The sequence below is a fragment of the Bos indicus genome, chromosome 28 (genome assembly GCF_029378745.1).
Source record: "Bos indicus isolate NIAB-ARS_2022 breed Sahiwal x Tharparkar chromosome 28, NIAB-ARS_B.indTharparkar_mat_pri_1.0, whole genome shotgun sequence".
In the NCBI taxonomy this organism is placed as follows: domain Eukaryota; kingdom Metazoa; phylum Chordata; class Mammalia; order Artiodactyla; family Bovidae; genus Bos; species Bos indicus.
The window spans coordinates 9204388-9348566 of NC_091787.1; the positions used below are offsets into that span (position 1 = coordinate 9204388).

At 43.4% G+C, this 144179-nt stretch overlaps 3 protein-coding genes across 8 annotated transcripts in view; 2 read left to right on the forward strand and 1 right to left on the reverse strand.

Annotated features, from left to right (window-relative positions):
- The first annotated feature begins 11515 nt into the window (after positions 1–11515).
- EDARADD (EDAR associated via death domain) lies at positions 11516–77803 on the forward strand. The gene is made up of 6 exons (XM_019953686.2): positions 11516–12109; positions 25891–25949; positions 30720–30759; positions 37729–37787; positions 62926–62971; positions 76961–77803. Exons 1-6 carry the CDS (start codon positions 12079–12081, stop codon positions 77341–77343), a joined length of 618 nt encoding a protein of 205 aa, XP_019809245.2. The 5' UTR covers positions 11516–12078; the 3' UTR covers positions 77344–77803.
- A 20710-nt stretch (positions 77804–98513) lies between these two features.
- On the forward strand, positions 98514–126139 carry LGALS8 (galectin 8). 4 transcript variants are annotated; one of them, XM_070781770.1, is made up of 11 exons: positions 98514–98986; positions 101457–101601; positions 111688–111776; positions 112667–112877; positions 114322–114441; positions 115360–115416; positions 116213–116239; positions 116362–116484; positions 116982–117070; positions 117965–118130; positions 120936–126139. In XM_070781770.1, exons 2-11 carry the CDS (start codon positions 101560–101562, stop codon positions 121083–121085), a joined length of 1074 nt encoding a protein of 357 aa, XP_070637871.1. In that variant the 5' UTR covers positions 98514–98986; positions 101457–101559; the 3' UTR covers positions 121086–126139. The 4 variants fall into 4 exon arrangements, with proteins under 4 accessions (XP_070637871.1, XP_070637874.1, XP_070637872.1 ...); XM_070781771.1 differs by lacking the exon at positions 98514–98986 and adding an exon at positions 99050–99070; XM_070781772.1 differs by lacking the exon at positions 98514–98986 and adding an exon at positions 99159–99277.
- Positions 123869–144179, reverse strand: part of HEATR1 (HEAT repeat containing 1) — a 50838-nt gene continuing 30527 nt past the window's right edge. For all 3 annotated transcript variants that reach the window (XM_070781769.1, XM_070781767.1, XM_070781768.1), the window contains exons 23-45: positions 143548–143790; positions 143157–143288; positions 142233–142336; positions 141946–142089; positions 141205–141323; positions 140989–141110; positions 139159–139287; positions 137533–137763; positions 136682–136808; positions 135363–135523; positions 132867–132913; positions 132638–132761; positions 131884–132024; positions 131096–131385; positions 129997–130147; positions 128882–129040; positions 128588–128722; positions 128339–128443; positions 128087–128255; positions 127298–127452; positions 126647–126805; positions 125137–125245; positions 123869–124166 (exon numbers count right to left, since the gene is read on the reverse strand). In XM_070781769.1, coding sequence (XP_070637870.1) covers positions 124078–124166; positions 125137–125245; positions 126647–126805; positions 127298–127452; positions 128087–128255; positions 128339–128443; positions 128588–128722; positions 128882–129040; positions 129997–130147; positions 131096–131385; positions 131884–132024; positions 132638–132761; positions 132867–132913; positions 135363–135523; positions 136682–136808; positions 137533–137763; positions 139159–139287; positions 140989–141110; positions 141205–141323; positions 141946–142089; positions 142233–142336; positions 143157–143288; positions 143548–143790 — 3345 coding nt within the window. In that variant the 3' untranslated portion in view covers positions 123869–124077. The remainder of the gene's footprint in view (positions 124167–125136; positions 125246–126646; positions 126806–127297; positions 127453–128086; positions 128256–128338; positions 128444–128587; positions 128723–128881; positions 129041–129996; positions 130148–131095; positions 131386–131883; positions 132025–132637; positions 132762–132866; positions 132914–135362; positions 135524–136681; positions 136809–137532; positions 137764–139158; positions 139288–140988; positions 141111–141204; positions 141324–141945; positions 142090–142232; positions 142337–143156; positions 143289–143547; positions 143791–144179) is intronic.

Sequence of the window (144179 nt, forward strand, 5' to 3'; positions counted from 1 at the left end):
CATAGATCCAAATTCCCATCTAGTGCCATTCTGTCTGCCTGAGGGATTTTCTTTAACAATTTCTGTAATGCAGGTCTGCCAGAGATAAACTAACTTAACTTTTGTATGTCTGAAAAAGTTTATTTTGTCTTCATTTTTGAAAAGCATTTCTACTGGGTATAAACTTCTATTGGCAATTTTTTCTTTCAATTATTTAAAGATGTTCCACTGTCTCCTGGGTTGCATGGATGAGAAATATGTTGTTATCCTTATTTTTATCTCTCTGTAATGCATATTGTTTTCCTGTGTCTGCTTTAAGATTTTTATCTTTGTCAGGGGCTTTGAGTAAGTTGATTATGCTGTGCCTTGGTGAAGTCATGTTTATATTTCTGGGGCTTGGGATTCCCTGAGATTTAGTTTAAGATTTTCATCAGATTTGGGAAACATTCAGCCGTTATTTCTTAAACATTTTTGGTCCCCCTTCTTCTTTCCATTTCAGGTATTTCAGTTACATATTTACTAGGTGACTTGAAGCTGTCCCATAGTTAATTTTCACTTTTTAAAAGAATTATTTTTTCTCTCTGAGTTTCATTTTCAGTATTTTCAGTTGCTATGTTTTCAAGTCACTAAGGGCTTCCCAGGTAGCTCAGTGGTAAAGAACCCGCTTGTCAATGCAGGAGACACAGATTTGACATCTGGGTCAGGAATATACCTTGGAGGAGAAAATGGCAACCTACTCTGGTATTGTTGCCTGAAAAATCCCATGGACAGAGGAGCCTGGCAGGCTACAGTCCATGAGATTGCAAGGAGTCAGACACAAATCATTGACTGAGCACATACATAAGTCACTAATCTTTCTTTTGCAATGTCTTATCTGCTGTTAATCCCAGTCAGTGTATACTTCATTTTAGGTATTACAGCTTTAATCTCTGAAAGTTCTATTTTGGGTTTTTAATATTTTCTGTGCACCACCACATCTGATTAGCTTGTTGAACCTGTAGAATACAGTTATGATAAAAGTACTAATGCCCTTCTCTGTGAATTCTAACATCTGTGTCAATTTTGGTTCTGTTGCAATTGACTAATTTTTCTTCTGGGTATGAGCCTGTATTTTCCTTCTTCTTGCAAACCTGGCCATCTGTGTACTCCAGATATCATGCACATACCTGTCTGGGTATAAAACCCTTCATGGCTATAAAACCACCACATAACCCAGCAATCCCACTCCTAGGCATATACCCTGAGGAAATCAAAACTGAAAAAGACACTTGTACCTCAATGTTCACTGAGCACTATTTACAATAGCTAGAACATGGAAGCAACCTAGATGTCCATTGACAGATGAATGGATAAGAAGCTGTGGTACATATACAGAATGGAATACTACTCAGCCATAAAAAGGAACACATTTGAATCTGTTCTAATGAGGTAGATGAAACTAGAGCCTATTTTACAGAGTGAAGTAAGTCTAAAAGAGAAAAATGAATGTTGTATGCTGACACATATAATACGGAATCTGAAGAGAGGGCACTGATGAATTTATTTTCAGGGCAGCAATGGAGAAACAGACATAGAGAACACACCTATGGACACGGTGGCAGGAGAGGAGGCAGAAGGGGAGATGTATGGAGAGAGTAACACAGAAATTTACAATACCATATGTAAAAGACATAGCCAATGGGAATTTGCTGTGTGACTCAGGGAACTCAAACAGGGGCTCTGTGACAGGCTGAAGGGTGGGATGTGGGGGAGATGGGAGGGAGGTTTTGGAGGGAGGGGACATGGGTGTACCTATGGCTGATTCTTATTGATGTATGACAGAAAGCCACAAAATTCTGTAAAGAAATTATCCTTCAATTAAATTTTTTTTTTAAGTTTTATCCTTTTGGGTCTTACTTTTAAGCTCTGTTAGCTGAACTGAGACCGTGTTTGCTTAGTCTAGGGACTAGGTTTTGCCCTGCTACTGAAGCAAAACATCTGTGCACTCTACCAAACGCCCATGAAATGTAAGGTTTTTTCTCAGTCTCACTGGTACGAACAGCACTATTACTGGCCCTGGGTGAGCACCAGGTACTGCTCCCTCTAATCCTCTCACATATTCCCTCTAACGGTCCTTTCCTGAGTTTGGGGTCACTTCCAACACGATTGTACCTACCATCAGTCAATGTTATGTTAAGGAGTCAAGGGGGACATGCCATGATCTCCCAGCATCTTTCTGTGCAGTCTCTATAGAACTCTGTTCTGTGAGTTAGACAGGACAGCCTTGGTCTCCTCAGACTTCTAGCTGCATCTCTTCAAATCAGGGAGTCCACTGGGCTCTGCCTGGGTTCCCTTTCTCTGCACTGCAACCTGGAAATCCTCTCAAGGCAGTAAGCTGTGGCAGTCTTAGGAATCACCATGTTTATATGCCAGCTCTTGTGGATCACTTTCCTTCTTTGTCTGATGTGCAGTACCTTAAAAACCTGTCATTTCATATATTTTGTCTGTTTTGTTGCTGTTGTTGTTGCTTCAGACAAGAAGGTAAATCAGCATCCTCTTACTCTATCTTGGCTGTAAGGCAAAGGTGATGTGTATCCGTTTAAAAATTTTTATCTGTTGTTATAGAAAACGAGATTGCTTTGTGTCTACCCCTCATCATTCTGCGAGTTGCTGTTTTCATTTTTTAAAAAAATTAAGCTAATTTTTGGTAACTTCTGTAAAATATTCATTGCACGATTATATCGTATTTATCCATTCTCCTGTTGATGGACATTTAGGTTGTTTCTGATCTTTGCTATTACAAACAATGCTGCAACCAGCAATCTCATGCATGTCTCCTTGCATCATGTGTAAGAGTGCCTTTAGGGAATGTATAGAGGTCAAATTGCTCTCCAGTGTGATCATATGAATTTACATTCCTACAGTGTATGAAGACTTGTTTCTCTACAGTCTTACCAATAATTTATATTAGCAGCCTTTTAAGTTTAAGCCAACCTGCTAGTTCATTATTGTTTTCTTTTGTATTTCTCTTATTTTTAGAAAGTTGAGTCCCTTTTCATAGTTTTACTGACCATTTTTGTTTCTTCTAGGAATTTTCTATTTAGTCTTTGCTTAACCTTACATTGTATTTTATTTTATTGTATTGTATTGTAACTTGTTTGAATAAATTCTTAAAATTTTAGATAATAATCTTATTTTATATGTGACATTATATATTATATAATATTCTATTTTATAATTACAAATAAAATATTTTATAATTACATTTTATTTTGTATCTTATAATTTTAAAATAGAACATTATTTATAGAATTAGCTTCTCTGAGTTTATACCCTGTTTTATGATTTTCTATTGTCTTAATGGCACAGAATTTGAATTTTATGTGATCAGGTTTATCAGAATTTTATGTCTTATGATTTTTCTCCTTAAAGAAAGCTTTTTCTGTTACAAAAGTTATTCAGAGATTCTCACATATTCTGTCTTAATAATTTTAAAAATGTTTTAAAGTGAGATATTTAATCTATTTGAATTTTACTTTTGTATATACAGTGAGGCAGGAATACAAATTGTATTGTCCCTATAAATAGCAAAATATCCTCCTAATACTGTTTCTTGAACTGTCCATCTTTTCACCATTTAACTGTCTCTATCATATAGCAGGTTTCATTAATCCACTGTTACTATTGATGTATAAGATCTTGCCATCTTTGAAGGACATTCCCTCTCTTTGCTATTCTTTTTCAATGTGATCTTGACTTTACCTTTCCATATGAATTGCAATCAGGGTCATGTTCCAGGAAAAGGTCTTGTTAGTGTGATTCAGTTTATATAGAACCTTTAGATTCCTTGCAGGCATGCTAAATCCCTTCAGTCATGAATTTGTTCCTAGTTATTCTATAGCTTTCTTTTCTGCTGTAAGTGAGATCATTCCTGCCTGGCTGGTTATCCTTGGTGTACAAGAAAGCTGTTGGTGTTCCGTTTGTGGCACTTTCTCTCTCCTCTGACCTAGATTGACTTATTAGTTCTGAAAGTTCTCAACTGACTCACTTGGATCCACCTTTGTGCTTTAGCTTAGAATAAATTCTAAAGGACAAGTTGTTAAATTAATTTTTAAAATGATTGGTGATTTTGTAGATTCCAGAGTCACCAATTTGAGCCTGTGTTCTATATTCTCAGGGCACAAAACACAGGAAATTATGCACTCAGGTGCTGACTGTGCAATTTTTAATTGATCTCTGATAATGCTCATTTGCCCTTCTCACAGCAAAAACAAAACAAAATCTCCTCTAGCTGATTTTTGTTAGTTGGGTTTGAGGTTTTAACATATCTGTTCATCTCTTTGTATAGACTTTCTCTCAAAATCTGGAGCATGAAATACATTGTTATATATAAAGATAAGAAACCAGCTGGAAATCATACCATGTCAAGGCACCATGACACATGTGTGTGGTGAGTAAGGATTTCTAGAACAAATTTTAGTGCTCGCTGCCCAGTCTCAGCTTTTCTCCTTGTCCCTCTTTTTCTCTTCCCATCTCTCATACCCCACCCATGGCATTCTATATGTTTTAGCTAAATACCATACTAAGAATCACCCACACTGTGTTGTTCCCTTTTGGGGAAACCAAACACAGCACAAAAACTGTGGTTTTCTAGCTCAAGCACCTTGATGTATAGATAATTCAAAGTAAGCTTATAGGTGTAGATAAGAGAGATTTAATCTTGTGTATGTAGAAGGGCAGGCATTGCATAAGGGAAAAGTAGAAGAACCTTTAAAAATGATTCATGCATAAATCAAAGCTACAGTGAGGTAGCACCTCACATTGGTCAGAATGGTCATCATTAAAAAGTCTACAGACAAGAAATGCTGGAGAGGGTGTGGAGAAAATGGAACCCCCTTATACTGTTGGTGGGGATGTAAGCTGGTACAGTCACTATGGAGAACAGTAGATAGGTTCCTTAAAAAATTAAAAATAGAAATATAGGATCCAGCAATCCCACTCCTGGGCATATATCTGGACAAAACTATAATTCAAAGGGAATTCCAGCAAAACATCTACTTCTGCTTCACTGACTACACTAAAGCCTTTGATTACGTGGATCACAACAAACTGTGGAAAATTCTTAGAGATGGGAATACCAGACCACCTCACCTGTCTGCTGAGGAACCTGTATGCAGGTCAAGAAGCAACAGTTAGAACCTGACATAGAACAACAGACTGTTTCAAAATTGGGAAAGGACTACAACAAACTGGTATATTTTCACCCTGATTATTTAACTTCTATGGAGAGTACATCGTATGAGATGCTGGGCTGGATGACGCACAAGCTGGAATTAAGATTTCTGGGAGAAATATTAACAACCTCAGATACGCAGATGATATTATGATTGGCAGGAAGCTAAGAGGGGCTAAAGAGCCTCTTGATGAAGGTAAAAGAGGAGAGTGAAAAAGCTGGCTTAAAACTCAACATTCAAAAGATGAAGATCATGGCTTCTGGTCCCATCACTTCATGGAAAATAAAAGGGGAAAAAGTAGAAGCAATGACAGACTTTATTTCCTTGGGCTCCAAAATCATTGCTGACAGTGACTGCAGCCATGAAATTAAAAGACGCTTTCTCCTTGGAAGGAAAACTATGACTAACCTAGACAGCGTATTAAAAAGCAGAGACATCACTTTGCCAACAAAGGTCCACATAGTCAAACCTATGGTTTTTCCATTAGTCATGTATGGATGTGAGAGTTGGACCATAAAGAATGTTGAACTCCAAAGAATTGATGCTTTTGAATTGTGATGCTGGAGAAGACTCTTGAGAGTCCCTTGGGACTGCAAGGAGATCAAATCATTCAATCCTAAAGGAAATCAACCCTGGATATTCATTGGAAGGACTGATGCTGAAGCTTCAATACTTTGACGCACCTGATGCGAAGAGCCAACTCCTTGGAAAAGACCTTGAGGCTGGGAGAGATTGAAGGCAAAAGAAGAGGGTGGCAGAGGATGAGATGGTTAGATAGCACTACTAACTCAATGGACAGACAGGAATTTGAGCAAACTCAAGGAGATGGTGAAGGACAGGGGAGCCTGGTGTGCTGCAGTCCATAGAGTCAAAATGAGTTGGACACAACTTAGTGACTGAACAACAACAACATAATTCAAAAAGATACACGCAGCTGTATGTTAATAGCAGCATTATTCACAATAGCCAAGATATGGAAACAACCTAAATGTCCATTGACAGAGGAATGGATAAAGCAGAGGTGGTACATATATACAATGGCATACTAACTACTCAGCCATAAAAAGAAGAAAATGCCATTTGCAGCAACATGGATGCACCAGAGATTATTATACTAAGTGAAATAAGTCAGAAAAAGAAAGGTAAATACCACATAGTATCACTTATATGTAGAATCTAAAATATGACACAAATGAATCTAACTATGAAACAGAAACTGACTCATAGACAATAGAACAGACCTGTGGTCGCCAAGAGGGAGGGTTTAGGGGAGGGACGGACTAGGAGCTTGGCGTTGGTAGATACAAACTATTACATACAGAATGGATAAACAAAGTCCTGCTGAATAGCACGGGCTTCCCTGATGGTTCAGACAGCAAAGAAGCTGCCTGCAATGTAGGAGACCTGGGTTCGATCCCTGGATTGGGAAGATTGCCTGGAGAAGGGAATGGCTACCAACTACAGCGTTCTTGCCTGGAGAATTCCATGGACAGAGGAGCCTGGCTATGGTTCATAGGGTTGCAAAGAGTCAGATACAACTGAGGGACTAACACACACCTACACTGTATAGCACAGGGAACTATATTTAGTATCCTGAGATAAACCATAATGGAAAAGAATATAAAAAAGAGTATATATGTGTATAACTGAATCACTTTGCTGTACAGCAGAAGTTAACACAACATTGTACATAACTGTATTCCAATAAAAAAGAACTATTTCTGCTTTAACATATGCAGCAGGACATTGCGTCCCTGTCAAACAGTATTCACATCAGCAAAAATGATAATATTGTCCTTATTTAAGTTTTTCAGTCCCTCTGTTAACATTTTGGAATACATCATTTTTACGCATATATGCAAACCTACAAGGGAATCAAATGGTGTGAGACAATGAATGTTTAAAAAGGTCACCAAAAATAAAGGGCCATTTTAAAATTTCAAATGTAAATTTCACTCACATTTGGACAAGGATGTAAATTCACCTCTGTAGTAAATTACAGTGTATTGTAAAGATGAAATGGTTCTTGGCCTGCATTCTCTCCTCACCCCATCCTATCCTCCACACAGCTGCCAGACTAATCCTCTAAAAACACCAATTTTCACATGCAACTTTTCAAAAACTAGCTTCCTGGCTTCCTGTTGCTGAAAAATAGTTTCAGGTGCTTTTGTCTGGCATTCAAGGCTCTCTCCCTCCCAAACATTTCACTCCTGCTTATTTCTTCCACTGCATACAGGCTCTGTGATCTTGGGGTATGTAAAGACCCATCTTGAGAATTCCATGGAGGTCCAGTGGTGAAGACTCTGTACTTCTAGTGAACGGGGCTGAGGTTTGATTCCTCATCTGAGAACTAAGGTTCCACATGCTGTGTGGCCAAAAAAAAACAAAACCCATCTCCCAGCTGTCCCACTGAGGGCCCCATGCATCTTCCAGGCTTGTTGGCTCATTCAGCAATGCTTAGAAAGGCTATTCCTGGGTCATGTGCCAACGCTTAGAGTCAGGAGGCAGGGCTGATGGTGCCATTGCCTGATCACATGGATTGACTGTGGAATGATGGTTCTCCAGGAGAAAACTGACATTCCTATGAGAAGTTTTATAGCAAAAACAACAGAGACCCATTACCACTGCCTTAACATACTCTAGTCAAACACCAGCAAATACCTGTTCAAATGAACTTACTAACACTCATTTGGGCCTCTTCCACCACACATACAAATATCAAATCGATTCAACTGAGGGATTGTCCCATTCTGGAATGTAAGGAGTCTCCTATGGTCCTAAATCCACATGCTGTCATTGCAGGTCTAACCAGTTTACTGGGTTCATTTGTTCACAATATGCATACCTTTTGAAATAAGGAAGTATAACTTTTTATCTCAGGTTGCATAAATTTAATAACATCCAAAATAATGTAAAATGAGAAAAAGCAACGTATTTCAGTGATGAATCAAATAAGCTATATTTTGAATTGCTGTTTTCCCCTTTTGAAGATAACATTTCTGATCACTGTCATTGTCTGTGCAAAGACACAAGACCAGCAGTTTTCCCTCCACTCAAAGCTTTATAAATGAAAGTCTCAAAATTTGCCTGAAAGCTTCCATGGCAAACTGTCAGTCTGAGGGTGGTAACCACCAAGCCACTTGGGCTTACATATGTCTTCAGTCCCTTTTTTTATACACACGTCATTTCCTGTTTTAAACTTTCATCATCTCAGTTCTAATGTGGATGAGTATTTGCAAATCTGACTCCTAAAATTTCAGGGCTTTCTTACTTTGGTTTCCCAGGGCTTGGCATTTTCTTTGGTGCATACAGAGCTATCAATCAATCCATTGATCCATGTTATGTGTGAACACTATAACAAATATTGGTTCATTTCTTGTAACAAAGGGAATAGGAGCTTCTCACAGTAAAGTTAAATTCCAAGGAAAGAGTGAAGGCGGGAAGGTAGCTGGTTTATTTGTACCTACTATAAGCAAGGCACTTTTAGGTATTTTTATGTATTTGTTTGTTATTCTTGTTCAGTTGCTAAGTTGTGTCTGACTCTTGGCAACTCCATGAACTGCAGCACGCCAGGCTCCTCTGTCCTCCACCATCTCCTGGAGTTTGCTCAAATTCTGTCCATTGAGTTGGTGATGCTGTCTAATTATCTTATACTCTGCCACCCCCTTCTCCTTTTCCCTTCAGGGTCTTTTCCAATGAGTTGGCTCTTCGAATCAAGTGGCCAAAGTATTGGAGCTTCAGCAACAGTCCTTCCAATGAATATCCAAGGTTGATTTCCTTTAGAATTGACTGGTTTGATCTCCTTGCACTCTAAGGGACTCCCAAGAGTCTTCTCCAGCACCACAGTTTGAAGGCATCAATTCTTTGGTACTCAGCCTTCTTCATAGTCCATCTTGGGTGGATTTATAACTTCACTGAGTTACAAATTATAATTACAAGCCATGAAATTAAAAGACGATTACTCCTTGGAAGGAAAGTTATGACCAACCTAGATAGCATATTCAAAAGCAGAGGCATTACTTTGCCAACAAAGGTTCGTCTAGTCAAGGCTATGGTTTTTCCTGTGGTCATGTATGGATGTGAGAGTTGGACTGTGAAGAAGGCTGAGCACCGAAGAATTAATGCTTTTGAACTGCGGTGTTGGAGAAGACTCTTGAGAGTCCCTTGGACTGCAAGGAGATCCAACCAGTCCATTCTGAAGGAGATCAGCCCTGGGATTTCTTTGGAAGGAATGATGCTAAAGCTGAAACTCCAGTACTTTGGCCACCTCATGTGAAGAGTTGACTCATTGGAAAAGACTCTGATGCTGGGAGGGATTGGGGGCAGAAGGAGAAGGGGACAACAGAGGATGAGATGGCTGGATGGCATCACTGACTCGATGGACGTGAGTCGGAGTGAACTCCGGGAGTTGGTGATGGACGGGGAGGGCTGGCATGCTATGATTCATGGGGTCGCAAAGAGTAGGACATGACTGAGCGACTGATCTGATCTGATCTGATCTGAGTTACAAAAGCCCTTTCACCATGACAAGGCTGTGATCCATGGCGGGGATTTTTATATATACATGATTTCATTTCACTTTCACAAGCCTACACATTCTTACAGATTTGGAGTTTCGATTACTTGCTAAAGTAACACAAACTCTTGGTGAGAGACCCATGAGTCAAACCCAGCATGTCTGACTCTTCGTGATTTATTGTGATTCTGAGATTCATGAGTTAATTTAGGTGCTATTAAGAAAAGTAAAAAATGTCTATTTTAAAGAATGTTTTAAAACACTCTGCAGGCATCAGTAGAAGCCAAAGCAGGACAGTGTGACAACAAATAGATTGTATGGGAGCACTTTGGGAACTCTGGTGGATGATAGTTATTCTTTAGTTAGTTTTTTGTAAATTAAAAAAAATAGTTCCATTTGCATTAGCCTTTAGAGTTCACAAAACACATGGGAAAAATAAGGTAATGAGGGGTTATGGTTGCAATTCATAAGATCAGGTACAAGGAAATAGAATGAAAAGGAATAATAACCTTTATTACATATAGTGCATTTTCTTTTAAAAAATTAACCTTAAAGTGTGTTTCTGCGACCCGTCTTCTATTTGATATAATAAGACTGGGAGTAATAAAACAATGAATTCAGAGTTTTGAAAAGCAAACCAGCTTTAGAGCAACGCTTGAGGTTGTGTTCCTGACTTGATATGTGGTTGTTGACAACCAACCTCAGAAATAATTCCACCTTCATGAGAAGTAAAGAACCACAAACCAAACCTCAGAATGGATGCTAAAACACCCTTTAAAAAAATTTCCCTTCCTATCAGAAGGCAGACCAAAAGGAAGTTCATCCTCCCACCCACAAATTCCCCAGCAAGCTCTCCATCAGAAGGTCCACATTCAGCTTGACCCTCTTCTCTGAGCCTCTAGTTCCGCCCATGGCATATTCTAGAGAATAAGGCAACGATCTGGAGAGTGCCATGGGCCTCAGGACCACTAAACAGATGGGGAGAGGCACTAAGCAGGCCTCTGGTCGCCAAGAGGGTATGTATGATAGATACTTTCTGCTTTCCCACATTTTTAGAGCTGGGTTTTAGCTAGATGCTACTCCTTTCTGATAAATTGACTAAAAGCTATTAGTTATCTCTTTCCAGTTAATTTCTACCTTTCAATTCTTACCTGTGAAGAAAGACAGAGATTATTTTAAACCCTTAAGAGATTCCTTTTAAATTACCTGTAACCACTGTATAATAAAAGATTTATGATTGATGCTAAATTTAGTTAAAATATAACCATCATATATATTCTGAGTAAGCGATTCCAGTCGTGCGCACGTAACTGGAATAAAATGAAATGAAAATTAAAATTTTAAAAGACCTTTTTTTTTTTGCTTTTAAATATTTTTTAATACAAAAATACCCATACACAATCTTCCAAACACAAAGGCCACTCTCGGCCTTTGGGGTACCATGTGCTACCGCCAGTTTTGAGACAAAAACGTGAAATTCACTTCTGGGGGGATATACTGAAATGTAGATTTAAGAGCTGCCGGTCGGGGGCGAGGGGGGCGGGGGTGGAAATAGCATTTAAGTTCAGAAGTTGTATTTAGACTTTGGTTTACTAAAGAACCGATTCGGCATTTCTAAGGGAGTGCTAAGCTATTTTTCTAGCGAGGCTGTGCGACCGTGTATCAGGCTTCTTTTCACTCCTTTTGTGTTGCACTTAACCTGGAGGTCACGCAATAACCAATGCCAAAGAAAAATCAAAACAGAAATTATTAGCGTGTGCCATCATGCAGCGGCGTTCTCTGCCTAAAGATCAGGAAATGGTTTAAATATCAGATCGCCGCCAGGCATCTCAGCCCAGGCCTGTGCGCGGAGGGAAAGTTGCGTCCCGATTCAGGGCGAGATGAGGAGCCCGTAGGGCTACCTGTGACTGCAGCCAGGTTTTAAGGCTAATTAATAATTGCTTCGCCGCCGGTGCCGGGCAGCAGACACGCGAGCTCCGCGGCGGGACCTGCCGGGGGGACCTGGACGCGGGACTGGAAGGGAGCCCGTGGCGGGCGCTGGGAGTCCCGGGCAGCCGGGGACTCCTCCCCACGCCCGGCCTGTGGGACCCGGGTTTCCTCCTGCGCCTCCGGAGGGTTGCGGGGGGGGATCGGGACGCGCGGGCAGGGGCTTTGCTAATTGCCAAGCAGGAAGTGAGCGCGGGGAAGAGCTGCGGAGAGAGGGAGGAGGAGACGCAGGAGGCGCTGGAGGAGGAGGGGCGCGCGGAGTCACTGAGATTTGCTCCCCGCGCGTCGGAACTGCAGGGCTCCCTGGCTCAGCACCCGGCTCTCCTCCCCAGTCCCGGAGGCCGCCCAGGCCCCTCGGGCGCCCGTCGGCCCCACCCCGCCCCCATGGCTTCTCCGGACGACCCTCTGCACGCAGGTAAGGTGACATCGCGCCGCGCCCTCACCTGGAGCGGGGACCGCGGGTCGCGAGATCTGGAGGTGCCAGCGGCTGCGGCAGGTTTGTCGGGGCCGAGCTCCCTGCGAGCCCTGAGGGGCGACCTGGGACCACCCTGGACCGCGGCGCCCCACCCAGGGTCGTTCAGGTCGGATCAGGAGACGCCGGAGGCGCCCGGGCCCCGAGGGAGCGGCTGCTGGTGGCACCCGCCTCCTGCGCCCCCCGCAGCCCCCGTCAATCCCTCGGATGCCTGAGACTCCCCTTTCCTCTTCCCACTCTGTGGCCCCAGCCGCTTTGTTCTGGACCCAGGGTGCCAGGTTGAAACAAGCCTCTCAAACCTCTCAGGCAGAGGAGAGCGCAAGGGGTGGGTGGGGGTGCTTTTCTTCCTCCCGAGCTCGTTCTTTCTCCCCACTCACGTGCTTTTTCATTTCTCCTCCTCTCTCCTCGTTTCACTTTTATTAAATGCTTTGGGTTCTAAATTTTGGCTCTTGGAGCTATTTCGTAAACCGCAAAACCAAGAGGTGGCTCCCACCTGTGGGATCCCACCTGTAGAGGCCTTGGATTAGAACGGCCGCTAGTTCTGTCCTTATCGTTAAACATTGTTTGTACCTGAAGCCAGAATCCATCCTTTTCTTCCATCTGACTTGAAGTTAAGAACCGTAAAACACTGTGTTGTACCTGAGGTCAGGATCTAGCTGTTAATCTTACTTGAATTTAGAATCTTTCTCAGACTTCACCTTCGAGAATTCTCTGACCTTCCTCTCCCATAACCTTGGCTAATCCTCAATGAATGTTTGTTGAACACCCAAATGAATGAATGATGTATTCCCCAGAGCACACTGGGGCTGTTTCTAGTCTCCTTGAGGCAGGAAAGGTTAGAGAGAAACCCAGGTATATGGAACTGCTTAAAGACGTGTTTCCTGTTTTATTTCTTGGGCAGCATGGGCGCTTGACTGTTTCATTGTTCACTTGGGGCTTGAGCAGTTAGGAGGAGACAGACAGTACCTGGAGGTGAGTCAGAAGATCACTAAATTGGCATTGTGATGTGCTAGATCTGGGAGGGCTTCCTGGAGATCTTGAAGGAAGATCTAAATTATTCTTCAAGTGGGGAATGGTAAACATTTTATCCATAAGAAATGGAAAATAAATGTTTGGATATCCTTCTCCTCCCTCATTTTCATTGTTTGAAAAAACAAGAGGAAAATAAGGGAGAAATTCTGCCCTTGTCCCCCAGCTCTCGCCTCCACATCCACCTCCTCTTCTGAAAACCTGACTAGGTATAAGAGATGTTAAGCTAGATTTTATGAATGGTGGTTTCAGATCTTATTAAATGATGATGGTGAGGGAGATTCAAAAATATCTTTATAGGAACCCGTTGAATGGGGATATATAGGAAGTCTGCTTGGGCCCCCCACTCCCCCCCAGTCAGTGGCACCGGAGAAGGTGGGGGCTGGGACACAGCATCACGTATAAAAGCGTCAGTGAGTCAAAAGTATGATGAGGCCACCGGGGCAACTAGTGGGATCTTAGATGGCAGCAATAGCATTGCAGGATCTAGAGTTTCAGTCATGGTACTTAGTCTGTGTGGCCCAGCCAAGATGGAAGCATACAACCGGAAACAAAGGGGCTTGGAAATCCCAGCACACGTGGTAGGACGAGAGAGCCAAGGATGTCGTTCGGTATGAACCTGTCTCTTTTAAAAGGTAGAACCTAAACTTATAGTGGATTCTTTTTGGCTTCCTACAAAGGATGGGGAGCCCTCCTAAGTAGAGATGTCTCTGTCACTTGCAGAGATGCTTGAGAACATCTTCAGGCATCTGAATATACCCTCATGTCCATTCCCACTCTGGAATTCTACCAATTAGATAGAGTTCTTCCATTAAAAAGAAAGATTAAAAAATGACTTCTTTCTGACATCTCATTTCATTTCTATAACCACCAGGACACACCCACTTGCCCCTTTCATTTCTGTAGTGAAGCCACAAGTGGTGATAATGTGGAACTCGTTAAATGGAATTTTCCCGTCTCTACCCCAAACCTAGTTACCATGCTCTCTCACCTAATTTCCTGCACTGACCTCCCAACTTGTGTTTCCACACCCACTCTTGCTTTCCATCAACCTGATCACCTGAAAGTGGCTAGAGTGACCTTTTAATATCAACTCAGACCTGTCCTTCCTCTACTTAGAAACCTGAGCTGACTTTCCCATCTATCTCAGTCCTTTAACAGTGTACTCTGTACATGGACCTCTAGGTCTCACTTCAGTTGGTGAGCCTGCTCTGTCTCTCTGCGTTGCAGCCATGCCACCTCCTCTGTTTCCTCGAGAGCCCTGGACCACCTGCCTCCTGGCCTTTGCACATAGAAGTGAAAGTGAAAGTGAAGTCGCTCAGTCGTGTCCGACTCTTTGCGATCGGTGTACTGTAGCCCACAAAGCTCCTCCGTCCATGGGATTCTCCAGGCAAGAATACTGGAGTGGGTTGCCATTTCCTTCTCCTGTCCGCTCATCACCCCACTCCAGTTATCTCCTGCTTACCATTCAGATTTCAGATCAAAATGGATATAGATCTGGCTCCATGTTACACACTCTTGGTGCACCCTTCTAGCGCTTGTCACCATTTCTAGCCGTGAAATTTCACCATTGTCTTTCTCCCCCATTAAACTATGAGTTCTTAGACAGAAGGCTCGACAGTTTATCTCCAACACCCGGGCCCATACACAGCACATACTAAGCCTTGGCTAAACACTTATCATCTCAGTAAATGAATTGTTGTTCAGTTGCTCAGTCATGTCCGACTCTGCAACCCCATGAACTGCAGCACACCAGGCTTCCCTGTCCTTCAACGTCTCCCAGAGTTTGATCACACTCGTGTCCATTGAGTCGGTGATGCCATCCTACCATCTCACCATGTCATCTTCTGTCATCTCCTTCTCCTCCTGCCTTCAATCTTTCCCAGCATCAGGGTCTTTTCCAATGATTTGGTTCTTCCCATCAAGTGGTGAAAGTATTGGAGCTTCAGCTTCAGCATCAGTCCTTCCAGTGAATATTCAGGGTTGATTTTCTTTAGGATTGACTGGTTTGATCTCCCTGCAGTTCAAGGGACTCTCAGGAGTCTTCTCCTGAACCACAGTTTGTGGGGATCAATTCTTTGGTGCTCAACCTTTTTTATTGTACAGTTTTTAACATCCATACATGACTACTGGAAAAACCATAGCTTTGGCTATACGGACCTTTGTAGGCAAATGAGTGGAAAATATAAAATGTAACTACCTATGCCTCAAACAATGACAAACTTAGCATATTAAAAAGCAGAGATGTTACTTTGCCAACAAAGGTCCCTATAGTCAAAGTTATGGTTTTTCCAGTAGTCATGTATGGATGTGAGAGTTGGACCATAAAGAAGGCTGAGCGCTGAAGAATTGATGCATTTGAACTGTGGTGTTGGAGAAGACTCTTGAGAGTCCCTTGGACTGCAGGGAGATCAAACCAGTCAATTCTAAAGAAAATCAACCCTGAATATTCACTGGAAGGATTGATGCTGAAGCTGAAGCTCCAATACTTGGGCTACCTCATGCGAAGAGCCGACTCATTGGAAAAGACCCCAATGCTGGGAAAGATTGAAGGCAGGAGGATAAGGGGATGACAGAGGATGAGATGGATAGATGGCATCACCGACTCAATGGACATGAGTTTGAGCAAACTCTGGAAGATGTTGAAGGACAGGGAAGCCTGGCGTGATACAATCTGTAGGGTTTCAAAGAATCATGCACAACTTAGCAACTGCACAATGCCTCAAACTGTGGGCAGCAAAAGCTCTTCCCATGTTGGCATCTTAGAAACTGATTCATTGAGTTAGATATATTAACTGGGTCACCTTGTAAAGTTGAAAAATAATAAAAATCTTTGTATATCCACATGCATATAACAAAGGTGAATAGTATTATACTGTATGATCTTAATTTAAAAAACAACTCTTTACACTAAAAAAATTTACATTGGAAGGAAAATAGTCATGCTGGTTACAGTGTAGTCAGTCTCTATCTCTACCACTAATAAACCATCCAACGTGGAATGAGTCAGAATTGCCTGCCGAATGTGAATAAAATCTGGTTTGCGTTCATACAGATATTAAGGAGAGAAAGAAGGAGGCTTTGAAAGTCAAGGGAGTTGGGGAGGTAGAAGAGTTCATTGCTTCGTTGCAGTGAGTTAAGTGCCCTGGGCCACAGCACACCAGGGTACGTTCTACCTTTGCTCGTTCTCTGGATCTTGTTTGCACTGCACAGTGGAGCTGCTCTCTGGGAGCCCTGGCCCTAGAGACTGGCTCAGCACAGCCCCGTAGGTGGCCTCTCACCTCTCTTGCACCCCTCTGAGCCTTCCTGGCTTGGATGGGTCTGAGGTGGCACCCTGTCCTCTGGCAAACACCAGTAGCACTAAACCAGGGCTAAAGTGGGAGCATCCTTGTTATCAAAGCTAGGCCAGTCGGTTCCTCCACATCCACCAGAAAGTGGTGACAGGCTTCCTTCTTCTTTTTTCCTTCCCCTTCCTATGGGTTTTTCCAATGCCCACTTCATTTCTTTCCCTTTCTCACCATGCCTCTAAGTTTTCTTCTCTCTACCCAAGTGTTTTCCCCTCGTCTGTGTCTCCTTTCCGTCCCTTGGTTCATCTCTTCCTCTCCTCTCGCTTCCCTTGCCCTCTTCGATTGGACCCCCTCAGCTTGGCCACCATCCAGAGGCACACCTTCTTGATCCCTGGCTCTTTCTCAGCTTGTTCAGCCCCTGCTCTGAGGCCCAAGGATGACAGAGCAGGGCTGCCTAAGACGGGGAAGAAGATTACACAGCTCTCCTACCCTGAGAGCTTCTGTAATCCCGAATACGGTTAGGGCTCTAGGGCTCCTTTAGACTCAGGAGTGAAAACAGCTGTAGGTCAAAAGAAAAGCTTAGGTACGAAAATAATAACAAAGGAAAAACAAATTAACTCTGATATCACAGGTTCAAAGAATTGCCTTTAATTCTTCCCTAAGAAGTGTAAGAGGCCCCACTGTCTTGGCTCCTGAGAATTGAGAAAGCCAGTAAGCTGTGACACGCTTTCCTCTTTGTTTCCCTGAAAGAACATCTTTAGAGGACATCTTTGAACTTCCTCTGAAAATCTGTCTCGAGGAACTTTTGGCCCTTATCTAATGTGATTCATAAGGGGAGATGTCTGGACATGACCGGGCTGCTCTTGGGCAACTCACCCGTGTCTGTGTTTCTGTGTTGGGCAGCTCTCCTCCATCATTCCTGGTGGAGAGGCTGCCAGCTGCAGTCCACAGGCTCCAGGGCTCCTGGGAATTCTCAACTGGAAGCTGATGAGAGCTGGGTCTTTGAGTGGATGATGGGTAGATGGGATTTTGCATTTAGAGTTGATGCTGGAATGATGACCGCTTTGGGGAATGTTGGGTGAGTGTATTTTGCACATGGGAAGGACATGAATTTGAGGGCCCGAGAGTGAATCGTTACAGGTTGAACTCTTCCCTGCACCCCGCAAATTTTGTTGGCATCCAAACCCCCAATAACTTAGAGTGTGACTTTATTTGGGAATAGAGTCTTTACAGAAGCAGTCAAAATGAAGTCATTAGAGTGGGCTCTCATGGAATGTGACTGGTACCCTTATAAGAAGGGAAATTCTGGGCACAGAGATCCCCCTCCCCCTCCCCCCAGGAAAGCGTGTCATCAGGTGGTCAGTGCATGGACCACTTCTGGTACCCTGAAGGTAGTGGAAAACAGGCAGATTTTGAAGTCAGAAAGTCCCAGATCCAAATTCTGGCTTTTCCTTTGCCCTGTGACTTTGGGCACTGAGTATGGATAAAGGAGAGGCATGGTCCTTTCTCAGAGTGGCTCTGAGAATGAACTGGGACTCTGTGTAAACCAGGCAGCCTCGGGGGGCACTGTATAAGAGGGAGCTGTAATTGTAACTGGGCTTCCTGTGACCGTCACCTGAAGATGCTCCTTTTCCTGTGGGGCCTGTACTTCTCACTACTCATGGACTTAAAAAAAAATTATATACATATATGTAGAATATTTATTTATTAGCATGCAGGATCCTAGTTCCCCAACTAGAGATCGAACCCATGCCCCCTACATTGGGAATGTGGAGTCTTAACCCCTGGGCCACCAGGGAAGTCCCCACTCATGGACTCAGAAAGCTGGAAGAGCATATGGAGGCTCTCTGTTCACCCCTGAATAGTGAAGATTGGGATTTTGAGGCTCAGAGAAGTAAGTGACAGCCTCACTTGCTCTCACCTGGGGCTCTGGGAGCCAGGCTGGGTGTCCCTCCAGCTGCCCAGTGACATCAGTTCACCATTGGGTTTCACTCATACCTTTTGAGGATCTCCCCAGGAGATACTCATATGAATGAAACATCTTCTCACTGCCAGCAGTGAAATCCACTTTGGTCAGTTACCAGCGCATTTGGGGTGAGCTCTGCTTTGTGTGGGGTCCTAGTGGTAAAGAACCTGCCTGCAGGAGATGTAAGAGATGGGGTTCGATCCTTAGGTTGGGGAGATCCCCTGGAGGAGGAAATGGCAACCCACTGCAGTATTCTTGCCTGAAGAATCCCACTGACAGAGGAGCCTCATGGGCTATGGTCCATAAGGGTTGCAAAGAATTGGACATGACTGAAGCAACTTAGCATGCACTGCCTCGTGTAGAGTCACCGATCCAGGAGAGTGGAGGCAACTTTGGGAGAGTATAGTGACAGCCAGGAGCAGTAGAAAGGTCCCACCAGCCCCTACTGACCTGCTGGCCTTGCACCTTGGAGCTCATGTGGTCCTTCTTTTTGTGTCAACTCCTTTGTGCTCTTGTCTTGTCTGATATCAGAACCGTGTCTGGGGGCCCAGCCTGCTGTTACCTGGGGCCTGTAAAAATAAACATTTTAAAGCTTCAAAGTAAACTATTTTATTTTATACTTAATAATATTGTCAACATGTGGGTCCAAGAGCTCTAAGAAAATACTTTAGGACAAACGCTTACTGCTAGACTGGTCTCAAATAACCAGGATCAGTCCTCCTCCAGATAATCTTTGGGCACACAACACGGGCCTGGGAGAACAAGCACAAAGGGGGCCCCCTCGGGCCGGGTTCTGGGTCTGTGGGCAGATTTGACACTAACACTTTAGGAAGAACTTGGACCCAGCCTGGTCCAAGTCAGAGGCTGGTATAGTTACCACCATTTGAGTGAAAATAATAAAAAACAGAAACAAAAATGGAACTTCCCTGGTGGTCCAGTGGTTAAGAATCTGCTTTCCAATGTAGGGGGTGCAATTTTGACCCCTGGCTGGGGAACTAAGATCCCACATGCCAAGAGGCACTTAAGCCCACTTGCTGTAACTGTTGAGCCCATGTACTGCAACTGGAGAACCCCCAGCCCACAATGAAAGACCCCGTGTGCCACAACTAAGACCTGAGGCAGCCAAATAAATAAATTAAAATAATAATAATAATAAAAGACCTCAAAGGGCTTCAAAGACTAGTTCTAAACCCGTTGTGGATGTGACTGCTGATAGAAGCAAGGTCCGATGCTGTAAAGAGCAATATTGCAAAGGAACCTGGAATGTTAGGTCCATGATTCAAGGCAAATTGGAAGTGGTCAAACAGGAGATGGCGAGAGTGAATGTTGACATTCAGCGAACTAAAATGGACTGGAATGGGTGACTTTAACTCAGATGACATCTGCTACTGTGGGCAGGAATCCCTTAGAAGAAATAGAGTAGCCATCACAGTGAACAAAAGAGTCCAAAATGCAGTACTTGGGTGCAATCTCAAAAACAACAGAATGATCTCTGTTTGTTTCCAAGGCAAACCATTCAATATCACAGTAATCCAAGTCTATGCCCCAACCAGTAATGCTGAAGAAGCTGAAGTTGAATGGTTCTATGAACGCCTACAAGACCTTTTAGAACTAACACCCGAAAAAGATGTCCTTTTCATTATAGGGGACTGGAATGCAAAAGTAGGAAGTCAAGAAACACCTGGAGTAACAGGCAAATTTGGCCTTGGAGTACGGAATGAAGCAGGGCAAAGGCTAATAGAGTTTTGCCAAGAGAACGCACTGGTCAGAGCAAACACCTTCTTCTAACAACGCAAGAGAAGACTCTACACATGGACATCACCAGATGGTCAACACCAAAATCAGATTGATTATATTATTTGCAGCCAAAGATGGAGAAGCTCTATACAGTCTGCAAAAACAAGACCAGAAGCTGACTGTGGCTCAGATCATGAACTTTTTATTGCCAAATTCAGACTTAAATTGAAGAAAGTGGGAAAAACCACTAGACCATTCAGGTATGACCTAAATCAAATCCCTTATGATTATACAGTGGAAGTGAGAGATAGATTTAAGGGCCTAGATCTGATAGATAGAGTGCCTGATAAACTATGGATGGAGGTTCGTGACATTGTACAGGAGACAAGGAGCAAGACCATCCCCAAGAAAAAGAAATGCAAAAAAGCAAAATGGCTGTCTGGGGAGGCCTTACAAATAGCTGTGAAAAGAAGAGAAGGGAAAAGCAAAGAAGAAAAGGAAAGATATAAGCATCTGAATGCAGAGTTCCAAAGAATAGCAAGGAGAGATAAGAAAGCCTTCCTCAGTGATCAGTGCAAAGAAATAGAGGAAAATAATAGAATATGAAAGACTAGAGATCTCTTCAAGACTATTAGAGATATTAAGGGAACATTTCTTGCACAGATGGGCTCAATAAAGGACAGAAATGGTATGGACCTAACAGAAGCAGAAGATATTAAGAAGAGGTGGCAAGAATACACAGGAGAACTACACAAAAAAGATCTTCATGATCCAAAAAATCATGATGGTGTGATCACTCACCTACAGCCAAACATCCTGGAATGTGAAGTCAAGTGGGCCTTAGGAAGCATCACTATGAACAAAGCTAGTGGAGGTGATGGAATTCCAGCTGAGCTATTTCAAATCCTGAAAGATGATGCTGTGAAAGTGCTGCACTCAATATGCCAGCAAATTTGGAAAACTCAGCATTCACCACCTGACTGGAAAAGTCAGTTTTCATTCCAATCCTAAAGAAAGGCAATGCCAAAGAATGCTCAAACTACTGCACATTTGCACCCATCTCAGACACTAGCAAAGTAATGCTCAAAATTCTCCAAGCCAAGCTTCAGTAATACGTGAACCGTGAACTTCCAGGTGTTCAAGCTGATGTTAGAAAAGGCAGAGGAACTAGAGATCAAATAGCCAACATCTGCTGGATCATCGAAAAAGCAAGAGAGTTCCAGAAAAACATCTATTTCTGCTTTATTGACTATGCCAAAGCCTTTGACTGTGTGGATCACAGTAAACTGTGGAAAATTCTGAAAGAGAAGAGAATACCAGACCACCTGACCTGCCTCTTGAGAAATCTGTATGCAGGTCAAGAAGCAACAGTTAGAACTGGACATGGAACAACAGACTGGTTCCAAATAGGAACAGGAGTACGTCAAAGCTGTACATTGTCACCCTGCTTATTTAACTTATATGCAGAGTACATCTTAAGAAATGCTGGGCTGGAGGAAGCACAAGCTGGAATCAAGATTGCCGGGAGAAATATCAATAACCTCAGATATGCAGATGACACCACCCTTATGGCAGAAAGTGAAGAGGAACTAAAAAGCCTCTTGATGAAAGGGAAAGAGGAGAGTGAAAAAGTTGGCTTGAAGCTCAACATTCAGAAAACTAAGATCACGGCATCCAGTCCCATTACTTCATGGGAAATAGATGGGGAAACAGTGAAAACAGTGGCTGACTTTATATTTTGGGGCTCCAAAATCACTGCAGATGGTGACTGCAGCCATGAAATTAAAAGATGCTTGTTCCTTGGAAGCAAAGTTATGACCAACCTAGACAGCATATTGAAAAGCAGAGACATTACTTTGCCAACAAAGGTCCATCTAGTCAAGGCTATGGTTTTTCCAGTGGTCATGTATGGATGAGAGTTTAGTTCATTTCAGTCGCTCAGTCGTGTCCAACTCTTTGCGACCCCATGAATCGCAGCACGCCAGGCCTCCCTGTCCATCACCAACTCCTGTAAAGAAAGGTGAGCACTGAAGAATTGATGCTTTTGAACTGTGGAGTTGGAGAAGACTCTTGAGAGTCTGTTGGACAGAAGGAGATGCAACCGGTCCATCTTAAAGGAGATCAGTCCTGGGTGTTCATTGGAAGGACTGATATTGAAGCTGAAACTCCAATACTTTGGCCACCTGATGGGAAGAGCTGACTCATTGGAAAAGACTCTGATGCTGGGAAAGATTGAGGGCAAGAGAAGGGGACAACAGAGGATGAGATGGTTGTATGGTATCACCAACACAATGGACATGGGTCTGGGTGGACTCTGGGAGTTGGTGATGGACAGGGAGGCCTGGCGTGCAGCAGTTCATAGAGTTGCAAAGAGTCAGACATGACCGAGTGAGTGAACTGAACTGAACTGAAACCCATTGCCTTGCTGGATTGCCCTCTCGCTCTGCTGTTGTCCTTCCGAAAACAACAATGACAAAAATTAAATTCTCCTTGCCCTTCTCATCTTAAATTTCATTTATTCTCAGAGATTTCAGACCAAAGCAAGAGCCTTTGGGCTTCCAAACACTTGTTGTTGGCAATCCATATTTTCCTGTTCACCCCATCACCCTCTGAGGCGCAGATTCTCAAGGGGAATCATTCCCAAACCTGGACCAGAGTAACACTGATCAGCTGGGTGTGGAAACCAGCCACCTGGACCCCCTCGTGTTACAGGGGAAGAGCCTGAGGCTGAGAACAATTATGCGAGTCATGCAGGGTCACCGTGTTACTCAGACTACTAGGTCTCAGTGGTGTGGTGGCGAGACCCACGCCTTCTCCCAGAGCTCTGTGCACCTTCCCTTTAACTGTTTCACTTGCATCCTCACTGCTGCTTTGTGGGTATTTCTGCCTTTCCCCAGCTGTCTCCTCCATTTTCTTCTTTATTTTTTTCCTTTTACTTCCTCTCACATTAATGTCTCTATAGGAAAGAAACCCTACGTGTCATAGGATACCTGCACAGGATACCTGCTAAAATTCCACACCCGTGGTGGAGATAATCATTTAAAGTATTATCATCCAAGGACTTCCCTGGCCATCCAGTGGTTGAGACTCTGTGCTCCCACTGCAGGGGGCACAGATTTGATCTCTGATCAGGGAACTAAGATCCCACAAGCCACTCAGCCAAAAAAAAAAAAAAGGTATTGTCATTCAGATACACTTTAGGGAAAATGAAATGGTTGAGACTAGGCTGTGATTGGAGGAGGGAAGAAGGGACTTGAGGCTCCTCAGTGTGTCTTCTGCTACCCACTCCCTATCCAAGAGCCAGAACATGAGAAGGATGGAAAAACAAAACTGGAAAAGCAAATCCAAGTGTCTGGCTAGACCTAGTTGAAGACCACTAATGTGTCATGTTCTGTTTCATCTCTAAGCCTTCGCCTATGCTTCGCCCTCTAGACAAGAATGCTTTCCCCTCCCTGACTCTTTCTCCTGGCTAGCTTCAACTCAACCTTCCAGACTCTGGAATCACTTCCTGTGCAGGCTCTTCTCTCTCCACCAGGCACCCCAGGTCAGGCTTGTGTTCCTCCCACGTGTTTCCATGTCCTTCTGCATTTCTACTGTCTTCACACCATGTGCTCTGTGTTATAACTGTCTGTTGTTTGGGCAGCAGGAGTCCTGTAAACTCAGACGGAGTTAGCAACACAGTTTCTTCTTACTGTCTTTATATCCATTTAAACACAAGTCTGAGTCTGTCTGCTGGGCTGGCAGGAAATTCCATTTCAGTCTGAACTGGGCACCTTCCTTAGTGTAACACAGGACTCTAAGAGGATGATATGGCGCTTGGAAAAGGAGGGGCCTTTAATTTTTTGTGCATCAGAGTCCAAGCCTGAGAAGACTCTGAGATCTAGGAACCCTCTGTTTCTGTGCCAGACCCACATCACGGGATTTCTTTGCTGGGGCTGGAGGCCCTGGGACCCAGGGGCTAGCCCCCTCTGTGCATTCTGTGATGTGATCTTGCCAGGGACAAGGGCACAGTCCCTACTTGTGGAGTTGCAGGGGTCTGTCCCCTGCTCCATGGGGGGACACTGGGAAAAGCTCTCTCCGTCTGCACCCACTCCTCTGGGCCACCTCCTTTAATCTCTTCATTGACTGTAGCCTATCATAAAACAGGTAAAGAGATGTTCCCTTCACATGACTTTTCCTTTGGGCATTGTCAACACCCACAGGGAGAAGAATGTGAAAAGTACAGACACATTCTCAATGAAAGACATCTAGGGAGAAGGAGCAAACCTCTACAGGTTGTCCAGTCCTGTTTGGATGCCCCAAGGCGTTCCCAGGACCTAGGACCTGGGCCACATTATGTACTTCATGATGATTTGGGAGAAAAATGAAAGTTGAATCTGGACTGGTCTAAGGCTGCCGCTTAGGGTTTTGCAGCTTGTGTGCTGACTGCACCAATACTGAGTATCCCACTCAGATATGGTTATTGAGCAAGATAGTTTCCAGGCAGATGCTTCCTAAAGTGTCTAGTAAAGGGGGAGCTTTTCTCTCTCTAATTTTCTTTCTCAAAGTTATAATCAAATCGTTGCTGACCTGGGTCCTTGGACTCTTTAATCAGTTGTTGTTATTCAGTCACTCAGTCGTGTCTGGAGTCTCTGGGACCACGTGGACTGCAGCGCGCAAGGCTTCCTTGTCTTTTAATCAATAGAAACTGGTAAGAGACCAGATGAGGAATTCAGGCAAGGCTTTCTTTACTTGGAGTGAAAACAAGAAAACAGGTGCCCTTGCTCTCTACAGAGGGCAGGCTAGTTCCTTAAGTGGGGCGAGGGTGGGGATGGACCAGAGGGCTGGCTTCAGTGATCTGCCCACCCCCGTCGTGGTGCTGTGTGCAGGGATCGTATGCAGTTCCCTGCCTTGTTCCCAGCGCCTCAGAAATGGCAGTTGGTTTCTGCCCTTTTTGTGTTCCTTATTGTATGCTGTTCATAATTTGCCCCAACTGCACATACACACAGTTATTTTCAGTCCCTTATAGTTTCTTTGTATTTGTTGCTCAAGGAGATATTTGTCAGGTGTGAGCACTGCAGTAAAGAGTCCTAGGTCCCAGCCTGTCTCAAAATCCAAAGTGTAAAAGAGTCATTAATTAATATCATGTGTGCATCATCTGTAGTTATTTGTACCTCTGAGTGTTTGTAGACATTTGTAAGTAAACTGTTACAAAATATGTTTTTTTTACTATTATTTATTTTTGGCTGTGCTGGATCTTCACTGCTGCTGGTGGGCTTTCAGTGGATACAGTGGATTGTGGCAAGCAGTGGATACTCTCTAGTTGCGGTGTCCGGGCTTCTCATTGCAGTGGCCTCTCTTGTTCTAGAGCGCAGGCTCTAGGGCACGTGGGCTCAGCAGTTGTGGCTCACAAGCTTAGGTGCCCTGCGGCATGTGAGATCTTCCAGGACCAGCGATCAAACCTGTGTTCTCTGCATTGGCAGATGGACTCTTCACCACTGGACCACCAGCGAAATCCAAATTTTTTTTTTAATGTAGTTTGTCTTAATCACTTTCTTGATGCAGACTGAACCCATTCTTTCTTATTTTGTCTCTACTAATGATCAAAAGTAAGTTTCTCTCCAAACTGACGGGGAGTAGCTTGCATTTATATGAAGACAGTTATCAAAGGATACATTTGTGCTTTATAAGTTATAGAAAATTCTCTCATTGTGTTTTGTTTACAGATCATTTGGCAAAGGAACCAGTGGAAGACACGGACCCTAGCACTACATCCCTTAATACGGTAGGTTACGCATTTTACATTAATGGTGATGACTTTGATCCCCCCCCCACCCGCTTTGTTATTGGTGTTAGACTCTGTTCTTGTTTTGCACATGTCAGGAATGTTCTTCTTAGATTATGTGAGGTCTTTATCTACTTGTCTTTTTAAATATGTATTTTTATTTATTTTAAATTTATAATTTTTTTTGGCCACACCATGTGGCATGTGGAATCTTAGTTCCCCCACCAGGGATGGAACCTGTGTCCCCTGCAATGGAAGGCGAGTTCTTAACCACTGGACCACCAGAGAAGTCTCTGCTTGTCTAATTTTAATACTATTTTTAATGACCCCCTTCTTCAGAAATCAAAATATATAGCTTGAGATTGAAAGAAAAAATATGAACACCTTACAGTAATGGAGAGCTGCCCATATGTAGGTGGGCATACATTGTCAATTACCTCTTTTACCCCTGAAACAGTCCTGAAAGGTAAGCATTGCCTGCTTCGTAGATGAAAAACTGAGACTCAAGGGGTGAGGCAGTTGCCAAACTTGGAAGCAGGCCAGGTGGGATTCGAACCCGTCAGCTGGCTTCGGATCCCTGCCCCACCATCCCGTAACCACTCTGTGGTGTGTCTGCTGTGATAAAAGATTTTATTATTCTACTGGAGATGAGGATATGGCAATTAGCTGATTTGTAGAAAGTCAGCCAGACTGAAGAAGCCCTGCTCCCCTACTCGATATTGCCTCCTACTTATGACCAAATAAATGCCTTTGACAGCATCGCGTGTGTTACTGTGCATGCAGTGTGAGATACATTCCTGTTTTTCAAAGTATCCGGAGGATGCGATCTGTTGAGTCATGAAGAATTTGTATTAATTTAGTTAGAATGGCATAAAATGCTCTCAAGATATTTCAGTTCAGTGTCTTTAAGTCTTCGGTGGAGACTTCCCTGGTGGTGCAGTGGCTAAGACTCCGTGCTCCCAATGCACAGGGCCTGGGTTCAAGCCTTGATCAGGGAACTAGATCCTGCACTCCTCTGCTAAGACCCAGCACAGCCAAAAAAAGGGGTGATTCACAAGGCACCTTAATGCCTTAGAGACCTGAAATGTTTGTCTTCATGGCCTTATATTATAACTACAGCCCAGTTGAATAAGTGTGGACAGCGTAGGGAATCAAACTTTGAGACACTGCAATTATGAACTCCTGTAAAAGCAGAGTACACAATGACCCCGTGGCCAGGTCTTATGATCCTCTCAGGCGTAGCCTGTTACTAAAGCCATGGGTTCTATAGAGCAGCGGTCCCCAACTTTTTTGGCACCAGGGATCGGTTTCATTGCAGACAAATTTTCCACAGACCAGGTGGGGATGGGTGGTGTGGGGATGATTCAAGTGCATTATATTTATTGTGCACTTTATTTCTGTTATTATTACATCAGCTCCACTTCAGATCATCAGGCATCAGATCCCAGAGGTTGGGGACCCCTGCCAAAGGGTTACTTAATCCACCCTTCACAGTGCCTGACCTGTGGTTGTCTTGCTGTCCACTTGATCCCCTGACACCAGGGTCTGCCTTCCTTGGGGGCCCCCTCCTTATGGCTCACCTTGAGTCCTGGCTGCCTCTCCTCACTCCTCTTTGACTCCAGGACAAATTACCTTTACTGCAGCTTCCCTGTATTCTTTTTTTGGGGCTGCCTGACAAGGTCCTGCAAATGGACTAAAAATCAAGGGCTGTGCTCCCTCTGAAAGCTGCAGGGAAGAATCCTGCCTTGTGTCTCTGGCTTCTGGCAGTTGTCAGAAGTTCGTGGTGTCCCTGGGCTTGTAGATGCTCCCCTCCTCTCTCTTCCTTCAGTGGCACATGGCCATCTTCTCCCTGTGTGTCTGTGTCTCTTCTCTTCTTACAAGAATGTCTGTCCTGTTAGATGAAGGGCCCATCCTACACCAGTGTGACCTCATCTTAACTAATTCTGTCTACATTGACTCTGTTTCCAATAAGGTCACAGTCTGAGGGACTAGGGGTTAGGACTTCGACATATACGGGGTGTGCACAGATTTCAGCCATAACATTCCTGCTGCTTTCAGGATTAAATTTATAGTCCTTGACATGGCACATGAGGTCCTCTTGTCTCAGCATCCCAGTCGTGTGCAGCTATTTGCTGCTCCTCAGATGCCCCACGTCCTCTTGCCATCCTGGGATACCCCTAATGCTGGCCCTTGCCTGCTTCCTCATGTAGTGAGCTCCTATGCACCCTGCTACTCAACTTAAGCATTCCTTACCTGGAAAGCCTTCTCTGCCTTATCCTGGGGCATTCAGCTATTGTCTTCTCTATTTTTTTATGCTATTGTGTGGGGATGATTTGCTTGCCTGGCTTTCTGCAAGGCTGTGCCGACCATGTTCTTGTATGCAGAGGTGGGCACCAAGCAGGCAGCAGTGTTTGGTGAGTCAAGCTTCCTGAGATCCTAGAATGGCACCTCAGTCCCTTCACCTCACTTCCAGGGTCTTCCATGGAAACCAGCTCCATTATTTCATATCCACCTGTGTCTTCCTTTTCCACCCCCAGCCTCGTCTCTGCTGCAGGCTGACCAGTCTTCCAACCACCTGGCCTTGATCCTCTATGTCCACCATCTGCAATGGCCATGCTGAGTCCTGAGCACCCTCTAGGCCCGCTCAACTGTCAGTCTGTCTGGGGAACCCACACTTGTTTGTTCTTGTAGACTGAACTTAGTCAAAACCTTGGGATGGTCCCTTCTCTTGAAACACTCACAGTCTGAGACAGATACTTTGAAAAGAGTCTGAGAAGTACTACAGTATAGGTGTGTTTTCCACGTTGTAGGGGGCAGAGTACGGGGAAGGATTTAGTCTTTTAAGTTCTTTCTGACTGATGTTTATTTTTTCTCCACTCAAGATTGTGGTGTATTATAGCAAAAGGATTCAGATTAAAGTCAGCCAAAGGAGGAGGAGCATAGGTCAGGGCCCAGGAGAGTTGTAAGCAGGTGGCTTTCAGTTCCCCTCTCAGCTGTATGGACAGTGTTTACAGGTCTCAGTAAGGGTGTGTGATGATACACACAGAGTACTGACAGCCAGGGAAGCTTATCCTGCCTTTGGTGTCCAAAGTGTTCTTGGGGCTCAGTTGTATAGACATGCTTGACCACCAGTGTGTCTGACCTTAAACCCCAGGCCCTTCAAAGGTTGAATTGATAACATAAAGATTAATTTCTTTTGTGGAAAGAGGTTGGAGGCTTCTGCTCCAAAGAAACTCCAAAGAAAGGCATTTAAAACAGAGTCTCTGGATGCCCAAGTCCCTTCCATAAAATGGAATAGGACTTTTCTGGTGGTCCAGTGGTTAAGACTGCTGCTGCTAAGTCATTCAGTCGTGTCCGACTCTGTGCAACCCCATAGATGGCAGCCCACCAGGCTCCCCCATCCCTGGGATTCTCCAGGCAAGAACACTGGAGTGGGTTGCCATTTCCTTCTCCAATGCATGAAAGTGAAAAGTGAAAGTGAAGTCGCTCAGTCGTATCCAACTCTTAGCGACCCTATAGACTGCAGCCTTCCAGGCTCCTCCATCCATGGGATTTTCCAGGCAAGAGTACTGGAGTGGGGTGCCATTGCCTTCTCCATGGTTAAGACTACACGATCCCAATACAAGGGGCACAGGTTCCATCCCTGGTCAGGGAACTAAAATCCCACTCAGGCATCCAAAGTTTGGTATTCATGGAAGGTCTTAGAATCAGCCCCTCAAGGATACTGAGTGACGACTGTATGTCAGCCTTCTTTAAACTCCTGATCAATAAGCAAAATTAAATACATAGATGACAACCATGTAAACTCGAACATCCATAGAATATTGGACTATGTTAAGGAAGTCATGTTAATTTTAAAGCTTAATAATGTTAATAAACTCAGTTTGTTTGTTTGTTTGTTTCCATTAAAAAAATAATCCCTGGTTCTGCATTTCTCTTCTTCCTCTGTCCAAGGAAGACAGTGGTGAGACCTACAGGAGAGTTGGGAGGTGCAGCTTTGTTTAAGCTGGAGAGCCGTGGACCCAAAGGCCCAGAGGAGATGATGGTGGAACTGAGGCAGGGTCAGAGGCAGGCTAGGGAAATTGGGTACATTCAAGCTTCTCTCATAGAAATCTACAGAAAACAACTATATTGTGTAATCTGAAGTAGAAGTTTCCAGAAGCTTAGATACCTGCATATTTATCAGTACCAACAAAGACATACGTGATTGCAAGAGCATTTGCTCTTTTGAATTCCCTGTGACAGTACTGCCGTCAACGAAAGCATTGAGGAACTGTGCATAATTGTGCATAATAGGTGACTGATCTTCGTGCAACTTACGGGATACTTACCTTTTCGATCCTGTCAACCCAGGACAGAGCTCTCCAGCTGTGAGAGCTGCCCAGAATACATGCTTGTTGACCCAAATGCATGTCACACAAATGGTGAGAAAAGATATGACAGTCCCTCAATTTTGAGCTGCAGGAAGTAAAATAACACTGCAGACAAGAGAGGAAGTGTGGTTTAGTGGTCAGAGCTGAAGGCTTGTTCTGTTTCATGTTCTACCATTGACATCTCATCAAATTTGATTTCATCTCTATAAAATCGAGAATCAAAACAAGCCATGGGTCAGGCTTGATATGGATATGGATAAATTCAAGGCTAAAAACTTGCAAGGTTTTAAATGAAAATCATGATTTTCCCAAGACAAAGCTTTCTTTTCACTTTGATCTTATAATTGACTATGGTGTTTAAAAAAAATAACTTTCCCCTTTTGTTGGTTTTCTACAGTCAGACAAGTATCCCATTCAAGACACAGGACTCCCTAAAGGTATGTACAGTGAATGCAACAACTTGTGCTTGTGATTATTCTCCTGTCCTGAACAAAGCACTAGTCAGAGTTAAGTTTTCATTTGTTAAAATTGTGGAACAGAAACATACGGATAATTTAGTGCCTGATTTGATCATCTGTAGTATGGATTTTTTAATTAAAATCTAGAAGTGATTTTAGATCAAATGATACCTCAAGTTCCTACGGTGTTTTTAGCATGCTTAAAATGAAGACAACCAGGACTGTGGGTTGCAAGTGACAGAAATATAACTCAAATTAGTTTAAAAAGGTGGCGGAGCAGGGACTTCCCTGGTGGTTAAGACCCTGAACTTCCAATGCAGGGGACACAGGTTTGATCCCTGGTTGGGGAACTAAGGTTCTGCATGCTGCATGGTGCGGCCCCAAACCAATAAAAACGAAAAAGGGGAGAGGAAGGATTTGGTGGTTTAGTGTCTTTGAGTCTGTTAAATCCAAACATTTAAAATGGTATCTCAGGCTCTCTCTCCCCCTCTCTCTCTTTTTCTTTTCCTCATCTCCTTCTTCTTTCTCTCCCCACCCCTCTCTCTGACTCTCATGGCTCAGTCTTCTGTGTTGACTCAATTCTCGGGCCAGTTTTCCCCACGTGGTGGGAAAGACGGTCTCTGCCACCTCCAGCTTCAGCTGGTGCTGCTTACGACAGTGGAACAAGAGGGGGCCTTTCCCCCGGCACACATGGCTCAGTTTTAGGGGCAGTTGAGACAGGAGCAGCTTCGTCACGTGGCGATCATATTGATTGTGGTCCAGGAGGGTGGAGGGCTGACCAGGTCTGAGCCTTGAGGTGAGATGGTGGGTGTGGAGGGCATGGAGACAGTTCTACTCAAACCACAGGTTCCATTGCCAGACAAGGGGAAGGGGATGCTTGTCAGGTCCCAAAGCAAGAAGAGCTTTCTTTCATGATCCACAGATTAACATCTCAGGTGTGGTGCAGACGCATCTGAAAGGCGCCTGAGCTTGTCCAAGGCTATAGTCTGCAAGGCTGTATCCAGTAAGGAGAACGGGCTGGTGGCCATCACACTGGAGCACTTACCTTATGTTCTGCTGACAACCCAGGGTGAAGGGGTGGGGTGGGGAGCAAGCAGACCTGACCAGCGTCAGAGTTGGCAGGGCCTCCCCAGCTTCCTGGAGAGAGAGGACTTCCCAGCACAGCCTGCTGTGGGTTTCCGCAGCCTCCTTGCGGTGATGGGTATCACAAGACTGCCAGATTGCAGGTCGGAAGGGAGTTCCCTGCCAGGGCCCATCTGTGGTCAAGTCTGTGGTTCTGCTGAGTCCCCTTCTCTCATTCTCTACTCACCAGACTCGTCCCCCTGCTTCCTGAAATGACATCAACACAATTTCACCCAGGAATGGCAGTGGTATAAGGAAAAGAGCCTGAAGGCCACCTTTGAGCCCAATTCCTGGTTGTTCTAGGGGAGGCTGGCTCCCTGCCTGTTTCCTTTCCCTTCCTCTTCTCCCTGAATGACTTCTCAGCATCCTGAGTTCCCCACCCTGTGACTGTCTAGTTCAGCAAGAAAGTGAGAGGTTCAGGCCAAGACACCAGCATAGATAGGAAACTGTCCTGGGCAGTAAGTATTCATTGGACTTCAGGGAGGGTGCAGTGAAGAATTATCTGGGGAACTAGTTTAAAAGGCAGATTCTGAGCCCTGCTTCTCCAAAATCATCGTGTGGTGGGTCTAGGATCAGGCCCAGAAATCTGTAGGGTTTTTTTTTGTTTTTCACGTGTTTGTTGTTTTTTTAATTGGAAGATAATTGCTTTACAATGTTGGATTAGTTTCTGCTGTACAACGGATCAAATCAGCTATATGTATACATATATCCTCTCCCTCTTGAACCTCCCTCCCAAACCACCCCAATCCCATCCATCTAGGCCATCACAAAGCACTGAGCTGTCTTCCCTATGCTATACTGCAGCTTCCCCACTAGCTAGCTATTTTACACATGGGTGTGGGGTAGGGGAGGGTGAGACACGTGGGAGATTAGGGTTAAAACCTGTGTTTTAATGCATACCTGAGTGAGTGGGTCTCAGACCTCCCTTTGAGAGCCTGCCTAAGAAGCTTCAAGAATGTGGTGTACCCTCCAATGGGACGTGTAGGAGAGAACTGGCTGGTAAAACTCGCCAGCTCTGAGAGGACTTAGCAGGTGACTTCACAGCTTAGGATAAGATAGATCCCACCTCCCAGGGTGCTCATGAGAATTAAACACAAGAATAGCACCTGGCACCCAGGAGCTTCAGACAGGGTGGAGGGAAGTCTGGCAAGAGAACTGTGATCAATCAGGGTTGAGGACTGTGGAAAGCTCTCAGAGCAGAGGTGAGAGTGGAACCACTGTTTTAAGCACAAACCGAGCCACAGTGACTCTGGGAATGCAGTGCCATGGTTTGATCCATCTGAAATCTTTTTTTTGTTTGTTTTTATCATCTTGAGTGTGATTTCCTGTTTTAAGAGAAAAAGATTGTTGCTTAGCAGCCTGATAATACAGTAACTGTACTATAACTGTTTCTTCAATAATTTAAGTTTTACAAAACCTCAATTAAAACAATGGTGAGTTGACAAGTAACATGACTATTAAAAACCATACTCTAGACCTTTCCTCTGTCTTTATTCATGGGGTCGAAGAGCATTATTAAGCACATAATTTTTCTCCAAGAAATACATGATCTTAAATGTAATGAACCATGTCTGGAAGTTTGATAACTTACTCCAACATTTGCATTTGATAATACAACAATTTAATATCTGCAGTATTTTGTTAAAGATATCTTTTGTTAAAGATAATGGAGCCAATATCAGTGTTAAATGATTATGGTAATGTTCTTGTTGTTTTTAGGAACACAAAGCCCACATAAATTAGTGAAGAGGCTAGTTTATAGATTAAAAGTAAATGTAATCGAATTATATTAAGTACAGATTCAGATTCTGACACATAAGTGAATTCTAGGGGGCTACTATATTTAAAGAGATCCAACCAGTTCATTCTAAAGGAAATCAGTCCTGGGTGTTCATTGGAAGGACTGATGCTAAAGCTGAAACTCCAATACTTTGGCCACCTCATGCGAAGAGTTGACTCATTGGAAAAGACTCTGATGCTGGGAGGGATCGGGGGCAGAAGGAGAAGGGGACGACAGAGGATGAGATGGCTGGATGGCATCACGGACTCGATGCACAGGAGTTTGAGTGAATTCCGGGAGTTGGTGAAAGACAGGGAGGCCTGGCGTGCTGCGATTCATGGGGTCACAAAGAGTCGGACACGACTGAGCAACTGAACTGAACTATATTTAATAGAGGAGTCATTTGTAATTAGCTTGAACCATTTCCGTATGATTAAAAAGTCCTCAAAATATATTTTCTTAAGAAAAGAAGCATGTTTCACAAAATCTTCATCCTAATTCTAGTATATTCCTAGTTTCCCTACGGACAATGTAACACTGTTCCTCAACATGGTCCAAACAAAAATGGGTCTGAATTTTGTGCTTTTTACCGTAAGTCAACTGTAGGCATCCAGTGTAATTTCAGTGATCAGCATATTTTTGAGGTAAAACATGTGATAATACTTGTTTTCTTGGGAACAAATGTGTAGCTTCTGCCTCCCCTGATTTTAGAGATTTCAGGCGGTTCATTATGTCAAGTGTCTGCTATAGGTTCTCTGTGAGAGTCTTTGGAGAAGGCAATGGCACCCCACTCCAGTACTCTTGCCTGGAAAATCCTATGGACGGAGGAGCCTGGTGGGCTTCAGTCCATGGGGTCACTACAAGTAGGACATGATTGAGCGACTTCACTTTCACTTTTCACTTTCATGCATTGGAGAAGGAAATGGCAACCCACTCCAGTGTTCTTGCCTGGAGAATCCCAGGAACGGGGGAGCCTGGTGGGCTGCCGTCTGTGGGGTCGCACAGAGTCGGACATGACTGAAGTGACTTAGCAGCATGAGACTCTTTAGGCACTAAATTCAGGACTCATTTAAGATTGGGGTTCAGTTTATTTCATGAATTCCTATATCTTATAGAAACTACTGGCTTGAGAATTCTAGAAGGAATGTGGCTCTTCACATTTTGAAAGAAAAATGTCTTTTGAAAAAAAATTCTGATATTTCAGCAGCTATTCCTAGTGAGGGGAAATTGCACAAAAATATATTTGATTTAATCAAAATTTTATCACCTTCATTTTTCTCTGAGTTTCATTGTCCAAAAAAAATTATATAGCGAATGTAAAGTGAAAGAGAAATAGACTGATTTTATTGTTAATAATTTTGTGTAATTTGAACTTCTACATGGGTGATATTTGGAAATTTTTGTTAATAAAATGTAGCAGTTCAGTTTGGAAAAGTTAGGAGAAAATAAACAAGTACTGAGGAAATCATTAAAATAATTCGGGTGTTCGGGTTTGTCCATAGCCTGTAACAAAAAAAACCCAAACGAACTTTATGGCCAACCCAATAAAAATGTCTGCCCCGAAACCAGCAAGCCAATGTATTGTATTTTATGATTTCTCATTTTGCCGATTAATTGATGGTATTTTGCTATTAAGTTTGTTTTAAAATGAAACTAAAAACCTCTCTCGTCTGCGTGATATGATGTTACCTGGTCCCACTCATCCCACCAGCTCACTGCCTCCCACCCAACCTTGACTCAGACTCTTGGCAGTCTCCTGTTACAGCAAACCAACAGTTAAAGCCCCTCCCCCAAATTATAATCCCCTCCCCCAGTACAAAGGTGACCATTCTAGAAACTTCTTTACTGGAGGGTGGATGGGAGTGAGAAGGATACGACCACAGGAGTGTTTGGGAGGCCATGTAAGAAAAGTTGCCTTTTAATTTCAAGTTAACATTGTGTTGGGAAATAAAAAGCCCTGCCTTTTCAAAAGTGCTCGGGTAACCGTGATGACACTGGCCATTGTGAGGGGCTTCCCAGGTGGCGCTAGTGGTAGAGAACCCACCTGCCAATGCAGGAGATATAAGAGACCTGGGTTTGATCACTGGGTTGGGAAGATCTCCTGGAGAAGGGCATGGCAATCCACTCCAGTATTCTTGCCTGGAGAATCCCATGGACCTGGCAGGCTACAGTGCATAGGGTCACGTAGAGTTGGACACAACTGAAGCAACTGAGCATGCCCAGCACGCACAGCCATTGCAAGAATTAATATGACTGAAATCAAATGTCTGTCACTGTGAAAAATCACTTTAGTAGGATGCATCTGAATTCTATGGGGTGCTTGTTAGGTGTCCGATTTCTGGACTCCCCGAAGTTCCAAACCAGAAAGTCTGGAGGTAGAGCCCAGGAATCTGTATTGTTAACAGACAGTCAAGTGATTCTCATGCAAGAGAACTGGAACTGTATCATGAGGAACACAAGCCTAGGTGAGATCTCCATTGCTCCAGCTTAGAAAGATATGGTGTAGGGATTTCCCTGGTGGCCCAGTGGCTAAGACCCTGTCCTCCCAACGCACAGGGGCCGAGTACTATGCCTGATCAGGGAACTAAATCTCTCATGCTGCAACCAAAGATCCTGCATACTGCAATTAAGAACCAGTGCAGCCAAATAAATTTAAAAAAGAAAAAGATACCATATGGAATCTTAGTAAAAGACCGTGCTTTTAGTTTAAATTTCACAGATAATAATATTAAGGGAAAATGACCTTTGAGTCAGAATCATGTAGGCAGCAATAAATATAGCCCCTTACATGAACAAATCTATCAGCTCAGTCTGTAGTAGGTCAATGCATGTTACAGAATGTGAAAATAAATAATGGATGAATCAATCAATCTGTCATTCAGTCCTAACTTTTGAACCTTGAGTTAAGTGATTCTCTGTGTAAGGCTTTATAACTCTAAAATTTTACATGCCACTAAACTTTTGTTTCATAGTATACTGTATTTCTGTCAGCTTTCAAGGTTAATATGATACTGAATTCTATGGTTAAAGAGTAAAATCTAATGGAAAAACTCAGCTTTTTTTTTTTTTGCCATACCACATGACATGTGGGATCTTAGTTCCCCGACCAGGGAAGGAACCTGTTCCCCCTGTAGTGAAAGTGCAGAATCTTAACCACTGAACGACCAGGGAAGTCCCCCAGATCAGCTTTTAATGTATTTGTCTTCACCACAAATTGGGGAGCTATGAAGTTAACACATACGTAAGACAGCGTAAGAATGGAATTTCCTTCCTCACAATTAATTATGAGAAGTATTAGATGTTTCACATGTCTATCATGTTCCTTTGACTTTCACTGGCAATCCCCACTTTAGAACTGAAATGGTTTCAGTTTGACTTTTAGGAGGCTGAGCTGTCAAGATAAGTATTATCCCACTCCCTGATCTCTGAAGGGCTTAGTAAACTGTCAGTCAAACAGCCAACACCGTGGAACCTGATGTAAGATGATCAGAGGGGAAAGTTTGAATCACCTCCTGTTCACTACGTTGGCCAGGGAGGGATCCTGCCATGGGGTTATGAGGATGGCCACGCACAGGACATCTGGCAGGTGAGACTGACAGCAGCTTATGAGTCACGGAGCCTCGTGGCCTGGGGGAGGACGATGCTGCACGCCATGCAGGGTCATACAGGGGCTGTGCTTGGGAACAGAGTGAGCAACCAGGGGCTGCGGGCGACAAGGCTGTCCTGTAAACGGGTGTGTGCCCCAGGGCTCCTGGAAGGATGTAATTGTCTGAATAACTCAGTGGTCTGGCAGGGAACCGAAACCCACAGCTCAGGAATAAGCAAGGGTTGTGCCTGATCCCCTTGAGAAGGAGAATTGTTTAGCTGGGGTCTTGTCCACAGGAGCAGAGCGAGGAGGGGAACTTGTAACTGGGCCGCTCAAGGTCCTCCTGGTTTTACCAGATGTAAACAGAACGTAATATTAAGTCTTCATTTTAGGCCTTATACTACAGAGCATGTGCTTTCTTCATCAAGCTGAGCATCTTTTTTTTTTCTTAAATCCATAGAAGAGGAGTGTGATCCAATTACTTTGAACTGCCCAGCAAATTCCGATGTGCAGCACCAGGTAAGAATAATGCCAGTTATATTTTTACCCCTAGGCACATGGTAATCCAACTAGAATTTATTTAGTAATTATCTTCTAGAGCTTTAAAAATAAAGAACAGGATCTTTGGATAATAAGTGTGGAAATGATCTTTAAGCATCCCAGTAATGTGGTGTGTCTATATAGCTTCTGTGACTTTTAGTAACTGGGTAGCTTTACTCTACTCTTTGAAATAAATATTATCCATATGCCAACAACAGACCATCAGTGTTATTGAGTTAGAAAGGAAAGTTGCTTTCTTTTGCCTGTCATTGGTATGCAGTGGACGGGAACTTTTTCTTAAAGCCTCAACAACACTGGGTAGTTTCAAGACATTTTTGTAATGTTTTATAAAACTTTTACTTCATTCAGATACCAAGTTTTAACATATTATTTAATTGTCCTTTTACAAAATACAGCTGTTGTTTTCTGCTTTTAGAAGAATGCTTGTTTTTTGAAACTTCAGATCAGACAAAAATGTACCAAAATGTTGAGAATCACTTGGCACCTTCTACTATTCACCTTGCAAAGGACAGTAAGTCCCCTACATAGGAATGAGATCTGTTCTGAGAGCGGTTTGTAAGTCTGATTTGTTTATAAGTCCAGCAAAGTTAGCCTAGGTACCCAAATAACATAATCGGCTGTATAGTACTGTACTGTAATCGTTTTATAATACTTTTCACGCAAATAATATATAACAAAGCAAACACGAAAAATAAAACATTTTTAACCTTACAGTATGGAGAAGGCAATGGCACCCCACTCCAGTACTCTTGCCTGGAAAACCCCATGGACAGAGGAGCCTGGCAGGCTGCAGTCCATGGGGTCGCTAAGAGTCGGACACGACTGAGCGACTTCACTTTCACTTTCCACTTTCATGCATTGGAGGAGGAAATGGCAACCCACTCCAGTGTTCTTTCCTGGAGAATCCCAGGGACAGGGGAGCCTGGTGGGCTGCCGTCTATGGGGTCGCACAGAGTCGGACTCGACTGAAGCGACTTAGCAGCAGCAACCTTACAATATAGTACTTTGAAAAGTACTGCAGTATATAGTACAACAGCTGGCGCTTCTTAGCACTACCATCTGTATCACCGCTGCTTTTACGTTTGCTTCCGACATCCTGGGCTTGAAATAATGGTACTGTACTCCTGACTGCATACAGTCCTGTACAATAAAGCACACAAAAGCACAGCCCCTTGTAGAAGATGCACACACGTGACCATGTACATCAGACACGTGAACTAATTTATGTGATTGGACATGTGAATGCACATTCACATCTTTGAAAGTTCTCAACTTGAAGGTTTGTATGTAGGGGACTTACTGTACATCCTTCCAGAAGCGTCTTTGGGTCACCGTGTGCTTCAGTTGCTTCTGATACTTTCCAGTCTATCTCTGTTTACTCATTCAAAGCTCATTGACAAAACTACACAATTCCTCACTGTAACTATAGTTAGGACATTAAAAGTCTCAAAAAGGATGTCTTGCCTAAAGACAGACTGCCTGGGTCCTGCTCTCTCTGTAATACCAAGTTAATTGTTAACAAGACTGATTTGAAGCTTGCCTTGCCCGGAGAATCCTATGGACAGAGGAGCCTGGCAGGCTGTGGTCCATGGGGTCGCAAAGAGTCGAACACGACTGAGTGATTAACTTTTTTTTTTTAGTCTTGCTGTTAAAGCATCAGCCAGTAATAAATCAATAATACTGATATTCTTAGATAATCAAGTCACTTTTGTCGTAGACTTATACAGTAGTTGATAAGATAAGCAATTTTAACCATAAACACAGTTCTCTTGAAAACTGTCAGTGGTGCTACTTCTAACTTTAACTTGGCAGTCTTTAGTCACCAATTGGAAATACCATTTTCTTATTTATTAATCCTGATAATTAATCCTGATTAATCCTAATCAAGCATTTTCCTTGGAATTATAACCTGATGCTGGACTTCGACAGTGACTGAATTTCAACTATTTTAGTGAACTTAAATGGCAACCCACTCCAGTGTTCTTGCCTTGAGAATTCCAGGGACGGGGGAGCCTGGTGGGCTGCCGTCTATGGGGTCGCACAGAGTCGGACATGACTGAAGCGACTTAGCAGCAGGTTCACTGAAAACTTAGTATAAGTTTTTCCTTTCTTACAATCCTTAATTTGTTTAACAAAGTTTTGCTCCTCACATTTTTTTGCGACAAGATACGAGAATGTTATGTTGTTTATTTAGCGTTAGGGATTTTCCAAAATCATATAAGATTAGATACAGAATATGTTTTAGGACACTGTTCAGTATATTTTCTAATTTTAGTATTATGGTTCTGGTTTGATCAAGTATAGACTATCTTCAGAGATGGAAAAAAGATTTTTCAACTGAAAAAGCAGGGTGCGTGCTCAGTCACTTCAGTCGTGTCTGATTCTTTGCAACCCTGTGGACTGTAGCCCACCAGGCTCCTCTCTCCATGGGATTTTCCAGGCAAGAATACTGGAGTGGGTTGCCATGCACTCCTTCAGGGGATCTTCCTGACCTGAGGATCAAACTCATATCTGCCTGCGTCTCCTGGATTGCAGGCAAATTCTCTACCCAGTGAACCACATGGGAAGGTCCCCCACCCCAAATAGGGGGACTTATTTGAGATTTTTATTTAAGTTCTGTTTTAAAACAGGATGTCATATATTCCTATAAAAAGTAGCACTTTTTATTTCCTATAGAAAGTACTACTTCAGTTGGTTATTTCTTTGAATAATCTGTAGGACTTGTTCTAACCGCTAGGTATCCAGAAAGAATCTTTGAAACCAACTTGGCAGTTAGAACAAAGAAAACTCACTAGGGGAGAAATGTTAAAAAAAAAACAACAACACAACACTTCATTTTCTGTAGCTCAGACTTTAAAAGCAAGTTGAAAATACATTCTTTAGAATATTTATCATTTGCTGTTTCTTTGATTTTTCTAATTTATAAACTAAAATCCATTTCTATGTAAGACCTAAATTTTAACCAGGTTTTTTGAATGATGTCAAGGGAAGACATTGTGATGTCCTGTTTATCAAAAGTGGAAAACTGACATCTCATAAAATTTCATAAAGAATCCTTTTCTTTTAGTAATTTGAAATCAATACCCCAGCGATTAGAATTATCCTACTTGTCCAGTTTGTTACAGTTGGTACTTACCAAGTCTGTGTCCTGAGCTTCGGTATTCTTAGATGTGTAATACTCAGGGTGGGGGTTGAGGCAATGGGGGGAATAAGGAGGAGACCAGACCCAAGCAGAGCTTCTAGACTTGTTGAACAGCAGTGTACACAGCTTAGATTCTAGATGTGGCTCTGGTTCAGCTGTTTAAAAAAAATTTCATGGTTCTTTATGTTTATAGAAAATATTTCCCAGAACCTTTAAATCAAATAATAAAATTTTAACTACAGGCACACATGTGTGGCAAATGATAGCAGAGCAAAATTTGTTTCAGTTTTTAGTTAAGAATCCATGCCAAGAGGAGACCAAGATAATAAGAAAAATAGTAACTATGAGGATGCTAAGTTGGAGTTAGAGGTTATGAAAAAATTACTTTTTCCTCTGTTTATGCTGGTTATTTGGTTTTACCAAACTGTAATTTTTTTAAGTTTTAAAAACCACATTAAATTATTGATATTGGTAGGGTATTATTGATATTATATTGATACCATACCATATTGATATGGTATTATTAGTGTGATACTAATATACGATGTTGCTAATAAGGAAAACCACCGTAAGGTATATAGGAATGCTCTATATTATCTTCTCAAATTTTCTGTAAATCTAAAATTATTTTGAAACATACATACACACACACATATAATATTTTTTTTTAATTTATTTTTCTTTTTTGGCTGTGCTGCACAGCATGTGGTATCTTATTCCCCTGATGAGGGATGGAAACCCCACCCCTTGCAGGGGAAGTACAGAATCTTAACCACTGGACCTCCAGGGAAGTCCTGAAACATACACATATTTTAAAAACCAAACTAAATAGAATTTGGAATCTAGAAAAATGAAAAAACTCATCCAACATTCCACCACTCTAATATAATTATTTTTGTCATTTTGATGTATTCCTTATATATTTTTATCTGGATAATTATTTTTTAAAAAACCTGTTTGCAGACAATTTTGCATCTTGCTTTTGTTGTATAATATGATCTCACAAGTTTTCATCCAGTTTGAAAACTGGATCTCATTTCATCCAGTTTGAAAACTGGATCTCATTTCATCCAGTTTGCTGCACGGCCTTACCGTCCATCAATGGCTGCATGATACTGTCACCTCTGATATTTACTGATCAGAGAAATAGACTTGAGGATGTGTGCCTAGGGGCAGGGTGAGAGCAGGCCTCATAGAAGGAATGCTCTGAGGAGAGTCAGCGACAACTAACTTTGCCTGGTGCTGAAGTATTGGCAGATTGAGGCAGTGAGGCTGGAAGATCATTTGGATCCAGGACCCTAGAACCTTAAATGCCAGAAGGAGGCAGATGGAAGTATTGGTGGCTTTCAGGGATGGTTATGTGACCAAATCTGGGACCCTCGGGAACTGGAGAGAGATGAGACTCGGCCTGTGAGCAGAGAGGGTGCTACTAACAATTTCAGTAGAGGATTAAGGGGGAAGATAAGATTTGTGTGTTGTTAGGATTGAGAGTGGGAGATGGGTCAGATGGTAAAGAATCTGCCTGCAATGCAGGAGACCTGGGTTTGATCTCAGAATCAGGATCCCTTGAAGAAGGGAATGGCTACCCACTCCAGTATGCTTGCCTGGAGAATCCCATCTACAGAGGAGCCTGGCCGGCTACAGTGCATGGGGTCGCAAAGAGTTGGAAATGACTGAGCGACTTTCACTTTTCAGGATTGAGAGTTGTCTGTTTATGGACTGCAGAAAAAGGAGATTGAAGTCTGTAGAGTTGAGATGTGTGGCAGGAAGTGATTGGTTTAAGATGCCTGCTTCAGGAGGTTACAGTTGAAGCCCGAGAGGAGGATGGGACTGTCAAGGAGAGAGTCCTTGTTGAAAAGCAAAGAGAGGTGCCAAGGATGGAGCCTTGAGGAACACTTCCATCTGGAGTCCAGAGGAAGAAAAGGAGCTGAGAGGCAGAAAGAGGAGTGGCCAGAGAAGAACGCTGTCTTTGGTGGAGGCATCTGTACTTTGCAACACTTTCCTGGTTTATACTCAAATGTTTGCTGATGGTCTCATTGTCTCTCCCCACAAGCCAGGGACTCCTATGTCTTTTGGCTCATAAGTGTATCCTCAATGCCTAGCACATAGTAAGTCTCAATATATGTACGTTGAATAAAGACAGAAAAAGGTCAGGGTTGGATGTTGCTTCAATGCCAAGGAAAGTAGTGTCAGCAGCATCTTGTAGTCAAGGGCAGGCCCTACAAAGACACATTTGCATTTGTCCTTACTTTCAGGAAGGACCTTTTAGGAAGGAACTCAGTTATAGGGACAAAAACATAATTACAAAAGGCTTGAGGAGTGAGTGGGTGATAAAGTGTCAGATTTACTAAGGTAGCAAGGAAAAGTAGTAAGCTTTTATTTAAAGCTGTTGGAAAACATGGCAAAAGTTTCTTTTTCTAAGGGTGGGGAACAACAGATTTTAAAGGATATGGTGTCACCAGGAGTGTAGAGATTAAATGTTAAGAGGGAAAAGAGAGAGAAGTCGAATAATTAATGGGATTTGTTTTCCCTGGGAAGGCAGAGAGGATTAATTTTCTTAGCAACTATCTACCAATAAGTCCTTAGCATTTTCTATTGGAGAAGACACAGCACATTGATTTCCCTCAAGGAATTTGTAATCTGGCAAATGAGATATATGTACACCTATGTTAGATAAATAAAGATACCAAAAACACAGAGAGAGGAGTTGTATTTTAAAAGTAAGAACTTCAACTCTTTTTCGGAGGTAAGATGAAAAGAAGGATTAGATGGGAGAAAGATAGAAACTTCTTTTTTAGATGTAAAGGCAAGTGGTTGAGTTGAGTTCAGTTCAGTTCTGTCACTCAGTCGTGTCCGACTCTTTGCGACCCCATGAATCGCAGCACGTCAGGCCTCCCTGTCCATCATCATCTTCCGGAGTTCACTCAGACTCACGTCCATCAAATGGGTGATGCCACCCAGTCATCTCATCCTCTGTCATCCCCTCCTGCCCCCAATCCCTCCCAGCATCAGAGTCTTTTCCAATGAGTCAACTCTTCGCATGAGGTGGCCAAAGTATTGGAGTTTCAGCTTTAGCATCATTCCTTCCAAAGAACACCCAGGACTGATCTCCTCTAGAAAGGACTGGTTGGATCTCCTTGTAGTCCAAGGGACTCTCAAGAGTCTTCTCCAACACCACAGTTCAAAAGCATCAATTCTTCAGCACTCAGCCTTCTTCACAGTCCAACTCTCACATCCGTACATGACCACAGGAAAAACCATAGCCTTGACTAGACCAACTTTTGTTGACAAAGCAATGTCTCTGCTTTTCAGTATGCTGTCTAGATTGGTCATAACTTTTCTTCCAAGGAGTAAGCGTCTTTTATTTCATGGCTGCAGTCACCATCTGCAGTGATTTTGGAGCCCCCAAAAATAAAGTCAGCCACTGTTTCCACTGTTTCCCCATCTATTTGCCATGAAGTGATGGGACCAGATGCCATGATCTTTGTTTTCTGAATGTTGAGCTTTTAGCCAACTTTTTCGCTCTCCTCTTTCACCTTCATCAAGAGGCTTTTTAGTTCCTCTTCACTTTCTGCCATAAGGGAGGGGTCATCTGCATATCTGAGGTTATTGATAATTCTCCCGGCAATCTTGATTCCAGCTTGTGCTTCTTCCAGCCCAGCATTTCTCATGATGTACTCTGCATATAAGTTAAATAAGCAGGGTAACAATATACAGTCTTGACGTACTCCTTTTCCTATTTGGAACCAGTCTGTGGTTCCATGTCCAGTTCTAACTGTTGCTTCCTGACCTGCATGTAGGTTTCTCAAGAGGCAGGTCAGGTGGTCTGGTATTCCCATCTCTTTCAGAATTTTCCACAGTTTATTGTGATCCATACAGTCAAAGGCTTTGGCATAGTCAATAAAGCAGAAATAGATGTTTTTCTGGAACTCTCTTGCTTTTTCGATGATCCAACGGATGTTGGCAATTTGATCTCTGGTTCCTCTGCTTTTAGTCAATGTCAAATTTGAGTTGTGCCTTGAATGATGACATGTGGATGGAGCAGGAAGAAAGGAAATCCAGCAAAGATATCAGGTTCTAAAGAGTTTGTTCCATTCATATAGCACTGAGGCCATAGGCCTTCTTGAACTTGGTAGTGGTGTGACAGTGTTTGATAAATGGGAAATAGATTGCAAGAGGGTAGATGATGACACTTCCATCCATCCATCCACCCACCCACCCATCCATCCACCCACCCACCCACCCATCCATCCAGCCAGCCAGCCACCCACCCATCTATCCACCCACCCATCCATCCATCCATCCATCCATCCACCCACCCATCCATCCACCCACCCACCCACCCACCCATCCATCCATCCATCCACCCATCCATCCATCCATCCACCCATCCATCCATCCATCCACCCACCCATCCATCCATCCATCCATCCACCCACCCACCCACCCATCCATCCATCCATCCACCCACCCATCCATCCATCCATCCACCCACCCACCCATCCATCCATCCATCCATCCACCCATCCATCCATCTATCCACCCACCCATCCATCCATCCATCCATCCATCCACCCACCCACCCACCCATCCATCCATCCACCCATCCATCCAGTATTTGAGTCCAAGAATGTATCACCACTACTGTTAAGTGCTAGGGGTGTACAGTGATGCACACTTAGAGCTTCCAGTGAAATTGAGCGTTTTTAAATCTCCCACATGGAAAGCTGAATCAGAATGTTTAAGCTAAGAGCCTCTCCCTTAGATTCTCAGAGCATCTCAGCACAGGACTATAGAGAGAAAAGAACAGAGAGAAGACACTGATTGAACTCGTTCAATAGGTAAGCAAGCTTCTTACCTGTTCAAGAGGGACAGACTTGTTTCTCCCACCTCAGCATACCTGTCTCTCACGGTCCATGTTTTCTCTAACTGCTACCATAGGAGGTGCTGCTCCAGAGGAGGTCTGGAGGACCCAGATCTCCCAGGCACTTGGAAGGTCCCGGAAGAGTCTTCCTGTGAAATGATGGGATGGAAATAGACTCTTAGAAATGTTATTCTCATAAGTGGCTTGTCCAAGGGGTGGGTAGGAAGAAAGACTGAGGCCAGGAGACACCAAGGGGCTATTGCAGTCACCCAGGAAGATCATTTGCCTAAGGGCCTGGGTGTGGTTGTGGAGGGAAGAATGGAGAGTGGGGAGTGTAATTCCAAGACATCCGTGTTCGCTTGCTGGGGCTGCTGTCATGAAGCACCACAGAGAGGGTGGCAGTAACAGCAGAAATGTTTCACCGTGTGAAACCTGTAAGTCTGAAATCAAGCTGTGGGCAGGGTTGGTTCCTTCTGAGAGCCATGAGGATGTGCCAAGTCTGTCTCCTGGGTTTGTAGCCAGTGTCTGTTCCCTGTCTTCCCCCTGGGTGTGGCTCTCTCCTTTCACATTTCCCCATTTGGTAAAGACACCAGTCATACTGATTTAGCACTTACTTTCATGACCTCGTTTGACTTAATTACCTCTATGAAGAGTTGTCTTCAAATACAATCACACTCTGAGGTGCTGGAGTTCGGACTCCACTCTATATCTTTTAAGGGACATCATTCAACCTCTAAGAATCCTTGGGGGAAGAAAGAACAAAATAATACATTTTGGAGATGTCAGGGGTTCAGTGTCTGATAGGACTTGAGACTGCAGAGGAGGAAAGGATTATAGATCTGCTTCAGAGAGTCCCAGCAGGTGAGCAGTGTCTAGTAGGGCCACTGTTGAAAACTAAGAAAACAGCTTCTCTGGGAACTAGGAAAAAAAGTGAATTCGTGTTTTTTTAAGCTCTTAAAATATCCCCCAGGGACTTCCCTGGCAGTCCAGTGGTTAAGACTTCACCTTCCAATGCAGGGGGTATGCTTTCTATCCTTGGTCCAGAGCGAAGATCCCACTTGCCTTGCAGCCAAAAAGCCAAAACATAAAACAGAAACAATGTTGTAACAAATTCAATAAAGACTTTTAAAAAAATCTTTAAAAGATGCCATCAAGCACATCATAAATGCTTTATGGGTATGTAACAAATAAATAAGATTTACTGTGAATGAATCTATACAATACAGGACCTTTCTACTGATAATGGTGTGGCCGAGAAAAAAATCACATAGGGAAAGAAAATCACTGGAAGGGGAGTGTCCAGATTGGGTGGGAGTTGCCATTTGTAACAGGGAATCAGAAACAAGCTATGTTGTGTTCAGGGTGCCAGAGCACATGGTGAATTTTTGAGAAGTGTTACAGGAAGCAGCATGAAAGGCTGTAGATGTGAAGTCCCCAGGGACGGAGAGCATGTGCTAGTCCAGATTCATGGCCTGCCCTCCTCCACAGCCCCAGAGGCCACGGTGTATCCGTGTGATCTACAGAGGACTCTCCAGCAAGCTTCCTCCCTCCAGAAACCACATAGGGGCTGAGCGGGCTGGACATGCCCACGGGCATCTAGGCTGTTGGGGGTTCCCAGGACTTTCTTCTGCACAAAATCAGTCCTGTTATTTTGGGGGCATTAGCAAGACCATCAGGAGAAGGCAATGGCACCCCATTCCAGTACTCTTGCCTGGAAAATCCCATGGACAGAGCAGCCTGTTAGGCTGCAGTCCATGGGGTTGCGAAGAGTTGGACACAACTGAGCGACTTCACTTTCACTTTTCACTTTCATGCATTGGAGAAGGACATGGCAACCCACTCCAGTGTTCATGCCTGGAGAATCCCAGGGACAGAGGAGCCTGGTGGGCTGCCATCTATGGGGTCGCAGAGTCGGACACAACTGAAGCGACTTAGCAGCAGCAGCAAGACCATCCTGCCAGCCATCATGAAATAGAGAGGCAGGTGAGGGAAGGAAGGGAACTGGGCCGTGTTGCAGGAGCTCTGAGCTTCCAAAATAGCACGAGGAAGAGCAGAACCTTCCCAAACCCAGAAGTAGTTTCTACAAGCCTCATAGGTGATTCTGATATGCCAACTGCCTCCATCCAAATGAAATCATTGAATGGAAGGGAGAAAGTGTCTGGCCATGGGTTAAGCTCACCTATTGCACAACTAGGTTGATGTCTGAATAATTTTAATTTACATAACACAAATCTGTAGTTGCAGTTATCATGAGATTAGTCTCAAATGACCCTCTTATCCTTCATTTGGTTTATTCTCTCACCACCCTACCCTTCTTGGCCATTTGTGGGTAACCTATGAGCATGGCATGGAGCTTCCCTGGTGGCTTAGATGGTAAAGCGTCTGGCTGCAATGCGGGAGGCCCAGGTTCGATCCCTGGGTCAGGAAGATCCCGTGGAGAAGGAAATGGCAACCCACTCCAGTACTCTTGCCTGGAAAATCTCAGGGACAGAGGAACCTAGTAGGCTACAGTCCATAGGGTCACAAAGAGTTGGACATGACTGAGCGACTTCACATGAGCATGGCACATCACTTTGCACATAGAAAGTACTTCAAACACTGGCTCTGGAAAGGGGCAGGGTCTTATACCGTCCATTGGCTGCTATTTGATCCAGCACTATAGGCAGCAAATTTGAGGACAGATTTCAAAACTTAGAAGAGGGACTTCCCTGGCGGCCAAGTGGTTCACACTGGGGGTGGGGGCCGGGAGTGGGGCTGTTTCCAATGCAGGGGGCATGGGTTTGATTCTTTGTTGGGAAACTAAGATCCCACATGCTGCAAGGCCAAAAAATTCAAACAAACAAACAAAAAACTTGGAAGAAAGCTCCCACAAAAAACAGATTTAAATTTACTTTTCTCACTAAAAGCTATCTATAGCGTGCATGCTGTCGCTTCAGTCATGTCTGGCACTTTGTGACCCTATGGACTGTAGCCCACCAGGCTCCTCTGTGCATGGGATTCTCCAGGCAAGAATACTGGAGAGGGTTGCCATGGCCTCCTCCAGGCGATCTTTCTGACCCAGGGATCAAACCTGCATCTCCTGTGTCTCCTGCATTGGCAGGTGGGTTCTTTACCACTAGCACCACCTAGGAAGCCCAAAACTTATTAGTGCCCACCTGTGATCTGCATAGACAATGGTCCTGGACCCTGACTGCACATCAGAATCACTTGGAGAACTTTTACAGAATATCGATGGCTGGCTCTTATCTTGCAGAATCTTGCTGAAGTGGTCTGGAGTGGGCTCCAACCTCTGATATTTCTCAGTGTTCCAGGACTTTGTGTAACTGGGGTGAGAAGGGCTGGGGTAGACCGTGTGTCCACAGGGTAAAAAACCCAGACACGTCTTCAGCATCACCTCTGCATTTGGCACAGACGCAGACTGCTCCTTCCTGCTAGCAGGTGTGGCTGGTTAGCTGAGATAGAATTGGGGCAGCCTGAGGGGGTGGGGGTGGTGCTGATCCTTGAGTCGGTCAGTGTTGGTGGTTGGTCACAGTGGTTGGTCAGCGCAGCTGAAGGGGACAGCTCACTGCATGTGGAGAGCGTGAGGAAGAGGGTTCTTTGACTGTTGAAGCCTGTTCTCCAACTCTTAGGCCCAATAATCCAAGAAACACACATTGGAAATGCTGATGTGCTGTATTTATGAATAAGAGTTTAGGTTATTTTAGATGTATTCTTCACCTAAATATATGTATTTCTGATGGAGAGATTATGCAGATGTTCCTGACAGAGATGGAAGAAGCTGTATCTGGGATCCATTTCTCACTTTGCTGCTATCAGAAAACAGAGGTCCCAAAAGTTGTTTTTTTCCATTTCAGAAGCAATGAACATATCACATGTGTATTAGTTTCCTAGGGCTGTCGTAACAAAATCCTGCAGACTGAGTGGCTTAAACAGAAATGTGTGACCTGTCAGCCTGGAGGCAGAAGTCCACGTGTCATCAGGATTGGCTCCTTCTAGGCTGAAAGACAGAATCTGTCCCAGCTGTCTCCCTTAGCTTCTGGTGGGTGACGCCATCTTCAGCATTCTTAGCCTTAAAGAAGCATCACCATTAACATTTTTAAGGTCAAGTGCTGTTCCAAGCACTCACCTGCATGAACTCTTTTTCTTTTTTTATAGTAATAATTTAAAAAAAATTCTAACAGCTGGAGAGGGGAATATCTCTTTTTTAACTTTTTATTGTGGAGTACAGCTGATTAGCAACATTGTGATGGTTTCACGTGTACAACTAAGGGACTCAGCCATGTGTATATGAGTATCCATTCTCCCCCAAACGTTCCTCCGGTCCAGGCTGCCACATAACGTTGAGCAGAGTTCTCTGCACTATACATAGGACCTTGTTGGTTATCCATGTTAAATACAGCAGTGTGAACTTTCATTTTCAAAATGACCCTATGTGGGATACACTGTTATTCTGCCCATTTTACTGTGGCACAGAGAGGTTAAATCATTTGTTTAAGATCACACAGCTATTGCATAGTAGAGCCATAGGTGACTCTGCTGCTGCTGCTGCTGCTAAGTCGCTTCAGTCGTGTCCGACTCTGTGCGACCCCATAGACGGCAGCCCACCAGGCTCCTCCGTCCATGGGATTTTCCAGGCAAGAGTACTGGAGTGGGGTGCCATTGCCTTCTCTGAGTCTGACTCTAGAATCCATATTTGGAACTGTAACCAGCCTTACCATGGTCTTTGGAGCTAGACAGACCTACCAGGGCCCTAACTCTGCCACTGAGCTATATCACTTTGAACAGTTAGTTCACCTCTAACTTCTAACAGTTCACCTCTCTGTTAGTTTCCACCTCTGAAAAATGAGTATAGTAATATGTCTCCTAGCATCCAGTAGTCTGCATCCTGCAGCAGCAGCAGCATCCTGCAGCAGCAGCAGCAGCATCTAATAGTCTGGTTAGTATATTTAAATCTCTGGTTAGTATATTTAAATGAAGTGAACTCCATACAGTAGTTAAATCTCTCATCCAATTCAAACCTTTTCTCTTCACTTCCAACTCAAGCCTGATTTGAAATGTTGAGGTCCCCAAAGAGGGGCAAGTGGCCTTGGTTCTCCTCCCCTTCTGCAGCAAGTGGGAACTCAACCCTGCAGCTACCTGATTTGGGCAAACCATCCCCAGCTGAATGTTCACACATGCCTCCAACAGCTCACCCCAGGTCCTTCTGTCTCAGGAGTATGTTCTGCACTTCTTACCTTGGGCAAGGTCCCACACAGGGCAGGTGTCCCAGTGGCAGAGTGGTTGGGACTGTGAGCATCTACCAATCGACAGGCATCAGGCTAAGAGTGAGAGAACATCTCCTCCTTTTGGCAAGCACCTCTGACAAGCGGTGATCTTGAGGCCCCCTTCACTTGGCTTGGGGATGGGACAGAGAGCCGTACGCATAGAGGAAGGAAAGCAGCCCCAGCTCTCAGTTCTTCTACTGATTCCTTCAAAGAAATCTCTCCCTCTTCTATCAGCTGAAGGCTGGTCCTTCGGGATTAACCAGGCACCTCTCTGTGGGAGGTGCTTCCCATCCTCCATCCTGTTACATTCCATGCCATAGAGCTACTTGAGTTTCCTGATTATGGTACTTTGAGGTTGTTTTACTCTTCTCAGTACTGCTGTGGTGGATGTCCATGTGTCAGTCCCCACCTTGAAGGCTATATATTTCCTTAGACTCCATTTACATCTCTGTTAGGTTAGACCTAATAGGCCACACTGCCAGTTCTTCCACTAAGCAAGCTATAAGGGCTCGAAGTCTATTTTTAGTCGTAAATACCACCAAATTTTTAAAAACATGCTGTCTTCTCTATGGAAAGCCTAACAACAGCTAACTGATTTCTTCAAAATTAAACAAGCCTTTCAAAGTTAATGTTCCTCAGAGTCAGTGGAGGGGGTGGGGGCACAGGGAACATCCACCCAGTTTTAAAGCACAGAAACTCCAAGCATGCTAGCCCGCTGATAGTGTTACACAGAGTATAATACGATGGCCAAGACACTGAAGCCTAAAAACTCTCAGTTATTGATTGATGCTAGAGTAGCAACCCCTAGAGATGATGATTAATTTTGTATCTTATTAATTTACCAAGCAAACAGAAGTCTTTTATTTCTAAGGACACATGCTTTGTTATCTTAGGCAGGACTCTCCCCCCACCCCATAGCCTTGACCCTTCATAATACCCTCTGGACTCCCCGCTTCCTCCCAGGCCTTCCACACACCCTCCACTGTGACAGAGGCTGGAGTCCTGTCTATGTTATACCTTATGTCCTGAGCTTTTTGCTACCTGATACTAAATCAGAGAGAAGGCTTGGCCTTGCTAATCCTGACCATTTAGATAGCGGGTTTGGACTTAGATGCCCAAATTGACAACTTGGCATCGTTAGAGCTTGGGGTGGGGGGGCATAGAAATCACATTGTTTCGCAGAGGGGACTTGAGCCAGCGGCTGAGTGGCAGAGTTGGGACCTGGAGCCTCCCTCATCAGGGCCCCTACGCCTAGCATTTCTCAGCAGCAGCAGTTGGTGTTATCAGTTGTGACTGGGCCTCTTTCCTGGCTTAAACCAGGGGAGATTTTAGGCTTTTCCACAGTTCTCAGTGCTGTCAGTCTGGCAGACCACTAGTGAAAAACTTCGGGAACAAAATTGGTAAATGGAGGAGTTGCCCTTTTCTTGAAATTAGGCTGAGAGGTGGCTGGCAGAATCCCATCCAGCAGCCTCACTGCCTTGGCAGAGGTAGCAGCCCATCAGACCATCTGCAAACCTGAAGCAATTACATGTGTTTTAATAACAGGGAACGGGCCCACCAGCACTTGCCCTGGATGGTGTCTTCTGTGAGTCAGCCCAGCAGGCCCCTACCTGCCCTCCTTGATACGCAGCAATCCTTTCAAGCTCCAACAAGATCTGTTTGATCGATTGGCGAGTCCTTTTGTTTGTTCTTTAGGGGAAAATCAGATCATTCTGCATTTAGAAAATATTCAGTAGTTCCTTACTTCACCCTGATGTGAAGTTTAGAGATGTGGAACCAGAAAAAACTAGAGAACTTTGTCCAGAACCTACATTTGGCATTTTTCAGGTTTTTTTCTTAAATTGTCCGATATTGTCTCCTGGTTATTAATCAGATTTTCCTACTTCTTTGTATGATTTTTAAATTCTTTAAAAAATTTTTTTTTATGTAGACCATTTTTAAAGTCTTTATTGAATTTATTACAATGTTGTTTGTTTTATGTGTTGATTTGTTGGCCTGGAGGCATATGCGATCTTACTGCCGGACCAGAGATCAAACCTGCACCCCTCTGCATTGAAAGGGAAGTCCTAACCACTGGACTACCAGAGAAGTCCCCTGTTTGTTTACTAACTTTTTTATTGGATCGCAAACACTGAATTTTGCATTATTGATCTGGATTTTCTTTCTTTTTTTTTTTTTTTAGTTCCTTTGTTTTATTTTTGGCTGTCCTGCTCAGCTTTCAGGGTCTTATTTCCCCGACCAGGGATTGAACCTGGGCCCTTGGCAGTAGAAGCATGGAGTTGCGACCACTGGACTGCCCGGGAGGACCCTTACACTTGGTGTTTTTAACTCTCATGAGAGGGACTCCCTTTAGCTTTACAATCACCATCTCCCAGTCCAAACAGATTGCACTTTCTTGAACCAGTAATTTATTTATCCTGGATGGTGACCTGCTTGCCTTCTCACTATGCTCGGCCATCCATGGGAACCATTGCGTCTGTGGTGGATTATCCCCGAGGATAATCCCTCCCACGTCTCTGACCCAGCCTGGTCTCTTTTCTTTTTACCTCCCCCTTGCTGCTTCTATCCATCAACTTGGCTGGCAACAGTCTCAACTCATCAGGCATTTTGGTGATGCTCTTGCTAATTTGGGGTGGAACCTGTCTGGCCCAGTCCTAGGTTGGCTGAACCAGGACCACCTCCTCTCTCTGTCTTTGATTCCTGGAAAGTGATGAAATGTGAACTATTCCTCCCACCACAAATCCATGCCACCCAACCGCAGTCATCATCTCAGAACCTTGAGTCCTTTTGTCTCTAGTGAATATTCCAGATATGACATTTTAAAAGAAAAATCATAGTACTCTAATTTGATAGAACCTATGAATATCTGTGTCTTTGATTTATTTATAGTTTGGTACCAAGTCAAAAGAAAATATTTGTGATAAGACAGGTACATGCTAAAGAGCAAACATGCCTACTTTCTAGCTTCATAGTTATTATCCTGAGAGCAGCATAAAGAGTTTCCTAACCATAAAAATTGTACAGCCTTTTACTTTTCTTAATTTATTTTTTATTTATTTTTATCTTTTGGCCGAGCTACACAGCATGTAGGATCTTAGGAACTTGTGCCCCCTGCATTGGGAACATGGCATCTTAACCACTCAACCACCAGGGAAGTCCCTAGTTCTTTACTTTATCCGCTCTAATTGACTTAGTGGCTTCTATTCTCATTATCATTCAGTGCTCTGTGAACTATAATGACTTTAAATCTCGCAAGTGTGCTAAATTTCACTTAAACTTCCAGTTGGTGTGGAGGCTGCCCTCATACACAGTTGAGAGTGTAAACTGATGGAATTTTCAGGAAATTATTTGGCAGCGTCTGTTACTCATTGATCCAGTGATCCCCCTTTAAGGACTTGATACTGGAGACGTCTTTGCAGAGTGTGTTTGAAGCAGAGAAGAGTTGCTGGTAGCGTACATGCACATAGGTAGGAGGTGGTTGATGAATGATGGTACTTTGACACAGAGTAATATTAAGCCATTGGAAAGAGGAGAGGCTACTGACCTTCAAAGATATTCACAATATAATGTTAAATAAATGAAATTGTAGACTAATATGGTTTTGGGCTAAACAACATCTCTAGGTAGGTTTTGAGTGTGGCTATCAATAAGGAATGAGGAAGGAGGCACTCCAGATTGTAACTAATGGTCTCTGGGCAAGGAGCTGGGATGAGAGATTAGGGAACAAAAAATTTTCGTTTCACTTATTGCTGTTTTGAAAAATAGTGTAGTTTTGAATACTTGTTATTCGTGTTTTCGGAATTTTCTTCAAAGAAAAGTGATGGGTTATATCATATACACATTCAGATGGTATTTTGGTTCAGTAACCTTTTCATATTTGGCCCTGCATATGAAGCCAAGCAGTCTTTCTTCAGCTAGCAATGTAATTATGCAGGAGAGGAAAATCAGAGACTGAAACGAGGAGTTCTCAAATGCACTTCCTCGTCTCGAACCTTCAACTGGTCTGTGTTCCAGCATCCTCCAACCCAGGATTTGTGAATGAAAGAAACACAGGCAGAACCTCCCTGCCTCGAAGTAATATCCATATCTTCATTGTCCGCTGGCATTTGCACATGCAAGCCATAATCTCCTGTAAAATACTTAGTGATATTTCTCAACGGTAATCATCTAATGCTTTATACACAAAGGGAAAACCCCTTCCTCTTTATCTCTGAAACCAGAGCCGAGGTATGAAATTACACCTGAGTATCCCCGCCTTGAAGTCATGGAAAGAGCCGCTGCAGTCTCTGACCTTCACTTCAACTCCACAAGTAGCAGGTCTTCCTTGTCATTCAATAGAGATCCCCTTGAAGAGAAGAAAGAACTAAATGTACACAAACCCACAGATCTGTTCTCATCCCAGCAAAGCGCTGTAACGTTCATTTCAAAATCCCTTTCTTCCAGATTCAGTTCTTTCATCCTTTGCGAAACTTGCCCTGTTCCTGGAGGTCTCACTTGAGTTCCTGCCCACCTTTGTGTTCCCTTGGCACTCGCACTGCATGTATATTTTTCACACCTTTTTCCTTGTGGTTTGGATGTTTATGTGTGTCTTGGTCGCATTACTGGATCGTAACCAGCAGCATCAGGGATTTGTTTCCAGCACTGAGTAGGTGCTTGATGAACATATTGACTGAAACGCATTTCTAAAAGCCGGTTCTGAAATACAGGCAAACCTCGTTTTATTGTGCTTTGCCTTTACTGCCTCTTTGCCTTTGCAGAGATTGCATTTTTCACAAATTGGGGCAACCACGTGTCCAGGAAGTCTGTTGCTACCATTTTCCCTACTGCATTTACTCGCTTCATGTTTCTGTGTCATGTTCTGTAATTCTTGCAATATTTCAAACTTTTCCATTTTTATTATATGTGTTATGATGATCTGGGAGCAGCGATCTTTGATGCCACTGGTGCAAAAAGAATATGACTTGCTGAAGGCTCCGATAACGTTTAGTATGTTTTAGCAATAAAGTATTTACAAAATTTTTATTTTTACATTCTGGCACACCATGAGGCACATGGGATCTTGTTCCCCAACCAGGGGTCGAACCCACACCTCCTGCATTTGGAAGTGCACTGGACCAGGGAATTCCCTAGCAATAAAGTATTTTTGAATTAAGGTATGTAGATTGTTTTTTAGATAGAATGCCTATTTAATAGACTACAGGATGGTATAGACATAACTTTTATATGCACTGAGAAACCAAAAAATTCATGTGACTTACCTTATTGAGGGAGTGTCCTTGGTGGCTTTTAGTTGTAAAGAATCCGCCTGCCAGTGCAGGAGATGTGGGTTTGATCCCTGGGTCTAGAAGATCCCCTAGAGAAGGAAATGACAACCACTTCAGTAACCTTGCCTGGGAAATCCTATGAACAGAGGAGCTTGGTGGGCTACAGTCCATGGGGTTGCCAAGAGTCAGGCAGGACTTAGTGACTAAACGATAACAACCACCTTATTGAGTTATTCAATGTATTGTGGTGGCCTAGAACTAAACCTGCAATATCTTCAGACTATGCTTGTATACTTTCAAATAGATATGTCCAGCTTTCCATATGTTTATTATACTTCAGTAAGAAATAAAAATAAATCTAAACAATTATTACAATTGTAATTAGTTTGCAGAAAAAGAATTGAGTATAAACTGCTTTAGAAAAACCCAACAGGAGACTGATAGTCTAGTCCTAATGTTTAGAGGTGAATAATCAGTAAATGCATTCAGAAGAGTTACACAGAACACAGGTCTATCTTGTGAATTCATAGCACCAAAAGGCGCTTGCTTGCAGTGGCAAGCGATGAGAGAAAATTTAGAACAGTCTAAACCCATGCTATATAAGCCCTATTTCACTGGCACACTCAGGCATTTAAAATCACATTTTCAAAGCCATTTACTAAAATACTTTCATGAAGCAGAGACATCAAGCTTTAGCATTGGTTGTTCTCCCAAAGAAGTTAGTTAATTCAAAGGAGGCATTTCTTGGGTCCTTTGCCTGCAGTGTAGGTTGCTGCCAACAGGTAGACAATGACTACTTTGGTCTTTATGGTGGTTTCCAATCAGACTTAGGCTACAACTGGATTAACCAACCTGTTAAGGGCTTTCCCACTCAGTTATCTTCTCCTTAGTTTTACAAGTCATAAAGATGGGACTCTTTATTAGTGAGCTAAGCATAGACACATAAAGATGGGCCAAACTGGGATTTCCCAGACAGTCAAGTGGGTTAGACTCCTTGCTTCCAGTGTAGGGGGCTCGGGTTGAATCCTTGGCCTGGGAACTAAGATTCCACATGCTGTGCAGTGCTGTGGAAGGAAATAAGGGAGGAAAGGAAAGAAAAGAAAGAAAGGAAAGGAAGAAAGATGGACGAAACAGATCGTGTTTCCCTGAAAACTGGTACCTAGCTCCTAGGTGCTGGTTTGTATCTTCCTCATCAATCTGTCAGCATCTTCAGCCCATCTGTCCATCTCCATGTATGGATGGCACATGGATCGTGTGTTCATCTCTCCTTCCCCCCAGTGTCTTCTTGGCCCCGGGGTTGCTGCTGCTTGGAGCCTGGTGTGAAGTCACCACGTGTAAGTCCCCAGGCAGACTCTTGTTCGTTACCTGCAGCTCCCTAAGCAGACATGGGACCCAACGACTAGGGTATAAACTCACCCAAGTGCAAAATTGATGTCACCTAGCCAACTTTCTTTCTACTCAAAGAATTCTTGGCAGCAGTTAACACATTTGCCCAAATATAAGGTAATTTCCACATATTCACAATGGAAAGGGTTTGCAAAATGGGTGTTTTCTTTAGCTGGCTTGAATTTATACAACACTGGTGTTCAGTTTTGTGGTTACCTTCAGATTTCCTAAGGAGATATTTTAAAAATTTTAAGTGGTAAAATACACATACGATGTTTACCATCTTGACCAGTTTTAGGTGTATGGTTCAAAGGCATTAAGTACAATGACACTATTGTGCAGCCATCACCACCACCCATCTTAGGAGCTTTTTCATCTTGCCAAACTGAAACGCTATACCCGTTAAACACTAACTCTCCATTCGCCCTTGCTCCACTCTCGGGTAATCATTATTTTACTGTCTCTCTGAATTTAACTCCTCTAGGTGACCCATATAAATGGAACCATATAGTATTGTCCACCTGTGACTGGCTTATTTCACTTAGCATGCAATAAAGGTTCATCTTTATTCTAGCATGTCAGAATTCCCTTCCTTTTTAAGGCTGAATAATATTCCGCATTTTGTTAATCCAGTCATCTGTCAATGGACATTTAGGTCATTTCTACCTTTTTTCTTATCTAGACCATTTCCCTTTGGCACACAGACCCAATGGTATCCAGAACCTATTCTCTTCCACAAAACCAATGCATTGCACTTGAACTTCACTCAGATTTAAAACAAGTCCTCCCAACAGAAATCTGCAGTGTTTCATCATTTGTGTGTGGTGGTTCTCAGCTCCTCGGCATCTCGAGGAGGAAATGAGCTAACCCAATCAAGATTATCGGCCTGGGGATGACTTCCCTGGTGGTGCAGTGGTTAAGACTCCACAGTCTGAATGCAGACAGCATGAGTTCGATCCCTGGTCAGGGAACTACAGTCCCGCATGCCTCATGCCCCCACCCCCCACCCCAAAAAAGTGTCATCTGCCTGGGACATAGTATGTACTCAGCAAAAGTCAGCCATAGAGAAGTTCAGAAGGAGGAAGGAGCAGGATGGAGGAACTGGTTTTGGGAGTTGGCTCAGAAAAGACCCAGGGGTAGGATCCCTTGGAGGGGAAGGGACAGACATGAAAAGGAGAGGATTAGCCTTTGTGTCATGTCCCTTGCCATCCTGTGTGGCTCACAGCTAAGCCCACTGCTGCTCTGACCCACGACTCTGTCCTCTGTTCCTGGATCGGTTTTAATGGAGCAGCAAGTGCTCAATCGCACTCATACCCTCCGACCTGGATTCAGCGCCCCCAGGACGCTGCAGGGCTGGCCTCCATGCCCAAGTCACAGCTCCTCAGCCCTGGACTCCTGTCCCCAGAGCTGCACTTTGGTTAGGTTCCCACCACCAGGCTTCCCCCTGAGGATTATTGGTACTGACCTTACATGTCACCAAGTGTCATTCAGGTCCAGAAGGCTGCAGGAGCACCCAGGGCACATCACCCTGAATGTGAGCTTGGACAGCTTCCCAGAGCTGGTGATGCCTAAGCTGAGGCCTTAAAGGGAAGAGAAAGCGAAGTAGCAAGGAGGGGTGGGGGAGAGGATTCCCCACATCCTCACCGCCTGCCTGGCAGAAGCTACTAGAGCTGCTCTCAGAACCTGCTCCTCTCCTTGCCAGACCACGTCTTCATGTGGCCCTTGACCTTTTCTCTCCTCCCCTCCGACTTCCCTCGTTTCTCATTCCCTCCCTTGCTACTGAAATGTAGGCCCTGGGCGTTCCTCGCAGTTGAGACTTGACCACATGCCCTCCACTGCCCGACTTTTCTCCCCGTGTCCGTGTCTTAGTCTCGTAACCCAGCCTCTCCCGAGGACCAGCACTGTCTTCAGTTTCCGCCAAGCTCTTGCGGTCTCATCCGTCATCTTCTGGACTCACTCTTCGTCTCACTTCCGCTCACCCGCCCCCATGTTGGCTGTATCCTCGCCATGGCTCTAGCTTTATCCCTTCCTCTCCCAAAGCAGTGGTATGGAGACTTCCTAATCCTTGCCTTTGAGCCAGTCATGCTTCCCCTCATCAGATTGCCTGGCTGCTCCATTCTCCCTGGCCACCTGTGTGTCCCAACCTCCTACAGTCGGGTAGGTGTTCCCGCTCTGATCCTTGACAGCTCCAAGGATGCCCAGGTTCTGATGACAGCCTCTTAGTGACTCCCATTGCCTGAAACCAGGTCTCAGACCTCAGCCCATTTTCCCATCTCATCTCCCTCCATCACACCCTCAAGCCTTTGCTTCAGACAAAATGCCCTGCAGGAGCCCCATGTGTTTTCACTTCCTTTTGGGCTCCCATGGACCTCTAGCTCAATGCCCTTTCCTCCTCTCCAGGCCCTCAAAAAGGCTTATCTCAGACATCTCTGATTTGAAGAATCGAATGTGTTTTGGTTGGAAGAAACCTCTCCCCTCTGACTTGATCTTTTCCTCCCTATCAGAACACACCATCTTCCGCCTTAGTTTTAGTTAGTCTGGTGTGTCTCTATTTCCCCAGCATCTCTGAGCCTTGCGGTCAGGGTTCAGGTCCCTTTACCTTTGTAGATGGGTTCCCCCACAGGAGCTGGTACCTATTAGTTAGTCAGAAAAGAGGTGCCGAATGAGGTTTCAGTAAGACCCTGGAAACCACCAAATATAAGTCTCTTCTGACTTCACTCTTAGGAAACCATCTTTAAAAGTAGCACAACATATTAATCAAGACCAAGAACAAAAATCTAAATTGTGTCCCCATCGACTGTCACAAGTAATTCCGAGTCTTGTCCCTCATCTACATCAATGGGGTGAGGCTAGCCGGACACTGATTTTGGTAACATTTTCTCCAGATGATGAGAAATCAAATCAGCTATGCCACGTAACATCATCTTTACTTAAAGAACAGCCCATGCTTTAGCAGGACTCGGCAGTACCACAAAAATCTGTCCAGTGCTAATGTTTGTGTCTCTTGATACTACCTGAAGGTCCGGTTTCTGCTTCCCCCACGAAAGTTTCCAATTCAGTGAGCATAACCGTGACTGTGCCAGTGGGAGGGCGAGCCTGCCCGGTCCTGCTGGAGCTGCACAGATGGGAAAAGGCAGGTCCCCACACGACCCGGTGAACAGTGAATAGTGGCCTTAACGTTGTGGAGCTCCTGGGTTTTGTCTTGCAGAAGTAAAAAGTTGCAGAGAGAGGAATTTTTGTTCTTTTAAAGACTGCCCCTAACTCTTATAAACTGTATGTACGGTATGGTGAACAGGTTGCTTTTTGTTCTAGTGAGGACAGTGAGAAAGAGTAGGATTCAAATAAAGCAAGAAATAGATGAGTTAGGGGACAAAATCTAGTTGGTAAGACCTAGGGATGCTTCTTGTGTAAAAAAAAAAATATTAGGCTTGTAATTAGACCACTCTCTGTATTCTTCAGAAACATGGGCATTTATTTTTGGATAAAATTTGTTTGTGGCCACACCCTGTGGCATGCGGGATCTTAGTTCCCAGACCAGAGATTGAACCCGTGACCCTTGCAGTAGAAGCTAGGAGTCTTAACTGCTGGACCACCAGGAAAACCCTGGAACATGGGAATTTATGAACTCAAGAGCAAGGAGAAAGGATTCTTAGGGGATTAAGAGGAAAAGACTGTTTAAAATGTTTGACACTGGGGAGCTAGCACATCTTTAAGGGAAACTCTCAGAGACCTGAGAATGTAGAGCCTCTTAAGGATAAGGTCATCTATCAGCCCCCTCAGCATGCAAATGAGAAATCAGAGGCCAGGGCTCTGACTCCAGGTGAGTGAGGTCCCCATGGTTATGAACGCAGGTGGACTCACACCCGGGGCCTTGACCCAACTCTTAGTGCTTCTTCTGAAGTACTGTGGATGGAAGGGGTACCGTTAGCTGCTGAGAGAGATTTAGTTGTATGTAGATAGAGTTAATGTGGGCTTTCCCTGGGGGTTCAGTAGTTAAGACTCTGCCCTTCCACTGCAGGGGATGCAGGTTCGATCCCTGATCAGGGAACTAAGGTACCACATGCTGCATTAGCACAGCCAAAATAAATAAATAAATAAAAATTTAAAAAATAACATAGAGATAACATGAACAGATATACCGCGGGGTCGTTCTTCTCTGCTGACTCCACTGAAAACACACACCGACACATACCCTACGAGGAGATCAGGTAACTCGCTCCAGGTAGCACAGCCTTGGTAAAAATAGAACCTCAAGTAGATGGGCAGAAACACATTGCTTCTAAAGGGAATTAGTCACTGTTTTTAACAGTTTTTCTTTGCGTCTGTGACTTAGCAACTGAACAACAACAATAAAAAAAAGTATAATAGATGCAGGCAAGAATTATAACTTGGACTGACAAACAACAAGCCCGACAAAAAGCAGACAGAGAATAAAATAAGAGCAATAGTCCATAGTGTAAAATTAAAAACAAAAAAGAAATGGCATCTTGTATGCATTTATACTTTAAAAAAATGACAGTAATTTAACAAACATCTGTGGAGTGTCTGCTGTGTGCTGGGCATTGTTCTGACCGCTGAGGACCCAGCACGGAGAAGAAATAGACAAGGGTTCCTGCCCTCTGGGAGTTTATATTCTAGGGAGAGACACATCATTCACTACCCATTTTTATTTTAATTGGAGGATAGTTGATTTACAACATTATGTTAGTTTCTACTGTACAGCAAAGTGAAGTGACACATATACATATATCCACTCTTTTAAAAATTCTTTTCCTGTGTAAATCATTACCGAATATTGAATAGAGTTCCCTGTGCTATACAGTAGGTCCTTATCAGTTATCCATTTTATATTTAGTAGTGTAAACATGTCAATTCCAATCTCCTAATCTGTCCCTTCTCTCTTTCCCCCCAGTAACTGTAAGTTTGTTTTCTATGTCTCCGACTCTCTATTTTGTAAATAAGTTCATTTGTACCTTTTTTTTTTATACCACATACAAGCAATATCATATGATATTTGTCTTTCTCTGTCTGACTTACTACTCAGTAAAGTACCATTCTTAAGATCCATACCCCCCTCCGAGGCTCTGGTGGAAATTTAACTACATTGGAAAATTGATAACATCTCTAATCACATATGGGTATGGTTTTAATGAAGATTGCATTTTTGTTTTTTAAGGGAGAAGAAAATGGCTTTCGAGACAGTACTGGAGACCCCCTTTCAGGTAAATGATTGACTTTAAAGGTATCTGGGCATCAGTGCTAGCTAGCATGGCTAAATTCAAGATCATTTGAGAAGGTGTTTATCATTAACTTTCAAAATCTGTATTACCGACTAGAGAAACTTTCCAACCACACGCCATGGTGAACTGCAAAGAAATCTTGCAGGATTTCACAAAAGCCTACAAGGAGTATTTTCTCATGTTAACCCTCCTTTGCTTGTGCAAGGCACAGCAGGGGTTTTAACTGGATGGCTTTAGGATCTGATGAGCGTCAGAACCGACCCTCCCTCCAAGTTCCAGGGGCCACAGTGTTGGTAGAGAACTTTGCCAGGAGGAAGCAAATGATGGGAGGTAGGCAAACCCAGTCACGGTAAGAAGGGCCGCTCAGACACCCACTGCCTCCCTTCCGTCTCCGCACCTTAGGGAGCCAGGCTACGTGCTGGTCCCCATCGTTTTCTGCTTCTAATGTGTTTCACCAAAAAACATTTTAAAATTAATTTTTATTGGAGTATAGTTGCTTTACAATGTTGCATTAGTTTCTACTGCACAACAAAGTGAATCATATACATGTATATACATATACATGTATAGGTATATACATATACATATGTATATGTAGGTCGTCCCCGAGCACTGAGTAGAGTTCCCTGAGCATACAGTAGGTTCTCATTAGTTATCTATTTTATATGTAGTATCAATAATGTATGTAAATCAACCCCAATCTCCCAATTCCTCCCACCTCTCCCCTTCCCCTCCTTGATGTCCACACATGTGTTCTGTATGTCTCTGTCTCTATTTCTGCAAATAAGGTCATCTATACCGTTTTTCTAGATTCCACATATATGCATTAATATACAAGAAACATTTAATTTGTCTCCACTGCCTCGTCCCCCACCAGCTTTTTTGTTTCTTCATTGTAAGACAGAAACTCTGGCAGGGTTAAGGGCCTTCCTTGGTGGTCCAGGGGTTGGCACTTCGCACTTTAGTGCAGCGTTGCTGGTTTGATCCCTGGTCAGAGAATTTAGATCCCCATGTGCCATGTGGCATGGCCAAAAAAATGAAAAAACAAAAACAAAAAAAATTGGCAATATTTAGATTTCTCATTAATTAATCATGGGGAAAATATGGAGTGAGCATTAAAATAAGCTACTAAAATAATAATTAGGGGAAAAAAAACCTCACCAACATTTTAAAATATCTTTTAAAACACATATTGAATGACCCAAATCATCAGGGGTTTGTTCATTTCTTTTTTAAAGAAGGATGGGGATACTCATAAAAGTCTTAGATATATTCTATCATCAATCCCAAGCTGTGCCCAGGTAACCATGCTGAAAATCGGAACTTGCGATGCATAATCAACTTTTGATACATGATGTTAGGAGCAGTTTTATCTCTGGGTGGTGAGATTCCAGGTGGGTTTTTTTTGTTTGTTTTTTCATTCAACTGATTTTCATTTCTTAAAGACCCACTGTGTGCCAGGCTCTGAGGAAGCCAGGTGGCAGAGGTACAGTTCTGAAAGACCCAAGTTGGGACGCTGGTTCCAGTTCAGCCACTATCCTGCTCACCACTGTCCTACTGTGATGGGAGAAGTCAGGGAGAAATTGGGCCAGGAGAACGTCCGGTGGCACCTACCCACCAGCTTTCCTGGCACAGGCCCAACATCTGGGGCCCCAGCCAGGAACCCATGGAACTTGTCTTCCTTGGACCACAGTCCGCCCCTGCTGGAGGCTAAGACCACGGCTAAGAATTATCCTCTTCCACAAATGCTCCAGTGGACACAGGCTCACATTAGAAGCACCTCGCTGAGTGAGGTGGAGGAACGGAAAGTATCTTTTCATACAAGCAGAGGCAGTTTTAATTTTCTTTTCACTCCCCTGTATTTAAAAAATTTCTAGTATGAGTGGGTATCAGAAAAACCTACCCCCAAAACTTTCATCTGTATATTCAAACATATATATAACCAATGATCTGGTGTAGGCACATACATATAATGAGTAGTAAAATAACCTAAAAGGTGAACTGTGATGAGCCTGAGTGGTGAGAATGTGAAAAATTTTTTTCCTATAATCATCTGAGTTTTTAGATTTTCTGTGACAAGTACATATTTCTTTTCTAATTAAAAAAAATCCATAATTAAACTTTTTAAAGACTAACATCCTGCCTACCAATGTGAAACGTCAGCTAAAATGAATATGAATCAAGTAAGTTGGTTAGTAATATCTGTAAACCCTTCCAAGACTCTTACGAGGTCAGGTCATTACTAGATTAATCAAATTACGGTTTGTCTCTAAATGTCTTTACCTGTGTCAAAATGAAATGAAAGATTTTCAGAGAGAACAAACTTTTCACAGTGATAGCAGGTAACATTACCTAGAGCAGAACCCATCCTGCCGAAGTCAACATCTTTGCCACCCAGCATGATGCTTTGCCCAGAGGAATGTTCAGGTGTTTGGTTGGGTGTTTTTTTTTTTCCCCCATAAATAAGCAAATGAGAGACATTGACTTCAGGGCTTTGCTCTTGGAAGATGGGGCAAAAGCAAATCCCCATTGTTTCCTCTTTTTTTTTTTTTTTCCTAAATATCTATTTATTTGGCCCCACCGCGTCTTAGTTGCAGCACACGGGGATACTTAGTTGTGGCATGCAAACTCTTTGTTGTGGCATATGGAATCTAGTTCCTTGATCGAACCCAGGACCCCAGCGTTGGGAGTCTTAGCCACTGGACCACCAGGTGAGTCCTGCCGTATTTCCCCTTTGAATGAGAGCAGCCACCTAAGTAAGGTTTACTTACTGTTCCACTTGCACAAATTTAGCGTTTGCCAGGAACCAGGTCTCGTTCAAGTACTTTTGTTGTTCAGTCGCTAATTCATGTCTGACTCTTTGCGACCCCATGGACTTCAGCAGCCAAGTTTCCCTGTCCTTCACCATCTCCCGGAGTTTGCTCAAACTCTTGTCCATTGAGTCCGTAATGCCATCCATCCATCTCATCCTCTGTTGCCGTTTCTACTCTTGCCCTCAATCTTTTCCAGCATCAAGGTCTTTTCCAATGACTCTGCTCTTTTTAGAGATGCCCTTAGAAAAAGTGTTAATGACAACTCTGTGGGTTCAGTTATTCACCAGGTGGATACAACAGAAGTAGCACTGGGTCACATGACTGGCACTGGTCATGTGACTGGTACTCCATCGCATAGGTCCTGAGTGGGATTCAAGCCCCAGGCCTGGCCTGACCGCCCACCCCACCGCCACCACCAGCACCACCCCACGCTGTCTCCCTATTGGTCAAACCCATCGCCTGTGAAGCACACATGTCAGATGCTTGAGTGTCATACCCAGGGGGTGAAGGTCAGACTTCCAGCTCAGAGTCTCAGGCTGGAACAAAGCCAAAGTCCACCCGCTTCCCCCGAGTCAGTCTTTGAGCCACTGAAACACTTTTTGCAGATGCTTGCTACTTTCCCATAATCAGGCCCTTGGTCTAGCCTTACTTAACGCAGAGCCTGGCTTTTATTTAATTCTTAAATAAAACCTTAGTTATCTGCCATCCAGTTTATATCTGGTAAAAGAAAGCAATGTACGCAGGATGGAGGGCTCTAAGATAAAAGGAGGGATTCAACCAGAGTGAGAAATGACAGCTGACAGTTTGTAATCAAGGGAAGAATAAGAATACAATTCAGAATCAGCTACTACCAGAAAAATAAAGCCCCCTCTTGGAACCATTGAATGCAGAAACCAGCCCCCAGGAGTCATAAAAGTTTTACAGTGTTTTCATGCAGTTTTTCAAAATGAAAACATTTGGGCATTAAAAGAGTATGACTCAGTTATAAAAACCAGACAAACAAAAAACTCCTCGCAAATTGGAAAGTTAGAAACCTTTTCTAGGGACTTACCTAGCAATCTAGTGGTTAAGACTCTGCACTCCTAACGCAAGGGGCACAGGTTCGATTCTTGATTGGAGAACAAGGATCCCACGTGCTGCAAGGGGCAGGTGATATAAAAAAGATACGTCAATTCTGTAAACTACAGAAATTAAAACAAATAAATAATTTTAAAAACTAAAAAAACAAATAATAACCTCTTGTTCTTGCCTCTGGTGGCGCTGTTTATCACTTGGACCATGACTCCCTCCCTACCTCTTCACAGTTGCCAGCTTTGCAAGACTTGACTTTCTGACCACCTTGCATAATTCAGCACTTGCCTCTTCCAAACCTAATTTCCCTGTAGAAGTGAATGTGCAAAAAGATTTTCTTTTTTTTCAACTGAGGTCTATACGGTGACTCAGTAATACGTGGTGTCACGTAATTCAGAATGCAAGCTCACGTAAAACTCTCTGCTAAACTTTAACCTCGGTCCTTTCTTATATGTGTGTTTTGTTTTGTTTTGTTTTTAAACATACCTTCTATGCCTCAGTTTGGTGAGATGACAGAGTGGCCCAGTGTGATTTACTTGCCAAGATCCATCCAATTTGTCAGTTAGATTTCCTAGTGCTGCTGCCAACTTGATGTCTTCTTAAAAGGGTGTTTCAGAGAGGGAAAATGAAATCATATTGTTTTTCCCTTTGGTTAAGAGATCAAACACCCACCGAAAGCCCTGGGGTCAGTTTCTTAGTAGATAAAAATAATTCTTCACCATTTTCGAGCTCAGAGCAAATAACTACCTCTGATGAGTCATGTGGTATGCACACACCCCACTGATCTCTCAAAGCCATAAACTGGCATTTTAAATATATTTATTTCCAGCCATGTTAGAAACCACACGCAGAAAAAAGCGTGAATTTACACCATTAACAAACACAGCTGTGGAAGTATTTGACAGTACTTTGACACTTGCTGGTATTTTCCAAATCTCATAATTTATAGACACCTAGGAGTTATTTTTTCCAATGAGTCAATTCTTCGCATGAGGTGGCCAAAGTACTGGAGTTTCAGCTTTAGCATCATTCCTTCCAAAGAAATCCCAACTGAGGAGTTATTTTAGTTATTTTAGAATACAACATGTTTTGCTATTTGCGAAGCTGCCAGTATAAAATGTTTACTATTTAATTGTTCGTGCCAACTGAAGACCTGGTTATCACGGGGAACATTATTGTAAATGATTTGAGAGCTCGCAGTGGCACTGAGCACTGTGGAGGGAAATACCCGTGTAGTAATAGCTCCCGAAAAGCCAGGGTGTACAAGATAAAACGGCACCTCCCCTGCAGGGAGACACATTAAGTCAATCTGTGATACACTGCCAGCACCCTGACTGGAGCTATTTTCCAGGCTCAGCCAGTCATGACCCTTGTGGGCTCTGCATCTTGTTCCAATTCACAATTAACTGTTAATTGACCAGCATTTCATGGTCTGCCAGCCGCCAGCTTGAGGGTTAGGCACTGCGTCTTTGGACGTGAGCTGTTTCTTACTGTGTTTGAAATGACATGCACATACCTTGTCACTGAGCATGTTTGATTTCTGAACTCTTCTTTAAGGTATGATGTAAAAGGTGTGTGAGATGAAGAATAGTGGAAGAAGGGCGAAAAAAAAAAAAACCCTAGAAAACCCATTCTTCTGTTTGTGAGTGTGCGGAAATATTATCCACAAACTCCCAATCACCAAGCGCACACTGTATTCTTCAAAGAGAAGTAGGTGGCATTCCAAAACCTACTTTTGCTGGCCCATCTGATTGAGAACTTCCTCAGTAGATATGGTTTAAGGCAATGGTTTTCAACCCTGCTGCACATGAGAATTTCCAAGAGAGCTTAGAAAACTTCCCGTGTCTGGCCTGTACCCCAGACCAATTAAATAAGGATATTGGTGGTGGAACCAGACATCAGGATTTTGTAATCTCCCCAGGGGAGAGTGGGGGTAGGGAGGGGGTAGAGAGTTCCATTTTTAGCCAAGGTTTGAGAACTACTGCTTTATTTATTCATTCATGCCTGTCATGCATGGGATCTTAGTTCTTCAACCAGAGATCAAACTCGTACCCCCTGCATTGAAAACTCAGAATCTTAACCACTGAACCACCAGGAAAGTCCTGAGAACTGCTGCTGTTATGGTTCCTTACCCACAGCTACTAATGCTTTGTTGCATACATACCATGCACTGCTGCTGCTGCTAAGTCGCTTCAATCATGTCCAACTCTGTGTGACCCCATAGACAGCAGCCCACCAGGCTCCCCCGTCCCTGGGATTCTCCAGGCAAGAACACTGGAGTGGGTTGCCATTTCCTTCTCCAATGCATGAAAGTGAAAAGTCAAAGTGAAGTTGCTCAGTCCTGTCTGACTCTTCGAGACCCCATGGACTGCAGCCTACCAGGCTCCTCTGTCCATGGGATTTTCCAGGCAAGAGTACTGGAGTGGGGTGCCATTGCCTTCTCCAACTACCATGCACTAGGATAAGGCTTTAAGGGATGGTCTCACTTAATCCTCTCCACACCTTTATGAAAGTCAGTCCTCTCAATTGTTCAGAGAGGGAGGACATGGCTGTACAGGAGTACAGGAGTAACTCGTCCAAGCTGCATACCTGCACAATGTCAGCTTGTATCGATAGTTGGTCAGCATGCCTCTAAAGCTCATGTGGCTCTCTCTGTGGTACATGGTGTACTCCTTCTCCATAGCAACCAGTCATCCTTCTTCTGCCTTGTATATACTCAGCACAAGAAACCTTTCAGTTTGTCTGAAACTTTCTAGATAACTCTTCATATGCTGCTCAGAAGTTTCTGATTTGATTATTTCTCTGTGTCATGTTCTTCATTAAATAGATTTACTCAGCAGACATTAGTGAGTGCCTACTGTGTGCCTGGAATTAAGTGGAGACATTAGACATCTAAGTCCCTTTCCTCTTGGACCTTATATACTGGTTGGGAGTGACAGACAGTAAACACAAGTAGTTACATGTGGTGGTAGGTGCCTTGAGGAAAATAAGTGAGTGTACAGTGGGGTTTGCCTGCAAGGAAAGGATGCTGTGTTAGCTACGAAGGTGCACCAAGATCTAAGGAGCAAAGGAGCCAGCCATGTGGAGATCTGAGAAAGGAGGACTTCAGAGGGAAGACCCAGCTAGTGCAAAAGTCCTGAGGCAGGGTTGAGTATATGTTCTAGGGACAAGGGTGGGCAGTGAAGGGCACTTGGAAAGGCAATGAGCTGGGAGGTGTCAGCAGAGGCCAGATGACACAATGACACACTCTCCCACCCCCACCCCCCCCCGCATTCTACTTAAAAAAAGTTGTAAAACCTAACACCCTTAAATAACATTTACATAAGACTTGACAAAAATGCTTTCACACCATTCACCTCATTTAATTCATGAGATATAGGAATTATTATATTATCATCTCCACTTGATAGATGAGGACTCTGAAGTCCAGGGATGTTAAATGCCATTTAGCAGTCAAGCCCTGGAAAGCTGGGGCACCAGGGTTTGAGTAGCCGCATCTGATGCAGCTGATTCAGGATTATGCATGTGAAGCAGCTGTCCCCAACCTTTTTGGCACCAGGGACTGGTTTTGTGAAAGAGTTTTTCCACCATCTGGGGGTGGGAGTGGGGGATGGTATCAGGATGTTTCAAGTGTGTTACATTTATTGTGCGCTTTATTTCTATTATTATTCCATCAGCTCCACCTCAGATCACCAGGCATTAGATCCCAGAATTTGGGACTCCCGATATAAAAGGGCACAGTGCAGGGCCGGTTATATATTAAGCGTTTGATAAATGACAGTTACTGTGATGATAAAAACCACTGAGAAATTTGGCCCTTCTTCCACTGATAAATTCTTCCTTAGTTCAAGCCAGGACTCAGACTAAACTTATAGAAGGCAAATCCTTCCAGAGTTTTGGCCTCTAAGAAGTTATTATGAATTAATGGTGCAATCTGTTCTTGTTTTTCATCAGTGGAAAATATGCAAGTCAAGTGTCAAAATATGACAAGCAAGGACCCTACTTGTTAGAGAATCTAAGTGAATTTTTGTACATAACTGACTTCTCTCTCCTCAATAACACTCTCCTTTCCTTCCCCCAAATCTAGAATCAATCTGTTTTTTGTATTTTTCTGTTAACAGCCAACAGACACCAGTAAATTTCTCTTTCCTTTGCTAGTTATCTCTTCACATCCTAAAATGCATCACACAGTAATAAGAAACCTACCTTGTCTCTGGAGGAGAAAGAACAATTCTCATTCATTCATTTAGTAAACAGTTTTTAAGTTTCTCCTGTACAGATACCCTGAGCTTGCCACTGAGTAACATCCAATAATAATCCCATTTTTCCCCCCATTTCTTAGGAAAACGTCTTTGGTTCTAAATGTTTCTCCTCTCATGATTTTTCTTACCCCAAAGCATCAGCCATCCTTTCCTTGTATGCACACGAATACATGATAGGTGTTTACAGGAGGGCAGGACAAAATATATTTCATAGGGGAAAAAAAAAGTTTGTCTGCTTAAGTCCTCAGAGAACTAATTATAGTTTATGATTCAAAAGGCAACTTAAATTCATGACTGTTGGCAGTTTGTATAGATTCCAGTTGGGAAAATGGCTTAGCGTGTGTGTCATTGAAAATAAAAAAGCAAACAATAGAGTTTTGACACATCATACGTTTTAAAACAAACTGATAAATGGATGGTGGTGGTGTTCAAAGAAATAGAAGTTTCTCATACACTAGAAGGCTTAGAGGAGCTTCACAGAAACATTAACGATTTTCATTTTCTTGACACTAAAGGAGAAAACATTGCTAAAACCCTGAGTCTTACAGAGGTAATACAGGGCAGACCTTCAGAAAGCAATACTTTTCATTCTGGACTTAGAGATATAAATCGTTTATTTTTTTGTGACATTTAAAAAATATATTTTAAGTATCCAAATAAACATTGTAACTATAGAAAATTAGGACCATCCATTGTTAATGTTTTTATGCATACTTCTACATTTTTCCTATGCCCATGAATGTGTGTATAATATATGCTTTATGTGGATAAAAATGACTATATTATTTTGTTTTTACAAAAACTGAATTACACATACCCTTTGGTAAACTGCTTGTTTTCCTACGTGACAGATTATTATTTTGACTCTACTTTTTTCTGTATACTCACCTTTATTTTTTTTAACTTATTTATTTTTAATTGAAGGATAATTGCTTTACAGTATTAATGTTGGTTTCTGCCCCACATCAACGTGAATCAGCCATAGGTGTACATATGTCCCCTCCCTCTTGCACCTCTGTCCCACTTCCCAGCCCCACCCCACCTCTCTAGGTTTTTACAGAGCCCCGATTTGAGTTCCCTGGATTTTGACTCTACTTTTAAATAAGGGCAAAGAAAAGTGCACAGTTTCACCCTTGTACTGCAAAAGCCACCTTCAATGTTAGAAAGCTCTTTATAAATAAATTTCTGTCCCATCATGGAGCTAAAGTCTTACTTCCATATACACCACACCATTATTAATGGAGCGGAAGAATAACTCTCACTATATTACACAGAAATGTAATTCAACATTTTAGAACTCTAAGATATGTACACATTGCAGGAGGATATGGATCTTTTCTCAGGGCCCTGAAGGTGCAACAGCAAAGATCATACGGAATATCTCACTGCAAGGCAAAGTCAGGAGATGCAAACACAATGATGAGACGGTGGGTGAGACGGCATTGCAGGCAGAGCCAGGGGATTTCATGAAGGGGTGTTTCTGAGGTGGGTTTCATAGGATAGATAAGTTCAGTAGCTGAGGGGAATTTCAATGAGAGGAGTTCAGTGAGAGGGAGAGAGAAAGAAGAGAGATGACTGATCAGAGAGAAAACATCAGAAAATCATGGAGGAAATCTTTATTTTCCACCTATGCAATTGACAAAGATCTTTTTAAAAGTGTTACTTGGTGCTGCTGCTGCTAAGTCGCTTCAGTCGTGTCCGACTCTGTGTGACCCCATAGATGTCAGCCCACCAGACTCCCCCGTCCCTGGGATTCTCCAGGCTAGAACACTGGAGTGGGTTGCCATTTCCTTCTCTAACGCATGAAAGTGAAAAGTGAAAGTGAAGTCGCTCAGTCGTGTCCGACCCTCAGCGACCCCATGGACTGCAGCCTTCCAGGCTCCTCCGTCCATGGGATTTTCCAGGCAAAAGTACTGGAGTGGGGTGCCATTGCTAACAAAGGTCAACTGAGATATGCACCATCACTATTCTCTGTTTGGAGTGTAAATTGGCACAATATTTTTCTGGAAAGCAATTTAGGGTATATGCACTGATAGCCTTAAAATGGTCATACTTTTCAGCCTAATAGTCCCATTACTGGAGAGATAATTAAAGAGGTGGCCAAAAATTTAGATGTAAGGGTCTGCATCAAATTGTTACTCATAGTCATGCAACTATGGGGAAACCCTGGATGTTCAAGTTTACACAAAATTCATAACTGAATATAATTTTAATGTTCTACCCTGAGCTTATATTTTTTCCTTTTCATTTTATTAAACTTTGAAACAAAGAAAATACAGGTTGTCTATTCAGGAAGTCAGTAGTCCCCCTTCTCTGGAGCCCAGATTATATTCAAGGAAGTCATGGGAAATAAGATGGGAAGAGAGGTATGGAGAGCTTCCAGGGGAGATTGGGACCCTGGTAACTGGTTGGATAGAGAAAAAAAGTCTGTAAGGATGCTGAAGAATTGCAGGTGCCATTAGGGGACTTGAGGTGCTTTGTGTGCACAGTATATAAGAAATATATAAGTACTGTATTGGGCCCTTTGAGTTGGAGATGTCATCTGAACATCGAGAGACGCTTTCTCGTAGTCAGTTCTGGGGCCCAGGTGAGCTGGCAGGGTTGGCCATTCATTTATTCACTCAATCCACATTGGTTAAGTGTTTGCTGTGTGTCAAGGGCTGTATTAGATCCTGCAGATGCAAAAAGAAAGGGTCTTCCATTCTAGTGGGAGATCTTTGTAGAGGCTGTTGGGAGTGGAGAAGACCAAAGGGACGCAGTGCAGAAGAGGAAAGCTTTGGGCTAAGAACAGGACTAGAGCACCTCCTTGTAACTCCCAGGGACTTGGCATGAGACAGGCTGGGATCACAGTGTCTCAGGCAGACAAGAAAAGGGATGTGGCCAGGACAAGGTAGGATGTGCCTGGGGATAAGGGGCTTGAGTTCTGGGAAAAGAGTCTTCAGTGCAATAGACAGTGTTCAAAGGGGCACAAGAGTCTTGGGCTCAGTTCTAGAGGCAGGCAGGCCCAAGGGGAGTGATGTGATGGGGGCATTAGCAGCAGCAGGGGGTCCAGGTGATCCTCCAAGCCAGGTGGGGATCTGCTTGTCTGGATTTATCTACCCCATCAGAACTGGACTGTGGTCCGCAGGTGGGGCATGGGGAACTGGGTCTGGTCTCTACAGGGCTGGTAAGAATGGGGCTGGTCAGATGCTGCTCGCCAAAGAAGGTGAAGGTTAATAACATGGTGAGGCATTGTAGGCAACAGGTTTTGATTTCTCCTTTTAGAAGTTTAATAGTAAATTGGGACTTGCCCAGCAGTCCAGTGGTTAAGACTCTGAGCTTTTACTGCAGGTTGTATGGGTTCCATCCTGGTTGGGGAACTAAGATCCCACATGCCATGTAGTATAACCCAAAAAATAATAACAAATATTTTTAAAACAGTAAGGAAATGAAGAGTAAGAGAAAGGCCTTCAGTGAATTATAAACCAGAGAGTGGCAGTTTGAGGTTCTTATTTTTTATGATAGAGGAGTTATATACCTATCTGTGGATAAAGGAAAGAGAATCAATAGAGATGGTGTCTGGAGGTGAGGGGAAAGAAAGGAGGTATTTGATGAAACAAATCATGGGGAAGGTGGGAAGAGGTGGCCTCAAAGCGGTAAGTGAAGCTTGGCAAAGAGGAGGGATGCTGCACTGATACGTTGGCTCAGTGCTGAACAATATGTTTGTTAATGTAATACATGATTTTCATTATCGTAGAAATATAAACACCACTAGAGAAAGTTTGGAAAATAGAAGCATAATCCCAGGTGGTGCAGTGGTAAAGACTCTGCCTGCCAATGCAAGGACACAAGTTCAATCCCTGGATCAGGAAGATCCCCTGGAGGAGGGCATGGTAACACACTCCAGTATTCTTACCCGGAGAATCCCATGGACAGAGGAGCCTGGTGGGCTACTGTCCATGGGGTCACAAAGAGTCGGACACGACTGAGCACACAGCTCACACCTGAGCACACCCCGACATGCACACTGAGAAAGTTTGGAAAATAAAAACATAATCCTACATTAACCACAGAAGCTATGATTATTTTTGTACATTTCCTTCCATGGTAATATTAACAGAGACTTTTCCCATAGTTTTAATCAGAGTACATAAATTCCTTACTTCTTGCATTTTTCACTTAACATGACAGCACACACATTTTCTAGGTTGCTATATAGTCTTCATAATTTCTTAAATAATATTCCTTCAAATAGTAACAATAATTTATTTCACTAGTCCCCTTTGATTTTAAGTTTTTTTTAATATATAATAAGAGTAAGACTATAATAAAAAATGTTCAAGTACATACCTATTTTAAATGATCTCCTTTGGCTGGATTCTCAGAAGTTATATTAGTAGGTCAGAGTATGAGCATCATTTTCATGGCTTTTGTTATCTTTTACTTTGTATTTGCCTCAAATTTTCTAGTTCTCAATTTTATAATAGCCAGAGTGACTCCTTTTTTTTTTTTTTTTTCTCCAAATTTTTTACTTTCCTAAGTTGGGCAGTCCACACAGTTCAGTGTAGAAAAAGGCATCATAACCTCCCAGAATTTTCCAAGCCAGTGATCTTTAGTGTTGCCTTTGGTGGTTAAATATACCCGGTGAGAGGGGCTAGGAAATTCAGTGCAGTTGCAGAGTTTTAATTCACTTGGGTTGCTTCACCCACTTACACCTGTACTCTGAGTTGTCTCTTGCCTACTAACCTCTTCCCTCTAACCTATTTACTGCTTACCTACTAGCTTCATCCTCTGCTAACATGCTGGCAGATACTGCAGGGAGGCCAGAGATGATGGATGGGAAGGTGGCCCTTCCTCTGTGCTGGGGCAGCTCTTCTTGGTGAAAGCAAAAGTGTTAGTCGCTCAGTCATGTCTGACCCTTTGTGACCCCATAGACTGCAGCCTGCCAGGCTCCTCTGTCCATGGAATTCTCCAGGCAAGAATACTAGAGTGGGTAGCCATTCCCTTCTCCAGGGGATCTTCCCAACCCAGGGATTGAACCTGGGTCTCCAGCATTGCAGGCAGATTCTTTATCATCTGAGCCACCAAGGAAGCCCCCTTCTTGGGGAGGCTGAGCTCAAAGCCACCCACTCACCCAGCCCACTGCACACTCCTCAGGGTATTGGCTCCACTTCAAAGGCAGCCCTATGTGTTAAAAAAAAAAAAAAAAAAAAAACACATAAATAAAGGCAAAGCCATGATAAGGTGGCCATAAATCTGAAAAGTCTGGCATTATCAGTTATCACTTATTTTCAAATATGTGTGTGGAGTGGATATTCCAGTTTTGGGTTTTGCATGTATTTTTTTTTTTTTTTTTTAAATAAAGACCTTTTGAAGAATTGTGTAATACTTTACACTCTGACATTCTATGCTTGACTTTAAAAAGCTGACAAGGCTGACTTGTAATATGGAAGGGGCGAGAGGGTTGAGGAGCAGGTGAGAATGGGCTGGTTTCTCCTGGGATGGCTGACCACCCCCCCCTCCACTGGCTATCTGCCCATGGAGAGAGCTCTGCTCTTTGGAGCCCTCATCTGGCCAGCAGGCTCACAAACGTGCAGCCCTGGGGGACAGAGAGTCTCAGAAAGGAACACTGGCTTTATAAAGTCTTGCCACGCTTCCAACAGAGCAGCTCTTCGTGACCGCAAAGAACAGGGGGTTATTGGTGAATATGTAGAAGTGAGTATCCTGAAATAGGTGCTGTGCTTACCCTGATGCTATGAGCAATTCAGTAGGAGAATAAAGGACCAGAGATAAGCATGTGTCTGGGGCCTCTTGCTGACATATGCACCCTGTGGTTTACCCTGCAGATGTGAGCAAGGACGCGTCCTGCACGGAGACCTGTTCCTGTCCCTCCTGTTCGCTCCAAGTCCCCACCATCAGCGACTTGCTCAATGACCAGGACTTACTAGATGTGATCAGGATAAAGCTGGATCCCTGTCACCCAACAGTCAAAAACTGGAGAAATTTTGCAAGCAAGTGGGGCATGCCCTACGACGAGCTGTGCTTCCTGGAGCAGCGACCGCAGAGCCCCACCCTGGAGTTCTTGCTCCGGAACAGTCAGAGGACGGTGGGCCAGCTGATGGAGCTCTGCCGGCTGTACCACCGCGCCGACGTGGAGAAGGTGCTGCGCAGGTGGGTGGACGAGGAGTGGCCCAAGCGGGGGCGTGGAGAGCACCCCAGGAACTTCTAGACCTCCGCTCCTTCTCATTGGCCTCTCGGACATTGAAACAAGCGCAAGTTAAGGAGCAATGTGAATCTGTTCTTTTTTTTTCTCTTTCCCCACATTGTGCTGCACGCAGGATTTTAGCTCCCTAACCAGGGATCGAACCCATGGAGCCTGCACTGGGAACGTGGAGTCTTAACCACTGGACCTCTGGGAAAGTCCTGACTCTGTTCTTTTTCAGGTTTAGGAGAAGGGCCCAGAATCATGGACACTGGTTTTCCCTAGAGCTGGCAATTTTGTGGAGAGGTTGGGTATGTTTTTGGTGGTGGAATTTCCTTTAGTTTTGCACATCTGTTTTAATTTAATATTTGAATCTGGAATTGGGGAAAATGCGTTGTAAGCTCCTACGGGGACCAGGGCCAAATCTATAATCAGAATGGATTCATGCCATGATGAAAATAAAAGTTCCCCTCCTTTAAATACTGAAGATTGAGATTGGAACTAAGATGGTTGATGGCCCCCCAAAGTCATCCACAAGATCCCTGATGAGTAATGACACTCCCACAGCTTAGAAGAAACCCACAGAGAGCAGTCACCCTTTAGTCTATTACTCTTTTTGTTATAAAGTGCTCAAGTGAATTTACAGGTTACTGGCATTATGTTGTGATACACTCTAGGACACAGGTGCCGTCTTTCTTATCCAAACACTTGCATAATCTGGGCGCTGTCAAAGGGGTCTTTGCTCGAGTGTTTTCGAAAGAAATGTTTATAAAAACAATTGGTTATTGGGAAGACAAAGCCAGGAGTTAGCAGGGTAATAAGGACCACCACGGGAAAGGTATTGACAAAGAGTTGGCCCTTCCAGTATCCTTGACTTTTCAAAAGTTAATTTAATATTTACGTCTTTTCTTTCGGGTCAAGTGTTTTGCCCCAGAGAGAAAGCTCAGTTGAGAAATAAAAATCTGGGGAGGGAGGAGGGGGGAGGGGTTCAGGATAGAGGGGACACATGTATGCCTATGGCCAGTTCATATTGATGTATGGCAAAATCCATCTCAATATTCAGATATTGTACATCACAATTCAGCCCATGGGTGAAAGGCAACCCCCTCTAAAACCTACTATCTCAGCTTAAGACAGAGCCTCAGTATTACCCAGCACATTAGCCAAGAAAGAGAAATATTTAATGACGATATTGTAAGGGGAACTGTGCTTTAAAATCCAAATTTTAGAGGATTTAAAACCAAATGAAAGATTAGATCCAAAGAATATCCAGAATTCTTGTTTGATGGTTTACTGTGGAAGGTGTGGAGGATGGGAGCCTTGGTTTACTTGACAGTTTCATAAAAGTGCTATTTGGTTTTGGCTGTAGGCTTAGAAAATTAAGGTACTTCATCTAGTTTGAGAGGATTCTGTATAAATCCCTGACTAAAAGAAGCAAAAATGATGACTAACATTGATAGGAGTTCAAGAAAGATTAGGATTAATTCAAAAAGTTATTTTCTAAACCGCTGACATTTTTTCCCCACTGTTTACAGCAGTTACAGAGGTTGCTGGTATGTAGTCATCAAATGTTATCTCTAAACTTGCAAAATTACTGTAGAGACCTACTGATCTCTTCTGATTTAGTCGGTGTTAGTCACATCTAGCTCGCCAGATTTAGCAGATAAATGCCATGTTTATCAAAAGATGTACCCAAAGCAGCAGTCAGAGATAAAAGGTAAGTTTTAAAAACTGGGTTCTTTTGCAACTTGATGTCCAATGGGGCGGTTGTTACATGTTGATTGTCTGCTGTGTTCTCGGCACTGTACAGAACATTTGATTTTGCACCATGTTCGGGATCCCAGGTGGAGCGATGGTAAAGGATCTGCCTACCAGCGCAGGAGACGCAAGAACTCGGGTTCTATCCCTGTGTTGGGAAGATCCCCTGGAGTACGAAATGGCAGCCCTCTCCAGTATTCTTGCCTGGAGAATCCCATGGACAGAGGAGCCTGGTGGGCTACAGTCCATAGTGTGACAAGGAGTCAGACACAACTGAGCGTGCACAAGCATGTACACACGGTGTTTTCATTAGGCTGCGTGTGACGTGTTCTCATACGTTAGCCCAAAATGTACTATGGGAAAGTGCAGATGAGCCTTTCACATTTATTATGGACATTTAGGGAAATGGAACCAAAAGGGTGTGCTTATTTAGTGTTTTGTGGTTCCAGACCCTCAAGTCAGAGGGTCATCTCTCCTTGGATCCTGACACCCCTTCGTGATAGAAGGAGGGGGTCCCAGCATGACAAATGTCCCGTGGGACATGTTTCCAAATTTCCAAACTGCAGATTTCAATGTCAAAGCTGACATTTTTTCAAGTTTTTTTTTTTAATGTGGACCATTTTTAAAGCATTTTGAATTTAAAATTTGTTTTTATTGAATTTGTTATGATATTGTTCTGTTTTATATTTTGGTTTCTTGGCCAAGCAGTGTGTGGGATCTTAGTTCCCTGATCAGGGATTGAACCCGTACTCCCTGCATTGGGAGGCGAAGTCTCAACCACTGGACCACCAGGGAATTCCCCCCAAGCTTAGACAGAACTTACCCTCATAGATACCTGAATGTGGCTATGGTTCATAAATGTCAGCTGAAATTACCTTTGAGTTGGATCAGAAATGTTAAGACAAAAGAGTGCAGATGGTTCAGCTATGGGCAGAGCTAAGAATGCTCCTTTATCTTTATGTTCAGGAATTACAGAGAAACCACGAGACCACAGAGCACCACCCACTCATCTCTCCATTTGGCAGCATTACTTCCAAAGCCCTGATGGCTAATAATTTCCATCACTGGCTATAAAAGCTTAAGTGTCTTTTATAATTGCATAGCGGAAGTGCCAGGGTAGAAGGGATTAAAAAAAAATAGGAGTTGATATAAGTATGTTGTTTTAATTTCACTCTATCATTATTTGCACACATCAACATCTACATTCATTGGCATTTACCTTAGGAAAAGTTGTAATTATTAACAGTATGATATTAGCAGAGAGAGATTTAACCAAAAATTGTTTTTAATTAAAGTTCATTCAGATTCTAGACTTTGACCAAATGAAGGATGACTTTCATCTGTGTTACATACAGAAACAGCAAAAGTAAATCTCAACTGAAATAGAACTATAACACAATTCTGTAATAATCCCAAATAATTTTCTTTAAAGTTTATTTTTAGTAGATAAATACTGTATTAGCCTGACTATGATGATACTTTACAAAGGTCAAAGTGGAAAGGAAGAGAATTACTTTATGCCTGATTGATCAAATAATTGTTAAACTGTATTCATTAATACTTAAAAGCTTTGTTCTGTAGGAATCCATGTTGAATTGACCACACTATGAACTAATCTGCTTTTGATGAGGTCCTTTCGCTATTAGAAGGATGAATTCTTTTTAGCTAAGTTCCAAGGTACACTCTTTTAAACAAAACTCTCACCTGAAATGTCATGGTGTTATGTGTGGCAATATGCATTTTAGTTGGTTGCAATAGAAAATTACTACTTGCAAGGGAATGGAAAGCAAAGTAGACACCACACACACACCCAGGACGTATGCACACAGAGGAAGACTCACGTGGAAGGAAGAAATGGCAGCCACTCCAGTAAGCTCGCCTGGAAAATCCCGTGGACCGCGGAGCCTGGTAGGCTACCGTCCATGGGGTCGCAAAGAGTCGGACACGACTGAGTGACAAATAAAGCACAGAGTTATTTAAATTATTAAATAACTTAATTTAAATTAAGTTAAATTTAAATGACTTAAATTAATCTTAAAATTATAAGATTTTAAATAGGGCTTAAATTGTTTACCTGGATCGCCCATCAGTATTCAAGATAACTTGTATGAACAAGTCTTCCATTTTTGTGACACTAAATAATAAATATTCAATAATATAGAGGGACTTCCCTGGCGATCCAGTGGTCAGACTCTGTGCTTCCACTGCAGGGGACCCAGGTTCAACTCCTGGTTGGGAAACTAAGATCCCAAAAGCTACATGGCCATAAAATAATAACATAGAAAATGCATGGTCATAGACAAAGATGCTGCGCCTCTGTTACCCTGTAGGGTAATTTTTATGTGGTGCTGCCCTCTGCTGGAGAATGAAATTTATTTGCATTCTTTCAGGCTTGGTTAAGACCAGCCTGTGTGTGTGTCAGTCGCTAAGCTGTGATTCCATGGACTGTGGCCCACCAGGCTCCGGCTCCTCTGTCCATGGAATTCTCCATGGCAAGAATACTAGAGTGGGCAACCATTCCCTTCTCCAGGGGTCTACCTGACCCAGGGATCAAACCCCTGTCTCTTGCGTCTCCTGCACTGGCAAGCAGATTCTTTGCCTTCTGAGCCACTGGGGACCACCTAACCCTAAGACCAGCCTAGAACCAACCTTCTATTGATTATTGGTTGTATGTTAGAACCCTTAGAAGTAGCCCACTAAAAAATCAGAAGAGTGCACTCATTTTACAGACTGACAAATATTAATGGAATGAGGCTGGCATAATTGAGATAAGGGTTCCTGTCCCCTGAAGGTATCCCCAACATGACAACATCCATCACTCAGATGAAATGTGGAACAGTCAACCCTAGTTCCTCACTCTGGGAATTCTCCCTAAACACTCAGTAGGACTTTTCCTCTGTGGAAATTTAAGGTTAGCTGTCTGTGGTCTCTCTTGCTTTCAGTTTAATGATGCTTCGTCTTGAACATCACAAGAATAGTGGCTTCTGTGTAAAAAGGCAAAGGGATTGATCTCCCTCAATTACAGCAGACTTCAAGGCAGAGTGCTAGCTGTGTCTTCCTCTGTGATACATAAAAGAAACACAGTATTTTAAATACAATCCTAATAACTAAGATCTAGCAAATTTTCTTTCTCTTTCAGATGAGTGAATATATGTCATTTAGTTTTGAGGCAAGACTATCCTCCTTATATTAATAACATTTTCCCACTTCTGTCCTCCCTGTTCTAGAATCTTCCTCTCCTCTGGGGTCATGTTTCTGCTCTCTGTATTGCTTGTTTTAGGGCCAGTTCTTAGTCTTTGAATCAGATTTCTTCTATATGCCTGTGGCCTTCTTAATCCCGGTGACCTGCTAACATTAACTTCCTTTTTTTTGCTTATACATATAGAGGATTGTCTTTCATATTTAATGACACTTTGGACCTAAGAACATTGAAACTGTTTTCTACCCTTGTAACCAAAACATCTGCAACTGCGTGTAGAGGAAGTGACTGAGAAACAGTCTCCCTCCTGATTCTGTGATTTCTTGCCTGGGAGTTCCAGCTCCACCTTCTGAAATGTGTGCACTTGTGTATAAATGGACAAGGGCAAATCTTGCTTCCCATTTGTTTGGAGGGTTGCGGCCGTGATGCTGAACCAAGTGCTGGGCAAGTGGGGTCCCATTGCCTAGAGGAAGACCCAGAGCAGAGGAGGGGAGGCTGTTCCCTTTGTCCCCATGGCCATCTTAGCCAAGGACACCCCTGAAATCAACTCCACAGTTGAAGAGATCAAAGCAGTCAACAGCGCAACTCGAAATGATTGAGTTTATCAACCCTTTTGGAAATGTAAAGATTATAGCTTCTCATGGTCCCTGAGCTGAGCTGAGCTCTTCTGCTTGATGTGACCTCCAATGACCATTTTCCTTTGAGATGTACCCTTGAAAGCTCCGTGGAGGACTTCTTCAGCAGTGCTTTTATATGACTGAATTTTTGTGATCCTTTATATGTCTTCACGCTGTACTTTTGAAGATGCCTTCATTTTGATGTCTTGCATGATTTTATATGTTCCTTTATAAATAGAGATTAAACTATCATAATGGGTGCTACAAAATTAAATGGGTGTCCACCATAACTCTAATTGGTGCTTTTATGCAGATTCTAACACAGTCGTTGATTCCTTTGTTCTCTTGGTCAGTCATCAGTCAGAAACCTAGTGACTTTCTACAATACGTCCCAGGGATGCAAAGATAAGCAACACCTTCCTACCCTCCGGGAGTTTTAGATGAGGGAGAGTCATTGTACATGATGAGAGACATTCCTGGAGAGGGTGCCACACACACCCAGGAACGGGCAGAACAAAGTGAGAATCGCTGAGGTAGAAGGAAACTCGGGTGAATAAGTAGTCTGATGAAGTGTTTTGGATGTTGTAATACCTGCATGTGAAGAGTGTTTTCACAGTCACCTTCTGCCTCTCCTAACTTTCTCTCTCTGGCCCAGGCTGGTCTACTGAGCTGCCAGACGCCCCAACTATCAGCTTGACATCTCCATGCAGCTGCTTCCCAGGTACCTCAAATCCAACCCGTCCTGAAGAGAACCCATGGCTCACCTGTCCACATTTCCTCTTCACCAGAGTTCCCTATCTGACCATCTACCTTGCTGGTAGACCCCCTCCCAAATATCTCCTAAATCTCTTCCCTCTACTCCATCCTCACAACCGTCCTAAGCCAGGCAGCCACCCTTTCTCATCCTGCAAGAGCCTCCCAAGTGGTCTCCAACCGCTGGACGAATCCTGCCACCCCCACATTAACTCCTTTGATGGGCTCCCACTGAAGATAAAATCCCAAATTTGCAGCATGGCCTCTAAGGCCCCGTGACTTGCGTGTGTGGCTTGTCATCGTGTCCACTCTCCCACAGCACCTGAAGCTTTAGCCGCACTAGAGTGAGGTCCTCAGCTCCCCACACTGCAGCTACACTCAGACCTGGTCCCGCCGCCCTTCCCTAGCCCAGCCTCTTCAGGCCCCATGTCTTGCCTCTAACACCGCTATTACCAGGAAAGTGCCCCTGCCTCCCAGACTTGGTTGTCTTCCTGTTATATTTACCCCACAGCACTCATCACCGTAATAACCTGATAACTGGTGTCAAGCCCGCTGGGCTGCAAACCACAGATGGGGCCTTGTTTGTGGTTCACTATTATCATTAGCACTAACTGGCCTGGAGTGATTCGAAATATGCTGAAGAAATGAAATGGAACTAAGAAAGTAATACTTTAAATAAAGTGAAAGCTTAAAAAAATATTTTAAACAGTATCATGGTTCTTGAGGAGGAAAAATGTTATAAATAGAAAATACCCCAAATGAGGGGTTTTACATACCAAACCGTGAATGCCTCTGGGACACAGGACACTTTTATTTTAATGAGGTTCATCCCCTTCCATTCATTTTCTGCTTCAAAGATTAAAGCAAAAATCTTCTGGAATTAGATGGCAATCAATCTTTCACAGAGTTGTGAACCTACTACAAAGCCCCTGAATTGTGGGCTTTAGAGTGCTTTTTCACACGGTGAAGTTTATGTTATGTGAATTGTATCCCAATAGGAAAAAAAAACAAACCTAAAGAATAAAGCTGTCCCCACAGGGGAGAGTGAAGCAAAAACAGCAGCTCTGAGCAGCTGAGGGAAGCCAGGCAAAGGCGGAGGGGAAAGTGAGGAGGAGGCTGGACTTGAAGCCAGTGAAGATTGCTCTGTGCGTCCAACTAAGCAGGGTGCCTTCCGTCTCCCTGACAGCCAGGATGCTGAAAGCGCTCTGGACCCCTGCTGTCCTCTGCAGAGCTGAAGATCCTGCTTCTCACAGGGCTGTGGAGCGAAGAACCCTGTTCCAAATATCACCATCTATCCCACCTCTTCACCTGCAGGCCCCTCAGCCTCTCTCCCAGGAAGACACACACCAAAACACCAAGACAGCCAAGCAATCAGGGCAGTAGCAGTTGGATTTGTCCAGGGTACAGAAAATCATCATGTTTGCTGTGGACTCAATAAAGTAGCAACATGGGAGAACCGACCGGAAAAGGAAACAAAGAGAAATAAATGGCAAGAATTGGTTCTTTCTCTATGTGTATGTCTCTGAAAAAAGCCAGATCAAAAAAGGATTATTCTTCTGGAGTGACAGATTTGGAAGAGCTGCTTATACCTCTTTTAGATGATTTCTGTTTCTAGTTTTAAATAGAAACTAATAGGGGAAATCACAGTAAGTCAGTCAGCAAACATTTACCGAGCATTTACTATGGGCAAGCCCTCAACTGAGTTCTGAGAATACAACGATAGACCCCGACCCTCAAGGGATCAACAAATCCAGGAATGAAGACAGGCAAGAAAACAGGCATCTGCTGTGTTAGGAAGCCAAAGTTTATCTTTGATAGCTAGAATTTCAAATTCAGTCAGTATTTTTATGGGGGAACAAATGGTAAGTTCCATCAGGACAATTTAATAAAGGAACTAGCCACAGGAGTGAAAGGAACCCAAGGAGGAACTAACAGATGTAGGCATCTTTAGGTCTAAAGGAGCAAGTCGAGGGAGAGGTCAGTGGGAATGCAGATGGTAGCTCATGTTTTTAGCACTAATTATTTGATTATAACACAGTTTATCACTCACCTTACTGAAGGAGATCTTGGTTGCTTCCAAGTTTTGGCAGTTATAGTTACGTTATATGCTATGTAAACATCTATGTGCAGTTTTTTGTGTAGACAGAAAGTTTTGTGCTTATTTGAGCAAATACCAGGGAGTGCAATTGCTGGAACACACGGTAAAAGTATTTTGGTGTTTGTTAAGGTCTTTGATCCATTTTTAAGTTGGGTGTCTTTTGTTGCTTTTGTTTAGCTTTAAGAGTTCTTGATATATTCTGTGTAAGTCCTTTAATAGAGGTGTTCTTCGCCAGCATGCTGTCCCAGTCTGGGGCTTCTCCTCTCATTCTCTTGATACTGTCTTTTGCTAGCAGAAGTCTTTAATTTTACCGAAGTTCAGATTATCAGTTAATTATTTCATGAACCCTGTCTTTGGTGTTGTATCAAAAAAGTCATCACTGTACCCAAGGTCATCTAGGTTTTCTCCTGTATTACCTTCTAGGAGTTTTATAGTTTTCCATTTAACAGTTAGGTGTAAGACCCATTTGGAGCTAATTTTTGTGAAGGATGTAAGGTCTGTATCTAGATTCATTTTTTTGAATGTAGATGTCTGATTGTTCCGGAACCACATGCTGAAAAGGATATCTTTACTCCATTTTATTCCCTTTGCTCCTTTGTCAAAGACCAGTTGCTTCTTTTTATGTGGCTTTGCTTCTGGGCTCTCAGTTCTGTTGATCTGTTTGTTTATTCTTTCGAGAATACTATGGGATTCTTGATTACTGTACCTCTACACCAAGTCTTGAAGCTAGGGAGTGTCAGTGCTTCTGTTTTGTTCTTTCAATAGTGTGTGGGCTGTTCTAGGTCTTTTACCTCTCCATATAAACTTTATAATTAGTTTATTGATATCCATCAAATACTTGGATTATATTTGATTTCGATTACATTGAGTCTATCAATCAATTAGGGAAGAACTGACATCTTGATAATATTAAATGTGCCACTTCTAGGAATCAATCCCAAAGAGATAGTGTGGCTATATTCAAAGACACGTACCCAAAGTTATCACTGAAGCACTACTTATGACAGATGAGAAACAACCCAGGTATCCACAGGTTAAGTAAACTATGGAATGTTGACACAGTGGAGTAATGTGGAGCTATAGAAATGAAATGAGGAGTGTCTTTGTGTACTACTGTGGAGTGATCTTCAAGCTATATGTGAAGTAAAAAGAGGAAAGTACACAACTATTCATGGCGTGCTACTTTTTATCCAAGATGAGAATATGAATAGGTAGAGGTAACCATCCACAAATGTTACCTGTAGAAAGAGGGAGGAACTAGGATGGAGAGCACAGGCGGAGAAGTTAGAATTCCTTGAATGTATCTTGTAAATTTGGCTTTGAATTCATGTAAATACATCACAAAATTATAAACCAGAATTAAACCAAAGTTAAATAAATACAAAGCAAGCCCCAAGAATTGAAAGCACAATGAAACAAATGAGTGTAAATAGTATATTAAGGTGGTGGCTTACTCACAGAGATACATTATTTCAATTACTTAAGAAAAATTGTGTTTAACACATAACATAAAATTTAGCAATTGATGCTTTTGAACTGTGGTGTTGGAGAAGATTCTTAAGAGTCCCCTGGACTGCAAGGAGATCCAACCAGTCCATTCTGAAGGAGATCAGCCCTGGGATTTCTTTGGAAGGAATGATGCTAAAGCTGAAACTCCAGTACTTTGGCCACCTCATGTGAAGAGTTGACTTATTGGAAAAGACTCTGATGCTGGGAGGGATTGGGGGCAGGAGGAGAAGGGGACGACAGAGGATGAGATGGCTGGATGGCATCACTGACTCGATGGACGTGAGTCTGAGCAGACTCTGGGAGTTGGTGATGGACAGGGAGGCCTGGCGTGCTGCGATTCATGGGGTCGCAAAGAGTTGGACACGACTGAGCGACTGAACTGATCTGAACTGAACTGAACCATTCTAAGTGTACAGTTCAGTGGTGTTAAGTACATTCACACTGTTGCACAACCAATCTCCAGAACTTTTTCATCTTTCAAAATTGAAACTCTCTACCCATTAAACAACTTCCCATTTCCTCTTCCCCCAGCCAATGGCAACTACCATTTTACTATCTATGAATTTGATGACTTTAAATGCCTCCTATAAACAGAATCACACAGTATTTGTCTTCTTGTGACTGGGTTATTTCACTTTGCATAATGTCCTCAAGGCTCATCTGTGTTGTAGCATGTGACCAAGTTTCCTTCCTTTTTTAAGGCTGAGTAATACTGTATCATATGAATATGTGACGTTTGGTTTACCCTTCATCTGTCAGTGGGCATTTGGGTGGCTTCCACCTCTGGGCTATTGCAAATCATGCTGCTATGAACATGGGTATGCAAATATCTCTTTAAGAGCCTGTTCTTAGTTCTTCTGGATATATACCCAGAAGTGGGATTGCTGGATCATATGGTAATTCTATTTTTAATGTTTTGAGGAACTTCCATCCTGGTTTCCATAGGGGTTGCACAACTTGGTACTCCCAACAGTGCAAAAGAATTCTGATTTTCCATATCCTTGCCAACACATTATTTTCATTTTATTATAGCCATCCTAATGAGTGTGAGGTGGTACCTCACTGTGGTTTTGATGTGCATTTATCTAACTGCTAATGATGTTGAGCACCTTTTCTTATGTTTGTTGGTCATTTGTATATTATCTTTGGAGAAATGTCTTTTAAAGTCCTATGCACATTTTTGAACTGGATTATTTGTCTTTTTGCTGTTGAGTTGTAGGAGTTCTTTATATATTCTGGATATTAACCCCTTGTCAGATGTAATTTACAAACACCTTCTGCCATTCCACGGGTTGCCTTTACATCCTGTAGGTTGAGTCCTTTATACAGAGAATCTTTAGGTTTGATGTCCTATTTGTGTATTTTTAAATTTATTATCTGTGCTTTTGGTGTTATATTTAAGAAATCATTGCTAAAATCCAATGTTATGAAGTTTTCTTCAAGGAATTTTATGGTTTCAGCTTTTGTGTTTAGTTCTTTCATCCATTTTGAGTTAATTTTTATAGAGAGTGTAAGATAAGCATCCAAATTCATTCTTTGGCATGTGGATATGCAATTTTCCCAGTATCATTCATTGAAGGGACTGTTGTTCCCCCACTGAGTGGTCTTGGCACCCTTGCTAAAGATCATTTGACCACACACACGAGGGTTCATTGCAAGGTTCTCTCTTCTGTTACGTTGGTCTAGGTGTCTGTCTTTATGCCAGCAGCATACTGGCTACTCACTTACTTTTTGCCTACATTTTGCCTACTCACTTACTTTCTGAAATCAGGAAGTGTGAGACCTTCAACTTTTTGTTCTTCAAGACTGTTTTGGTTTTTCAGGGTCCCTTGAGATTCCATATAAATTTTTGGATTTTTTTTTGTTCTGCAAAAACATTGTTGGGATTTTGATAGTGCTTGCAGTGAACTTATAGATCACTTTGGGTAGTATTATCAAATTACTTTAAAACACAGAAATGTAATTATTAATATGTGTGTGTGTGTGTATATCTGTATCTTATGAGATATAGCCTAAGGATAGAAAAAAATTGCAAATAAACATTGGTTTGGTTTTGTAATCATATGGTTATGATAATATTTATCCTTTTACCCTGAAACTATTATATAAGATAAAGCAAATAAGTAATTATACTGATTTTGTTAGAAACTTTTTTACAAGAAAAGTGAGGTATAAATATAAAAAAAGCTCAGTGAAAACATTGTAATACTAAAGTGAAAGAAATCAGTATAAACTCAGATATTTAAAAAATAAAACTCTTCTTCTAGCTCTATTCACTAGGCAGTCTAGAAACCAACCCAGATGCCATGAGTATCCCTCATCAAAACTTTGGTCTCTATATGCCATTTCCCACTACAAGTTTCCTTGGAGAAACTGCTAAATCTAAGTTTGGCAGGAAATGAAAATGGTAGCTTGGGACATCTTGTCATACCAGAGAGCAAGGAAGCTAAGATCACTATGTTGGGTCAAAAGAAGTCAGAAGCCAACTCCAAGGGTTGGTTAAAGATGGGATACCTTAAGTATCAGGAAAAATAGAAACATATCAAATATATTAATATTCATAATGATATTTTAGAAAACTAACTCATTGGTTACCTTTTGTGGAGGCTAGGAAACCAACTTATTAAGAAAACTAAGTAAAGGGAAGGAATCAAGCAAATGACCTGCCTTTCTGGCATAAACTTCAGCTTGGGGTTACCAAATAGGAAACAATATTTCCTTATAGATGAAATCCAGCTTATAAATGCAGGAGGAATGTTATCACTGATATATCACTTTTCAGTTTTTCATGAAATAATGGATCCAGGCAGTGGTGGGGAGAAAAATAACTGATGGGAACTCTGTACTAGATCAATGGATCAGGCTGAGAACATCTCAAACCACTGACCAGTCTCGATATCATACACAGAAAAACCACCAGTGTTGCACAGCCAATGAGGTTTCCCTGCTGCTGCTGCTGCTGCTGCTGCTAAGTCGCTTCAGTCATGTCCAACTCTGTGTTACCCTGTAGACGCCAGCCTACAAGGCTCTACCATCCCTGGGATTCTCCAGGCAAGCACACTGGAGTGGGTTGCCATTTCCTTCTCCAATGCATGAAAGTGAAGTCGCTCAGTCATGTCTGACTCAGTGGCCCCATGGACTGCAGCCTACCAGGCTCCTCTGTCCCTGGGGTTTTCCAAGCAAGAGTACTGGAGTGGGTTGCCATTGCCTTCTCCGGAGGTTTCCCTGAGGTGTGGTTATTGCTAATAGGAAAGCAACCAGGGGACTTCCCCAGTGGTTCAGTGGCTGAGACTCCGTGTTCCCAGTGCAGGGGCCTGGGTTCAATCCCTGGTCAGGGAACTAGATCCTGAAAGCCACAACCAAGAGTTAGCATGCCATAGCTAAAGATCCTGCCTGCAGCAACTAAGATCAGAGATCCTGGTGCCACAGCTAAGACCTGGTGCAGTCAACTAAATAAATAAATATTTAAAAAGAAGAGAAGAACAACCAGACTTGAAGCTTCTTCTGCTGACTTGTAATTGGAAATACATTCCACTATGAAGTCATCTGGGCAAGAAACTGAACCTGATCTGATTAACATGAAAGTCTAACAAGGAGTTTTGAAGTTTTTTCAGATTAATGGAGTCTGAGATTCGCTTCAAAGTGATCTGGGGGTGGGGAGAGAGTGGGTTAGGAGCAGATGAAACAAGATAGGACTCGCTGATAAGATATGTCCATGCTGGACCTAGCTGTGAGTGGATGTGAATTCATCCCACTCCCTCTTATGTGTCTGTTTTGAAATTTTCAAACTAATTTTTTTTTATTTTGTAAGTATTTGGACTCAATAACATTTTTCTATTTGGAAAAACCACCTGGATTTCTTACTTGCTCCAACCTGTCACAAAAATTCTTCCCTTGAGCTTTTGCTTGTCACTTTATTTTATAATGAGCTGTGTAAATATAAGCTGGAAGGAGATTAGCTGTGTGCAGGAGGGGTTGGTTAACTATTGAGAGAGGGAGACTGAGGGAGGCCTTTTAACGATTTTATGTATTGCAGCAACTATGAAGGAACAAAGATCACAATGAAGATTAACAGTTACTAATATCACTCTTTTGCACTTTTAAAAAATTCATATATGTGATTACTGAATGTCTAACTCCCACTAGATTTAAGGAAAGATTGGGCTTTCCTTGTGGCTCAGATGGTAAAGAATCTGCCTGCAGTGTGGGAGACCTGGGTTTGATCCCTGGGTTGGGAAGATCCTCTGGAGAAGGAAAAGGCTACCCATTCCAGTATTCTGGCCTGAAGACTGCCATGGACTGTATAGTCCATGGAGTTGCAAAGAGTTGGACACAACTGAGTGACTTTCACTTCATTTCATCTTCCCAGGTTGCGCAGTGGTAAAGAATCCATCTGCCAATGTAGGAGACACCCTGGAGAAGGAAATGCAACCCACTCCAGTATTCTTGCTTGGAAAATTCCATGGACAGAGGAGCCTGGCAGGCTACGGTCCATGGGGTCACAAAGACTGAGCGACTGAGGACACACGCGTGCGCACACACACACACACACAAACATACATACATACATATATATATATATATATGGTTTTTTTTTTGGCCACACTGTGCAACATGTAGGATCTTATTTCCTTATTTCCCCAACTTGGGATTGAACCTTGCCCCTGGCATTGGAAATGCAGAGTCTTAGCCACTGGGCCATTGGACCTCCAGGGAAGTCCCTGGGAAAGCTATATTTTTTTTCCCAGGGAAGTCCCTGGGAAAGCTATATTCCACTGTATCTCTAGTGTGTAGCATTTTGTTAAATTTATATAAATGTGTGTGTGTATACGTAAATTTTTAAAGGGTTCTATTTTGTTTTGACTTTTAAATAATTTCAGATATATTCTTATATCAAATAACAGTATAACATGTTCTAGTTAACATACCATAGCCTGCCAAGGCATTCAAGAAAAGTATTTTGAATATGGGGCAGCATCTCATTCTTGGAGCCACTGGGATAAATTAATCCACACTCCTCTGAAGAGCTCTCCTGTCTCCAAGGTTCTTTTATCTTATGACAAAGCCATAGTTCTAGAAGCTTGTTTCTCAGACCTGAAAAGACTAGATTTGGGACATGATCCTGTAGAACATAAGAGGTAAGCCTAATCAATCAACACAGGGGGTCTAGGGGGTGAGAAAAGACTTTGAGTTCTATGCGTGGTACCAGTATTGGGGTGTGGGAGACATTAGTTCAAAGCTAGAGGATTCAAAGAGGACATGAGTCCATGTAGAATGGGGGTGGGGAGAGTCAGAAGAAGTAGATGACACCAACCATAAAAATTTCCTTGGAAAGGAGACACACGTATAAGAAATATGAGTGCTATGATAGTGTGAAGAATGCATTCCTAAAGACTGCATAATTTAAAGCCTGCAAAATTCAAGACTAATTTTCTCACAAGAATAAATGGAAACCAGGGTATGTGTTCTCAGAGTTCATAAATCTATACGTATTGTGGCAACTTTTTAATACTGCTTTTATTTATCATTATTATTGCTAAAGGTTCTAGAGTTCTGGCTCCTAAATTCATGGTGGAAAAAAAAAGTAATTATTTAGATTTCTTTATAATGTTTTATCACACGTAACTTGTATTCCATAATTATTGATATGGGAGCATATTTTCCCAGCAGTGGCACCACCATTTAATGACTGTTTTGAGGGTTAACATTTCAAAAATTATTATAATAACAAAGATAACACAGCAGCACAATAATAAGCAAAATCACTACTAGAAATGTTTCCTGGCTTGAAACAACATAGTTCACATCATTGACAAAATATGACAGGTGTTTGTTTAGTCAATTAATCCTGTGAATGGTATATACAGTTTAAATTCATAAGTCTAAAATCATGTGATTTTTTTAAAATTGGGGCAACATATATTACTTCATATTTTAATTCTTTAAGTATAGTTGATTTACAATGTTAACATTAGTTTCAGGTTTATATCAAAGTGATTCAGTGCCATATATTGTTGCTCAGTCACTAAGTCGTGTCTAACTCCGCGATACCGTGGACTGTAGCATGCGAGGCTTCCTTGTTCTTCACTATCTCCCAGAGTTTGCTCAAATTCATGTCCACTGAGTCAGTGATGCTATCTAACGATCTCATCCTCTGCTGCCTGCTTTTCCTTTTGCCTTTGATCTTTCCCAGCATACGGGTCTTTTCTAATGAGTCAGCTCTTTGCATCAGGTGGCTAAAGTATTGGAGCTTCAGCTTCAGCATCAGTCCTTCCAATGAATATTCAGGGTTGATTTTCTTTTTAGGATTGAATGGTTTTATCTCCTTCCAGTCCAAGGGGCTCTCAAGAGTCTTCTTCAGCACCACAATTTAAAGGCATCTCTGGCACTCAGCCATTCAGTGCCATATGTGATATATACATATAGATATATACACATATACATATAGGAGATATATATATATAGGATTGGGTTGGTCAAAAAGTTCATATGGGTTTTTCTGTAACATCTCATGGAAAAACCTGAAAAACTTTCTGGTCAACCCAATATATATTCTTTTTCAAATACTTTTCCATTATCAGGATATTGAATATAGTTCCCTGTGCTATACAGTAGGTCCTTGGTCCTTGTTTATTTTATAGTATTGTGTGTATTTAGTATTTTTATATCACACTATTTTTAAATTCGTACTTTATGAATGTGGCTTCTTGAGTAAGGAAAGAGGTCAATAAAGATAGACTGAAAAAAAAATTGATCCAACCAGAAATGATCCCTCATCTTTGGAAGTCCAAGGCAATTGTCTACAATTTGTAACATTTGGTCTTGTGAACATTTTAGAGAGTTATAAGCAGTATTTTAAAATGAAAAATGAGAGTAGGGTTCTGTGAACTTTTTGTTTACATGCTTTAAATAGGCATGTAACAAGTCACAAAGTAAATGCATTTCTTATTGTGGCTTACTTGATAAAAGGCGCCACTGTAGTATCTTCTGCTTAAAAAACAAAAATAGAAACACAATAAGAAAATAAAAATATTCCCTTTACCTCACTGCTTCCTTAGCCTTAGCACTTTTTGTTCCTCTTCACAGCAAAACTTCTTAAGATATTTATAGTCATTGTTTCCACCACCTCACATGCCTCAATCTACTTCAGAGTCAGTCACCAGTGACCTCTATGTTGCTAAATTCATTGGTCACTTCTATGTTCCTTGACCTCTTAACAGCACAACTGGTTGTTTAACTCTCTTAAAACACTTCCTTCCTTTGGCTGCTATGACACATTTGCAGCAGGTCTCCACGGCCACCCCTTCTCAAGTCTCTTTTATTGTTTTTTCTTCTTTTTTTCTCCCTAGGGCTCTGTCCAGGTCAACTTCTCCATCTATCTGCTCTCCCATGTGACCTCATCAAAGTCCATGACTTCATCACTTATCATTTCTCCCCCATTTACTCTGCTTAGCTGTGCTGGTGGTCTCTGTGCCTGAAAGCCTTCAATGTGTTCCCAAGAGGCCAAAAGACTGCATTATCTATTCCTTCAGTCAACAGTGCTCTTCCCTAAGATCTTCATGTGACTGCCTCCCATCTTTCTTACTTTTTTATTTTTTAAAATTTTTATTGGAGTATAGTTGCTTTACTCTTTTTTTAAAAAAAATTTGAAATATAGTTGATTTACAATGTTGTGTTTCAGGTATACAGCAAAGTGATATATATATATTATATATATATATGTGTGCTAAGTTGCTTCAGTTGTGTCTGACTCTTTTCAACCCAGTGTAGCCCGTCTCTGTCCATGGGATTCTCCAGGCAAGAATACTGGAGTAGGTTGCCATTCCCTTCTCCAATCTCCTGGGTCTCTGACCCAGGGATTGAACCCACATCTTCTTTGTCTCCTGCCTTGCAAGTGAATTCTTTACCACTGAGCCACCAAGGAAGTCTGTGTGTGTGTATATATATATATATATATAAACAGCTCATGCAGCTCAATATTAAAGAAAAACCCAATAAAAAATTGGCAGACGACCTAAACAGACATTTCTCTAAAGAAGATTATACAGATGGTTGACAGGCACATGGAAAGATGCTCAACGTACCTAATTATTAGAGAAATGCAAATCAAAACTACAATATGCTATCATCTCTCACTGGTCAGAATGGCCATCATCAAAAAGTCTACAAATAAGTAGTGCTGTGTATATATATGTGTGTGTGTGTGTGTATAATATATAGAGAGATTATTTTCCATCATAGGTTATTGAATATAATTTCCTGTGCTATACAGTAGAAACTTTATCCATTTTATACACATTGCTGCATATCTGTTAACCTGAAACTCCTAATTTATCCCTCCTCTCCTTTTCCTTTTTGGTAACCAAAACTTTGTTTTCTGTGTCTGAGTCTATTTCTGTTTTGTAAATCAGACCATTTGTATCATTTTTTTTTTAGATTTCACAGAGAAGGGATATCATAGATATTTGTTTTCCTCTGACATTATTCCCTTAGTACAATAATCTCTAGGTCCATGCAATGCTGCAAACGGCATTATTTCATTCTTTTTTACGGCTGAGTTAATGTTCTGTTGTACATGTGTGTGTGTGTGTATATATACACTACACCTTCTTTATCCACTCATCATGTGTCAGTAGACACTTAGGTCGCTCCCACGTGTTGGCTATTGTAAATACTGCTGCTGTGAACATTGGGGTGCATGTTTCTTTTCAAATTAGTTTTTGTCTTTTGTGGATATAAGCCCAGGGGTGGGATTGGTGGGTCACACGGCAAGTCTATTTTTAGTTTTTAAAGGACTCTCCATTCTGTTTTCCACAGTGACTGCACCAACTCACATTCCCACCAACAGTGTATGAGGGTTCCCTTTTATCCACACCCTCTCCAGCACTTATTATTTGTAGACTTTTTGATGATGGCCATTCTGACCAGTGAGAGATGATAGCATATTATATTTTGATTTGATTTGCATTTAATTTGATTGCATTTGATTTTATTTGCATTTCTCTAATAATTAGGAACACTGAGCATCTTTCCACGTGCCTGTCAGCTATCTGTGTATCTTCTTTAGAGAAATGTCTATTAAGGTCTTCTGCCAATTTACTATTGGGCTGTTTTTTTTAGTATTGAGCTGCATGAGCTGTTAATATATCTTGGACTTTAAGCCCTTGTCAGCCACAAGCTTGCAAATACTTTCTCCCAGTCCATAAGTTGTCATTTCGTTTTGTTTAGCTATCTCCTTTCTTTGATTTACCAGTAGCTTAAACGTCACCTTTTTGGAGAGACTTTTCCAGGCAGGCAACTAAAGTAGTCACCCAAATGCTCCCAATTACATCATCTTAATCGTCCCCAAAATGCCTCACTCCCTGTGTCCCCCACTGGAATGCAGAGCCACTGAAACAAGAACAGTCAGGGTAAAGACCGGTGGCTCAGGGGTTAGACTACGTGCTCCCAATGCAGGGGGCATGTGGTTCGATCCCTGGTTGGGAAACTAATGTCCCCATGCTGCACAATGAGGTCTAAAAGAAAAAAAAAATTACTACTTGCCATAAACAAGAGAAGTCAAAACTGCTCCTGTCCTCATGGAGCTTGTAGTCTGGTGGATGAAGTAAAATAAAAAAGTAAATAATACAGCATATTAGATAGAATATGGTAAATGCTAGAGAGTAATAAAGCAAGAAAGAGTGATAGGGGATTGTGTGTGTGTGTTTTGGGAGGGTGTATACAATTTTAAATACAGTGGTCAGGAAGGGCCTCACTGAGAATTGACACTGAGTAGACTTTTAGCACACAGGTGTGGTGCTGCTGCTGCTAAGTCACTTCAGTCGTGTCCGACTCTGTGTGACCCCATAGACGGCAGCCCACCAGGCTCCCCCGTCCCTGGGATTCTCCAGGCAAGAACACTGGAGTGGGTTGCCATGGCCTTTTCCAATGCATGAAAGTGAAAAGTGAAAGTGAAGTTGCTCAGTCATGTCCGACTCTTTGAGACCCCATGGACGACAGCAGCCAGGCTTCCCTGTCCTTCACCATCTCCAGGAGTTTGCTCAAACTCATGTCCATTGAGTGATTGATGCCATCCAACCATCTCATCCTCTGTTGTCCCCTTCTCCTCCTGCCCTCAATCTTTCCCAGCATTAGGGTCTTTTCCAGTGAGCCAGCTCTTTGCATCAGATGGCCAAAGCCACTGGGGAAGCCCATTTACACAGTCCCATTTATACCTAAATTCCATTTACCAAAGAAATAGAGCATTGATGTATATTTATTTCAACTTTGTGGAGAAAGGTAATCAACCCAGGCAAAGTTGTGAAGACATTCAATTGCTCCTCACTTTATCAATAACCTGTCATTTTAACCTAACATTTAGAGTGTCAACTTCATGCAAAGCATTATTACATTAGGCATTGGGGAATACACAGGACATTTTCCTCTTCTCATTTAAATCCGTGTTGAATAGACCAAACAAGGCTAAGTACAAGTTCCAGGTAGTGTATCTTAAAGGTTAAATTCAGCTACTGAAGTTGAATCCTGAAGAGTGAAGCAAACTTGGAAAATGAATAGAAGAGAAATGTAATAGGGAATCAGAATGTGAGTTCGATGGTATGGAGTGTGTAATGAATTCCTCAATTTAAATAAAAAATAATAAAGCCCAAGGATACCGAGGAGAAGGTCCAGGGCAGGGACAGCAAAACCTGCCTTTCAAAGGAAACCTGGATAAAAGTCAAGCAGAGACAAGTAGGAAGATAATAACTTCATGATCCCTATCTGAAAACAAAGTGGACCAGGTGTTCAAGGTAGCTTACGTAACTTTGTACTTGTCGCTGACGTTTTTTTTACAGCCAGTAGGTCAAACTGGCAGTCAGTATGGGCCCTGGACAGGAAAGCTGGTTATTTGTGAACACCTACAACTGGGCTCTGTACCGCTGACATTTTTCTCAGGGAAGTCCTGATAAAACTAAGAAAACGGCAACACACAAAATTGGTGGAGAAGCCGCAGGGACTGAAGTCCAAGTTAGAGTCAATGTTTGGCGGATCCAGACTGGACGAAGTCCAGCTATACTGAACCCATTTCCCCATCACTTTACTTACACCCGAAGTTGTGGCCCCAAACGGGGTGCTTCCAAATCAGGTTCTCTTTCATTGCACTGGTTGGACTCTGACCCCAGGCAGATAAGGAAGCAAACCTAGAGAAATAAATACCTGGCACCTACCCCGTTGACCCCCGCGACCAGGGAAGGTCAGAGACGCCTCCCCCCACCGCCGCCCCTGTCCGCGTGGAGGGGGCTTTCGCCGGGTCCAGGGAGGCCTGTGCGGCGTCCACACCGGAGCTGGAGGCCGCGGACACGCAGGCGGAGGGAGCAGGTGGTCTCTCTGCCGCACTTCCCGGCCCCAGTCCCGACTGCAGGCAAGAGTCTGGGAATTTTGTAAACACACTCAGCCCCCTCCCTCTCTGCCGTCCCGCTGCAAGCCGGTCGCGCTCCGTGTCCCCAGGCTGTGCAGGAGGCCCAGCCCGGTGGCGGGCAGCATTGAGGCCGGGCCGCCAACCCAGCGGAGCCGGGAGCGCGACCCGGACACAGACGCAAAGCCGACGGCGACGCCCGGGGCGCTCGAAGCGGGAAGTGGCGGCGGATTGACTCCTCTCGCTTCCGGTCGCCGCCCGCGCGCGCCCGGCCGGGAACGCGGACGACGCGCCGCTGCGGACCGACAGCTTCCAACGCTCAGCGCTGAGACGCCAGTCCCGGGGTGAGTCGTCGGGGGGCTGTCGCCGCGGTGGGTGCGCCGGCCGAGCAGGGGGCCGGGCGTTTTTGGCCCTGCGTCAGTCAGAAGGTGGGGCTGGCTCCCGTCTCCCCGTCTCGCGTGTTGTCACCGCGGAGGACCCGGCTGGCGGCGGGCACTGCCCGGCGCGCGGCGCCCCAGGGATGAGTCGCGGCCCCGGGGCCCCCGGCGCTGGCCCCGCTGCTGACCACCCCCTCCTTCGGGGCTGCCTTCGCACCATTGACCTCCCTGCCTGGGGCCGAGCGCCGCCTTCACTCGGTGGGATCGCGGTCGTTTCCTTCCCAGTGTTTTAAATGACGGGCTCTTCAAGTTGAATGGCAGACCTCCTTGGTCCTCCCGGACTCTGAACACTCTTTTTGTGAGATGCAGAGTCATTGACTGTAGGATTAAACGTTAGGGAAACGCAAGTCCTTTAACTGCTTCAGCATCATGATGGCTTCTTGGGATGCGAACCAAGTGTTAATTAATTAGAGCAGGACTCGTGCCTGTGGGTGTTTCCGGGAATGATTGGTTTCACACGGGCCTATGGCTTAAATTGGATCACTCTCTGGTCGCAAGAAAATTCTGAATGTGGCCGTGGAAACTCTGTATCCTTTCTTTTTTGGTCTTCTTGATACTTCCCGAGTTTGATGGTGCAAAACAAAAAGTTTTGAGATTTTTGACTAACGTAGCAAGTTAATAGATTGCGGTCACATTTATAAGCCAAGAAGGATACAGTTTTGTTTTGTTTTTTTTTTGCCAACTTTATTGGGGTATATGTGACAAACAGAAATTGTATATATTTAGGGCATAAAACTTGATGTTTTGATTACACCCGCTTATTTCTTACAGCTCTTTGATCAGAAATTAGAGGGACCAGGATGAGTGTTACTAGCTAAGTTAGGTGATTAGGGTGTCACAAGATAAGTGTGGGTGTTTGCAGTTTGAGCTCTATTCTCTCGGGAATAGCCCACTTCCAGGATACTTGAGTTTGTTTTCGGAGTTTCTTTCTTACAGTTTCCTTGTGTGCCCACCTACACTCCCTCTCAAATGCCAGCAATCATGTGTTGAATTCTCATGCTTCACATCTCTGATTTCTTTTTCTACCACATCTCTCTGGCTTCCTTCTTTATTAAGGGCTCATGTAATTACATGGGGCCCACTAGATAATCTGAGAAGGCAATGGCACCCCACTCCAGTACTCTTGCCTGGAAAATCCCATGGACGGAGGAGCCTGGTGGGCTGCAGTCCATGGGATCGCTAAGAGTGGGACACGACTGAGTGACTTCACTTTCACTTTCCACTTTCATGTGTTGGAGAAGGAAATGGCAACCCACTCCAGTATTCTTGCCTGGAGAATCCCAGGGTCGGGGGAGCCTGGTGGGCTGCGGTCTATGGGGTCGCACAGAGTCGGACACGACTGAAGCGACTTAGCAGCAGCAGCAGCAGCAGCAGCACTAGATAATGGAGGACAATCTCCTTGTCTTGACATCAGCTGATTTGTAACTGTAATTTCACCTACAAAATCCCTCTTGCTGTGATTTAACATAACCACTCAGTTTGTTACATCCAGCGTTGGAAATGCAGGTTTTTTTCTTAATAGATTCAAAGTGATAGATGTGATCAGTGTGTATTGCCCTTTGGTATGATGATAGAATTAGTGGAGGTAAAATGTCAGAAGCTTTAGTTTTGTTTCTCTTTTAGTTCTTTGTCTTCAGGTCTTCCCTGGAGCTGTTAAATGTAGTACTGATGGGTCCTTTTATCTTGAAAACTGTTGCTGATCCTCCACACCCCACTTTTTTTCTAAGCCACAGGGAAGTTAATATTTGAGGCACTGGATTTTTTTTTTTCTTTCAACTTGTTTAATTTGGAGGAGGAAGAGCATTCCCTTCTACTAATAACAATATATAAAACTTCTAAAGCATGTGCTATTCCATTGTTTTATTTATTCATTTAATCCGTAGAATAAACCTGTGAGGTGAACACTATTATTATTCTCATTGTACAGATGAGAAAGTTTAAGTGAATATCTCTGATGATTTATAGGGGTATTTCCTACCATTTGGTTTAGTGTTTTAATAATAAGTTTTCGTGTTTTTTTTTGGCCGTGCTGCACAGCTTGTGGGGTCCCAGTTCCTTGACCAGGGATTGAACCTGGGCCACAGCAGTAAAAGCCACTAGCCACTGGGAACTCCCAGTAATAAGTATTTCTAATAAAGTTTGCAAGTTAGAAATGTTCTACAGATATATTTTTTAAATATAATATGTCCTGTCCTCATAATACAAAATTATTTAGTAGAGTACATTTGATAAGAGTTGGAGTCAGATCTTTGGTTGTAATAGCATCCTGTTATTTGATAAATATCAGTAAAATCATTGATATATTTTAAAATAGTTATAATATGAAGAAAAATGGTGTATGCTTATTTTTCTTTCCGTCTCTTTTGATTTTACATAGGGCACGTGCCTCGGCTTCAATCTGGGAATTCTTTAAGTGAAACGTATTTAAAATCTTAGACCATACCTGGAAGAGAGCCCAGTCAACAATAAGGTGGAAGAGAATGATGTCCTTAAACAATCTGCAGAATGTCATCTATAACCCGGTAACTGATCTCCACAATCACTTTTTGCCTGTGGCAGTGTTGAGAGCAAGTCCAAAGAGTAATATCAGATTGGCTGGAAAGTTAGTTCAGGTTTTTCAATAACATCTTACGGGAAAACTCAAATGAAGTTTTTGGCCAACCCAATAATAACCTGGGAGATAGTGGAGGACAGAGGAGCCTGGCATGCTGCAGTGTAAAGAATCAGGACACGACTTAGCGAATGAACAACAACAAATAATTACTCATTGCAGGGGGTGGGTGGGGGCAGAAGTGAAGTTCAGTAAACATAAACGGAGCAGCTGCTATGTGATGGAACTGCAGTGGGTGCTGACTCAAAGCCATTTCCAGCCCTTGCAGCCCCACAGATGCTTAAATTCAATATTCAGCTCTCCTCTCAGTACCCACAATTCGGCATCTGGGAATTCAGCCAATCGCCAATAGATAGTACGTATTTACTGAAAAAAAAAAAAAAAAAAATCCAAGTGTAAGTGGATTCAGACCTGCGCAGTTCAAACCTGTGTAGTTCAAAGGTCAGCTGTACGGGGTGATGAGACATGCTGTGAATAAAGAACATGGAGGAAGAGCGATGGAAAAACCACTCTGATCGTGGTGGGAAGAAGGCTTAGACCATCATAAGATGTAATTTCCAGAGGGAATGGATTTCTTTCTGTACACGTTTTCATTTTCTTTTTTTAACTAGACCTGTTCGTGAGAAGTTCATTTCTCAGCTTTCCCTCTGCCTTTCAAATCCCGCTTGTTACTTGAGCAGGGGAATGTTCAAAGCCAGTGGTGAGGTGGAGAAGGAGAAAAACTAAAGTCTTGTGTGAACCTCAGGCCAGTTCTGGAACCCGTGAATATAATTGCTAGAATTTCAGTAATGAACTGGTTTCAGTTCCTGTGGTGGGAGAATCTTTAGAAATGTCTAGTTTCTATATGTCTGAAACTGAATCTTGAATTTACATCCAAGACAGAGTTGCTGCTTGTTTGGTTTGCTTTTGTTTTTTTTTTTGTTTTTTTTTGGTAAACCCTCTGTAGGAGACTCCTGGTAAGAGTCCTTCAGGTAAGGCCTTCAGCCAGTCTTATTAGTGTAAGTGAGTTCAGTTTTTTGTTATTTTCTTTGTAGCTCTAGCTCTTTTTTTCCCCCTAACGTTTACTGTCATTGTGTAAGAATGAGGTACAACCACCATATAAAGCAAAGTCAGTTTTGGAAGAAATAGCCTTCATTTCTAGTAGGTTTAAAAACTACTTAAGTAGTTTTTAAGGAACACTTCAAGGAACTTGAAGTCAGCTAGACATTTTAAAAGATTTTGTGCATCTCAAGGATTAAAAACATCTCAAAGTTGTAGACTTAACTTTCTGCAAAGATTGAAAGAAAAAAAGAAATATTCTCCCTGTCAAGGGGAACCGAAATGTAACCCTTGCTCAAGCCAGGAGGGGTGGATGGTCGGGTTAATGTTCAGCTCTGCCCTGCATCACAGAGACACCTTATTTGAGTGTTATTTAGAAAACAGTTTTATAACCTGAGATCTTCGCCTGTCTTGATACTAGCACACTGATGTTTGCTGTGGTTTCTGGGGTTAGCACCGTCAACTGCAGAGTTGAAACAAAAATCAGCTGACGTTTCATTACCTGAGGACAGGGCACTTGGAACAGATGCTGCATTCAGGACTCCTGGTGCCGTTCTGAGAATGGTTCATGACAGCATGTTTCCAGAGTAGATATCTTCCTGCATTCTGGGTATTTCCTTAGTGATCAGTTCACTCAACTGGCAAGTGTTTATGGAGTTTCTGCTATACTCTTCATTAAGCTTGTGAAGACAGAACTGCCATCTTTCTATTTTTATCTCTTTACATTTCTAACATTTTGGTCCACGTGTATTATCTCTTATATGTTAAATTTCAGTTCCTACTGATACGAATTCTATTCATTCACATCAGTAAAGAAACATAGAGTTAGTTTTAAGGCATTTCTTATTTTGAGAGCATGAAGTACAGAATGTGTCAATTATAAAACTGAAGCTTCTTTCAAAATTATTTTTTAATGCATAATGTCTTTTTGAATAATATATTGGTTTGGCCCAAAAGTTCATTCAGGTTTTTCCGTCATGTTATGGAGAAACCCAAATGAACATTTTGGCCACCACACTTGTCTGCATGGTTTGCTTGATTGTATAATTTCAAAAGTATAACTATTTCAACAATATATTCCAAATACGGAAGCAAACTGGATTGCCTTGAGGATGTCGAGTAGCCTTCACAAGGGCTTTGTCTTGGTTTGGGGCAGCTGTCACCAGCTAAAACAGTATAATTAAAATCAGTTCAATAAAAATGACTTAAAATATATTTAAAAATTATGGTAGACAAATTCTGTTCATATTCACTCTTGGAAAAGATTAAGTCAGTTGTATAACTGGCCTGTATAATTTTTTTCCTATTTAGTATATTTCATCGACAAGTTCAATTGATAGAATTCCAAGACTTAAGAAAGTTCGGCTCACTTTTCTTTCCACTCAAATTGAGTGACTAATTTGGAAGACAGTATCTTCATACCAGAAGTTCCTTCAGTGAAATCTCTTGTTTGGCAACTCAATAATCTGCTTAAATATTTTATTATTGTTGTTTATAGAGGTCTTAGGATGTGATCAGGTGTGAGTTGAGAAGTTATTTAGAAATTAATCCATTTGGTTCTCGCTTTTAGTTAACAAGCCATTTGCTAATATTAATCCCACCCTGAAAAGCTCATGATTCCAATTTCCTTAGGAACCTTACTTCCACATTGATTCTTTTTTCCTTAGTATTCTAAGGACCTCCCTTTCTACCTTGCAGTTTAACCTTAAAACACAAAACGATAAAAATGTCTTTTTAAAAATCTCTGAAGATCCTTCCTATTTGTTCCCTTGTTCTTTTGCTAACTTCCTTCCTGAGACAGTCGATTTCTGCTCTATTGATTTCTGCACCATGACTCTGCATTTTGATCTTTTTTTTCTGAATCCTAATTTTTTGAAATTCCAAGTTGATATTGGCATATTGGTGATTTACAGGGTTGTGTTAGTTTCAGGTGTATAGCACAGTGATTCAGTTACAAATATACGCATATCCATTCTTTTTCAGATTCTTTTCCCATGTAGCTAATCACAGAGTACCGAGTAGAGTTCCCTGTGCTATATAGTAGGTCCTTATTGATTATCCATTTTGTAAGTAGTAGTGTGTGTATGTTAATCCCAAGCTCCTAATTTATTCCTCCCTGCCCTCTTGTGTTTTTACCCGTAGTTTCATTTCTTTCTTGTCTTTTTACCACTCTCGTCTTCAGTGTCTCTCTTTATTTCTTTGCTGTCTTTTCAGTTCATTCAGTCGTGTGCAGCTCTTTGTGACCCCATGGACTGCAGCACGCCAGGCTTCCCTGTCCATCACCAACTCCCTAAGCTTGCTCAAACTCATGTCCATCGAGTCGGTGATGCCATCCAGCCATCTCATCCTCTGTCGTCCCCTTCTGCCTTCAGTCTTTCCCAGCATCACGGTCTTTTCCAGTCAATTGTTTGTATCAGGTGGCCAAGTATTGGAGTTTCAGCTTCAGCATCAGTCCTTGCAATAAATACTCAGCACTGATTTCCTTTAGGATTGACTGGTTTGATCTCAGGGACTTCTCCATAGCTCAGATGGTAAAGAGTCTGCCTGCAATACAGGGAACCTGGGTTCAATCCCTGGGTCAGGAAGATCCTCTGGAGAAGGAAATGGCAACCCACTCCAGTATTCTTGCCGAGAGAATTCCATGGACAGGGGAGCCCGGCAGGCTACAGTCCATGGGGTCACAAAGAATTGGACACAACTAAACAACTGACACACAGTTTGATCTCCTTTCTGTCCAAGGGACTCTCGAGTCTTCTCTAACACCACAGTTCTAAAGCATCAATTCTTTGGCCCTCAGCTTTCTTTACGGTCCAACTCTCACATCCATACATGACCACTAAAACCATAGCTTTGATTAGGCGGACCTTTGTTGGCAAAGTAATGTCTCTGCTTTTTAATATGCTGTCCAATTTGTCATAGCCTTTCTTCCAAGGAGCAAGTGTCTTTTACTTTCATGGCTGCAGTCACCATCTGCAGTGATTTTGGAGCCCAAGAAAAGAAAGTCTGTCACTGTTTCTGTTGTTTCCCCGTCTGTTTGCCATAAAGTGATGGGACCGGATGCGTGGTCTTTGTTTTTTGAATATTGAGTTTTTCACTTTTCTCTTTCACTTTCATCAAGAGGCTCTTTAGTTCCTCTTCACTTTCTGCCATAAGGGTGTCATCTGCATATCTGAAGTTATTGACATTTCTCCCTGAAATCTTGATTCCAGCCTGTGCTTCATCTATTTCTGTGTTGACTGATCACCTTTTGAATATGTGTGCAGTTTGTATATTGTTCTGTGACCTCCAGCTCACTTAGATGCCCTGCCAGCCCTTCAGGACTGTGAGTTCAAAACAAAACTCCCATCTTCTTTCCAAACCAGTTTCCCTTTTGTGGATCCATTTCTTTCAGTGTCCTTCCATGCTGCCAAGCCCCCAACAGTTTGAAGTTAATCTGTCTTCAAAATTTTAAATTCATTTATCCCAAATTCAAATGACTTTTCCTTATTATTATGTTAAAAATACAAAGAAAAGATATGTACAATGTTTTTAAAATTCAAGCAGTATTTCAGGATTTCATTAAAACATAAATTTTCCTTCTACCTTGGTGCTCATTTACCCTCCCTAAAGGTAACTTTTCTACCAGGTTTTTGTATATCCTTCCTGAGACTGTATGTGAATATCCAAGAGAGAACATATGTTGTGTGTATCACCTTTTGTATACTGTTTCTTTACATGCATGTATCATATTGGATAAGCTGTGCTATACTGTGCTTTATTCCATTTAACACATTTTGGAGGTGTCAGCATAGAGTTTCCTCACTTATTTTAGTGGCTGCGTAATTTGCCCACTGTGTGGATGTACTGTGACTTATTTAACCAGCCCCCTGTTAAAGGGCTAGATCTATTTATGATTTTCCAGGGCTGTAGTGTACATCCTTGGAGGTGCAAATTTGTGTACATGTGCTAGTATTTTACAAGAGAAATCTATAAAAGTGGAATCACTGTGTCAGAGAGTATGATATCCATTTCATTATCTTTTGGTGGAGGCAGGAGTGAGGTCTTCCTTATTTTTCCATGTTAGAGACATCCCCTTTTTGAAATTGACTTCTTTGACATGACTGCCCTGCTCTGTTAGATCCTTCTTTCTTCTTTCTTTTCTCACTCCCTGCATTGAAGTCTCCCACATACCCTCAGTTGTAATGATTCACCAGCTCAGTCATGCCCGTGGCTGTGATGTGTCCCAGTGAAAGGATGGAGAGCAAGAACCACAAAGGGAAGAGGCACACGGGGCCAAGTCCAGGGGATCAGAACAGGATTTCAAGGGTATCCTGCCAGTGCTGTCACAGGGGATGGAGTTAAATCTCCCAGCAGCTAGCTGTGACCGTGTGAGATATTCTCTACTAGGGAAGCTCATTAGAGACTCACCACCTGTGGTCTTTATTGAGAGATGTTGTGTAGATAGCATCTGCCTGCTGCTGCTGCTGCTAAGTCGTGTCAGTCGTGTCCGACTCTGTGCGACCCCATAGACAGCAGCCCATCAGGCTCCCCCGTCCCTGGGATTCTCCAGGCAAGAACACCGGAGTGGGTTGCCATTTCCTTCTCCAGTGCATGAACGTGAAAAGTGAAAGTGAAGTCACTCAGTTGTTTCCTACTCTCAGCGACCCCATGGACTGCAGCCTACCAGGCTCCTCCATCCATGGGATTTTCCAGGCAAGAGTACTGGAGTTGGGTGCCGTTGCCTTCTCCGTAGCATCTGCCTAGGAGGTACCAAAACTCCAGACTCCCAGCAGGAAAGCAGGTGTTCAGCATAAATCATGTTTGCACAAACAGTTGAGGTGGGTAACCCCCCCTTCTCAGTTAGGGTGGTGGGTGCTCTCCCTAAATTCACGTTTCTTGGAAGGAAGCCTTTCAAAGCCAGCAGCCAGGTCTGCTGTGTTGACACTGCACAGCCCGTAACTGACCACCATTGAGACTTTGCTCCTGACTTCCTCTCTCAGTTTGTCTAGTATCTCTCATTCCATTAAGTCATCATCTCTTCTCTGACTGCTGAGTCTTGGCCATTCCCTTAATCTTGGTCCTGAGTCTCCCACTCCTTTCAGTGTATTTCCCCTTAGATGTCTTGCCAACCTTTCACACTAAGGGTGTTCACAGCTAAAGTCGTCATCTTCCTTCTGAAATTTGTTTCTTCCACAGTTTTACCATTTTAGGTGGGGGCCCCACGTAGACAGTTTTCTTTGATATAGCTCAGTGTTTATCTTCTCCCACCCCCACCCCCTCAGCGTCTGCTGCCATCAGCGTGGATCAGGCTCTTATCTCTCTATGCCAGGCTTACTTGCTGCCAGGCGGCCTCCCCGATGTTCCCCGGCCCACTGGATTGTTGTTCCCAATCCCACTTTTGTCTTGTTAGTCTAAAGTCCGCCTCTAACTCTGTCTTTAGCTGCTCCCTTACTGTTTACTGTCTCCCAGATAAGTTTTGTCTTTCCCTGCCTCTCTGCCTTCGTAGCTGGACATTTCTACCTGAACTGGCTTCCTTCTCCTTTCTGCCTAACTATACTTTTTCCCCAGGTCACATCATACCTCATTCATCAGCTGTGGCCACCTCAGTTACAGCTCTCTATATATTTTTCTGAAGCATTTATTCAACACTTCCTTCCTGCCCCATTTTTGGGAAGATGCGGACTTGGCCAGGGCTGATAGTTGCAAAAACAGAAGCCAGCTGCTAATTTGAGCAGAAAAGGAATTTATTAAGTGATGTCAGCAGGCTGGACCAAAGAACCAGGCTTGTCACTGATGTCATCATAGACAGCAGCCCAAACCGGGCTCAGGGCTGTTGCCCGCAGCGGACCAACCGTCCTCTGTGCCCTGGCGGCGCCGCCGGCGCCTCTGCTGCCCCCCTCGGCCCGAGTGAGCACTGCAGGATTCTGGCTGCTGCTTGTCATGACGTCCAGCTTAGAGTCTGAACTGGGGGTGCTGACGGACAGATCTGCATCATATGCCTTCATCACAGTTTGGATGAGGGCTCATGTTCATAAGATAGAGGGTTTCCCAGCTGGAAGGAGGTTCTGATTCAAACAGCTGGACAGAGTGTCAGGTTTCCACTAATCATCTTTTGGAGGGTATCTGACTTCTTCCCAGCTGTATCATCAGCTCCTCCTGGATGGACGGAACTCATACTTCTTTCCAGCTGCAGGCTGCCTGACCCAACCCTGGTGTAGAGCAGACATCTGATGAATGACATAAAAGGCAAAGCAGTATGAATCCGCTGGATGTTCAGGCAGGTTAATGCCAAACCTGACTAAGGCTTAAGTTTATGACACTGTCTCCAGTGTGTTCAGGTCTGTGTTGTATTGTTTTATGTAAATTATTTGTGAAACATCAAAGCCTCAAAGCTTGGAATTGCCTTGAAAACAGCACCCTTCTCCCTTTCCACAGGAGCCTATTTGTGAGGGAGTAAGTGGGCTGAGGGGCTTTTGTTTCCTTCATATGGTCCAAAAAAGTTGAGTATTGCTGATGGCTCAGCAGGTAAAGAATCCGCCTGCAATGCAGGAGACCCTGGTTCATTTCCTGGGTCGGGAAGATCCCCTGGAGGAGGAAATGGCAACCCACTCCAGTATTCTTGCCTGGAAAATCCCATGGACAGAGGAGCCTGGTAGGCTACAGTCCATGGGGTCACAAGGAGTCAGACATGACAGAGCAGCAGCAGCAGTGGTATTAATATAAATTAGGGTGCATTCCTAAGTAGAAAGCATTAATATGGAAAACAAACAGCAAATGGCCCAAATTTATAGCACAGTTGTTTCTCAGACTGATACAATAAAAAATTTGTGGTAATAAACATTATAAATGCTTATTATATAAATCTGGAAAATATACAAATATATAAAGAAGAAAATTAAAATCTCATTCCTCAAGAAAAGCGTTGTAACAGTTTTGGCTTACTTCTTTAGTGTTTTCTCTTTCCTTTTTGATGTTTATTATTAACTTGGTTGAGACCACACTGTATGGAGTTTTGTAGGCTACTTTCTCACTGATAATTATTTCACTAACAGTTCTGTGTTATTAAATATTCTGCATAAATATAAGTTGTGCTCAGTTGCTAGTCATGTCCAACTTTTTGGACTGTAGCCTGTCAGGCTCCTCTGTATTCTCCAGGCAAGAATACTGAGGTGGGTTGCCATTTCCTACTCCAGGGAATCTTCTGGACCCAGGGATCATACCTGCATCTCTTGTGTCTCCTGCATTGGCAGGTGGATTCTTTACCACTGAGCCACCTGGGAAGCCCAAATATAAGTTGAAAATATAAAAAAAAATTGAAGTTACAAAAACGGTTCTCATTTTATTAAAAGATATACATCATGAAAGATGCTGCTGTTTATTCTTGCCTGTGGCCAAGAGACTTCCACGTTCTCTATACACAGAAACCATCCAGTCTGATGTGTGGCTGTGGCCATGCTCTACACATCTGTTATATTTTTCCTTTTCTGGTTTGATGCCCCGTTCATCTCCCCCACGCTGCCCCCAGCAATGGCTGTGACACCAGATGGTCACTGGCTTTGGTGATTTCTTGTGCTACTGCTTAAGGCAGCAACACTCTGTTCAGCAGCTGTTTAGTTGCCACGCCTGTCAGAACCCAGTTTCCAGAATGGTGAGAGCTCATTCATTCACCAAGTGATTGTTGATCATCGCCTGACCTCTGTCCTGGGGGTGTAAAGATGATGGCTAGGTCCTGCCCCATGCAGCTCAAAATCTAGGCATATGTTTGCACAGGAACAGAGTAATGAGTACCATGATGACCCTCAGAGGGGGCTGACTCAGTTGGCCCAGGGAGTCTGGAAAAAGCTTCACACAGAAGATTGTGTTTGAGATGGGATTATACGGCCTCTTTTGTTTCATTTCTTACTTCTTGACAGTCAAAGCTACCTTGATCAATTTTAGCATAGATGTCATAACCCAGGTGAGCTCGGTATGCTGGTATGCTGGCATCTGGCCTGCTTGTCTTGGTCGGTCAGAGGCTGCAGATGGAAGTGGGATGTGGTTGGGGTGCAGGAGATGCAGCCACATAACCAGTGGTCAGGGAGGATGGTGGAGCCACCCAGGGGAGGGGAGTGAGAAGATCTGATCATGTGTCAGGCCCCAGACAAAAATGCTGGGTTCCAGGTAAGGAAGGGGCAGGTGGGAGACCCGAATCCTGTGTGGGAACCCCTGTCAGGGCCCAGGCCTGCACCCTGGACCAGGTGAGGTCTGTAGATGCCATGTCTTGAGAGACCCACAGGCACCCTGAGTGCATCCTTCTGACCGTGCAGGTCTCTGGTTCCCATGGGGGGTGTGGTGTGGAAGCCCAGTGGGTAAGGTAAGGCACCCAGTCCCAGGTATGGTAGAGCGGCTTAGTGGAGTGCTCTCTGCAGGCAGTGCGTGCTTGTCATTGTCTTCTTCAGCGCTAGAGTAGGGCCTGGCCTGGCCTACATCATGTTGGGATCATCCCTGGAACCTTAGGAAAAACAGAGGGGCAAGGTGTGGCATTTCATACAACCCTTTGCCAGATATTCCCAGGTGGCTCAAGTGGTAAAGAATCCGCCTGCCAAGGCAGGAGACTCAAGAGATGTGGGTTCAGTCCCTGGGTTGGGAAGATCCCTGGAGGAGGAAATGGCAACCCACTCCAGTATTCTTGTCTGGAGAAACCCATGGACACAAAGCCTGGTGGGCTACAGTCCATGGGGCCACAAAGAGGCGGACACACTGAGCATGAACACACACTCCAGCCAGATAAAAAGTACTGGAAATAGTATGTGTCTGTTTCTACAGAATCCAGAGTGGTTTGCAGGTGTCCTGCTGTCTCTAAGCTACGTTGTTCCTGCTCAGCTGTTTGAATGTTGAGGACTTGGAAAAATGCTAGGGTCTGAGCAAATTCATGTGCAGCCTTTAAGAGTGTAGTCCTTTGATTTTGTAAGTGACCATTTGTTAAAATTATTTTTCCTAGGTCATCCCCTATGTTGGGACCATTTCTGAGCAGTTGGAGCCGGGAACGTTGATTGTACTACGTGGGCATGTTCCTAGTGACTCGGACAGGTAAAGTCATTGTGTTAGATGAGAACACAAGTAAAGTGCGTCTTTGTGATTGTGGGACAACAGCAAATAATGTAGGAGAGACCATCTGGATACTTGAGGCTGATTTTGCTTTTACAGCAGCCTTGGCCAAGGTGCTGAGGAAACTGGAATGAAAAACTGAAATACAGGTGATTTGGATTTTTTATTGCTGTGAGTCTGACTTTAGTGTGCAGAATTAGAAACATAGCTAGTGGAGGGAATTGTGGTCAGATGACAAGGACGTGGCCTAGTTACAGTGTAACTTTCGCACAGCATCTCTTCAGACCTGTCCAGGTGGTTTTATCTAATGCTTGCCTTGGGCACAAAGTCTGGATGAGCAGTATCAGCTGGAGTTGGACTTGGCTCTGTATGACTGACGCCCGAGTAACAGTGGTTTAAATAAGAGGCGAATGTGATGTCTAAAGGGGACAGCCCAGACGGCTGAAGGCCGTGCCATCGAGCTGGCAGAGGTGGGAGCCCCTTCCTGCTCGCACCCGCTGTCCCAGGGTGATGTCTTCTTTCTCACGGTTCCTGGAAGCTGCGGCTCTGGTCCTCACGTTGTGTTTCTGTAGCTGCCTGGGTCCATATGTGGTTTTTGGGGGGAAGATTTGGGGTGGACAGAAGACAGATGTCAACTGACTGTTGAGGCTGTTTCCTGTAGTTTTCCGTGAATTCTTCCCTTCCACCCCGTTGGCAGAGCTTGGGACTCCTGGGTCAGCCCTCCTGCAGGGAGGCTGGGAAATTTGGTGCTTATTCTGGGCCGTTCCGGCCCCCTGGTGGGTGAGCAGCGGAGTGGACGGGGGTCAGCAGGCCTGGGTTTCCACGCGGCCGCCTTCCTGAGCCCCCACGTGGCCCGTCTCTTCCCTCCACAGGTTCCAGGTGGACCTGCAGTGTGGCAGCAGCGTGAAACCCCGAGCTGATGTGGCCTTCCATTTCAATCCACGCTTCAAAAGGGCCAACTGCGTTGTCTGCAACACTCTGAGAAATGAGAAGTGGGGCTGGGAGGAGATCACCTACGACATGCCTTTCAAGAAAGAGAAGTCATTCGAGATCGTGATCATGGTCCTGAAAGAGAAGTTCCAGGCAGGTTTTGGAGGGTGGAGGTTGACTCCTCACTCATGACAGTGAGCATGAGGGAAGCCCTTCACACACGTGAACTCGCCCATACATCTCCTAAATCCAGAGGAAGGGTTTGGCTTTATAACTCTCCTCAGAAGTAGGGCACGGCGGGTACCTTCCCTTGAGGTGGGCACAGCCTGGCTCCTGTGTCCCTGCTCATGTCACCATGCAGGTCCAGTGTGACTGGATCTTTGCTGGATTGTTCTCCTTGCAGGACTGAGTTCGTTCTGAACTGGCTCAGGCTTACACTGATGATGAAGAGTTAACTGCAGGCACTAGAACCCTGAGTGTGGGGGAGTCTGAACTGACAGACACATGGGATCCTGTCGTTGGGGCCAGGGGGGTTGTTCAGTTCCGTCCTGTGCTGCCTCGTCCCGTAGGATCCAGAGATTCTAATCAGAGGAGATCTTAGAAAGCCCACGTATCGTCAGGACTGCTGAGCACTTTATCCCTAGTGTGTGCAGAGGTGGAATGTGGTCCCGAGGCTGCTCCAGCCTGTGGAGCCTCCCAGAGCAGAGACTTGACGGCACAGAGGGAAACATTCCACCCGAGGTGCAGACCCCTCTGACCTTCAGAGCCTGCTCCCACCATCCCTCCTCCCCAAAACCTCCCCCTCCCCCCACCCCTCCCTCTTCTGGCTGTTGGAGTCCTTGCGTCTGTATCATTTTTTTTTAACGCCTGTCTGTACTGTTGTGCTTTGGTTTTTTTTCCTGCCTGCCTTTTGCCTTCCATTGGGATTTGCAGCTCCCTGGGGTCTGAGACCATACTGTGTTCTGCGTGTCTTCCTGACACTCCGTACACGTGTACTGGCATCTGGGAGGGAGGAAGAAGGAGCCCGGAGCACTGGTGCCCTCTCGGTCAGGCACTGGGCTGGAGTCTCACGAGAGGGACGGGGTCATCTCCTCCCAACAGCAGCGTCTGGAGGGCGCATGCTTCCTGCTCACAGATAGGAATTTCAGAGAACTTGGGTCATTTGCCTGGGTTCATTCATTCAGCAAATTACCCAAATGTGTGTGGAGCACCTGCCTTGTGCGGGGTGGTCTCCAGAGTCTGGTCCTCAGGACAGCAGGGTGATGAGGTCGTGGGGCAGGTCTCTGCCAGGGCTCATGGGCACCCAGGGTGTCTCATGTACAGGCCTGCTACACATGGGGATGTGGTCGTGTGTTCACCGATGTGTGATCCATCTGGAGAGAGTGTCCCTGGTGCTCAGTCAGAGGAAGAACTCAGAGGAAGTTAAGAGTGCTGTCTGCTCTGGTTGCTTTCATCACAGTTTGGTCAGACGTGTCATGGGGAGACCTGTGGGAAAAAGTCTCAAAATCTGAGTCAGCAGATTTAAACTTGGATAAATTAATAAAATTCATTTATTAACTGCTTTATTGGAGGGGGCTGTTGTCTTCTGTTTGTTCAGGTGGCTGTCAATGGAAAGCATACCCTGCTGTATGCCCACAGGATCAGCCCAGAGAGGATCGACACGCTGGGCATTTACGGCAAAGTCATCATTCACTCTGTGGGCTTCAGCTTCAGCTCGGTGAGAGCCCTTCCATAGGGGGCGGGGGGGAGGGTGGTCTGGGGGTCTTCTTTGGTGACATTTTCTGATGAAATGGTAGGAAACATCTTTAACTAACATCATCTGTTGAGATGAAAACAGTGTAAGTATATCCCTCACTAGTGTGTTAATTTCTTAGAAGTAAATATTCGGACTGCTGCTGCTAAGTCGCTTCAGTCATGTCTGACTCTGTGCGACCCCATAGACGGCAGCCCACCAGGCTCCTTTGTCCCTGGGATTCTCCAGGCAAGAACAGTGGAGTGGGTTGCCATTTCCTTCTCCAACGCATGAAAGTGAAAAGGGAAAGTGAAGTCGCTCAGTCGTGTCCGACTCTTAGCGACCCCATGGACTACAGCCTACCAGGCTCCTCCGTCCACGGGATTTTCCAGGCAAGAGTACTGGAGTGGGGTGCCATTGCCTTCTCCAAAATATTCGGACTAGTAGAATGCTAATCATTGACTAGAGCTTTATTGCCTGTAGATCTCAAATCTAGCATGGTTCTAACAAAAAACCCAAAGTGATAACCATGCAACAACCAACCAACCTTTTATAGCTGGAGTGGGGGTATATTTCCTTGACGTGGGAGTACTGTGGAGTAGTTCTCTCTAAAACTGTTTCCCAGCAGTGGGATGTCCAGTTGAAATTGCTAACCTGCCCTCCACAAACAGTAAAACAAATTACAGTCTCGAGACTCTGATTCATTCACTCAGTCTTCACACTTGTTCTTACCTCTGTAGCTTTTGTCAGTTTGGTAGTAGGAGAAGGATGCTGATGTTCCTGCCTTTTTGGATATTTGCATATTTTCCATGTTTAGTACCATTTATGATTTTTTTGATATGTCAAGAAGATTATATTTACAATTCTGATGGATGTTAAACATTAATCTGAACTTTTTTTCAGGATTTAGGAAGTACCCAAGGATCTACTCTGGAACCAACAGGGATAAGTAAAGAAAATGTAAATATTAAATCTCTTAAAGTTTAAAAATGTCTAAAAATGTCTTTTTTAGTTGCCATGTAAATTTGGTGGCAGGCAGGCTGAGTTTTTTTTAAGTTATGTTTTTAATATGAAAACTTACATTTTTAATATGAAAACATGTTTTTAATGTGAAAACTTACATTTTTAATAATATGCTGGAAGTTGAAAATTGAGGCATATACTTCAGGGTGCCGGTTGCATTAAGTTTTGCTGTTTAAACTCTGATCTGACCACTCCCCACCAATCTCATGTACAAAAAACTTTCTTAACTGCCGAGTAGGGCTGGCAGGAGGTGTTTATACCTAGTGAGCACAACCAGTGCATCAGTAAACAACTTCCACGTTTCCACTTGTTCCCCATGGAAACAAGTGCAGTTCAGACCTTTTAGCTGTTATTAGTGGAGAAAAGTGAGGTCTTAACTGATCTCAGCATGTTCATAAGCAGACTCTAATCTCAGCATCTGGGGAGCACCCTGGAAAGAAGTAAAACATGTTTGACCCCGTGTGTGGCCTTTGGAGAATGCTTAGCTCACGGTGGAGGTTACAGAATTCAGACGATGAACTGGACAGGCAGACTGTCCGCAGCCTGCGTGGCAATCTGCAGCTCCCTGCATGTGTTCAGAAGGCACTGGCACCTACATGTCCCCTGCCCAGTGCTGGGCAGGCCCTGCTGTCCCAGGCTCTGAGTCGTACAGCCAGGAACATCTGATTGCTCATGTTATACCGTTTATTTCTTGCCTGTCACACATTCTCCTTTTGTCTTTCTTTTTCAATAGGTACAAAAGTCTGGCGGGTCACAGCTTGTAAGTATTTTTGCTAAATAACATGTGGAACCTTTTTATAAGAGTGTCCAGGAAATGAAGTTTAAACCTTGGAAGACAGCTTCACTTATTCCATACCTTACTGCAGAACTGTTTCCCTACAGCCTAGTAATAGAGGAGACATTTCTAAAATCGTCCCCAGAACTGTCTACTCCAAGAGCAAAGCTTCGCCGGCCAATCACACTTTGACTTGCGCCAAAATACTACCTACCAACTGTTTGTCAAAGGTTTGAAGAGCCAAAATTTTCCTAATTCTGTGTAACGAGTTAAGTTTTAGTTAGCTGGTTGTGTAATCTCCACCCTCAGTCCAGGCCCGAAGCAGCCACTTGGCGCTGGCATTGTGTGTCATGGACGGAGAGCAGGTCCCTGAGCCCCGAGTGTGTTTTTGTAACTGCCCCGGCCTCGGCCGCCTCCCCTCCAGGCTGGACACAGAGCACACGCCAGACCCCAGCCGAGGTGACTTCTCAGAGGGAGTGTCACTCGGAGGCTCAGGGCCCTCCCCACATCCGTTCACTTCATGGTCTGAAACAGCCTCATGGAGAGTCTGCTGGGAGCCGGCACAGTGCTGACGGCCGGGGACCCCCGTGGGACCAAGGCAGACTCATCTGTCCCTTCACGGGGGTCACAGGGTCACGGCCTTTAAACATGTCCCGGTGTCTTCAGGCAGTTCTCCCACAAGATCTCTTTCTGAGGTTGCCTGGCACTGACTGGGGTTTCTTTGCAGACTCTGCCGTTCGTAGCAAGGTTGAACTCCTCCATGGGCCCTGGACGGACCATCGTCATAAAAGGAGAAGTAAATACAAACGCCAAAGGGTCAGTACCGTTAAGTGACCTTGAAAGTGCGGATGCGGCTGTGCGTCTCTTACCCTGTCACGGCAGTCTCGTGAGGTGCAAGTCGGGCTAGCGTCATAAGCTTCATTTGAAAAATAAGACGGTTAAAGCCAGAGGCAGTTAGACTGCTAAGGACAAAGTTGGTGGCAGAGCCCTAGGCTTTTTGTGGCTAGACAGGAGGGTGGCTTTTTGTCCACAAGGCACGCCCTCGCCTTGAACTGCAGGGCAGCCTACGAGAGCAGATCAGTTCTGTCAGGACTCCTCTTGTCATGGACTTACAAATTCCTACTCTTACAATCTTTTCCAGAGATGTGCAGAGTTCTGAAAGTTTGAAGTGCGAGCTATTTTCCCAGGTTGCACTAGTGGTAAAGAACCCGCCTGCCAGTGCCGGCAGCACAAGGCTCAGGCTCAGTCCCTGGGTTGGGAAGATTCCCTGCAAAAGGAAACGGCAACTTGCTCCAGTATTCTTGCCTGGAGAATCCCATGGACAGAGGAGCCTGGCGGGCTGCAGTCCAAGGGGTTACAAAGAGTCAGACGCGACTGAGCACACACAGTACCCTTTGAAGAACAGAATACTTGTAAATGTTGAGAGAGCTTCTGCTTTGGAGGGACCCTATTCCAGTGACAGATGTGATCCTTCGGGTCACTTATTCTAACCCAGTAATTTTTTCCCAGTCAGATCTATAAACACTGATTTTTAAGCTTTCCATATTTTCATTTTGCAAATAACATACTTATACCAATGGTATACTGACTCACAATTTTAAACATCACCTTCGGTGGCATTCCTGGGTCTTTGAGTTTAATCCTTATTGTTAAAACGGCACCCCTCTCTTTTCCTTGGCTAATTAATTTTTTCTTTAATTCTCTCAAAAGCTTTACTGTTGATCTGCTGTCAGGAAAATCCAAGGATATTGCTCTCCACTTGAACCCACGCCTGAATGTGAAAGCATTTGTAAGAAATTCTTTTCTTCAGGAGGCCTGGGGAGAAGAAGAGAGAAATATTACCTGTTTCCCTTTTAGTCCTGGGATGTACTTTGAGGTGAGATGATTATCTTCTTTGAAAACAGTACAGGAAAAAGAATCCTGGGGGTAGGGGTAGGATAAATTGTCCATCCTGGGCTTCCCTCATAGCTCAGTTGGTAAGACTCCACCTGCAATGCAGGAGACCCTAGTTCAATTCCTGGGTCGGGAAGATACATTGGAGAAGGGATAGGCTACCCACTCTTGTCTTCTTGGGATTCCCTGGTGGCTGAGCTGGTAAAGAATCCTTCTGCAATGTGGGAGACCTGGTTTCAATCCCTGGGTTGGAAAGATCCCCTGGAAAAGGGACAGGCTACCCACTCCAGTATTCTGGCCTAGAAAATTCCATGGACTGATAGTCCATGGGGCCAAAAAAAGTCGGACACGACTGAGTGACTTTCACTATTTAAATCAAGTACAGCTTAATATGGGGAGCTTGTGTGTGGTTTTGTTTAGCTGGAGACTGTTATTTTGAATGCCATTTTGTAACATAGGTAATCAGCACAAACGGCCAAGCCAGTCGAGTGCCACATTATTTACACTGGAATTATCCAATGTTTGTTTTCATGATGACAGTTTCTGTGTAGCCCCTATTAGTTAATAGGAATTTTAACAGGAACCTGGTCTCAGGGCTGAGTAACATGTTGAACCCTAAGTGACCACGAGGACATGGGAGCCGAGACTCCTTGCCCTGTCGCCTTGGTGACATGCAGCTGAGGTGGCAGCACTTTCTAAAGCGATCCTGCTTGTGTGCCTTCAGAGAAAGACACATTTAGACCACCAGGACTTGAAGGCGTGTAGTCCTGAGCCCCCAGAGGTGGAGTATCACAGCACAGCCTTTCCCCAGGTGTGCTTCCAGGCTGCTGAGCCCAGTCTCCTCGATGTGTCGGATACCACGTGGTCGGCTGGGTACCCTCACTAGCTCACGTGACTGACTCCTCATGTGGTCGCTGAGGGTCACTGATTTTGGTCATGCCTCCGCATTTTAAATTGTCACGTGCTGTAGACAATTGGAGCTTGCCAGACTCCTCAGAGTTGGTGAAAGCATGAACGTCAGGCTGAATAAAAGGTGGCAATTTGACACTAGTTTTATTAATAAGTTCCAGTCTAAGGCATGCCCTGGTGTGTGTGGAGTAACAGACAGAAATGAGCCAAGCACAGGCTCCTGAAAGTGATGGATACTGGTTTGGGATTCAGAAGGATGTGGGTACACTGCATTTTTCAGATGTTGCGGACATATGGACAAGTCGCTGGAGGTGGGAAGCGCGGCCCCAGGGTTGCTCACTTGGCAGGTGTCGGCGTGTGGGTGACGTGGGTTCCCTGAAGGAGCGGTGGGCGCTCTGGAAGAAGGTCGAGGATTGTGTCTGATGACTGGGAACTGGTGTCTTCTTTTTTGACCCGTTTGAGCCCCAAGTTTGGGAGTACTGCATTAGTATGAAAGAGGACAATAATAAATTCTCTTAAATAGTCTTTTCCTGGTCTTCTACTTCAGGAAGGGGAATTGACGTCATGTTGGATCATTGTGGTTTTTCGTGGGGCTAATTTTTTTCATTTTAAAAATGTCTTTCGGTTCTTTAACTTTATCTGTGAGCTCTTGTTTTTTATAAATTCAGTTGGCACAGTACCGTGTCCAGCAGGCTGTGGGCCACTTATCTCCCATTGTTAACATGCTGGCTCTCCACTTGCTCTGATGTCCCATAGAAACTTTTCACAGTGTCTGCCTAACACCAGCCTGTTTTCCCTTCTGAGCTTGTTGGGGTGGTGTGTCCTCTGTTCTGTGGACATTGTTAAATGTTCACCAGAGAAGTCTTTCTGCCTGGTTCAAACTGGGGTTTCCAGCGTTGTGGCACAGGACCCCCAGTCACGGATAGCTCCCCCAGTTCTCTGCATCACCCTTCTGCCTTCATCTGTGTCAGTTACTGCTGTTTTCCGTGGGATTTCCGCCTTACTAATCTCCCCCAGCAGTCATTTCTACTAGTTGTATCAAAAGAAAAGACACTCAGTTTGCTGCTTTGAGGATCCAGACTTTGTGCCTCTGTCTGCCTCTGGGGCAGAGGCAGGGCGCGAGGGGAGAGCGTGGACTCGCCCTGCTGGGCTGTTCAGTGAGGGTGGAGACGGGGTGGAGTGAGTGGCTGGACTGGCACGGGGGATGGTAGCAGGGAATAGGTTGAGGTGGACGAGAGATTTAAAAGGACTGCAGATTCTTCTGTTAACTCTGAAGGGCTAACACCAGTGATGACTCTGAACTGCATCTCTGCCAGAATGCAGAGGTTCATAGAACAAGGAGCTTTGACCAGCGTTACAGAAACAGTGTGCTGAGTGGGGGTGGGAATCAGAGTCACCAGGCAGCTGTGCAGTCCCCTCCAGCTGCCCTAACCCTCTGGGATTTAGTATTTTCTGAGCTGCCCCAAACCCAAGTTTGAGGCAGAGAAGTGAGGACCGAAGCCCCTGGGTTCCTAGCCCATGGCAAGAAGCAGCTCTCTCTCCTTCAATTGAGTTCCCATGTGTCTTGAGGAAGGCGACTTCCCACTTCACTGAGAGCCGGGGCAGGAGTGGGTGCATGCGGGGCAGGAGCGGGGGACCGAGCGACCAGCGGGCCTCAGGCCATGGTGAGGTTCCAGGCACGTGAGAGCCACTTCCCTGAGTGGGACAAGGCAGAAAGTGCCACCACCAGATACGCATTCGTCAGAGCTTAGAAACCGTGGCAGGGTGTCAGCGCTGGCAGGCTGGGAGAAGAACTAAATGGTGTACTTTTTAACACTCTGTGTGCAAGACACAAAACCTTCTAAAGCCTGGGGAACCCTCGTGTGTGCTTTCCTTCCAGATGATAATTTACTGTGACGCCAGAGAATTCAAAGTCGCGGTGAATGGTGTCCACAGCCTGGAGTACAAGCACAGGTTTAAGGAGCTGAGTAAAGTCGACACGCTGGAGATCGATGGCGACATCCACTTACTGGAAGTGCGGAGCTGGTAGCCGACACGAGGGCTGTAAATGCTGAAATACAGCATGACCTCGGTAACACTGGCCTTGGTAAAATGCTTCTATCATGACATGCTTTCTATACATTGTTAAAGTCCTTAAGTCCCGCTGGGTGTCCTCAGTCCCTGCTGCGCGACTTGCCGAGCCGAGTGAGAAGACTGATGCCACAGTAGTCACAGCCATTACTGTAACAGGCTCTCCTGCTCTCCTCTGCACCTTGACTGCCTCTTGTAAACCTGCTTTGCATTCAGCAAGTATTTAGGAAGTGCCCACTGCAACAGAGAAAGCCAGCCTGCACTGAGCATTTATCTTTCCACGTGTACTGGGAGCCAGGGATACAGTGGGGCGCGTACATTCCCTGTTCTGCCAAGCTCTGGGCCACTGTTGCTCCTTCACGCACTGGACTCACCAGGGACTTAGAAGGATTATTCTATTAAGTCTCCTAAGGGCACAAATTTATAGGTGACACTTCCTCCAGTGCTGGCTCAGGGTTTGATTGTATCCCATAATTGGGAGGTTTGATGTTGATTTATGTCTGGAGATTTTCTTTAGCATGATAAATATCTAGCTCTGCGAGCTGGAAGCATTACCAAATGATTAACACTTTGAACTCTAAACACAGCACAATGATAAAGGCAAAAAGCAAAGCAAAACTGAACCAAATGGTGTTGAAATTAACTTGACGTCAGTCTCAAGGCCACTGATTTCTGTACCAGTAAATGCATATTTTAGAATATTGGAGTTTCGAGTGAGCCAGAGGTCTCCTATGCACATACTCTACAGAGAGTGTAAGGTAGACAAGAGACGGTCTCAATCTGTAAAATGTCTGTGGGTAACAAAGCAGTGTCAAGATCAGATTTAATGGCTGTTTATAAAGCAGGCCCCATCAGTAAACTGCAGCAGTCGAGACCAGTCAAGTGGAGAGGCGCTGGCATTCTGCCGCTGGTCAGCGCGACCAGCACTGCCTCCGCCGTCTGAAGACGGGTCCGTCATCGTTAGTGACGGAGATCAAAACGTTGTTCTGCTTTTAGTGATTAAAATCAGGACCTGTATCAGCAAGTTAAACTGTTGCATTTCTGTAATTTTTGTCTATTATTCTTTGAAGCAAGTTTGGCAGAAGTTCTTTGTAGAATTCTTACAGGTCAGATCTTGTTACAGGGAATTTCAGAAGTTTGTGAGTGGGGGAGGGAGAAAGCTAAATCCGTCGCATCATTTTATCATGTTAAATTGCTGGGCTGAATTCTGCCAGGATTTGGGGATATTTTCGTAACAGTTTGTGGTTAGATATTATTTGTATCCATATATTGCAGAAAATACTATTACCAATCTTACTCCTAAAGGTACTCAGTGTGGACGCTTTTAGCACTTAATTCTTTTCCATCTTTTCATGTTAATTTATTATGTGGAGTCTCACCAAACTCAAAAAAAAAAAAAAAAAATAGTGGAGGTAGGGATGTTGGGAAAGCTGTACAAGGCAAGAAGGGTCTAGACTCCCCAGGGTTATTTTTTTCCTTCAGAAAAGAACATCAGAGGGCCTGGCAGATGGCAGAAACTGTGGACCACTTAGAAGAAAAGAAAAGCCCCCTTACCTTGTTTTCTTTAATTCTTAACCACAGTACGTTTTCCTTTTATGTGGACAGTACTAAGAGTTCTTTGATAGAGTAAATATAAAATCTTAAGATCATTTGTAGAAAATAAGCTGTTACCATTTATTAATAAATCCTGTTGTGACATTTCTTAAAGAGAAATATGCACTCCTAGCAAGCTCTGTCTCCAGACGCAAACCAGCCTTCTGCTTGTCACAATTCCACACTAAATTTCTATATTAAATTAGATCAAGGGCTTTCAGACTTTAACAAAGCTATGGAACAGTTCTTAGATGCCTTAAAAATTTTAAAGGCATCAATTAATGTCTTCAACAAAATAAAGGCAGATTTAATTCTGCTTGAGTGTTCACTTTCTAGCTTCACCATGACATGGTGTAGAGAGAACGTTAAAGCTTTGAAAAAATTCTTTTACTTACTTTACTCCTCAGTTCTTGGTTAACTGCCAGTGGAAATGTGAGCACATCTAACTGGAGGGGCTCCTTCTTGCCACCGAGTGTTTCAAGGCCCTGGCTATTTGTAGGATCATTGGGTGTGGTGGTTCTGTAAACAGTCTATTGCCTCTACCACCCCACCCTACCCCCAAGAGACTGAAGGATAAAGGACAGTCCAGAGTAGAAGATGCATTCCAGAACGACCTGCTCTGTGGGGCACACACAAAAATTAAGACTGAAGTGTTATCCACCCAGAACGAAAAGTAAAAATCCAGTGGCTTCAGGGCTGAAAGCATTCTTGTTGGGTGCTAACTGTCATTTTCTTAAAGTAAAGAGCTGCTTTGAGTGAAATCCCTGACATGGATACCATGCAAAAGCTATTCCTTTACCACGAACATTCAGGTTTTATAGTCCAAATGCAGGTTAGCTTTGAATGCTAACATTAAACATGTATGTAGTGACAGTAACATCAATCAAGAGAGACTGTAATAGGTGCTGGGGCTTCCCCGATGGTTTATTGGTAAAAGAATCCACCTGTGATGCAGGAGACCTGGGTTTGATCCCCAGGCTTGGGGAGATCCCTTGCAGGAGAAAATGGCAACCCACTCCAGTATTCTTGCCTGAAGAATCCCATGGAAAGAGAAGCCTGACGAGCTACAGTCCAAAGGGTCCCAAAGACTGAGCAACTGAGCACACACTACACACATAGTCAATGCTGAAACAAACACAGCAGTCTGTATAAAAATACCACGTATCATTTACTCTCTGTAGATTCTGTACAACTGGCAGGAAAGGCTTCTGTGGTCGCATAGATCAGGAGGGAATTTTGTAAAGAAGTCCAAGTAGGGTTAAGGCACCAAAAGTAATATGGTCCTGAACACCCAGAATAAAGACATGAAAGAGCAGTCTGATCTCTGACCAGAGTACGAAACACCCGAACCCAGGGTTTCAGAAGTAGCTCTGGAGAGGCTCTCCCAGGATGGTCTCCAGCTGCTGGATGGTCTTCTGGCACTGGTGCTCTACCTCTTCACATTCATCTAAAAAAAAAAAAAAATCAGGTCAGTCTTCCTGCCTCGGTTCTCGTCAGCCTGGTCTGCACATCCTGCTCTCGCTGAGTCCCTGAGTCAGGAGAGAAGTGAGCACAGTGCTGAGGCAGAAGCCATCCTGAAGTCCCTCCTGCCTTTCTCCTTCCTGCCTGCCTCCCCTTCTTACGGTCTTAGACTAGGGAAGCAGACAAAGACCCCAAACAGTGGTGCACAAATGAACATTCCAGACACCTCGCAATGCTGCTCTGTTTAGTCATTCATACAGCCCCGCCTGCGGCGGTGGAACAAAGGCGCAGGCACCTGGCTGGGATGCGCAGTGAACGCCAGCGTGAAAGCATCAGTCCTTGCCTCCGCCACCCCTGCTCGTATCTGTACTACTTCCTGGGCTGCATGGTAGTACCATGCTCACTCTGCTCTGTGTGCAGAGCTGCACAAACCTGAACTTCAACCCCAGTTCCACCTGTCACACTTGTTATCAGATTAGTTAATCCTGTCAGAGCCTCTAGTTTTTTCCTTTATTTAAAAAAAAAAGGGCTAAGGGCATGTGCCTGGTGAGGATTAATGAGCTCATCCACACAGAGTACAGAGTAAGTGCGGGGCATTAACAGTGCTACTCCACTGTATCCTTAGTGGCACTGGATGTTTTGATATAATAACCCTGCATCTGTGGACCAAAATATTCAATCATAGTCATGTATGAGGTTAAAGCAAAACAACATTATAGTCTGTACCATCAGCAAAAAACACAAAGGTAAAGACAGTAAGATTATGCTGTAAACAAATCTCAAATGAGGAGGAGGTGTTTGCTTTCTAACTGTTCCCTCCACCCCACTCAAAACAGGAGCTCAGCCTCCAGGCAAAGTGCTGGAGCCAAGAGCTCATCACAGTTTCTCCAAATGCGCGTTCCCACTAGGCACATTCCTACAGAGGTTTAATTACTTCTTAGAAGTTTGGGAATTACCTTCCATCAATTCAGCTAAGAACGGAATGGATTCTGGTAACAAGACGATATAATTCTCTCTCAGTTTTTCAGCCAGTGCTAACACAGTTATCAGAGCAGCAAATCGAACCTGAAAAGATGAAGAATCATTGTTTAAAAACCAAAGAACTATTATAGCTCTGTTTGTTAATTTATGATCTAACTTGAGACATGCTCTGAATCTTAAACTGTTATTTCACTATCCATTCAAGCTTCATCTTAGCATACCAGTTCATTTAACAGTTTGAGATCTGTTTAATAACACTGGCAACCTTGTAAGTCACAGCCTTTCAATCTGTGTTCTAGTACTGCAGGCCTTTCATTTGAATGTTTTTTTTTTAATAACATTTTCCTTAAACAAAAACAGTAAAAAAAAAGCCACATGCAAATTGGAGTGTGTCATCAAATGTGACTGCACTGGAGCTGCTGGCTGGCCTGGCTGATGCCCACCTGGCGGGCGTGTGTCCCCAGCCACTGCAGGCAGGACTCCTGCCCTCAACCCCGACTGGGGTCACCATGTGGTGGGGTGAGGGGCTGCACCCTCCTCAGCCTGACCAGAAGACACTGACTGTGTCATAAATGTCCTAGTGTTGGAACTTAAAGATTGAAGTGCTGCTTACATGTCTTGTCTGTGACAAGGAACCCAAGCAGCTGTTTGCTTTGTTAGTCATTCACTCTGAAACAAAAGCCTTAGTCATTCACTCTGAAACAAAAGCCATCTTAGTCCTCTTTCTGGTTTGGGGTAATTTAAAGAATATCTGGATACAGCAAAGTGAGATGTTTAAAAAACATTTGTAACTGCCTATGTTCAATCAGGATTTTCCTGATCTGGTACAATCAAAACATGTTACAATAAATCTAATGCAGAAACTTTGTAAGAACCTACAATTTAAAATGTAGGGGTACACTGGAAGAGCCTCATGGTTTCCATTACTTCCAAAAAACTAAATGTTGTGAATTTCAACCAATAAATCTATTAATAAAATTCTGCTTCAGTCTGTTTTATCCACTGAAATTCCAGTGTCATAATCAGCTTGCGAAATGGTGATCCATCACTAGGACAGCTTGAAAACTTCAAACCTCCACACATCACTGCCCCATGCTGATGCACGTTATTCCACAAAGTCCTAGGCCAGAGATGTGTATACAACAGGATAATACACTGCTCTAACTCAAAGGAATAGTCTGTGGACAAACACAGCATGTGTCTGGGAGTACACTGACGTGTAAATGGTGCTTAAGAAAACACGAGGAACTGAAGTCTTTACAGTATTTAAAAGTATAAAGCATTTTAGTGGTCCTGTCTAACACACCATGGGCGTGGGAAGGACTGCTGTTTATAAATGGCCTGTAAGTGGAATTCAGATTTCTCAGGTTCAGTCTTCTGCCTGACACAGGCCAACCCCCGGCACTAAACACAGCAGTGCAGGTCCTGTGGCCGTGGCCACGGGTGCCAAGCGCACAGCATCCATGCTGCACCACTGCGCCTGACCTTGGGTGAGGAGTCCCTCGTCTTCAGCAGAATCTGGTAGTTGAGTGGTTTCCAGAGCGAGTCATCGGCCATGGCCACTGAGAACTGCGCAAGGCACGGTATCAGGTGCTTTGTCACCCGTTCCTGGAACTTCTCTTCGCCTCCAAGCCTGTTTTCCAGCTGTTGACAGTGAGACAAGGACTGAGCAGTGGGTCTCTTGCTGTTTGAAAAAAATACTCAACGTATATGGTATTTTACTATCCTTCCTAATAGCAGGCTCAAAAACCAGGTACTACTTATTCTATTACTCTCTAGAGCAAATCTACCACCTGTGAGGAACTCAAATGGAATCACAGCCTATGGCATCGCCCCTTTTCCTCTGCAGAAACTGAGAGAAGAGCAGCCAAACCCTTACACGCACTCAAGAAACTCAGTTTTTAAGAATTAAAAATTTAATAGACCTTAATCATGCCTTTTATTTGAAAAATTAAAAACTCAGTCAATGCCACTGTGAAGACAGTTACATTCATGAGAAACATGAAATCAATTTTGAAATTAAAATTTCATAAAAAGAAGAAAACCCAGCAAACTGTGGTTCTGGTCAACATAAACCCTGCAGGCACGTACCACTGACTGTCCCAACTTTTAACAGCAAATGGTTCCACTGGTTACCTGATCCACCAGGGGCACCATCAAGGCTTCTGCTCTCTCTTTACTTAGAAAATGCTGGGTGTCAAACAGGAAGATTTTGTATAAGCAGTTCAGAATAAACTGTAGTAGCAAGCAGCACTTTTCAGGATCGTTTTCAGAGTCAAAAAACGCTTCATCTGTAGATTGGGGAGAGTAAAAATGGAAACAAAACCAAAAAAAGCTGAGTTTCAAATCTCCAGTGTTTAAATTCAAATCACTATTATAAGAACTATAAGTAGAGGGGTATTTCTAAAATGATCTAGAAATCAATCAGGATGAAGGAAAATAGACGTCTCAGGGGACTGGCTCACTCTTTTAGAGTTGTTAACATTCTTGGTTGTTAAGATTGCTTAGTCTGGCAAATGGACTGCTTGTTATTAGTATTAAAGAATAAATCAATTTTAATGTTTTAGAGTTAATTCTAGAAGCAAAGAAATGAACCTTTATTCTTTCTCCCGAGTGAGTAAATTAATACTGTGTGTGTGAAAGTTGCTCAGTCATGTCTGATTCTTTGCGACCCCATGGACTGCCAGGCTCCTCTGTCCATGGAATTCTCTAGGCTGGATCTTCCCAACCCAGGGATTGAACCCAGATCCCCCACATCGCAGGCAGATTCTTTTACTGTCTGAGTCACCAGGGAAGCACCAATTAATAACATGCTAAAACAGTGTCTGACAACTGACTATCAAGTAAGAAATATATCTTCCTTACTATTCCTGGTGTAATGTACACAGAGCAAGCGTGCCAACTGACCTAGAGGCCGCTACCTACCTGTTTTGGAGATGTTCACCTGGTTCAAGGTGTCAGCAAAAGGCTTCACTAAGTGACCAGCAAACAGGGTAAAAAGCCCTTTCAATTTTTCAGCAATGCAATCTGCCAAGTGGTAAAATGTCAACAGCCTGTCCTTGGGAGCATCCTCAGTCTTAGCCCAATCAAATAGCTAAAAAGATAGAGTAATATTAGTTTCTTCTATGGATCTTGTGACTGATATGTGAGTAAGAGAAGTGGAGGAAGAAACCTCACCTTGAAGAACAGGGGTCTGAATGTGACCTCAGAAAGTTTGACCACCATGGCTACGAGACAGTCAATGATGTAATTTTCCGTTTTTCCGATTTCCTCCAGATCATTCTAAAAACAGAAGAGCTAATTTATTAGCCAGAGTACTGACATCTAGGTCTAACTCTGGCAGGTACAACAGGTTACACAGCTAGACTTTTCTCTGGCTCTGAGCTAGGTGGTAACTTCAGGACAGGCGGGTGGAAACATGCCTACCTCAGCGTGCTGGGTGCGGAAGTCCAGGGCCTCCAGGAAGAAAGTGGTGAGCTGGGGCTGGTGGGAGGCGAGCTCCTCCTTCCTCATCACCCCAATGTGCTCGCGCAAGACGCTCATAAACGGGCCCATGAGATTCTGAAAACACACAGGAGATGTGCCCGTTTTTAATACTCCTAGAGTTCATTAATACATCTGTAATGGCATTAAATAACCATATTCTTCTTTTAAGTGAAAATCTAAAATTTAAGTACCACATCTCCATCCTCCCAAGTCTAATACCCCGTACAGTCTAACCTTCCAGTTCTTCTCAATCTGCTTGTATGTCTTGTTGATGGCTGGCAGTAACACTCGGGGTGACAGCATGGTAGCCAGTGTCTTTTTAAGGGACGTGAGACGGACATTAGCCTGGGAGGCAGGACCCATTTCACTAGTGATTTTCTCCAAGTGAATCACCTGTAGGAAATAACCACCACCATTAAGGCCACCACAGGTCCTCACTGAGAGCATCTGTCTACACACGCACAGAAAGTCCTGGTGAGGATGGAGAAGCCAGTCCACGTGCCAGTGACTGGGAACGCTCAGTGCACTTAGCCTCACACAGAACTCCTCATGCACCAACCCCAAACGTAAGAATAAATAAAAATAAAGACTTATTTTTAATATTTAATGTAAATTAAAATGGAAGAAAACGGACAGATGACTCTTTCCAGGGAGGAGTCAGGGATGCAGGCAAATGGTGGGAGGCAGGACAGAGGGCAGGGCTCAGGACAGTGATCTTAAGAGGACAAGGATCCAGGGACCATGACGAAAGCTACGTTCTTTGCTAAAGAATCTAGAAAGCTGCTCAGATGCAGACGTCCCTTTCTTCATGACGTCTACTTTCAAGGTGTGGCTAGAAAGTATGTGAATCAATCAAGTCATCTGCGTCCAAGCAGCTAAGGCTCCTAACCTCATAAATGGCCAGTGATCAACACAACACAACAGATGGGGGCCATTCTCAGGCATTTTCATTTGGCTAGAAATGCCAATGGCCCACTGTCTGAATTGCAGCACAGGCATTCCACTCTGAAAGACACCGTAGGGTCAAGAAACCCTCATGTTAGGAACAAAGCAGTCATGCCCATTTCCACAAGAAGCTCTATCAGCCCAAGTCCAAAAAGCTCACAGGAAAAGAAAGCAGTAAAATACATCCTGCAAAATCAAAGAAAGAAAGAGTCTCCTGACAAAGCAACGCCCATACCAACCTCATGACTGAACTGGAGGGACAGCGAAAGTGAGAAAGGCACACATTTGGTAAGAAGCACATCTTGTCAGAATAAGAGTCTCCATGCCAAATGGAAAGCTTCAGGCACAAATAAAATGATCGAATCTCTAACTTTTCCCTTCCCCTACTGTGGTCACTGACTCACCTGCGACAGGACCCCTTCCAGGTAGGGGCTGATGAAGTGCGGCAGGGTCTCGACCACCTTCTGCAGGGCTGCCAGGGCGCTGAGCAGGTAGACTTCACCTGAGACCAGCTCGCGGGTGCTTCTCATGGTTGTCAGCAGTGGCGGCATCAGGCTGGAAAGAAAGGACACAAGTTTCAAAACTTAAAGCAGAAACGGAGAATGGAAGACAGAGCAGAAGTCACCATGAAAAAATCCAAACCGCCATGCGTGCCCCTTTCATTCTGACGTCCGAGCCCATGAAACAGCTATACATTTCATGTTCCCAAGAGCAAGAGCTCTCCCAGGGCCCACAGTACCAACTCAGTATCACTTTACTTAAAACATGACAATGTCTTTCAGCTGAACACTTGCTACGTGTCAGGTAAGCATGGAAGCAATTGTACTCCAATTAAAAAAAAAGACCAAAAAAAACCTGTTACTGGTCTACAAAGAGTAAGTAAGGAGACAGCAAGCTCTTAAACATTTATAGCAGTTGGGCAGAGTAATTTTATGTCTGTGACTCTAATAGTAATAAGAAATTTTGTGTGCCTGTGTTATTTCATTTTTCTAGTTATTTTTACTGTATTTTATGAAAATAGCAATCTATGCAATTAAAAAATTTTTTTAATCTCAAAAAAACAAAAAAAAAGCCATGCATGCACTGCCCCATCATTACCCCATGAGACAGGCACTGTCTCGGTTTGTAGGTGGCAAAGCCCTACAGGCTAAGTAACCCTGGCAAGGCTGCACAGCCAGCGAGACAGCCAGGAGTGGCCACTCCCAGCGTGGCCGGCACGGGCCAGTCGTGGCCTGACCATGGAAGGGCTCCTTCATGAGACGGTGCTGTCGCCACTGCTTCCCAGGACTGCTGGTCCAAGGGGAGCAGAAACGGGCCAACACACGCCATAAAGGTAAATGAGAATGCTGTGTTCTCCAGTTTGAAGAAAAGATCACTTCTCTAACAAATCGAATTTTATGAAACTTCTTCTAACGGGCAAAAAAAAAAGTCACTAAGGTTTTACTTCCCAGTTGGTAGCAGAAACCTTGTGCAGCGGTCCTGCCCCAGGTCCCCTCGGCGTACCTGGGGAGCTGAGGGATGGCCAGGGCTTCCAGGGTGGAGACCACCTCGGCCACGCATAGCAGGGCACTGCCCAGGACGTTCTTCTCCTCCTTTGCGCCCAGAGCAATCAACTTCACAGTGGTGTGCAGCACCGGGACGAAACGCTCTGGATTTTCTGCACCGAAATTCTTGCATAAGAGCTTTAAGGTATACAGAGCCGTCTGTCTGTTTATTGGTTGATCTTCTAACGTCTTTCTTTTATGCTTCACCATGGCCACGAGGACGGGGACCAGGTCGAGGAAATGGTAAATCTGAGGAAGACAGCCAGAATTCCCAAACAATTAAAGCTGCAAAGAAATGCTAGTCTTCTGTCCATTTTTACTGCTTGAGATTGCTTAAATGAAGATCAGACCACGAAGTCCTAAGCCATATGATTATACACAAGCAACCATCGCCCCACTTGTGTTACTTACGAATAAATGAATGCATGTGCTTGCAGTCAATTCTGTATTTATATAAAGCACTCTACCAGTTTGGAGTGAAAAAGGACTAGAATCATGCCAAAGTTAAGGCAACATGTGGTCAATATTAAGCAAGAATTCCATTTGGTTGCAATTCCACTCTAATAGCTCTTATAACACATACATAGTGCTCCAGAGTTCATATCACATTTAAACACACAGGCAGCACAGCATTATTGGATAATAACATACTTATTTGAACTGTACCATTAGAGAAACTACAAGGAGTTAACTGCAGCTCTGATGAAGCAAGGACTGGGTAATGGGTCTCTAGTAGTCTTCACTTACAATTTTCTTCTTCCAGGAGGTTTTCTGCTGTAGCTTGTTGTTCAAAAGATCCAAAGCTTTCCGGCGAACAGACGGCAGTGGGTTCTCTAGCAGTCCTCTGATCACGGGGATGAAGGTTTCTGTGGGCAGCAAGGCGTTGACCTAAACAGCAGGTTCACATTTAACAAAAGAGGAAAATATAAAACACAAAAGGGAAGATGAATCATTTAAGACAGACTTCCACTCGCTGCACACCTTCAAAGTATGAGGCGATTGCACACACCCATTCTTATCTAGTTCTTACACTCACGTTTCAGGGAGGCATGACTAACCACATTTATCAAACACACAACACCAAAAGAGGATGCTGTCATTAAGCTAACTGCTCAATGCGACATAGATAAGCAACTCAGCTCAATTTTAAACAGTGGTCCTGGCCAGTGATTTTACTGATGAACTACACACTCCACCTATTAGGTTATCATTTATTCCACTTGAATAAACTGGAACGTTATACAGTAGGATATGACTCAACATTTAAAGCTAATGCTTTAAATTTACTGAGATACACAATCTCATAATCAGTAGATAAGCAACTTTTTCAGGTAAAATGATCTCTAGGCATCAAATTCTTTTCCAAGAAAAATCTGAGCTGCATTCTATTAAGAGAAGGTATCGCTAACTTTATTCTTAAAGTAAAACTTTCTGATAAATAACTTGACAATGATATAGCACAGCAACAAAACACAGAAGATGGAGAGAAATAAATGCCCACCTTGTCCAGCATGTCGTAAGCTTTACTGAGGAGTGCTCGCCAGAACTTCCCAGTTAGCTTGTCTGCATTTCTCTCCATGGACTGTGCTACAGCATTGATGTAGCCAAGAACTGTTTCTAGCAACCTGGAACACAGGAGACTCGTGTGAGAGTTTTAACTTCTTCCAGCTTTCTGATTAAAAGTTTGAAATTCTTTCCGAATACAAATTAAAGAAAAAAAGGGAACATACCTCTGTTCCAGGCCTGTCAACACCTGAGGACCACCACTTTCAACTACCTGATTTTTAAAGAACAATATGGAAGTCAGTGATGAAAAATCACTTGAAGTGAAGTGAAACTTCAGAAATTCTTCCCCTCACTCCCCAGTGTTTTCTGATATTACAACTTAATCAGGTCCAAATCACCCCCATCATACTGTATTAACTCCACTTCCCTTATTTTGATTACACTTTATAGATATTATCTATAAAATACTACAAAGATTCAGAAAAATACAGCATATGATGTAACCCTTACCTATTAATTTTATGAAACGGCAATCTTTTGTGAGGCCTGTGTCTAACTTTAAGATGGTAATAAACATGAAGGTACAGCTGCAGTCCCTACTTCACTGCTCTCTAATCCCAATCTCCTCCACCCCGAGCCCCACAAACCTCAACCTGCAGTTAAATGTCATAAAACATACCAGGCAGCAACACGCTTTCCTTGATGACATTCGATTTTGGGGGGTCTCTCTACAGTGAGTCACGGTGCTCTAGCTCACTTACTTTAACTGCACACACTATTCCTCTTGATGTATCACAACTTACTCATTCACCTCTCTTTGTGGATGTTTAGTTTATGTCACCCCCCTCATCCTTTTTTCCTTTAGTAACAGTGCTAAAAAGAACCTTTGTCCTTGAGCACCTAGCCAAGTTTTTGTAGAGAAAGGGAACTGCTGGATCACAGGGGCCAACATCTTCGCCTGACGGGACACTGCTCAGCGCTTCCTGAAGCGGCAGTGCCGAGTCCCACTGCCCAACACTGCGCAGAACAATGACCGTGTCCCCACAGCCTTGCGGCTTCCTGTATTAACAACTTTAAAATTTCCGCCAGTTTGATAACATCACAGTGGCATCCCCTTTCACCTGCCTTTTCCTTCTTACTAAGGACGCTGTTTCATCTCACTGGCCATTTCAGATTCCTCTTCAGTGAATTCATATTTCTTGCCGATTGTTCTAATAGAAACAGATGCCTCTTGACTTATAAACAGCTTAGCCTGTGGTTTTCTTTTCATTTTGCTTATGGTGGCTTTTTACTGAAGTTTTTAAGAAATTCTTCTCCATCCTCTGGTTATGTTTTCTTTGATTTTCTTCTCAAAGTGCCAAGCACTCCTTTTCACACTGAAGTTTTTAATCTACCTTTTGTTTAATCTAACTTTATACGTGACGTGAGCCTTCCCCCATACTTGGCACAAATCATACCAGACCTAGGGCTCGCACACTCCTCTCCCCCGACTGTCACACGGTGCCGCCCGACATGGCAAGTGCTTTTTACATCACGTGGGTGTGGCCAGCTGATGTCCAGTCACACTGATCCACTCGCATCATCAGGCACCACCACCGGCCTAGACTCTGCTTGACACAAGCAGTGTCTACACTGGTCACTCTCAAGCAAGCTTGCTTAGCTAATTACTAGTTGAAGAAGTCTGCCAAGTCCTTTTCTGATTCTTACACTTTGTTCCTTTAGCTGAGTGTGAACAGTGACCCAGAACACCCTTGTTCCAAGCTCTGATGGGCACACGTTCAGGCCTCATGATGAAGTGTGGTATAAACCATGTCTTTATCAGGCCAAGGAGATCCACCTACCTCATGATGCTGATGATCATTGTCCTTAAGTCATGAGTAAGTACAGAATTCTCTAAGCTGTTTGTCTGAATACTTCAGTGATCACAGGTTTCCTGTCTCGATCATGCATTAAAAGGACAGAGATATTCAAATGCTCAGCCATTCTTGTGTTCCTGGTCATGACCCTGACTCTTCTTTCTGTTTCTTCATGTCTTCGTTTTGTTTCCATATGTACTTCTTTCTCTCTTGTTGTTTAAAGTTTAGCACACAAACAGAAAGATGTACAAATAGTGTGTGCAGAGCTCACTATATGTGGTAAAGAAACAGCGTATTATCGGCACCTCAGAATTCCTCCCCTACCTGACCCCGACTCCTGCCCTCTCCTCCTTCCAAAGACAGACACCGTTGTTACTTCTAAAACCACAAGTGTGTTTTGCCTGTTTTTGAACTTAATACGACAGGAACCACAGGATGCATTCTTTCTGCCTTCTTTCCTTCGATGTTATACTGATGAGTGTCAACAGTGCGTCAGTGAGGTTCACCCCGTCCGCTTTATCCACTCCACTGTTGATGGACATGTGGACTGATCCAGTCCGGGCAACTTCAATAATGCTACCATTAACATACTTTTCAATGTCTTTGGGTGCACACATTCATACTTCTGCAGGGATGCACCAATTGAGGACAGAACTGCTGAGCCACAGGGCTGATGCATATGCAGTCTTGGCAGGTCGTGCCCAACACATGTTCATGTTGAAGTGAACAGCACTATTTGCTTTCTCTTACAGGCATGCCTCATGTTTTCATGAGACACTTGCCAAACTATTTTTACTAGCCTAAACCACAATTTCTTCAGAACAAGCAAAATTATATCATAAATACATTTAAAGAACATCTCACCTTTCTGATAAAATTGTTGGAAGCCAGGAGCTGAGACATGAAGGACACAGACAGAAATTTAAAATGCCGCAGCTGCTTGCTGGTGTGCGCATCTATGTTAAAGACCTGTAGCATTTCTTCTTGTGGTTCGCTCTTGTTAGATACTGATTTGGGAATGGTTTCTGAAAAAGAACAATGAACAAGTGACCTCACTCACCTTCGACCTGATATTTTAGTGTATAGATACAGGTATTAATGAGCATGGTAAATGCAAACAAGTTTTAGAGAGAACTCTGTTATGCATAAAACACATGTATATTACTAAACATATCCATATAATATACATGAAAAGAAAGTGACAGTGTTAGTTGCTCAGTCATGTCTGACTCTTTGCCACCCCATGGACTGTAACCTGCCAGGTTCCTCTGCCCATGGAATTCTCCAGGCAGGAATACTGGAGTGGGTATTATAGCATTCCCTTCTCCAGGGGATCTTCCCAACCCAAGGATCAAACCTGGGTCTCCTGCATTGCAGCCAGATTCTTTACTGTCTGAGCCACCAGGGAAGCCCTATTATATACATATATAATTTGTTATATCTACTTTTTCCTCTTCTAAATTAGTGAAAGATATATTTTCAAATAAAATATCCAACAGCCCTGAGAATAGAGTATATAAGACAAAAGCAAACAAACAAAAAACAAGGTAACTGAGACAAACAAATCGAAGACAAAGATATTGCAAAAAGAGTCTAAACTGGCTCCATGCCCCATTTCTGAAGCTACAGAGGCATGTACTTTGATGGCCCACAATGGACTGAAGGAGGGTCATCCCTCCCCTTCAACATTTAAACCTAAAAGTTGAGGACGTTTGTCCTTAAACTCCGTAAAATTCCATACTCAAATGTATCGAATATAAAAGGGGTATGTGTCTACTGGTGGCCACTTACAAATCACTGTCCTAGAGGGTGAATCAAAATTCAGGCTTTGTTGTACTTAGCCTGTCACCACACATGGCTCGCATTTTAATGGAAAGCTAAGATACAGCTAATAAGGTCCTACTAACTTGCTGTCTTTTTACTATAATTCATCCCACTCAGAACACTCCACAGCCCACATACCAGCACAGAGACACAAAAACCAACGTTTGAGGAATGGCAGGTAGAAATCCTGCTTACTGTTTTCTACAAAGATTTGAGAAGGTGACAGACATATAAATTACTGACTTACTTTAAAAAACCCTTCTAAAGACATGCCATGGGTTCTGAGGATACAGTGCATAATCTTCTGCTTCTCTCAAGCTTCCAGATCAAACAATAATTAACATCTGACTAACACCTACCTTCTTTTTCCTCTGGCAGCTTCAGTAAGTACTCAAGGATAGTCATCAAGCTTTGGATCTGATGCTGGACACTAAACTCACAACAGACGGAAATCCAAAATTCAGTGTCTGCCTCTAAAATAGCATCCTGTGTAGAGGAAAGAAAGAAGTAATAAAACTGTACCTCTCAAATTTACATTACTTAACAAGTACAAATAAGGGAAACATTTTAAAAATACTTCTCAGCACACAAAGCCACTCCACAAAGACCATAAGAATGGTCATGTGTATGACTAGAAGAATCAGATAGTGAGTTCCTTACATAAGAAAGCCAATTTACAAGAATTAAGAGGTTTAAGTCCAGGATAAATTGCATTATGATTTCTGGTAGAACTGAATTACTTAACACAGGTTCTAGATCTATTCCTGGATCCCACTGTCTAAGAAGTCATTTAGAAACAGCCTTGGACCTGTAAGTCCCCCCTCATCTCTCTCAACAGGGCTCTTCAAAACAGTTACCTGCATCTCACTGGCCTCTCTAACACTGACTCTCCTCCCCTGCCCCCTGAAATGAGACACAGTTTAATTCCTGTACAGCCCTATGCTGTTGGGCTTAAAACAGACCCACCCAGCATGGCACCAATTGTTTCTTAAATTCCAGTCACCCTCAGGAGAAGTCCTGTTACTCCCAAGGATATTCAGTGCCTCAGGCTCTGGAAGTAGGTCCAAAGAATATTAAAAAATGCCTTTAAAAGCACTTCTGAGCTCATGCGCATTAAGCATCACCAGCCACAAGTTTAAAGTGAAAAGTAATGCAAAATCTATGTGAAACACCTCCCGTTTTCTCTTCTCACCCCGCTCTGTGCTCTGACCTTTTCTCCATAGGCGGCCGCCAGCACAGTTTTGGTGACGTACTGTTCAAAGAGCAGGACCAGGAGAACCCAGAGGAACCTCTCTGCGCCCAGCGTGTCAACAAGCTGGACGAGGACGGGCAGGCGCCTGTGCTCGGGCACGTGGGGCAGCGCATCCACAAACACGTTAATGATCTTGACCACGATGTCCTCCACGTTCCTTGTGACTTCGGCGGAGTCGCCACCATCAGACTGCAGGGCAGCAAGCAGGGGACAGCAAGGAGAAGCCAACTCGCCATGAGACAAGCTTTAAGTAGACTCGAAAAGGCCTTCTGATGTGCCCCCAAGACAGTTATCAAAGGGATTCTAACAACCAAGGAGTACAGACTACGTTCCCATGAGGGGACCACAGAGTGCAGGACGTGAGCCCCGCCCGGAAGGAGGCGCTCATCTCCGCCAGGCACCACGCTCCCGTGAAAAGACTGCAGAGGCCAACGACGGGCCCTGAGAGCGAGGCTGCTCTGGGGGCGTCCAGAAAAACCGAACAGGATTTGAGCTATGCCTGCAGAAGGACGGTATCGTCTAACAAGCGCAGCAGTACAAAGCCAACAGCCCCCTGCTGCTTTCAGAATACAATTCTGACCATCTGGTACGGGTGCATGAAAGACCACTGCTGAATCAATGAAAGAATGAAGAAAGAGACACGGCCAGCTAACCCAGCGCCCCGACTTCCACCTGACTTTGCTTTCCACGTCCCTCACACACACTGTGCACAACCCCAGGCCGGGACCGCCAGCTGTTTCAGAGGACAAATCCTACCCTCTTCATACCAGTTTGAAGTGCATTTCTTATGAAAGTCTGTGGTCATTCTGGCCCATATGGGCCTTCCCCTACAATGAACTCTTCAGTGTTTCTCTATCCCACTGGCATACATCACATGAATGCATAATGTTATTTTCCTTTTTATATATGTGTCCCACACTGGCTAATTTGCTGGACACAAAGAATACCAACCTTACAGCAAGATTAAAAGGAGAAGGTGCTCGGTATGGTCACAGAGAAAATGGTCAATAACATGAGAAAAGAAAGTAACAGCAGTGGAGGTAAAGAGAAAACCCAAGTGGATAACCATGCCCGTTCATCTTCAAGGCTCTTTTTTAGTTTCAAAGTCTTCACTTCTTCCTGAGACTAGGCTGTTAGAGACCAGGTCTCAGTCATCTCTTTGTGTACTAAGTTTCAGAGAACACTTGGTAAACGTCAGTTAAATTGTATGTTAACACATTTGCCACCATATCTTTAAAACTTCCTATCTGCACAGACCTACTTAAGGGTCTCATCAAACTGACGCAATGTCCTGAGATATAACCTGACTATAAATTCACTTTGTCAGAAGAATGTTAAGGTACTTGTTTAGTTTATACCCTTGCAGTACAGCACAATCAGCTAGGGATGTTTATAGATATTTCTGGAAAAGATGTTATTTCCAAGACTACTCCCTAGCTTCATCACTCTAAAATTTAATGGGCACTGATACCTGAGCATTCTGGAGAGGCTTTTAATGTCATTTATTAACTACTACTTGAATCTCACACCATGTAAAATCTTAAAAATTATAAAATATAACCCCAATGACAGTAGAAAACTCACCTGAATAAGTGCTGGAATAACCATTTTCACTGTCTTGTTGATGACCTGAAAACTGTAAGTATCATCTAGACGCATCACATTGGCTCCCATAAATGTAAAAATAGACATGATATTGTGTAGAACTTTATCCTGAAAGCAAACACATTTTTCAACATTTTCCATCTTAAGCAGATCAAATATCAATGATTCATTACAACTCAGCAATAAAAAAATATAACCCAGCTTAAAAACAGGCAAATGATGCACAAAGACATTTCTCCACAAATAAACAGTTGATAAGCACATGAAAAGATGATCAACATCAGTTATGAGGGAAATGCAAAATCCAAATCAGAAAGCACCGATTCGGACAAGTATAATAAAAAAGATAGACAGTAATAACTGTGAGGGAGTGGGCAAATTAGAACCCCTAGACACTTCGTGGTGGGCACAAAATGACCTCACTTTGAAAATGGCCTGACAGTTTCTCATGAAGTTAAGACCCAGCAATTCTACTCCTACTGAAAACACTGACACGTTCACACAAAGCCTCCTGTATGAATGTTCACAGCAGCATGATGAACAGCCAAAAAGTGGAAACAACAAATATGTCAATTAACGAACAGATAAAAAGTGGAAACAACTTAAATGTCCATCAATTACTGAACAGATAAATGAAACAATGTACATACAAGCGTTTACTGTTGTTGCTGTTGTTTAGTCTCTAAGTCTGACTCTTTATGGCCCCCTGGACTTAGCCCACCAGGCTCCTCCGTCCATGGGATTCTCCAGGCAAGAATACTGGAGTGGGTGGCCATGCCCTCCTCCAGAGGATCTTCCCACCCAGGGACTGAACCAAGTCTCCTGCATTGCTGGCGGATTCTTTACCATTGAGCTACCAGGAAAAGTCCTACAACGGTTAACTACTCAGCCATAAAAGGAGTATTGATTCAAGCTTCCAAATGGATTAGCCTTGAAAACATGCAAAGTGCAGAAAGTCAGACACAAATAAGGCCACGTATTATACGATTCCATTCACAGGAAATGTCCAGAACAGAAGAGTAGATAGGCGGCTGCCAGAGGAGGTGGTGTGGTGGTAAAGGGAACAGGGACTGAACGCTAATGCATACGGGGCTTCTCTCTGAGGCTGATGACAGTGTTCTGGAAATACATATGGTGACAGCTGTACAACCGTGAGTACATAAAACCACTAAACCGTACACTTCTAATAGGCAGATTTTGTAACAATATGAACTATATTTCAATAAAAACAAAAGAAAAATATCAATGATTCTTGTTTCTGGATTGTCAACCCCTTTGAGGGCTACTGACCCTGTACCAAGGGAAAAAAAAATCCCACACACATTAAATCTTACACACCATTTTAGTAGATTAAGAGACCCACAGAAGCTCATGAAGAATCAAAAATCATCAGTTAGGAACATATCCCTTAGATGAAAATAATTTCCATCTCTTTAAAAATCTTTAAATGATGGATTTCCATAAGGAGCACAATTTCTTTAACTGAGGCAGTTTATAATCAAATTACTTTTAAGTCCACTTACTGGAGTTACCTTGCACCAAGTGCCATGCTAAGTGCTAACCATAAATTATCCAGTCCCACTCTCACGATTCTATGAAGGTTACTGTATTTTCCACTTTACAAAAGGTGGAGCCAAAGCTTAGAGAGATCAACCAGCTCACTGCCTCAACTAGAGAGGCAGGCCTGGGAGGCCCACCTGCACTGTAAGGTCCAGAACCCCACAGAATCCCAACCATGTGCGCCTATATATGTCCACGGAAGAAAACATCCAAAATACCTGCATAAGCCTTAAGATCGTTAACACTTACAGGAAATATTCCAGCAACAGTACCCAAGAGCAGAAGGGCATGGTGATGGGTCTGAGGCATCTCAGAAACACGGATGCACTGGACTATCAATTCCACGTTGAATTTCTCCTCATCCAGAACGTCTATAGGGCAAGAAATAAAATATCTGCAAGTGGTAAGTACATTCACACTCAGAGCAGATGATCCTTCCCCACTTGCTTCCAACAATGTACGTACCTTTGGGTATTCTGCCACCTTCTGGAGACAGTTTTTGGCAGATGTTAAGCAGACAACTAAGAATTAACTGTTTGGTGTATTCCATGCTTCCCTGCTCGGGTGGCAAAGGCTCTAAACACCTTCAGGAATCCCAGAAGAGAAACGATGGGAAACGAAAGGGTTGTACAGTTTCAGTTCTGCAGTAATGACCAATGCCCAGAGCATATATTAAATGACGAAGAACTAAAATATTAACATTGTGTCTGTAAACACAGTGTGAGATTTCTAATGCTGATTCTTCTATTGCAGGCAGGCGCTGACATCACATTATCTCTCTTTTCTACCGAACTTTCCATCAACCCATTTTGAACCTTCTTAGAGGACAACCTTGAGAATTATTTTTCTTCAGACGAGAGCACATATCCACCATGCAAGGCACACACTATGGCTATCTAATGATGCAGGGCTAAAAGAACCAGGTGTCACACTACATCCTTAAACAGAGGTAATGATGCCCCAGGGACACGGTATTGACCACGAAGCAGGAAAGCAGGCTGCAAGGTGAGTGCTCATTTACCACACATACAGGATGAAGGTTAGTTTCAGGCCTTGGCAAACAGGTTCCTGTAACCATTCTTTAAATCTTCCAACTATAGTATTCAACTTGCATTGTTTTACAGACTAGCTGAGCAAGAAGAGAGTGTGAAAACAGGCAAGAATTAGAATCTTATTCTCTCACAGATCAAAGGCAAGTGTTATTACCTTGACAGCAGGTTAAAAAGAGTCGGTATCAGTATCTGAGGATTTTTGAGTTTCTTTTTGTGCTGCAATAATTCCAGGATGAGGGTTACTCTTTGCCAGTAAGAACCTCCAACTTCCTGGACAGATTCTTGATCTTGTGATTTTCTGGGAATCGGACGAGACAAAAAGAAAAGCAAATACTGTCAATGTTAAGTAAAGACTATTGTAACCAATTATGCCACATTGATGGGCATCAAAAAAGTCACGATGGTTCCAAACATTCACGGCCTGGGGACAGCCACGCTTACTTGTGCTGCATCTTCTGCCTCCTCGTCTGCTGAATTGTGCCTAAGGACTTGGCTTTATCTGGTGGCTCCAGTTCTATTCTGACTTGTTCAGCATTAACAGAAATCTAGAATATTAAGGAGGAATGCGTGATGATAGGATTCCACGGATACCATTAGAGCAGTTTACGCAGATTTAGAGAGATACAATGCAAACGTCTCTGTCCCATTTTATGTCTCCCTATGACCCTAGAGCCCAGTCCAATACCCAAAGGGAAACTTCACTGACAATCCCTTATATATTCCTGGGGAATATTCCATATACCAACAACTCTATAAAGCTTAGACACACACAGGAGCACATTATCACACTGCTCTGTACCTTAATTTGTTCCACTTAGAACAAATTTTCTTAGAAATCTAAGAAAATATGTTATAATTCTGAGAACTGCAGAATCTGGACACTAGGACTTCACCACGCTATTATGTATTTTTGTGAAAGAAAGTTTCCCTAAAAAGCACAACAAAGCAACACACAGGGTAATTAGGTAGTTATTCAGATCCACAGCTAGGTTCCAACATACATAGAAACCAATGAGCAGATTCTCAATTCCATTCTATGTGTCATTAAACAACTTAAATTAAGTAGAATAATAATCCGTGACCCTGCTGAACATCAAGTCACTACACCTTCCTGTTCTTGCCTAGGAGGTGAGTAACACCTAAACTAACACACACCCTACCATTCAAAACTAAATATTTCATACCATAAAAGTAATAGTGAGGACTTACAACTTTTGATTTTGCATTTCTCTATGACCTACTTTTCTATGATTCTGGCTAATGGGAATATCTGACTTCCTAAAGGAATTACAAAAGGGAGAAGGCTTAAACATGGCATTACTTGGAAGAGAGTAAATATTAATAAATGACAAGTTTGCAACTTACCCCTTTGAAAACACTGCTAACAGTCTGAGAACAATGTGAGTTCTTACAGTTCACCAATAAATCAAACAACACGCACAAAAGCTTCTGCTGAACCTTTTCATCTGTTATAGCTGCGAAAAATGGCTTCGTAATCTAGAGGCAGAAGAAAGGCAACTGAGATCTATGAACAAACCTGAATTCTAAAAATGACGTTTCCATCATTGTCTTACAATGTGAAATTGGTCCCCATTTTGTCAGTTTAATGACTCATGTACATTATCCAGTTTTGCAAAAATGGGTCAAATGTATCATATTCCTTTGAAACACATTCAGATCATTTTATCTTCTCGAAGTAAACATTACAAATTTTCAAAAGCTTAACATGCTTTAATCTCTGAAAGAAATCACTGACCTTTTCGAGAGCTGTAATCTGAATGGCTGGCATTCCCATGCAAAGTTCCTTTGTTGTGTGCAGAGCTTTTATAAATATATCTAGACTCTTCGGGTCCTTATGTAAAAGAGAAGCTGAATATTCATTATATTTTCCCAGAATGAGATGCAGGGCAATGGCCTCATCTTTCAGGACAGCTGCGGGCTCCTTCTGGCTCTTTTCTAAAAGTTGTTCAATCATTGACAACAGCTGAGAAAGCACCAGCTAAAGTTTGGAAAGTTTATTAGTAGACAGTTATTTATACTGATGCAAGTTTTTCCTTGCTGTACAAAAACATCCAAAGAGATGTTGTAAGACTAGAAGCTTAACACAGAAGGAAAAAACCAACAGTAATGACCTCCTAGGCATAAGGACAGCTATTAATCCAACTAAGGCACCCAGGTGCCTCATGACAGTTCAGTCTGTAATAATCAAAAGCTCCGAATCTTTCAGCAGTAATACTCTGTGGGCATTCTAAGACTTTCTAAAAACAGGAAATACAAACTGAAGTTTTAGACTACAAAAATAAAATTAAGCTTTTCCACACAATATTTCCAACTTGGTATAATTAATATTAATTCAAATTATATATGTGAAGTCTTCAATAACTAAAG

What these genes read in the sequence shown, in the direction of transcription:
- EDARADD (XM_019953686.2), top strand. Translation starts at nt 12,079, where the DNA reads ATGGCTTCTCCGGACGACCCTCTGCACGCAG. An exon ending in GGACGACCCTCTGCACGCAG is followed by an intron (nt 12,110 to 25,890) that starts GTAAGGTGACAT and finishes TTTTGTTTACAG; the next exon opens with ATCATTTGGCAAAGGAACCA. An exon ending in GCACTACATCCCTTAATACG is followed by an intron (nt 25,950 to 30,719) that starts GTAGGTTACGCA and finishes GGTTTTCTACAG; the next exon opens with TCAGACAAGTATCCCATTCA.
- LGALS8 (XM_070781770.1), top strand. Translation starts at nt 101,560, where the DNA reads ATGATGTCCTTAAACAATCTGCAGAATGTCATCTATAACCCG. An exon ending in AGAATGTCATCTATAACCCG is followed by an intron (nt 101,602 to 111,687) that starts GTAACTGATCTC and finishes TATTTTTCCTAG; the next exon opens with GTCATCCCCTATGTTGGGAC. An exon ending in AGTCTGGCGGGTCACAGCTT is followed by an intron (nt 116,240 to 116,361) that starts GTAAGTATTTTT and finishes GTTTCCCTACAG; the next exon opens with CCTAGTAATAGAGGAGACAT.